Source organism: Populus trichocarpa, chromosome 11 (genome assembly GCF_000002775.5).
Source record: "Populus trichocarpa isolate Nisqually-1 chromosome 11, P.trichocarpa_v4.1, whole genome shotgun sequence".
NCBI lineage: Eukaryota > Viridiplantae > Streptophyta > Magnoliopsida > Malpighiales > Salicaceae > Populus > Populus trichocarpa.
In genome coordinates, this window is record NC_037295.2 from 16879712 (window position 1) to 16995949 (window position 116238).

General features: G+C 34.7%; 15 protein-coding genes, 1 long non-coding RNA gene, 3 other non-coding genes and 3 pseudogenes across 38 annotated transcripts; 8 read left to right on the forward strand and 14 right to left on the reverse strand.

Moving 5' to 3' along the window:
• The first annotated feature begins 8393 nt into the window (after positions 1 to 8393).
• LOC7454426 (microtubule-associated protein TORTIFOLIA1) lies at positions 8394 to 15214 on the forward strand. The gene is made up of 6 exons (XM_024581397.2): positions 8394 to 9450; positions 11483 to 11677; positions 12507 to 12609; positions 12703 to 13337; positions 13416 to 14291; positions 14826 to 15214. Exons 1-6 carry the CDS (start codon positions 8713 to 8715, stop codon positions 15021 to 15023), a joined length of 2745 nt encoding a protein of 914 aa, XP_024437165.2. The 5' UTR covers positions 8394 to 8712; the 3' UTR covers positions 15024 to 15214.
• A 103-nt stretch (positions 15215 to 15317) lies between these two features.
• LOC7470944 (DNA polymerase I A, chloroplastic/mitochondrial) lies at positions 15318 to 23493 on the reverse strand. 2 transcript variants are annotated; one of them, XM_024581395.2, is made up of 13 exons: positions 23100 to 23232; positions 22810 to 22968; positions 21953 to 22553; positions 20871 to 21062; positions 19729 to 20405; positions 18898 to 19366; positions 17894 to 17989; positions 17214 to 17306; positions 16945 to 17139; positions 16646 to 16738; positions 16334 to 16546; positions 16141 to 16230; positions 15318 to 15941 (listed from the first exon to the last, which is right to left on the reverse strand). In XM_024581395.2, exons 3-13 carry the CDS (start codon positions 22514 to 22516, stop codon positions 15780 to 15782), a joined length of 2844 nt encoding a protein of 947 aa, XP_024437163.2. In that variant the 5' UTR covers positions 22517 to 22553; positions 22810 to 22968; positions 23100 to 23232; the 3' UTR covers positions 15318 to 15779. The 2 variants fall into 2 exon arrangements, with proteins under 2 accessions (XP_024437163.2, XP_024437161.2); XM_024581393.2 differs by lacking the exon at positions 22810 to 22968 and having other exon boundaries at positions 23100 to 23493.
• Positions 23494 to 24795: 1302 nt separating this feature from the next.
• Positions 24796 to 28181, reverse strand: LOC7454427 (probable serine/threonine-protein kinase PBL23). The gene is made up of 5 exons (XM_002317551.3): positions 27897 to 28181; positions 26563 to 26744; positions 26278 to 26467; positions 25484 to 25875; positions 24796 to 25278 (listed from the first exon to the last, which is right to left on the reverse strand). Exons 1-5 carry the CDS (start codon positions 28018 to 28020, stop codon positions 25027 to 25029), a joined length of 1140 nt encoding a protein of 379 aa, XP_002317587.2. The 5' UTR covers positions 28021 to 28181; the 3' UTR covers positions 24796 to 25026.
• A 6430-nt stretch (positions 28182 to 34611) lies between these two features.
• On the forward strand, positions 34612 to 36723 carry LOC7454428 (uncharacterized). The gene is made up of 2 exons (XM_002316955.4): positions 34612 to 34915; positions 36214 to 36723. The coding sequence occupies exons 1-2, from the start codon at positions 34759 to 34761 to the stop codon at positions 36495 to 36497; spliced, it is 441 nt and encodes a 146-aa protein (XP_002316991.1). The 5' UTR covers positions 34612 to 34758; the 3' UTR covers positions 36498 to 36723.
• A 2371-nt stretch (positions 36724 to 39094) lies between these two features.
• LOC7470945 (F-box protein At3g07870) lies at positions 39095 to 42005 on the forward strand. Of its 6 annotated transcripts, XR_008060470.1 has the most exons (4): positions 39095 to 40418; positions 40627 to 40726; positions 40888 to 40939; positions 41648 to 42005. XR_008060470.1 is itself a non-coding variant. In XM_002316956.4 (3 exons), the coding sequence occupies exons 1-2, from the start codon at positions 39187 to 39189 to the stop codon at positions 40694 to 40696; spliced, it is 1302 nt and encodes a 433-aa protein (XP_002316992.2). In that variant the 5' UTR covers positions 39095 to 39186; the 3' UTR covers positions 40697 to 40726; positions 40888 to 41198. The 6 variants fall into 6 exon arrangements, 2 of the variants coding, with proteins under 2 accessions (XP_002316992.2, XP_052312897.1); XR_008060468.1 differs by having other exon boundaries at positions 40627 to 41050; XR_008060469.1 differs by having other exon boundaries at positions 40627 to 40939.
• A 1381-nt stretch (positions 42006 to 43386) lies between these two features.
• LOC18103432 (probable folate-biopterin transporter 4) lies at positions 43387 to 55903 on the forward strand. Of its 5 annotated transcripts, none has more exons than XM_052445222.1 (8): positions 43387 to 43580; positions 44257 to 44384; positions 44746 to 44967; positions 45329 to 45790; positions 46111 to 46308; positions 46388 to 46525; positions 46837 to 46978; positions 55543 to 55903. In XM_052445222.1, the coding sequence occupies exons 1-8, from the start codon at positions 43458 to 43460 to the stop codon at positions 55660 to 55662; spliced, it is 1533 nt and encodes a 510-aa protein (XP_052301182.1). In that variant the 5' UTR covers positions 43387 to 43457; the 3' UTR covers positions 55663 to 55903. The 5 variants fall into 5 exon arrangements, with proteins under 5 accessions (XP_052301182.1, XP_052301183.1, XP_024436880.2 ...); XM_052445223.1 differs by having other exon boundaries at positions 43388 to 43580; positions 46837 to 46928; positions 55493 to 55903; XM_024581111.2 differs by lacking the exons at positions 43387 to 43580; positions 44257 to 44384; positions 44746 to 44967; ... (2 more) ...; positions 46388 to 46525; positions 46837 to 46978 and adding exons at positions 50543 to 51807; positions 52052 to 52132; positions 52832 to 52959; ... (2 more) ...; positions 54675 to 54872; positions 54952 to 55089 and having other exon boundaries at positions 55401 to 55903.
• On the reverse strand, positions 45520 to 54385 carry LOC127903977 (uncharacterized). The gene is made up of 2 exons (XR_008056779.1): positions 54259 to 54385; positions 45520 to 45693 (listed from the first exon to the last, which is right to left on the reverse strand). It is a non-coding gene; the product is annotated as an uncharacterized LOC127903977 (long non-coding RNA).
• TRNAM-CAU (transfer RNA methionine (anticodon CAU)) lies at positions 49970 to 50041 on the reverse strand. Its single transcript has one exon. It is a non-coding gene; the product is annotated as a tRNA-Met (tRNA).
• Positions 55904 to 56864: 961 nt separating the features above from the next.
• LOC7470950 (vacuolar protein sorting-associated protein 22 homolog 1-like) lies at positions 56865 to 58345 on the forward strand (annotated as a pseudogene).
• On the reverse strand, positions 56893 to 56964 carry TRNAM-CAU (transfer RNA methionine (anticodon CAU)). Its single transcript has one exon. It is a non-coding gene; the product is annotated as a tRNA-Met (tRNA).
• Positions 58346 to 58794: 449 nt separating the features above from the next.
• LOC18103433 (fatty acid desaturase 4, chloroplastic-like) lies at positions 58795 to 59288 on the reverse strand (the record flags this gene model as incomplete). The annotated part of the gene is given in 2 exon segments (XM_006377785.3): positions 58795 to 59261; positions 59264 to 59288. Coding segments are annotated over 2 exon segments (492 nt in total), but the record flags the coding sequence as incomplete, so codon positions are not given.
• Positions 59289 to 61988: 2700 nt separating this feature from the next.
• On the reverse strand, positions 61989 to 62060 carry TRNAM-CAU (transfer RNA methionine (anticodon CAU)). The gene has a single exon. It is a non-coding gene; the product is annotated as a tRNA-Met (tRNA).
• Positions 62061 to 64172: 2112 nt separating this feature from the next.
• Positions 64173 to 68904, forward strand: LOC7454429 (uncharacterized). Its single transcript, XM_002316961.4, has 7 exons — positions 64173 to 64638; positions 65482 to 65622; positions 65730 to 66095; positions 66411 to 66656; positions 67346 to 67438; positions 68060 to 68260; positions 68479 to 68904. The coding sequence occupies exons 1-7, from the start codon at positions 64321 to 64323 to the stop codon at positions 68692 to 68694; spliced, it is 1581 nt and encodes a 526-aa protein (XP_002316997.2). The 5' UTR covers positions 64173 to 64320; the 3' UTR covers positions 68695 to 68904.
• A 2651-nt stretch (positions 68905 to 71555) lies between these two features.
• LOC18103434 (cytochrome P450 716B1-like) lies at positions 71556 to 74896 on the reverse strand (annotated as a pseudogene).
• LOC7454430 (cytochrome P450 716B1) lies at positions 73888 to 75560 on the reverse strand. Its single transcript, XM_002317552.2, has 4 exons — positions 75285 to 75560; positions 74551 to 74746; positions 74274 to 74461; positions 73888 to 74190 (listed from the first exon to the last, which is right to left on the reverse strand). Exons 1-4 carry the CDS (start codon positions 75558 to 75560, stop codon positions 73888 to 73890), a joined length of 963 nt encoding a protein of 320 aa, XP_002317588.2.
• Positions 75561 to 79560: 4000 nt separating this feature from the next.
• On the reverse strand, positions 79561 to 81087 carry LOC18103435 (taxane 10-beta-hydroxylase-like; annotated as a pseudogene).
• Positions 81088 to 82494: 1407 nt separating this feature from the next.
• Positions 82495 to 84808, reverse strand: LOC7454432 (protein FATTY ACID EXPORT 5). The gene is made up of 3 exons (XM_024580877.2): positions 84407 to 84808; positions 83432 to 83519; positions 82495 to 82744 (listed from the first exon to the last, which is right to left on the reverse strand). The coding sequence occupies exons 1-3, from the start codon at positions 84603 to 84605 to the stop codon at positions 82672 to 82674; spliced, it is 360 nt and encodes a 119-aa protein (XP_024436645.1). The 5' UTR covers positions 84606 to 84808; the 3' UTR covers positions 82495 to 82671.
• A 3085-nt stretch (positions 84809 to 87893) lies between these two features.
• Positions 87894 to 91295, reverse strand: LOC7454433 (purple acid phosphatase 18). The gene is made up of 5 exons (XM_002317555.4): positions 91055 to 91295; positions 89914 to 90582; positions 89071 to 89259; positions 88576 to 88664; positions 87894 to 88409 (listed from the first exon to the last, which is right to left on the reverse strand). The coding sequence occupies exons 1-5, from the start codon at positions 91184 to 91186 to the stop codon at positions 88190 to 88192; spliced, it is 1299 nt and encodes a 432-aa protein (XP_002317591.1). The 5' UTR covers positions 91187 to 91295; the 3' UTR covers positions 87894 to 88189.
• Positions 91296 to 97092: 5797 nt separating this feature from the next.
• LOC7454435 (polyadenylate-binding protein RBP45C) lies at positions 97093 to 102441 on the forward strand. Its single transcript, XM_002316962.4, has 7 exons — positions 97093 to 97484; positions 98180 to 98651; positions 101093 to 101148; positions 101225 to 101355; positions 101450 to 101546; positions 101639 to 101809; positions 102140 to 102441. The coding sequence occupies exons 1-7, from the start codon at positions 97200 to 97202 to the stop codon at positions 102140 to 102142; spliced, it is 1215 nt and encodes a 404-aa protein (XP_002316998.2). The 5' UTR covers positions 97093 to 97199; the 3' UTR covers positions 102143 to 102441.
• A 525-nt stretch (positions 102442 to 102966) lies between these two features.
• LOC7470953 (zinc finger AN1 domain-containing stress-associated protein 12) lies at positions 102967 to 103795 on the reverse strand. The gene is made up of 2 exons (XM_002317557.4): positions 103627 to 103795; positions 102967 to 103546 (listed from the first exon to the last, which is right to left on the reverse strand). Exons 1-2 carry the CDS (start codon positions 103729 to 103731, stop codon positions 103202 to 103204), a joined length of 450 nt encoding a protein of 149 aa, XP_002317593.2. The 5' UTR covers positions 103732 to 103795; the 3' UTR covers positions 102967 to 103201.
• Positions 103796 to 105358: 1563 nt separating this feature from the next.
• On the forward strand, positions 105359 to 111855 carry LOC7454436 (polyadenylate-binding protein-interacting protein 4). 5 transcript variants are annotated; one of them, XM_024611837.2, is made up of 13 exons: positions 105359 to 105742; positions 106157 to 106278; positions 106369 to 106523; positions 106913 to 107066; positions 107507 to 107541; positions 107857 to 107932; positions 108051 to 108081; positions 108560 to 108849; positions 109180 to 109431; positions 109624 to 109725; positions 109859 to 109909; positions 110596 to 110683; positions 111322 to 111855. In XM_024611837.2, the coding sequence occupies exons 1-13, from the start codon at positions 105580 to 105582 to the stop codon at positions 111489 to 111491; spliced, it is 1689 nt and encodes a 562-aa protein (XP_024467605.1). In that variant the 5' UTR covers positions 105359 to 105579; the 3' UTR covers positions 111492 to 111855. The 5 variants fall into 5 exon arrangements, with proteins under 5 accessions (XP_024467605.1, XP_024467607.1, XP_052301207.1 ...); XM_024611839.2 differs by having other exon boundaries at positions 108563 to 108849; XM_024611838.2 differs by having other exon boundaries at positions 105360 to 105742; positions 106916 to 107066.
• Positions 111856 to 112531: 676 nt separating this feature from the next.
• Positions 112532 to 115742, reverse strand: LOC7470954 (protein METABOLIC NETWORK MODULATOR 1). 6 transcript variants are annotated; one of them, XM_052445249.1, is made up of 4 exons: positions 115574 to 115722; positions 115293 to 115330; positions 113074 to 114245; positions 112532 to 112963 (listed from the first exon to the last, which is right to left on the reverse strand). In XM_052445249.1, exons 3-4 carry the CDS (start codon positions 114196 to 114198, stop codon positions 112892 to 112894), a joined length of 1197 nt encoding a protein of 398 aa, XP_052301209.1. In that variant the 5' UTR covers positions 114199 to 114245; positions 115293 to 115330; positions 115574 to 115722; the 3' UTR covers positions 112532 to 112891. The 6 variants fall into 6 exon arrangements, with proteins under 6 accessions (XP_052301209.1, XP_052301210.1, XP_052301211.1 ...); XM_052445250.1 differs by lacking the exon at positions 115574 to 115722 and adding an exon at positions 115421 to 115539 and having other exon boundaries at positions 115293 to 115332; XM_052445251.1 differs by lacking the exon at positions 115293 to 115330 and having other exon boundaries at positions 112532 to 112960; positions 115576 to 115742.
• Between the last annotated feature and the right edge of the window lie 496 nt (positions 115743 to 116238).

Sequence of the window (116238 nt, forward strand, 5' to 3'; positions counted from 1 at the left end):
TCAAGTAATTCTATGAGTCTTAAAATTAACAATCATGTAAATTTTTAATGATTTTAAAAAAATTTAAATTTATAACTATTAAAATATAAATTCAAAACCTGAATAATTCAGTTAAACTTTAAAATTAAAAAAATAAATGCCATTCATGTCTTTCCCATGCCCTTCCCATCCACTATCAGTAGAACAAGCAACTGCGCCCACACCTGAAAAGCACTCAAGGTTGATGCACCAAACTACAAACCATTTTTACCTTTTCTTGCCTTACCATTCAAGACAATAACCATCTACCAAGCTAAATTTTATTGCTGTATTTATTTTTTAAAGTAGTTTTTATTTAAAAAATATTAAAATAATATTTTATTATTTTTTTTTAAATTTATTTTTAACATTAATAAATAAAAAACATTATCTTTTATCAAACATTGTTTAGACCTTCCAAACTGCACCTTAAAAATGTACCGGAAAGAAGTCATCTCTCCTTTTGAGCCTCTCACGTCATCATTCTGACACCGACTGGGAAGCAAAGTTGTGCTGTATGGGGGCATGATGAACCTATCATGCCACTGTTATCAGATAATTGTGTCATTACCGATCATAATCTCAAGTCAGAACCAAAACATATGCAGCGAGCAACATGTGAAGGAGAGAGCAAGTAGTCAAAAAAAGAAAAGTACAGTGGTTAGTAAATTAAATGTTTTAAGTGCAGGCACATGAAAACAATGACAATGTCGCCATCTAATCTATAAAATCCAGTGCTGTTCGCTCTAGATAAAGAACATGAGGTGAAGAATTCAAGTGAAAACACTGGGTGAGTATAAAGCCAATCACCAGATGGCGCTATCTCAAAGCAGTTTGCCCACCAAGACAGAGACCATCAACCAGCTCTCTTCATCTGCAAGCCTCCTTCAACTGAACAGACACAACATGCGTAAGTCCAGCGCCATGGCTGCAAGCGCCTTTGAAGATATGGGTGCGCAAAACCCTGTACAAATAGCCACGAGAGGCACTGTTGGGTCCCTCGTAATGCAAGAACTCAAGTACTTCAGCCAGCTCGAATTAAGCCATGGAAGCTCACAGAAGCCTCAGCCCCGTATAACTGCCATGGCTTCTACTGGAAATCAATCCAAAACCACTCTTGGATCTGCACTGACAACCCCGAAAAAGAAACTGAAAGGAGGAAGCAGGCGCCTACCGAGGATTTGTTCGGTGGTGGAAGTGTCTGATAGCAGTCGGCCAGTAAGGATTTCAGGATTCAGTTATAGAAACCTGAAATCTGAGGTCAAGAAAGCTGCAAGCTTAGACAGTGCTCTCAGATAGCTTTGAAAAACCAAGCTTCTTAAGTTTACTTGTTATAGGGTTAGCCCAAGTTCTATCTGGGCTACCACATCTTATGTCCACGATTTCCACAATTTTAGTTGCTTTCTTGTCAGATTTCTCCCTACTTGGCGTTCTATCCAAAATAATACTATCAGAGCCAAAAATCGGCATATGATGGGTGCTTTTATTGAAGCTTTTCATTTTCTGACGAGTTTCAGGGCTTCTGCGATTCATGCCGCTGCTGCTTGCTTCATCTAATGATTTTCTTGCTTGTAGTTTTCTAGGAGTAGTTGCACTACAGGGAACCGAAACAAGAATAGTTCCAGGCTTAGCTTGAACAGATGCTGATGCTCGTGGGGAGGGTTTAATTGATTCCAGCTCCCTTGTTATCAGAGCACCAATTGTTCCGGTGGTACCCACCCTGGTAGATCCTCCACCTCCCTTGATAGCTTCTAGTTTCTGAACCATGTTTCTATATCTGTTCAACCAGAATTATGAGCTCTATCTACTAGTGTTTTGACATTAGCCTTTAGAGCTTGCTGGGATAATTGCAGGCTTGCAGCCAAAGAGTTTCACAAACCTGTTATGCAAAAGACACCCTGCATGTACGTGATACTTCTTAGTTGAAGAAATCTGCATATATTATTAGCACTAGAGTTCTGGTTTTGAGACCATGCCAACAAGTGAAGAGCTAAAACACACACACACACACACACAAACAACAAAATCTCTAGTAAACTGGATGGCAGATTTAAATGCAGAATGCTCTACAGCGTCATATCATCCCAACGATGAGAGTGATGTGTTTTTGATCGAGACAATTGCAAGACAGGAATTAACAACAAGAACTGACTAGCTACAAATCAGATTAGTGAATGTCTTCCCAGAAGAGTTAAAATGAAGAAACGGAAATGGTTTGTTTGGCTCCTAAGAAAACAGGAGGTATAATCTAGCAACTGATAACATTCATCAAACATGAGCTTGGAAAAAATGAGTAAAGATCCAGCAACCTGTAACACTAGTGATAAGTTCATCAAAGTTCCTTTTAACATGCTCAATTAGGATCCGGAAATTGTAGGGATCAAAACATGATCAACAATAGATATTGAACGCATATTTGTATGTAAAATGCAGAAAGCAAAACGAACCGCAAGATCAGATAGATAGATTTATCCAGATTTCGGAAACCATCAATATCATTAAGATGACCCAAAATAAATCCCCAAATGAAACAAAAGAACCCAAACAACCTACAAGTCAAACCGCAAACAATCAAGTGCATCATAGGAGAAGGAGATAAAAAAAAAAATCATGCCCAAGATCGAAAGCAAGGCAATCCTGTGAAACTAAGATTTTTTAGGCCACCCAAATTCAAAGACGACACCAACAATCAAGAATCTGACCTTGAAACGAACCCCAGAATTGTGGATAGAAACTGGGGATCCTTGCATTAAAAGTTCATGCTATTTTTAGGTTGATTTAAGAATCATTGACGTGGGATGATGTCGCCTTCCAAGGAGATATCTAATCCAAGGTCAAACTTTGTAATGAACTGTAAACTTTTTACGAGGAGTGCTTTTGTGTCTTTGTCTACGTTTATGTCAGTGACTGGTCAAAAGGAAGAGCAACCAATCATGTCTCAGTGAATTCTGACTCCTGCGGCAAAGACCAGACAGCAACAGCTTGTGACCTGTAGATTAGCAAATTAGCAAATAGCTAGCTACCGTGTCGTTGTCAATGGACTGAAGCTAAAAGAAAATTCATGTCCTAATGAACCCAATTTTCGATTGTTGATAATTTTAAAACTTGAGATGGCTTAGAACAAGAGCGGTGAAGTTTAATTCTTTAGATTTTGGGTTTGTTTTTTTTTAAATAATTTATTTGAGTTTTATAAATTTCACATCATAATTATTAATTTTAAAATTCATAAAATTAATCAAGATATATACAAATTAGTCAAATATCATCCATATTAATAAAAAAACAAAAAAGACTTGAGATGGCTTAATAATTGATTTGTTGCATAAACCAATATCTTTATATCAGAAGACCGGGGCTGTTTTTCTCATCCATTTACGTCTTTGATTCTTTACAAGTATCTGCAATCCCTGCAACTTGCTTGAAAAATATTGCAGTCTTGTGAGGTAACCCACTTGAGTTGACAAGTGCATCTCGAGTTATATTATCTAGAAGAACAGTAACACGCAAAGACACGCCGGTAGATAGGGCCCGCGCTATACTGCTCGATGGCATAAAATATACTCGGGTAATTTAAATAAAACAAATAAAAATAAAGTAACATGATATAAAAAATTAATAATAAAAAATTTGACTCAAGCTTATGTGAATTAACATGTGAAATTTAAGACTTGATTATTACCTCTGTCAAAAATAAATTAAATAAAATTATAAAATTTAATTATTAAATAACTTAATATTAAAAGATGAAATTGAAAAAATAAATAATTAAAAAAAACAATGAAAAAAAAATTAAGTCAACTTGAGTTATTCCACTAACCCTGCAACCATTGGTATATGATTAAGATAATCATGTAAGAAAGAAATTAAAAAAAAAAAACAAAATGAATTCTCAATAAATTAAATATTGAATGATAAAATTTTAAAAAAATTAATTTTAAAAATAACTTAATAAAGATAAAAGCCAATTTGTATTAATCTTTGAAGCTCGCAACCCTAGTCATGAGCTTAAGATTAACCATGTAGAAGGCAAATCCTGAAAAAATAAAGACACAAAATTTTAAATAAACAAAATTCAGATGGATGAAATTGAATAAAAAAATTTAAGAATGATCCAAAAGAAAATAAATAATAATTAAAAGAATAAATACTAAATTTGTTATAGAAATAATTTGAAATCAAACATGGATAAACAAAATTGAAAAAAAATTCAATTAGAAAAGTGAAAAAAAAAGTCAATAAAAAAATAAGAATAAATTTTGATATAAAAATTAAATGAAACAAAATAATAAAAGACAAAATTAAAGAGAAAAAATAATTCAAAAAAATAAAAAATAAAATAAAATAATAGCAATCAAAAATCCACCAGAACCCAACTATTATACCGTCATGTATACGCGTCACGCCATTGAAAAAAAAATATATATGGCACTTCTAATATTATTACAGAAGGTGAAGTTTAGAGGTGAGAAGACACCTCACATATTGCATGAATGGCATAAGTGTCATCTACTAGCACACGTGTTAGCCATTGTTTTAAAAAATAATATTTATATTTATCAAAACATAAAATTGTTCCTAAGTCAACTTAATAATTACCCTTGAATGATGGTTTGAAAAAAAATGCAATAAATAGTAATTTAGTCTTTATGCTATGCTTTAGAAATGTAGGAATATCAAATTATCCTCTATCAATGCTTTGAAAAAACTTCCATTTCAAGGATAATAAATTATTTAAATTGTTGATTTTAAAAGTTAAAAGATCAAATTATCCTTAAATATTTTTATAATAACTAATAAACTCTACAAGAAATACCGTTTTATTTCAATAACAAGTTAATTGATTTTTTTTTTAAAAGAACAAGATGATAATTATAGTACTAGGGTGAATAGAGAGAAACAAACATGCACCTGCAAATGCAATTTACAATTGATTCACCACATATACACTAAACTTTCAAACAATTAGCAACTGGAAGGAAGTCCATAAAATGTACTTATGCCATGAACGGTAGCACAATTGTTTACTCCGAGATGAATTTCTCAAACATTCAAGTGTTCTTCATTATAATAGCTGTTAAACTTCTTTTACTCAATAAATCGACTTGGAAAACTTAGGATTCATGGCTTAATTCGGGTAGAATTTCTAGCTAAGTAGATGAGATATTGATTGATTATTGTTAGAAAATAATATAAATCATATTTTATGACCTTACCTAAAAGTTTAAGTTTTTGAGTTGAGATAGTTCTTTAACATGGTATCAGAGTCTTGATGACCAAGCGGTCATGAGTTCAAATCTCATCATCCCTATTTATTTGATAAAAATTAAACACAAGGTAATGTGAGTCTGTGTAGGTTTCAAGCTCAAAGGACTTTCACTTGAGAGGGTGTGTTAGAGAATAATATAAATTATATCTTGAGACCTTACCTAAAAACTTAAATTTTTTGGTTGAGATGGTTCTTTGATAATTATGGATGATAATTTTAATTCAAACTCTATGAATATCAACTTAAAAGAATAAATTTTTTTGGATAGTTATTTTATCTTACGAATAATAAATAAGAAATGAATATTATTAAACCCAAATGATAATAATAATAACAATAACAATAATAATATGTGTGTGACATTTATATTTCTGTCACAGGCACACCCTCAAATATATATTATTATTTTATTTTATATTAAATAATAAATAATACTCAAATAGTTGATATCTATATAAATATTTGAAACTCAATTAATATGATATAAATATCTAATAAATATAGTAGAACATAAATATAGCAGAACTTAACTTGTGAAAATCATTATCATTTCTATGGTTAACAATGCTAGTTTTTAGTGAATTGATTAATTTGATCAAATTTTTTAATTGAATTGATTCGATGATCTGTTAAACCTAATATTTTTATAAAATCTATCTTCAAATCAAATCCTATGCTCTTCATACTTTGCAACACCTCCCAGCAAAATTCCGGTTGCCATAATTAAATGCATCTAATTGCCAGAAATAAACAAACAAATAAAAAATCTTATATATAAATAAAAAAAAAGGAAAAAACAATCTTCGGCCCAACAAAGTTCTAAAGGAGCGTAACTTTAGAAGTCTTTAATCACGAACAAGCGACGTGAAATGCTAGGCCCATTGCAACTTCTCCAGTAAAAAATAGAAGCCCAACTTGGATGTCTAAAAGTCAAAACTGGAAGCCATTGCTTTCGTTCACTAGCTGTGGCTAATTAGTTTAAGAGTGGTATGTTTTTGCATTTAAAAAAAAAATTGATTTTTATTTTATTTTTATAGTATTTTTAAATTATTTTAACATGCTGATATTAAAAATAAAAAAATATTTTAATACATTTCCAAGTAAATTGTTTTTTGAAAAGCAACCACCACCACACTTTCAAACACTCTCTAAAAGATACAAAGGAAACCAACCTTAGAAGATACCATCTCTGTTTTAGTGTTTTAGTATCTGTTTTGCTTTTTAAATTTGTTTTTAGAAAAATATTAAAATAATATTTTTTTAATTTGTTTTTTAACAATTTAAAAATATAAAACAATAATTTTACATAATTTTTTCTCTTTAAATTTTAGGTAAATACATTTTAACTACAATACTAAACACATCTTTATTATCTTAATACAACCAAAATCTAAAATATAAAACACAATTCTTAAACTTTCTTCATAACATGATTTGATATGATAGTAAGTTTAATTTATATTAGGTTTTAATTAAACCCGATGAGATATTAATTTAGTAAAATTTGCTTGATTTGATCAAATTTAATTGATGTATACTGTTATTTTAGTAAAAAATAATTGATATAGTAATTTGTAAGGTAACTAATAATTTTATTTTTTTCAAGGTTCAAAGTTATTCTCATTTATAAACTCCAACAACTTCATTCCCAGATTTCTTGTATTTTTTTATTAAGTTAAAAGCATGAGATTGTGATAGTGATTACGGTTTAAAGTGTTTTTTATTTAGAAATATTTTTAAATAATTTTTTTATTTTTTTAAAATTATTTTTGAGACCAGCACATTAAAACAATATGAAAATATATATAAAAAAAATTAACAATTTTTTTTTTGAATTTTAAGAGAATACAATTTTTCCCAAACCGCTTTCAATCATGAAGATTGTTGTGACAAGATGTAATTTTAGAAAACTTGCCATGATTAGAGGATAGTTGACGCAGCTGGGAACTAAAGATAATTTGATTTATTACAAATTAAACCTTTTAAAGACTAAAAATATTATAATTATAAGAAAAAACTTAAAAATATATATTTTTTTTATCAAAATCTCACTTGTCAAAAAATTATTACAATCTTTTAAATAAAAAAACTAAAAAAATCGTAAGACTAAAAAAGAAAAATAACCTGATAAAATTATTTTCTTCAAAACAAAAAACAAAAAATATATATATATTCCTAAAAAAAAAAAAATCACGCATCAATAGTTAATCTAAAAACGCAATAACCACCTTATAAAGCGTGTTTCCTATTACAAGAACATTGACAGCGTCGGTTATATCCTCTTTTCAATCCCACGGGAGCTTTACTTTTCATCAACTCAATGGGTAATTCATCTTTATTGAAGAATTCATGATAAGAAATTGTTCTCTCTCTCTCTCTCTCTATATATATATGAGAGTGTTGTAATTTTTGTTTATTTGCGTTTCTTTTCAAAATATTTTTTATTTAAAAATAAATTAAATACTTTTTAAATTTATTTATATCAATACATTAAAAATATTAATTTAATATATTTTTCAAACACAATTTTAAACACAATTTCAAAATACACCCGAATATAATTACAAACCAAAAAACTCAAGCTAGCTTTAAATATCATGAAATAATATTATTTTAAATTTTGCCTTAACATATTATTTTTCTTCAAAATATAACCCATATCAAGATTTATATAAGCTGGGATTGATAAACGTGGTTTAATTTATTTTTGTATAAAAAAATATTAAATTGATGATTTTTAAGTATTTTTTAATAATTTTTTATGTTAATATAAAAAAACAACAAAAAATTAAAAACAACCTTTTAATTTATTTTCAATAAAAAAACAATAAAAAAATCACAATTTAAATTGGGTACAAAGCGAATACCTACAAGTAAAGAACTCATTCAGAAGGGTCCAACTTATGTAACTGGACTCTCTCGACCATTAGATATTGACTTCTTAAGCAGTCATACAAATCAATGGTCCAGATCATCTGATCCAAACTTCAGACCATAGGATGACCCCCACCATGATGATCCCAAAAAGACAACTTGGGAAAAAACAAAGGCTGGAGGCTCCTCCTCCTTTCACATCGCAATAGTGATTACTGTGATCTAATCTGTAATTAGCCACTTTGATTTTCAAACAAGCAAAACTCCCTTTTTTGTCTTGCCTCACTCTCACACCTCACAAGATCTCACCTTGTCTACCCTCTTTCTCTTCAACAATTCACATGTCCTCCTCTCCCCAACAAATGAAATCATCTCCAGACCTCTCTTCCTTACCTTAGTTCTCACTCTTTCCCTTTATCTCTCTAAAAGGTCCCATCTTTCTCCTCTACACGACCGCATTAGCACTTCTCTCTATAAAGCTCCAATCTTTTTCTCTGAAAACATCCATTTCCTTCAAAACCCATTTTGCATTTCCCTGAAAGAGTCCATTGAGAATGAGTTCACAAGCACCCAAATCAAGTAAACCATCAAAACCCCAGAACCAAAACCAACCCACATCAAGATCCTCCTCTTTATCAACCCATTTGGCCATGGTTGAACTCAAGCAAAGAATCATAACTAGTCTCTCTAAACTTGCAGACCGTGACACTCACCAGATCGCCCTTGAAGACCTTCGCACAATAACAGAAACAATCTCTTCTGATGCATTACCACTGTTACTAAACTCTCTCTATGACTCACTTTCTGAATCCTCCAATTCAAAACCCTCTGTGAAGAAAGAATCTTTACATTTGCTTTCTCTTGCCTGTCAATCTCATAGAGATTTAACAGTACCCCATTTGACAAAAATCATTTCTTGCATTGTTAAGAGGCTTAAAGATTCAGATTCTAGTGTTAGAGATGCTTGTAGGGATGCTATTGGGGTTTTATCAGGGTTGTATTTGAAGGGTAATGGTAGCTGTGGGGATAGTAATGGTGCGGGGCCTATGGTGGGTTTGTTTGTGAGGCCTTTGTTTGAAGCAATGGGAGAGCAAAATAAAGTTGTGCAATCTGGTGCTGCTATATGTATGGAAAAAATGGTGGAGTGTGCTTCTGTAGACGGGGATAATGGTGGTGGTAATGTGCCAATTGGAGCATTTTATAAGCTGTGTCCAAGGATTTGTAAGTTGTTGAATGGACAGATTTTCCAGGCCAAAGCAGCTTTATTGGGGGTTGTAACGAGTTTGTCCCAGGTTTGTGAAACTTGGTTGTTTGATTTTATTATTCATTTTGGCAATATGTAAACTGTGTTCCTTTTTATGATAATTTGGTTGGTGTATATTGTTAATTATGCGAGTCTGTTTGTTTTATGAGAAATTGTGGCTGAAATGAATTTTTGTTTCGAGCTCTGTTTTGTTTTTTTTCTTTGTGTGGTTCGAATATATTTTGTTGGGAAGGAGAAGGAACAACTGGTTGTTCTGATGATGTGATTGAATCTAAGCTTTCTGTGGTGATTCTGTTGAATGATGAATTGTAGGATACGCTTTTGCCAGGTTTGATAAGTGGTTGTTTTTATGTGTGATTTATATGGGTTTTGGCATTGTGCATGGATCAATGTTTGGTTAAGGCTTAATAGCGATTGAAATGAAAGGAACGAGAATTTGGAATTTTGCATTCGTTTTGTTTAATCATGCACTGTGTTTATCATCTTGGCAATCAGCATTGAAGAAAGAAGACATAAATTGTGGCTGGATATTTTTTTTTCCTTCTTCTCTGATCTGTAAACTAAAAGGTGCCAGAGGGAGAGAGAGGGAGAGGGAGGCACTACATACTGTATCCTTCAGCCAGCCAAAAACTTGTCAATTTTCGGAATTAGCTAGTCTAAATTTGTGACTTGCTTGAATGGCCAAAAAATGGGAGGAAAGAGACCAAAAGGTTGAGTTTTCTAGCATTACTTAAGAAGATCTGCTCCAAGCATCTATTGATAATCTATAAAGCATGGATTGAAAATTTGGGACATTGGCATAGGTTTTCCGTAATCCCTCTCTACAATCACTTTTGCCTCTTCCTTAACAGCTGCCTTTCCCTGAAATCTCATTTTCTTCCCTGGGATAAACTCTCTTTCCTCTTTTGGTATACAACCCATTTCTCTGCAAACCATGCAAAATGAACACACAAGTATTCAAATCCCCTAAACCTGTGATACGCTTAAACCAATCTCCTACCAAATCCTCATCAGCAGTATTTTCTTTTTCCATGCAGTTAGCAAATATTGGACTCAAGCAACAAATCATGCTTTCTCTTAAACTTGCTTATCATGACACCCATCAGGCTGCCTTGGAAAAGCTCCGTTCCATTATGCAATCCCTGCCCCCAGGCAGTTCCTGTGCTTCACAACTCCCTCTATCAATCCTCCTCTGACTGCACCAATAAACCCATTATCAAAAGGGTTTACTGCCAATGTCATCATGATTTAAAACTACCCTGTTCAACCAAAATCATTTCCCACATCATCAAAAGGTTGAGAGATTCAGATTCAAGTATTAGGACTGCTTGTTGTGACGCGTATGGGGTTTTGTTGGGGTTACATTTGAAGGATAGAGTGCGTTGTTGGTTGAGCCATTATTTGAGGCCACGCAGGCGCCAAACAAAGGTGTGCAATTGGGTGCTGCTATGTATATGGTGAAGATGGTGGAATGTGCTGCAGCAGATAGCGTGTGGGGGAATTTCAGAAGCTACGCCCTAGGATTTCATGGTTGTTGAATAGTAAGAATTTCCTGGTCAAGGCCGTGCTTTTGGTGTTTTGAAAAGTTTGTTGCAGGTTTGGGCAATGTCAACCAGTTATATATGTTTTGGAAGTGTACATTATTTTCTTTTGGTGATAAGGTTGATGTTTGATTGAAAGAATTAAAAGGAGATGAGAATTTAGAGTGTGGCATAACATTTGTTACTTTTTTTTATTTGGTTTAGGTTCATAATTTGTCCTACTCCAAATTGTAGCGCTTGAGAGAGAAAAAGATTGAAAACCTCAATCTGTTGGTGTAAATTCCAAATAGTTGCCGTGATAATAAATTAGTTAGCTTTCTCTGATTCCTGCTTATTTCAATGCAGTACTTTTTAAGCAGTTTGAAGTGCCATTCAATGAACTAACTTACTGGTTTTTATTGAAGCTACTTTAATTGTCTTGAGATTATGAAGTAGCATAACTCAAATTAGATAGTTGTAAATTCTAGCAACAAAGAAGCAAAATCCAGGAATTTTATTGAAAGTTGTGTTTTGTTACAGCTGGGATCAATTGCACCACAAGGCTTGGAACCATTGTTACAAAGCATTCATGACTGCCTCAGGAGTACAGATTGGGCAACTCGTAAAGCTGCAGCTGATGCTTTAACTGCCTTAGCATTGCATTCGAGCAGCTTGATTGCAGATGGAGTTGCTATTTCTACCCTGACTGTGCTTGAGGCTTGTCGTTTTGACAAGGTACCTTATTTAAACTGTTTTCCCTCTACATACTGTTTCTTTGCATGTTCTTTTTACTGGATTAATGACTACTCTTGGTTATCTCACTTTAATAATTTTCAAGAACGATGGGCTTCCCTTGGTTTTTATGATTGTATTGTTGAATTCATGTTGGATGGCCTGATGAATACATTTTATTTAATGTTTCTTGTAACCTTGTTGAGGCATAAATTAAGTTGCGTTTAACGTGCATAGTTCCTAATGTTGTGAAGCGAACGCCGGAACTGTTAAAAGATGAAAAAACCAACAAAGCTGCTCCCAAGTTTTGTTTCTCTGGATTTAGAAAAAATTTCTCATTTTTTTATTTTGTTAAATTGAGATTGACTTGGAAAAAAAATTTTGTTTAATTTTTATGCTTTTCAAGTATCAAGTGCTCCTCCTCATTTGGTGAAGACAGGCCCTCGTTTTTCTCTTATTAATTTAATTTCTTTCCAATGAAAATTTTATTGAATTCATATGACAGAAGAAAATTCAAGAAATCCTATAAAATCTGCCTTGAATTTTCTGGGATGAAATGTCGAATCTAATGAAGGATAAGAAGGGCATTTCTAAACTGTTCTACAAGCTGTCACTTAACAAAAATACATAATTCTCGTGGTTCTTATATCATAGATTTATGTTGTTGTGTAGTCTTTAGAGCTATATGTTAAATTTTATAGTTTAAGGATGAAAAAGTATGCTTTTACTAAAATGTAATGCTTAAGAATAATGGAAAACAGGCTCAAGCTTCTTGTTGCTGCCTTTTGAACTATTAATGTGTCCATTTAGTTACCATTTATTGGCTTAACAGATAAAACCTGTCAGAGATAGCATGACAGAGGCCTTGCAATTGTGGAAGAAGATTGCTGGGAAAGGAGAAGGTGTCCCTGATGATCAGAAAAGTTCCTCTCAGGGTGAGTATTTCTGTAATATTCTTCTTTCTGTAAATGAAGCTTCAAATATCTAACCTTTACTTCATCACCATTTTCTTTATAATTAATGTTTAGATGGAGAGCGTCATGACTCAGCAGAGTTGTCAGATAAGAATTCAAATCCTAGTGACCGAAGAAAGGAGTCATTCTCTAGGGATGCATCCAATGGTACTTCTCCAACCAAAGATTCAGCATTAAAAAGCAAAGGTGGAAGCATTCCTGACAAAGCAGTTGTAATATTGAAAAAGAAAGCTCCTGCCTTAACAGATAAAGAATTAAACCCAGAATTCTTCCAGAAATTTGAAAAAAGGGGTTCTGGTGATTTTCCAGTTGAAGTAATAGTTCCTCGTAGATGTCTCAATTCTTCAAATTCAAACAATGAGGAAGAATCAGAACCAAATGATTCTGAATCAAGGGGAAGGTCAAACCGCATGGGAAACAGCCAATCAGATGATATTCATGGAGCTTTCAACAACAAATTCCGTACCATGGAGAGAGGAGTTACTGGAAAAGATTTAAGAACCAGAGCATTTGATGATGAGAGGCTTGACATAAACCAGAGGGAGTCTTCTGGCAGTCGTGCAGGTTTCTCCAAATCTGATGGTCAATCTGAAGGATCCTTTGTAAATAATAAAGGAAATTGGTTGGCCATCCAGAGACAGTTATTACAGCTGGAGAGACAACAGGCTCATGTCATGAACATGTTGCAGGTCTGCATATAATTTTACATTTAAGGAAATTGTTCTTATGCATGTTTTATTTTGCTAATGAGATACTTGATGTTTTAGGACTTCATGGGTGGGTCTCACAACAGCATGGTAACTTTGGAAAACAGAGTTAGGGGTCTTGAGAGAGTTGTTGAAGACCTGGCACATGATTTGACAATATCATCAGGTCGCAGAGGTAACAGCTTTGCTATGGGTTTTGAGGGATCTTCTAATAGACCTTCAGGGAAGTATAATAGCTTCTCTGACTACTCTAGTACCAAGTACAATGGGCGGGTCCCTTCTGGGGAAAGGTTTTCCCAATTGGATGTTACAGCTCCAGGCATGAGAGGAAGGGGCTCTCATTGGAGATCTGATGCATCTGATGCTTGGGATTTTCCCACATATGGTGCTTCCAGGAATGGACAGGCTGGTTCAAGGAGAGCTCCAGGTGGTGGTTCCTTGGATGTCAGATCACCTAGATCAGAACATGAAAGTGATCAGTTAGGCAGCAGGAGAGCTTGGGATAAAGGGGCTGGACCTGTTAGGCATGGTGAGGGGCCTTCTGCTAGAAGTGTCTGGCAAGCCTCAAAGGATGAAGCTACCTTAGAAGCCATTCGGGTGGCCGGGGAGGACAGTGGGTTAGCTCGGACAGCAAGAGTGGCTATCCCTGAGATGACTGCAGAAGCTTTGGGAGATGATGATTTTGGGCAAGAAAGGAACCCTATCTGGACATCTTGGAGTAATGCAATGGATGCCCTCAAAATGGGTGACATGGATACAGCTTTTGCTGAAGTAGTGTCCACGGGGGATGATCTCTTGCTTGTGAAGCTTATGGACAAATCAGGTCCTGTTGTTGATCAACTTTCCAATGAGACTGCATGTGAGGTCCTGAATGCTATTGGACAGTTTCTAATGGAGCAGAACTTGTTTGATATATGTCTGTCTTGGATTCAGCAGGTATGGGTTTCCCTCCACTGAATATAAATGCGAGTTGCTTCATTTGAGTAATTCTTTGCGCAAACTTGTAGTAATAGGCTAATAGCATAAATAACATGCGGAACACTCTAAGCCAGAGTATCTGGTTGAGAAATGTTTATAAATTCCCTCTAGAGCTGCTACAGAAAATTGCTTGGAGTGCATAATAATAACAGTAAAAAATTGATGCCACACGCACCCGCCTCTTCTAGGCGTCATAGAAGGTGCCAATAACCCATTATTTCAGTAAAAAATTGATGCCACACGCCAACTGTTTTGAATCATGCATCAATAAATAACACCTGTTGTGCCTGGGTGTGATGTAATGGATAAGAGAAAAATGTCTAGCTAATCACATATGGCATCAGGTATGGACTTGTCTTACTGTTTAATGTTTGGCATTACATCAAACCCTCTATGATACCTCGTGTCCCCCCCGCCCCAATACAAGCTGGGAAAAGGAGATCATATATTTGTCCGATTTCTCACTCTGGTTTGATGGTGCTTGTTTATCAGTTGGCAGAAATTGTGTTAGAAAATGGATCAGATGTCTTTGGCATTCCCATGGAACTGAAGAAAGATCTTTTGTTGAATTTGCATGAAGCTTCTACCTCGATGGAGCCCCCAGAAGACTGGGAAGGTGGGGCACCTGACCAGCTTTTGTTGCAGATGGCATCAGCCTGGGGAATTGAAATACAACAGTTTGAGAAGTAATCAATGGCTGAAGCACCTATTTTGCACTAGGATACTGTATTTTTATAAACAAATTGACTGGGGTGATGTGGTTATACGTCCTGAATTTTACGAATTAAATGTAAATTGGAAGGCAAGTTTTTCAAACAAACATACGGGTTATATGGATTTAATCCAAGTTAAATGGGGCATTAATGTGTGGATTTGTTCAAGCTGAAAATCAATTCATTCTTTTGTGCAGTTGGAAGGATGCTGGTTAAGGAGAAACTTCATAGTTCATACACTCACGTGTGGGTGGTTCTTGAACAGATAAACAGCTGCAAATTACCATGACTACTTTTCATAAAATTCGGGTCAATCTTTTACATGCTTGATGCAATTGCACTAGTACTAACTCCTAAACTCACCACTCACTAGAGATTTTACAGGTTGCTTAAAATAGCATCTATATATAAAGGACAACTTCATAGATGTCCGTCCTCACCATGCATATGAGATTTGAAGATGCCACCGAAGCAGGACAAAAAAACACCCTCGCCTATTCATGGCCAAAACAGTGCAGATACATCATGAAATGCAGCAATTTGACTTCATGGTAGCTGACTAGCTGTATTGAGAACTGCGCATGGAGCAAAATAGTTCCAAGTATGGAATCTGCCTTGACATAAAAAATGTGAACTCTGCTGGAATAGAACTCCATTCTCAAGGTAGGAGAAACCTCAAAATATGATTTCACAACCCCAATCGAGATCCAATTGTCGCAATGGCACCATATACCTACTTGGCGGAATACCAGTTTTGAGCACACTTTGCATCAACAGCTAGGTCCACTTTAAGAAAATTCTTGCCACCAAAGGGCTTGGACATGCAATCGACAACTATGGCCTTGGCAACCTCAGCTGACTCGGTTGGTCCTTCCAAAATCACTTCATCATGAACCTGTGTTTTTTTTATAATGGCATGCTGTTATGTAATGGCATGAAAAATCCTTGGAAGAAGGTAACTAAACACTACAATTGAGACAACTTGGTTCAAATCAAAGGTAGAAATTAAGATATAAGTGGATGCAACTTGCTGTCATATGCCAAAACATCAGAGGAAACGAACATCAAATGTTAACAACAAAAATAATATGTACCTGTAAAAGCAGCTTCCATCCAAGTTCCTTCAGACGATTGTTCTTTGATATTTCTAACATCGCACACATAGCAACATCAGCAGCACTACCCTGTAGCAGTCACCCAAATGAGATAGAGAGAGACAGGGAGAGAGAAAGAGAGAGAGAGAGTAGAATTGGGCAAACTTAAGCGCATAAGAAAGAATGAAAGAACCTGCACTGGGGTATTGATAGCAGCCCGCTCAACATGACCTCTTAGAGAAGAGCTAGCATCAGTCAATGAAGGAAAGACACGAGCCCGTCCCAGCAATGTGTGAACACGTCCATCTTCTCTGGCTTCTTTCTTACGAGCTTGTTGCCATTTAAGCACTTCTTTTCTTTCTTTATACCAGAGATTAACAGTTTCCTTTGCTTCTGCCACAGAAACCTGGAAAAATAGATGGTAAAGACCATGCTGTGGATCGACACGACTCAAAGCAAATCAGGACAGATCACTAATTAGATTAGGTTTATTCGGTAAAGTTACCTTCCAATCCCTGGAAAGCCCCACTGGAGTCTTTCCATATGCAATTGAAAAGTTAAGCATTTTAGCTTTTCTTCTTTCAGAAGCAAAGGCATCCTGAAATATAAGTTCCCATTCAGTAAAATTAGGGAAGCCAAATTCTATGATTCTACTTAAACATAACACAATGCACAAAAAAAATAGAAAAACATTGCCAAATCCTTTAAAGCAGAACACATGCAAAAAAAATCACAAAAAAGATCCCATTCGTTCACTTGAGAAACACATCCACAAGCAGGTTCAAAGAATAATTCACAATTCACCTTCAATAGTGGAACTGGGGGTTTATCTTCACCAGGTTGAGGATACCACTCAAGAAGCACACGCTTTTTCTCAATGGCTTCACGAATATGCGGATACATGTTCACAGCTGTCCTTGAATGGAAATCTCCACCAGCTTTGAAAGCATCCAACATGCTCTTACAGTTGGCAAGATGTGCAAGAACCCTAAGTTCCAGCTGTGATATGAAAACATATTTCAATCAACCTTCACATATAGTGATTTATTTATGTATATAACTCAAATGCTTACTTGCCCATAATCAGCAACAATAAGTGAATTTCCAGGTGCAGCTATAAATGCCTGACGGATCTTGTACCGATCTTTCTCTAAGGCAGGCTGATTCTGATTTATGGAAGAGAAGATGTCAGCACTCTTTAAGCTCTATTGCGTTCAGAAATAAAATAAAATCCAAGCTTCTTTTCTCGTCTTAAAATTTTGTAAAATCAACTTATACACTCTTTAATCTCCACTGCATATAAAAAGAAAGCAACATTCAAGTTTCTTTTCTTGTCTTAAAATTTTGTAAAATTAACTGATAAACGACCATGAAAACTCAACCATTGTGTATCCTAACAACACTCCCAACCATCCTACAAAATGCCTTGGTAATTGACACCCCTGAAAAATAAAAATCAGAGCTTTTGCTGTCGAGATAGGAATAGTGGATGATATATATATATAAAGTTAAAGGGCTCATGTCAACAATAGATTTCATAGTGGTTATGAATTATGACTAGCTGGAGCAGAAAAACAAAACACACATTCGATAGAAGCAGCAAACATATTATTGACTGACAATAAGTCATGTTCCATTCAGCACATAAGAATGAGAAGATTTTCATCTAAAGCACAAAGGCATCTTTGATGGAACATTGATGTCATTAATTCAGAAGTTCATTCTAAGATGTTAAAAAAGGAGGTGAAAAAACCTGCAAATTTGGTCTCCTAGCTGATAAGCGCCCGGTTTCTGTATTGATATTCAGAGAACAATGAACACGCCCACTCTTACCTGATAGGTTACTGCTCTGTGGTAGAAAGACAATGATATCAGGATGAACTACCATGAAGATTTGGAGGTATAAAAAAAAGCATGGACAGGAAACATGCTTAAACAAAACACTGAAATCAAAATGTTACAGTATCATTAGAAGAAAACAGCAACCATCATCATCGTTGTCATTATTGGGATTGGGGTTTCTGGGAAGACTGGCAATGGATCTTAAAGTTTCATTTTTTATCTTGTCAATTATTTTGCTTGAACCACAGAGTGGGCTAGGCAGACAACCTGATGCTCCTAAGGATTTAACTTTGACTTTAGGTGAACGTTTAAGAAATATTCATGTCTGAGCTTTAATTATGTGGGAAGCTAGATGTGTCCTTAAAGGAGCTGGATTGAGTTTTCTGCGGGAAGATTAAATGGTTGGATTGACCTAGATGTGTCCCTCTAGGAGAAACTTTAATTATGTGGGAAGCTGATTTCAGTATCTGCAGAGGTTGCCTTCTAGTTAGTAGAGTTAGGGGGCAATTATGTTTTACAGATTGTTGGAAAATTTCAATAGTAGGGGGGGACTTTGTGTAGGTTTATGACATAGGAATCCCTATTAGGAATCTTATTCCCTTTATAAGAAGGAATAACTCAAGTCTATAAATATGCTTGTAGACTGTCAATTTCAGTATGAAGTTTACCATGACTACAGTGCAGTCCACTGCATCACAAAATCATAGCCCCCCCCCCCCAACACCCTCTTTTTTTACAGCTTTACAAAAATCTCAAACCATGTTTCCATTGAAAAAATATCTCAAACCACAACACCTCATTGCCCCCAATACACTGAGGCAACCACAACACCACAGCACTATAAATGCATCTAATCACGCATGTTAAACAAAATGATCAAAGGGAATGGCATCTAAAAATAGCAGTAAAAATCACCTGCAGGGGGAGGATGAAGTTGGATATCAAAGAATCAATGGAGCAAAGTTCACATAAAGAAGAAATAGCATGGCAAGCCTCAATCCCTTCTTCTGGTGTTTGAAACCTGCGCAGATTTCCTACATGACCAGATTCATCTTCATTCTCAACAACAGATAACTCTTTTGATTCCAAATCTTCATCTGTCATTGTCTCAGAATCATCAAAGACAACATCATCTAACTGCGAACCAGCAGCATCATTGACAACATATTCTGAAGAAATCTTCCTGGCCAAGGTCTTCAAAGCATCTCCGCTGACTGAAGGCCAACCAGAAGCTGTATACGTCTCAACAGGCAGATCAACTCTAATGCTACATAACTTGATGTCGCAAAATTTTGTGGGAGTCTTCTTGCCTTCTTCAATCACTTTATCAACATTTGGAACTTTGAATGTTTTAACTTCGGGAAGAGTAACGAGGGGATCCTTGCTGCAACGGAAAGCAATTAAAACAAATAAGGTGTTTTTTCCCATCCACCCCAGTTTGGCTTAGATCAGATTCAGTACTAACTAGAGTGCAATGTCACTGCAATTCAACAGCATGCAGAAGCTTTTCAATGCAAGAGAACTTAATTTACAGAATTCAAGAATTCCATGGTACAAATACTGTTGTTCAAATTGCTAGGAAATTAACATTTAGGAGAATGTGTTCCCTTCCCAGGACAGGACTCAAATTTATACTTGGAAAGTATAGTCAATGAGAAGACTAATTGATGACATAAACATTTTGATATTTTTAGTTAAAGGACGAACAACTAAATGTAAGTACCTCCAGAAGAATTTAACTTTTACCTGTTACAAATACCACCAAAAAGTAGTTGGCGCAGTTGAGTATCACTTCCCACATTCATGTACTTGGCATCAGGGCAATACCTAGAGGCCCACTTGCGAAATCTACTAGCAGCAACCTCCTGTTCTGCTTTGGCCACCTTCTCCGTCACAGCAAGATATGCTCGATCAACCAGCATGCCCTCAGTTTCCATTCTAACTAGAATCTCCCCAAATGGTTGCCAATATTCCAGGTAGAAGTCAAACATAGATTTTTTAAGAACCGGCTTTCCATCCATATTCCATGGCATTTTTGATAGTTGGCTTTCCAAGCTTTTATAAAGCTGCAAAGTGCTTATTGCATCTAGAGCAGAATAACAGATCCATGGTTCTCGCGCTTCTCTTTGTAGCTCTTCAACAGGGGCAATGGTGGTCAATTTGCCTTCAGATCCATCTTTTTTCACCTTTTTCTTGCCAAAGATGTTTTTCATTGATACTTTACCAATCAACTCTTTATAGCATGGTTCTGCCCCGCGCATGACCTTTTGGTCACCTGTAAGAGCTTCAAGAGAATATCCACCATTTATTCTTCTTGATGAATCCCATAATCGTGCCATGTGCATTGTATCAGCATGAAAACCAGAAACGGAAATCCCATAGTTCTCGATGACATGGTTATCAAAGCTGTAGTTGTGCCACACCTGCAGAAAGGATAGGCAACTTTAACGTTGGTCCAAATTGTATTCATGGACTGTGCATGCAGCCTAGTCATTGAAGCAAATGTAAGACAAGGCATGAACAGTTGAATTCTGTACATAGACAAGGCTGGACTGTTTAATGTAGTCGACACCGATGGTTACTTTACAAGGAAAAGGAAAGAGTTGATGCCTCTCACTGCTAAATACCAGTATTAAAGCATATAAGATCTAACTTTAAGCTTAGCTAACAGCACAAGCCATTTCCAAAGGGGGGAAACAATGTCAGAGTCCAAGTCTTTGCCGACACCAAATATATACAAAGGTCTAAAGTAATTGCAACATCAAGCTTATACACATCAGTAACCTCTCAATGCTGATATTACATCAAACATCTAAATGATCATAGTGCTATTTTAAAGAAGCTGCAGATGAAGAGAGCATCAACAAATCAAAACTGACAAAATTTACCTTTTTTATGTCCGGGGATTCAAAAAACGGAGCAAATTCATGCAAAAGATCCCTGCCGCCACCATCAAGAACATCTACCCAGATACAAGATTTCCCATTTCCAAAATCTGCCTCCGGTCCAGAATAAATACTAAAGCATGTTATCTCTCCATGGTCAATGGGTGTTTCCTCTTTCACTTCAATCTTGGCAACCTATAAAGATACTATGATCAGAAATTTAAAGTATCTACATAGGTGGGATTTCCAAAAAATGGATAGACATGCATATCCTTTAAAAGTCATGGACATAGAAAATGTGATGAGGAATCTACAAGAATCACAAATGATAAATTTCAAATATCATAATATTGTAAGATTAAGTTTGACATTCATAGCAGGGCCATCTAGGACCATTCCATAAATGTAAAGCTGAAAGCTAAAAAACAGAGAAAATTTAGTTTAAAGTAAACCAAATAAATCTTAAAGACAAGCATGAGATGCCTATCTCTGCATAGCTAGGTGATATCCTGTTTTTATTAAACATGTTTCTGCAGTGTTTGTGTTTAGAATGAAGGTTAATTTTACAGAAGTCTTAAGAAACTTTTACCTCTCTTGGATTTTTGAGCTTTAATGCAACTCAAACATCTTGCTTCTGACTGGAACTTCAATATGAAGCCTGAGTAATATTCTGTTTGGGCTTAGAATTTGGTTTAATTTCTTAATGTCTGCAAGAAATTTGAGCATTTTTAAACTCATCCGATTTCCAGCCTTCCAAACCCTAGAAATTGTCCCTTTTAAACCATAATCACTGCATGATTAACTTGAAAAATTAACCTTTAACTAAAATTACTGCTCACAATACAAATCTTGCACTCTGAAACAGCTTCATATTCATGCATCTTGTGTTGATTTAATCATGCAATTTTGGGCTTAGTTTGTTGCCATTGAATCATCAAAGAGCTAATATATTTAAGTTTATATGTCCATGCCTACATCTGCTTAGGGCATCCCTACAGTCTACACTGGCATGCCTATCTACTGTATGAGCAATTGCATCAGAAAGGAAAATAATAAACAGAATTTATTACAATTTAAGTGCATACCTCAGTATCGCAAGCATGGATAAGATGCCTATACTGATTTGTAAGCTTACTAACAACCTCCCTTGCCATGGAAGCATTATCAACAACCAGAACCCTCTCATAAATATTAGTAAGCCTTTCATGAATGCCAGGCTTATGAGGTCTTCCATTGGTCTGGGCTTTATCAGTTGAACCAGACCCTGTGTGTCCAAGTTTGTTAGACTGGAACTGTTTCTCATTCTTCATTCTCTGCATGAATGATTCATTATTCAAAACATCCTCTTTTAAAATGTCCTTCGAAGATAAACCATTTGGCCTTTTGTTATCAATCAGCTGACCAACATCCCTGGAAATTAATTGTTTCTGACTCTTTGGTTTATCCTGTATTCTGATTGCATTAATATCCATCTTTTCGTATTTAAATGAATAGGGGCTACAATCATATTCACGTTTCTGCTTGAACAGTTCAATACTTTTTTGCTTCCACAAGGCTCTTGTACCATCACATGGGATCGTAGTGACCTCAAAACCTGGAGGGGTATAAATTCTTGAAACTACCATCCTCTTCTCGTCTCTCCTTTGCATGCCATCAATTACTCGCAATGGGATTTCCCCCCAAAACCTAACAAATACAGTGAACAGAAATTAAAGCATCAAAACCGAAATTCCATTAAGAAAGTAAAAAAACATGGACTGACTTTTTTAGTCAAGACCAATCAAATTGCTACCAAATGCAACACTAGGGAATTCATCTCACTAATCAATTTGATCAGTCTGGTCTACATAAACCAAATCAATACAACAATTTCTTTTTAAAAACAACAAACCCCTAATGATTGCTCAAAAATTGTTGGAACACCCCGAAAGAAAAAGTGAACCTTTATATCCTCATAGTCAAGCAAGCCATAAAGGAAGCAACATGAACCGACAAAAATGTGAGTATCGACTAAACTGAGAAGCCTACAAATATCACATTGTTCATTACAAAACAGAAAATTCCATCAAGATAACTCGTCACTGCCCTACACTTCACTGCACTGCACTCAAAACCCAAACAAATAAAAAATAAAACTGGGTATTAAATAATTTCCAAAACTAAAAAATAAGTTAGAAAAACTAATAAATCAACAGATTAAGGCCTTAACATTAATAGCAAAGGCGAAGAAACCTGTGAAGGGCAACGGAGAAAGGCCTTGAAGAAGCAGCTCTGGAGGCAAAGCAAGGACACGAGCGAGATAAGTTGAAATAAGAAGGGCACAATGGCCTAAAGGGACTAATAGGAGTGGTGGTGCAGGTGACCCCCATAGCTAAAACCTCAGCAAACCTCCCCAGCTTAGCAGCTCTACTTCTGCTGTATAAAAGAGCCGTCTAGCAAGGGTTTTAGTGGCATATGTGTAAATATATCGAGCCTTGGGTGGGGTTTGTGTTATCTGAGGTGGATTGCAAGTGGGACTGTGAAAGAAGCAGAGGCAGAGGCAGAGGCCATAAGCACAGAGAGACAAAGAGGAAGAGGGAAGGCCAAGAGGTCTAAAAACCCTTGTGTTGTTTGTTTGTTTTGTGTTTTTTTTTTTTTTTTTGGTGGAAAGCTCAGTTTTATTTTTTTATGGTTGCCAAATATTTGTCTTTGTGTATGATAATATTTTAATATTATTATTATTTTTTGTTTTGGAATTAAGGCTTGGGAAGTTTTTTATTTACAGATATGCCATTTAATGGGGGTGTATGGAGAATATGGTGGTCTAGCAATGCAGTGGATACTTATCTTATTTCTTATTCTTTTGGGAAAAATCACAGTTTGTTCCAAAGTTATTAGATTCAAATTATATTTGTTTTTGCATTAAAAAATTGATTTAATTTTTTTTAAATTTTTTTTGAGGTATTGATATAAACAAATATTTTTTGATGTATTTATAAAAAAACAAATATTTTGAAAAGCAACCAATTATACTATTCAAAACAATATTTTACTATGCTATACAACTTGGTTTAAGATTTAGGTCACGAGTTGAGTTAAACAGAAACATTAGTTGACTCAAGATAAATTAAAATAACTTTATTTTAAGATATTTTTTAAAAAAATTATAATAATATCATTTTTAAAAAATAAAATTAAACCATGTTTTGATTAAATTTTAAGTGTACTCATTCAATCATCTAAATTTAACCAGATTATTTTTCATTTATTTTTTTTAAATTTAATATAAAGTCCTGAGTTTACAAACTAAGTCAAAGTAGGCAAGTTTAATAAGATTGACTACAAAATGAGAGATATTAGTCTAATATTAGTATTTGAAGAGAGAATTATAATTAGTGGAGGTAGATTGTGTTTTGCATGAAATAATTTTGAAAGTTGACCTAATCGCAAGTGGATTATATCTTGAAGATCGATTAATTTTACAAAGTATATGTTATGAGAAATGTTTTTTTTTTCCTTGATGTAATTGAAAAGGAGAACCTGAGATAACTTTATTAATCTTCGAGTATTTTCAAGTGATAAATAAACTTCATGAAATATAGTTTTTTTTAAAAAATATTATAACCATAGTTTTGAAACTAGGCCCGGAGGGTCAACCCGGGACCCGAGGCTGGAACCGGGCAGGGTTGAAGAAAAAACAGGAGAAGAAAAAACCCGGTATGACCCAGCTACCCGGTTAAAAACTCGTTTGCAACCTGTTGACTTTTTTTTTACTAAAACGATGTCGTTTTGATTTTAAAAAAAATGACCTGGACAACCCGGTCAAAATCTAGAACCCGGATCTTGAACCGGGCGGGATCTAAAAATTATTATAGTAACCAAAACAACAATTGTTGTTTAGGTTTTTTTTTTGGTCTAAAGCTACATTGTTTTTATTTAGAAAAAAAACTTGAAACAATCAGCCCACAACTCGGGCTTTGTACTGAGTTAAACCTTGAACTGGGTTTGATAACCGGAGAAAACGAAAAACACCTGACAAAATTTAGAAAACTACAAAAGCAACAAAATTTGGCAGGAAACCAAAACTAAGGGGTGGAAGAAATAAAAGTAATTAAATGGAAAATGAAATTTGAGTAATGGTAAAAGGAGTGCTTGATAGACCCATGAAACCATTTTGATCTCAATCACTATCAGGAGAAGGTGTCTTGATATGGTCATCGTCCACTGCCGTCTCTTCAGGAGCATCATTTACTGCTAAAAATTTAAGTGCTGTTACAACATCAGCCATTAAGGGCCTTGTAAGAGCTTCCTCTTGGAGACACATGTTTGCAACCGCAAGTGCTTGATACAGACCTCTTAAGGGATAGTTTCCTTTGAGCAAAGGGTCTGCAATTAATGCAAGCTTTTTTTTATCTTTAAATAATGGTGTTGCCTGCAAAGAGAAATGTAGTCAAGCTAGGGCTTAAGTTGTTCGGTTCTAGCAGTCGAATGTTTGTCGTTAAGTGTTTCAGGATCAGGAAAACTATGATGGAAAGTTATGCCAGTAATCTATGCCATTTTCGATGAAATATCGTCAGAGGAAGTATTTATGCAAGATAAAGAAAAATGAATTGGAGAACAAAAGTTTCTGCACATACCCAGGAAACTAAATTCTTTTCTCCGGCTGGTCTTGAACTGTCGATGACTCGTCTTCCAGTGATCATCTCCAAAAACACGACTCCAAAGCTGTAAACATCGGATTTCGCTGTCAACTGTCCTGTCAATGCATATTCAGGTGCACAGTAGCCATAAGTTCCCATCACCCTGGTGGATACATGTGTCTTGTCCCCGGTCGGTCCAAGCTTTGCCAGCCCGAAATCTGAGAGCTTTGGGTTGAAATTCTCGTCTAATAACACGTTTGATGCTTTGAAGTCACGGTATATTACTGGAGGATCTGCTGATTCATGCAAGTATTCAAGGCCTCTTGCAGCCCCTTCTGCTATTTTAATCCTAGTATTCCAATCCAATGGATTTTTATCTGGGGTTAAATCTGAAAGAAAAATCCAGCTGAGTAGTGTAAACTAGCAAGAAACAGGAACCTAATCTCTGACAATGATGGAAATGCTGCACCACAGGAACCAAATCTGTTCCAACCTGTGATCATTTATGCAATGAAATCTATCCTGTATGGAAAAAGAGAAGCATGTCCGAATGAAGTTGCTATTTTAATTCTAGTATTCCAATCCAATGGATTTTTATCTGGGGTTAATCTGAAAGAAAAATCCAGCTGAGTAGTGTAAACTAGCAAGAAACAGGAACCTAATCTCCGACAACGATGGAAATGCTACACAACAGGAACCGAATCTGTTCCAACCTGTGATCATTTATGCAATGAAATCTATCCTGTATGAAAAAAGAGCAGCATGCCCGAGTGAAGTTGCTTCATACATACCAAGAAGGTGATCCTCAAGGGAGCCGTTAACCATGAACTCATATACTAAAATCCTCTGGTCACCATCAGCACAATATCCAACCATGTTGACAAGGTTAGGGTGGTGAAGAAGACTTAACATCAAAACCTCTACAAGAAATTCTCTGTTTCCTTGAAATCCATTCCTGTCTAGTTGCTTAACAGCGACAACCTAAATTGAAATAAAAACAACATCAGAGCTTCTTTTTTTGGCTTGGAAGTTAAAAACAATGGAAGACATTTAACATCATACAGCAAGAGTAGTACTTGGTTCGTTTTTGCAATCAGCCCTTTGTATACCCTCCCAAAACCGCCTTCGCCTATCAGGTTTTCATTGTTGAAGTTCGTGGTTGCAGTAGCTAACTCTCGGCATGTGAAAATATCAGCAGATATATTGCCCTTTCCAATCTTCTTGATTTCTTCAGTTATGAACCTTTTTCTGCTGCTATCTGTGGAGAAATTATGCTCAATTTAAATTAGACTCTTTGAAGTTCTGTTCAAAATATAAATGTCTTGTAACTAACTTATCATAAGTTGGACAGTTAAGCAAAATGTCCTGATTTGCTAATGCCAAAAGATTATATGAACCATAGTTGTTAAACATAGCTCGACTCGGTGACTCTGGGTTGTCTTGAAAAATTCATGACCTAGAGCATGACCTACACTGGTTTCAAGTTGAATTGAAAAAGAAAATGCAATGGTGAAACCTGTTTGACCTGACTGGATCGGCCCGTGATTTTGTTGACCAACCAAACTCGATCCAAACCCTTAAGTCAAGCAAAATGTTCTGACTTGCTAGTGCCAAAAGATTATCAGGACATAATTGGTAAACCCAGCCTGGCTTGGTAAATTGACTCGAAAAACCTGTGACGTGAAGCCTAATCCAGGACATGTTTAAAGTTGAACAAAAAAAGAAATTGACCCGGTAAAACATAATTGACTCGGCCAGATGACTTGTGACTCGGTTAACTTGATCAAATTCAATCCAAACTTGGTTGGATCAACTCTAAGAAAATATTTTCTTTTAAAAATAACAATTTAAAATATCAATTCTGGTTAATTCAATTATCTAGTTTTCTGAACTTTTTTTCTAGTTAGTCGCCATACTGATAGTTGATAGTGTGAATTTAAATTAGTGAAAAAAATATTAAAAAACAACTATGCCTAATTATAACATCTTTGCTAATGTCTTCAATAAATGAAAATTACTTTCCAAAGAAACTAAAGGGGACTATTTTATCAAGGAAACATTGCTGATGAATTTAAAATATGGGAACACAGCAATTTGGCAAAGAAAAACACAGTATGAATGCAGTGTCGCTATGCATGGAACTTGGCATGCCATTTTCAATTTGTCATTTTAGTCTCCTGTTAAAGAAAAATGTGATTTTTACTACTGGGACAGGCTATATGATCAGGAGCACAACACAAAGCACATAAGAACACCATCCAAAGGAGATGAACTGCGCCTGTATACATATGGATTGACAGCAATCAGATCTAGGCTGTGGGATAGACAAATTACCAGTCTTCTAAATTATGATGAAGCATTCATGGTTTCTTGAACTCTAAGAATCGATCATTAGACCAAAACAGCTTACCTGTCTTGAATGAAATGTTAGCATACGAGGCTAAAGTCTCGGCATCACGGTATTCCTTGATGCTTTTTTTCAATGCCTTTCTCCCTAATCTTTCCTCTGACATGCAGCATTTAAACCAACCCATCTGGCCTCCCAGCCAGCATAAAAACCTGAAAGGAATTCTTAGAAAGATAGTCGGCACAGGGAGCTGTTGATATCGATCTCAAAATCCAAGCCTAAATGCACAAGAAAATACACTTCTGGTCTTTTCAGGAGACAGGAGATCATGTGTGTTTTTTGGTCTATCATTTATATCAAAGCCCTTCGAGATAGGAAAAGGAAGAAACTTGGTCAAATTTTTACTAATTCTTACGAAAAGACTGGCCATATTTTTTGCATAATAACCTACCTTATTAGCAAAATGGGCGTTTGACATGCTTTTCTTTGACTATACCTCTGTTTGAATGTCAAATTTCCTCCAATGTTAGGAGTGCTAGAAGGGATTGTGAGCTATTTTTTCTCGGAGTTTTACTATGGCAAACCATCATGATTTTACCTGTTCACTAAAATCCTCTCGAATTTACTGCTTTTTTAAGGCATTGGTGGCCTAAATGGATACACTTATACTGTATACGGATTTTGTATGTTTAACATAATGCAATGCAATGCAATATAATGTGATCAAATGTTTAATACAATAAAAAAATGTAATTGAATGAAATGGGATCTTTGATTGTAACTTCTTCTTCTTTTTTTTTTGAAAAGTTGTTACATGCTATGTTGTGTGCCAGATCAATTTTGTTTTCTTAATATAAAAAAATATTCAGGTTCCGTTTATGTATTTTTAAGAGGTAAATATTTTTTACTACTTGGATCACAGACTTAATTAGATCCGATATGTTGATTTTATTTAATTATATGATAAAAAAACAATAATAGTAAATCGATATAATTTTTATAAAAAAGTAATTATGATGATCTATCCATAAAGAATGCTGGTCAAAAAGAAAAAAAAAACCATGAAGCTCAATTATTAGGCAAACTAATGTTGAATGATAAAATTAAATAAATAAATAAAAAGTGACCTAAGTTAGTGTGCCAAACCCATGAACCAGGTTGTGAGGCTAGGCAACCCCATAGAAAACAAATAAAAAAATAATGCCAAATTCCTAACAATCCAGATGTGAAAGGATGAAATCGAAAAAATATCAATTAATAAAAAGGACAAAAAAACTCAACAAACTTGGGCAAGTTCGTCAAACCTCGTGAGCTGGATCATGCAAATGAGATAGCCTAATAGAAGGTAAAACAAGAAAAATTTTGAAGCTCAATTCTCAGACCAACCAAATGTTGAAGGACAAAAAAAAAACTCAATCTTAAAATATAACCTAAAAAAAGACACGAGTGAACATCCACGACCTAAGTCATGAAACCGGGATGACCCCATAAAAAATAAAAGCGAAGAAAATGATGAGTCCTAATTTTTAAAAAACCAAAGTCAAAGGATAAAACTGAAAAATAAAATTAGTGTAAAAAAATATCTAAAAAAACCAATGTCAACTTGAGCTAACCTTTTAAGCCTGTGACCCAGGTCATAAGGTTGAAGTCACCCTGTAGAAAAAAAAAATCATGAAACTCAATTCCCAACCAATCTAATATTGAAGGATGAAATTGAAAAAATAAATCAAGTTTAAAAAAATATACTGAGCAAAAAATAGCAACAAAAAAATAAGGATCAAATTTGACATGAAAACAAAATAGCATGATGTTTTTTTAATTCTATTTGGACTCGTACAAGACTCGAGGAGAGAAGAGAGAGAAAAGTGTGGGGAAGGAAAAATTTCACTGACACCCAATCATCATTTCTCAACCGACACACTCCGTCCTATTTAACAAAACTTGATGCACCATTTCAAACGCAATTGTGGATGGTTGTGTTTGACAACCAGAGAAAGCCACATGTGCCATTTTAAGATAAAGCTTCCTCCACATGCTGGCACATGAGATCCACACGCTAGCCAAGTTAACCTGCTCATCCAGGCTCACTATATTTATTTTAGTTTTAATTTTGGTCCCTTAACACTTAATTATTTTACATTAATATAATTTTATTAGACTTGCCAAATTGAGCATCAATATAGTGCTAGATTTTTCCCTTTATATTACAAGAACCTCATATCTAGGTAGCCAAAAGAGACTAAATATTTGTTTGTGCTTCAAATATGATTCTAATTTTTTTTAAATCAATGAAATTGAATTTTATTTTGTCAAACCAAGCATCAACTGACTGACTGAGTGACAAAATATTCCTCTAACACCGCACAATCCCCATAAATAAGCATAAAAAATAAATTATCAAAACCAATCTCAAATCAACACAACGTTAAAGGAACAAATAGAAAGAAAAAAATTGAGTAACCAAAAAAAAATTCAAGAACAAAAAAAGAAAAAAGAGGAATCATTGTATGAATCCACAATGATTTCTATCACAAGCTATAGTGTTGTGTTGATATCCTTTAGGTTTTTGTTAATGCAGGTCTTTATAAAGTTTCAATTTAGACCTAATAATTCTTGAAAAATGAAATTTTGACATTGTATTTATATTTTATTTACAAATTAGTCCTTATTTGAAAATTACTTTGGTCCTTGTGTTTTCTAAACAAAACATTTTGGTCCCTGAGATTTTTTACTAATATAGACCTTTTAGCTTGAATCCTACTTTATCTACACCCTAGATATACAAGAATCTCTTATAACCTATCACATTTTCATTTCATTAATACAAATATAATAGATATTTGTCTCTCATTAATATTTTTATCAAATTTATTAGTCCCTTATTAATGTTTGTATAAGATATATTTATCTCTTATTAATATTATTGGGTGAAATGATTTTCTAGCCTCCCACTCAAGCAAAATAACAAGGTTCATGAGATATAAATATCTCTTGAATCATCGAGATAAATGACTCATAATTTTTTCCATTCTTAAAATATATACATAACATTATTTTCTTACAAAACATTTATTTCATACCAAAACAAAAAACAAGCAACTTTATTCTTAGGATTTAATTTTTTTTACGTATTTATTACTCTTTATACAAGAATATTGACTTAAACATTTAAGGGTCCTTAAAATCCATTAAAAAATTACTATTTTGTAGGTATTAAGATTTCTACATCAAACCATCATATTTTTTAGCTATGAAAAATAAATCAAATAGAAAAAACACTTGATTAAGCCCATAATCTATCAACCAAAAATCTCTATTCCTAGACAGATTTTGAAACATCATCACTCCCCCCACACACACAATCTTTCCATGGAGAAAAATAAAATTTTATATAAAACATGTAAACCACCAGTTTTCAATTAACATATAATAATTAATTGGATGAATTTACAAAATTTATCATAAATCTTCCATTCCATATACAGATATTATGATGATGATAGTGTACGTATTTGTCAAGAAAAACTTGCAATTCTATATTTGAAATATTCTTTTTGAGAAAAAAAATACAAATCGGGGAATTAATATGAGAATTTTTTCTATATACTTAAATAATTAAAGTCTTCATTTAGTGTGTTTTATAATGTATTTTTTCTCTCCCTACGGGAGATGAGAAGTGCTTTCATTGTTTTTTTTTTAAAAAACCTATATCTATTTTTAATTATATCCAGTTTTTATTGATAAAACCAACTTTTTTTTTGTTAATTTAAGGAATTACTAATTTAGGTTATTAAAAGAAATCATTTCTATCATTCTTGTATCTTTGGGACAATTAATTGAAAGTATCCAATTATTTAAATTAAAGTATTATCTCTCTACCTGCACCATTCATTAAAATTGAATTATAACATTTTCAACATACCAACTTTCATTTTTTTCACTTCTAATTATCAAAGAACCTCTAAAGAGATACCAACAATTGTTTTAATTATTTGAATTCTTCAAATAATAATAATTTTTCAATATATTATTATTATTTTAAGAGAGGGAGAGAGAGAGAGAGAGAGGAAGTTCACCTAAAAATTGTTCCATTAAGAAATTCAAGTATGTTCAAGACTTATAATTTTAAGATTATGAGATACATCATGTAATAAATACTGTCAATATATTTACTTGTTTATAAGATTAATTATAATAATTCAACTATATTTTATATCAACTTTCATTAAAAAATTCCTCACACGTGCGGGTAGGAAACTAGTTGGTTTAGTATAATTAAGCTACATCGTTGGCCCGCGTTTTGTTACGAGATAAATCAAAAAAAATTTAATGAAAAAAAATCCAGCTGTTGTTAGCATTTTTCTAGTAGAAAAAAAATTAAACTCTGTAGGAGTTGACTTGATATAACTCGATCGACTTGACAAGTTCAAAAATAACCTAGACGATTGGTAAAAACATAGTTTACTCAAAAATTTCAAAATGATATTTTTTTAAAATATTACAACGACAATATATTGGATTAACTCGGGTGAAAACGAGTTAATCTGCCAAATTCATGGCTCAGATTATGAGACCATGATAATACATTATAAAGCAAATCAAAACAAATTTTGATGTCCAATTCATAATCAATTCAATATTAAATGATGAAATTGAAAAAAACATTAAAAAAAAAAACAACTCGAGTTAACCTTCCAAACCTACGACCCAAGTCTTAAGAACAAGACAACCTCATAGAAAGTAAATCAAAATAAATTATAAAATTTAATTCTCAATCAATCCAATGTTGAAGGATTAAATTGAAAAAATCAATTATAAGAAAGACACAAATAAAATGACCAGAGTCAACCCTAGTTAACTTACCAAATCTACGACCCAGGTCTTAAAATCAAGATAATCTCATAAAAAATAAACTAGTAAAACAACCCGAGTCAATCCGAATTAACCTTTCAAACTCGCAATTCAGGGTATGAGATTGAGATAACTCCATAAAAAATAAATCGAAATAAATTATGAAATCCAATTTTCAATCAACCCATTATTGAAGAATGAAAATGGAAAAAACTCAATCTAAAAAAAATAAAATAACTTGAGTCTACCTGGGTTAACTTGAAAAACATGTGACCTAGGTCATGAGATCAAGATAACCTCATAAAAGGCAAATTGAAACAAATCATAAACTCCAATTCTTATCAACCCGATATTGAAGTATAAAATTAAAAATAATACCAATCAAAATAAAGAAAAAACTCGAGTCAATTAAGTTAACTTGTCAAACTCACGACATGGATTATGAGATTGAGATAATTATATAAAAAGCAAATCACAATAAATCATGAAGTTTAATATTCAATAAATCTTGAGATAGTTATATAGCGAATGATGCAAATAGAAGTTAAATAGAACAACAACACAAAAAGAAATACAAAAAATACATAAGGTTTAATTAGCGGAAAAGGTTGCAGATGTGAACTCTAAATTCACAGTTTTATGCTATGAAAATAAAATGTATGATGATCGCCTTCTCAATAGGTTTGCAAGACATTTAAATAGGCTAGAAAACCTAACTCTACTAAGAAACAACTAGAAATCTAAATGCTTAAAGGAATAAAACATAAATCTAAATTAAATCATAAAATCTAAAAAATGTAGAAAAAATAACAAAATTGGACCAAACAAAAACTTTTAGGCCTTTATTTTTTGGAGATTAATGTTATAATATGAGAAAAAATGGCTTCCTATAAAAAATTGCTTTTATGATTTTTTAAACTCGATGTGACGTAATCATCTTGACCAATCCAAAGACATCTCAGCTGATCGGAAAAAAATTTGATGATGAAATTGAAAAAATATGAAATTGATGTAAAGAAAACCTCATGATCTAACATCCTGTCTAGCTCAAATTTATAATTAAATCATGTGAGAGTTATCTTAATATGACACACTCGACTTGACAAATCTAAAGGCATCTTGGTTAACCAATAAAAAAAAATTAAAGGACAAGATTAAGTAAAAAGATGAAATTGATATGAAAAAACCTCTCAAACCGATTCCTTGTTTGACTCATATTTAAAATTAAATTATGTAAGAGTTGTTCTGACATGATCTGATTAATTTTGTTAGTCCAAAGACAATTCAAATGATAGTTAAAAAAAAAAATTCAAGGATGAAATTAAAAAAAAAAAAAACTAAATTGAAAAAAAAAAAAAAAAAGAAGAAAGCTTCAGAATGATTCCCAAGTTTTAAGTACAGAAGTAGAGGGAATCACTATAAAAATATTATTTAGTCAAGGTTATACAATATTGCGAAGAATGGGTCAATAACAACCCTACAACATCTCATTCATAAAATTGAGTTTTTCATATTATTTTAAATTCATTTTCCAAAGTTTTTTCACCTTTTTCATAATTATAATATATTGTTTATATGTTTTTACCCATTGAAAAGGTTATTGTTGTAATACTCAGCAAATCTATAAGAAGATGATGTACTTTTAAAATTTATTAAGAGTTGCTAATGCGTTCACAATGATAATATATAAAGGGGAAGATTCGCATTTTAGTCCCTGAAGTGTAAAACGTTACATTTTAACATACAATTCTAACATCCATGAAATATCTATCAAGTTGTGCAAAGCATGGAGATTTCACAGACCAACTCTTTGTGGTGTATAAATTAATCTCATAATTAATTCCAATTCTTATGTTTTACTGCTAATATTTTATTTAAATTACAAAACAATTGAAATAAAGAAAAGAATATATGATGAAAATATTTAAATCCAGTGACCGACAGACAAAAGTAGAGGGAGGAGCTTTGACTAAGCAAACCAAGAAAGCCATTCAATGCCCCACTTGTAGTAAAAATAACTATCTATGTAAAAATTGCTGGTCTTTGGACATTTGGGAATTTCAGAAAACAAGCCATGGATTCACAACTGAGAAAGCTGGTAGCGGGTCTTTTTCTACTGTCAGCAATCTTTGTCTCTGGTGTCAAAGCTTGGACAGGTGAAATACACGGAAGAGTTGTTTGTGATGTTTGTGGTGATTCTTCCATCGGACCTGAAGATCATGTTTTAGAAGGTCCCTCCCTCACTCTCTGACTTGGTTTTAGTTTAATTTTTGAAATGGGCTTTTGTTTTTTGTTTCTTGATGTGTGAAAGTTTAATTCTTTCATGGGTTTTTTAGGGGATGAGCGATGACTTAATGGATTGGTGATTATAGTGATGGTTTTGTGCTAAAAATTGTTCCTTTTTTTATCATTTGATGGTTATTTATTTATTTATTGCGAGTGCACGTCCACCAGTTAACTAAATCTCAATTTCAAAGCAGTTGGGGTTGGTGGAGATGTATCCATTTTGTTCTTTCTTTTCTGTTTCAGGTCCATATAGCTTGTTTATTAGTGTAATTGGATGCGATTGGTTCTGTTTGTGAGTGTTATTGGACAAAGTTGATTCAGATTGTTACTGGGGAATGATGAAAATATGTTTTCATTTTTTTTCATTTTGGTTAGAAATATATTGTTGTATTGCTGTGATCTCGAGTCACTTTGCTCTCTCTTTGTGCATTAGCTACATCATTAGCGTGGTTATGGTTTGGCCAGATGTTTTTGCAACGTAAGGTAGTGTTATCTACACTCTAAGACCGTGTTTTGGGAGGTTATGCTCTTTGTAGTTTCTATGTGATAATGATATCTGCAATTGATTAATCTGTTGTCAAATAGCTATTAGGGGTTTGTGGGTAACCTGTGCATTTCTTAATATTGACACCTAAATTATGGAGTTTTCTAAACATTGTTCCCTTTCACCCCTCTGCAGTTGCTGGTTTGTCTGTGTTTGTTGATGTAACGATACTAAGTTGCTTCATTTTATTCTTGGACTGTAAAATGCTAATCCATGAACTGTTTTCTCTTCGATTTTGAGGAAAATTTGCTTCTGCCATGTAGGGGCATTAAGAAACACCCCAATATCTTTTTGGTATGCACTGCAGGTGGATGGCATTCTTTCACTGTCAACTTTTATTATCATCACTGTTGTTGTGTAGGGATATTAATTTAAATTCTCTTGCCTGTTATGTGTACCTTGAAACATGCTTTTAAACCAGGGCATATTCATACCCTTTGAATTTCCTGGAAACTTCATTCTTAAGGTGGGCTGTACCTTGGGTACCTTCAAACACTCAAAAAGCAATTTAAGGTTCCTGGAATCCCAGGGTGACTTCACTTCATTTGATGTTGCCAAGGGCTACAGCAGATGACTTTTTTGACTGCCATCTTTGACAAAACTTAAAATTTATGAAGCAATGATGGTTAATATTGTTGATTGTATTTAATTAAATTGAATAAGATGTAAAATGGGGTGATTTGGCTTGCCTTGATGCAGGCGCTGAAGTAGCTGTCCTTTGCATAACGAAGTCCGGGGAAGTTCTAAACTACCAGGCCTTCACAAATGATAAGGGGATTTACACTGTGGCAGAGACCATGTCAGAGAGTGACCGTTGGGATGCATGCCTTGCGCGACCTATCAGCAGTTTCCATGAGCACTGCACCCAACTAGGAGAAACTAGCACAGGGGTGAAGTTCAGTTATAATCGTCCATCTGGATTTTCTCACAGAGTCAAACCTTTTGTCTATAGCCCTGCCAATGTGCCAACATACTGCATCTAGATGTTAGTTATCTTGTATATTCACAAGTTTCAGCTTGTTATATCTAGAAGAAAAATAGAAAAACAGATTAGTTTGTTCTAAATTCCATGGTGCATCTATGCAAGGACTTGTATTATAGGCCAGTGCTACTGCTGCATTCAGAAGGTTTATAAAGCCAAACTCTAATTATGTTTGTACTAGGTTTTGATCACTGTTGCACTGTAATATGCATCCCCTATTCTGGCTTGCTTGAGTTTCTTCATTATCATGAATAGCATCTAATGCTGGAATGGGTTTTGCTAAACGCTGCAAACGATTTCATGACTGTGTAGCTCTCAACTGTCGTCCAATCAACCTCCGACATCTCATAGAACATGACCACCCCGATGGTTAGATCAAGGTGTTCCAGCACTAGTCATGATCACACTTGTTAAATCACTCCTGTTAAATCCGATCTGACCTGACTGGTCAGGTTGCTAGAAAATCTGGTTTGATCCAGATTGAAGTTGAACTGGAGTTAAATCTAGTTGACCTAGTTTGACATGAACTAGTTGACTTGTAAAAGAAAAGGATTTGAACCCTAACAAAAAAACCCTTCATTCCCTCCATTTCCCCTTCCCCGTCCATCAATGAGAAGCCAAAGGAAAACAGTCTTCATGAGCAGAAACCCAGAAAGTAGTAACACAGCGGAATCAAAATGTTTAGTGGCTGAGCTGCCCCATGGTTTGATAATGGACATCTTATAAAGATTGCCGTCTAGTCAGCCCCTTGTCAACTGTAAGTTAGTATGCAAGACCCTTATTTTGCCAAAATCCGTATGGCAAGATCATCCACTACTTCCTTGATTCAAGATGATTTTTCAGTAGAAAACAACTATTGTTACTGACTCGGATAGTTGAAGAAGTCACCAGTAAGAGTTTGCACATCGATTAAACACTAACTTACCTGACACTAATTAATGTCCTAGCTGTAAATTCTTGCAGGGGGGGTTGCTTTGCTTGTATGGAAGGAAAGTCTGTAGGCGAATGTAAATCCAATCAAATGGTTCATGTTGGCAATCCAATATTAGGCGAGTACATGACCATTCCAATGGTTAAGGAACGGAGAAGATAGTGGAGAATATTCGGCTTTTGGATTCAGTACGAGGTTTCACATGGATTGTTACTGGTTTTATGTGTTTTTTGATGTAACTATACTAAGTTGCCTCATTTTATTCTTAGACTGTAAGAGGATCATCTGTGTTCGTTGATGTGACAAGATTAAATTGCTTCCTTTTGTTCTTGGACTGTTCAAGGTTCATCACATGAACTGTTTGCTCTGTGATTTTGAGGAAAATTTTCTCCTGTCAGTTAAAAAAGCACGAGGGGCATTAAGAACACCCCATAATTATTTTGATACGTACTGCTGTTGGACGACGTTTTTACAACTTTTCATTATCATAGCTGTTGATGTATAGAGATATTAATTCGAACTCACCTTCAAACATGCTCGTAAACCAGGGCATGTTCATACCCATGGGATTTCCTGTAACTCCTTTCTTAGACACGCCATATTCTGGCTAAAGCAATGCATCGCAGAACTTTGATGATCTGATCTAGAAAAGGGTTAAAAACAATTGTCTATTAAGATGCAGAATGTGAGAGAAGATCTAGGAGCATAAATGAGAGTAGAACTTCAACAAGAAACTAAGACGAGTTACATTTTCCTACCCCTCCTACACCTTCTAGTTTAAGACCTTTTTCTTCACTTCCTTATCCTTCTAATTCAAGATCTTAGAAGTTTTAATACAATGCGATATGATATGTAATTTTGTTGAGGTTTATTGTGAATTGCAGTTATCAAATCAGACCTAACATGTCAACTTTAAAACCTTTTAACCTAACTTCTTATCTAATTTAAATTTAAAATTAACTTATATAGAAGTTGCCTCTACATGATCTAATTGACTTGACATGTTCAAATCATGTTACTAGTAAAAGCATAATTTGATTTCAAAAAAAAAAAATTCAAAACAATTTTTTTTTTAATATTGAGACGGTAATGTATTGAATCGATCTGGACTTTGTGTCTTAACTCACAAAACTCGTGACCTAAATTGTGAACTCTAATGAGTTTAAAATATTTATTTTTCTAAACTATTTTTTATTTAATGATATGATAATAAAAATAGATATTTGTATAAATAAATATTGACTAAATATTAGGAAATATGTTTGAGCTACGATAATTTTATGAAACGAAATCCAAAATAAATTGTGACAACCATGTCAAAATCAATAAGATTTTGAAGATTAAAATTGAAAGAAAAATTTTAAAAAGTAAAATAAAAAGAAGACTTAAAAAAAAAGAGGTGCTTCATGTAACAGTGATGCACCATGATATTTCTAATTTCTTTTAGTAAAGAGAGTAATTCTTACATATCACTTAATTTTTGGTAACCAAATGGATTTGGGCTTGTTATTAGGCCTAAAAAATGGAAAATCACTATTGCAAAAGATATGGGACCAATTGTTGACAGCAAATCACTAATACGTGAAGCCCAGCCCACATAATAAAGAATATTGGATCTACAAAGCCCACAGCACTCCCCCCCTACCACTATGTGTGCGCGCGCGCTCGCTATATATCTCTGTGTGTGTGTTCTCTGTTCTTGCCAGCCAAACCCTAGCAGTAGCAGCAAAACAAACCCTCAATCACTCCACCTCCATCAATGAGAAAGCTAAAGAAAACAGCCTCCGTGGGTTCGAAAAGAAGGAGAACAGCAAAACCACCAGGAAGTAGTAGTAGTAGCAGCACAGAACAATCCAAATGTTTAGTGGCTGAGCTGCCCAATGCTTTGATAATAGACATCCTATCAAGATTGCCCATCAGGCCCCTACTCAACTGTAAGTCTGTCTGCAAAACTTGGCTTCATTTAATGTCAGACCCTTCTTTTGTCAGGCTCCATCTGGAAAGATCACCCACTACTCTCTTGATTCAGAAGACACCCTTTGAACGTAAAGAAAGTACAGAGATGTTACTTGTTGAGATAGTTGAAGAAGACATCAGTAAACCTTTTTATATTGAAATCATCAGGTTGTTTCCCACCAAAAACTTTCCTGATACTGATGTTAGAATTTTAAATTCTTGCAATGGGTTGCTTTGCTTGTATGAAGATTCTGGAGACAAATCTGATATGATGGTTCATGTTTGTAATCCAGTGTTAGGGGAGTACATAGATATCCCAGTAGTTAATACTGACAAAAAATTTGAACATCACCTTGCTTTTGGATTCAGTTCGGTGAGTAATCAATACAAAGTGCTACAGACATTTTATCCTGAGAAAGACTTAACTGCTGCTCCATGTCTGGCAGAAATATACACGGTGGGTACTGGACAATGGAGAAGCATTGGAAATGCTTCTTTCAGACTTCAATCTCTGGACGCCAATGCTTTTTTGCATGATTCAATTCATTGGATTGAATATAGATCTAACAGTATCGGGTTTGTTTCTGCCTTTGATTTTGTGTCGGAGCAGTTTAAGCTGGTGGCCTTACCTCCTGCTTCTCAAATACATGATGGCATGGGGAGGTGCTATCCTTCATCTGTCGGAGTTATAAAAGGTTGCCTATTCATGACTAATGGTGTGTGTATTGAAAATGAGAAATTTGAGATATGGGTCATGGAAGAGTATGGCATCAAGGAGTCTTGGACCAAAAAGTTTGTGCTTTCAAACTTAGAAGTACAACATTATGTCTCTTACCAACCCTTATATTTCTTGAGCTCTGGGGAAATCTTGATATGTGAAGATGATGAAAGTATCGGCGTTTATGTCCCAAAATTGGAGAGAATTCATGAGGCAAAATTCTATAAGGGAAAAGACTGCTTTCTTGTGACCGCCCACAACCCGAGTTTTGTGTCACTCCAAGATATTGCGAAAGGAGAAGAACTTACGGTGTTAAGGTAATAATAAGTGATCTAGACATGGTACTGGTCCCATCTTCTTGTCTCTTATAGCCTCCATTGTAAATGATATGATGAAGCACTGCAAACAAGTTTTGATGGTTCTTATATGACTTTCTGCATATCTTGCATTACTCATTGCCATAATCGAAATGAGATTTAAAGCTCATCAAACTATTCTGATTAACTATGACAATGTGCATTGCAGGAAATCTTTAAACAGCGCAGCAGCAGCCATTTCTGACAATCAAAATGTTCGTGTGGATAGTTGCCCTTAGTTGAGTAATGTAGTTTTTGGCATAACATAGGTGGGCTAGTATGTCTACATGTTGTAGCAGTCGTGCACCTTTCTCAAATCATCTCCTCAAAGTTCTATCCGAGTTTCTATCCTTGATGGAATGTCTTTATTTACTGCCATCATTTGCTTTCTTGAATTGCCAACTAAAGACCATGAAACATTTCTGAGCAGGACCTAGCCGGGCTGATTGATATTTTGCACGCACAGCTTCTCCGGAAAACAGGTAATGGGGGCGTGCTAATTTTGGTTTCTTGAAGCGGGATAAAGTATGAGTAGGAACTGTAAGATGCATTGCTAGTGATCAAGAACTATAAGATGTCTTAATTAAATTAAGGTTAGTTTTTGGTTTATAGCCAGCTAGAGATCAAGAACTATAAGATGCATTGCTTTTGATATGACTGTCGATTGAGCCATGCTCCTCGGGTCTATCCCGAATTCTGTATTTTATGCATCTGAATTAGTTTGTCCGACTTTGACAACGATATCATGTGTTTACCATGGCAGGAACTAGATATATTATCCAGCTAAATATCTGTTGGTTTCTCGTATCCTTTTCAAGGACAAAAGAGATGCCAATTGATTAACAACTTTTATGGTCTATTGAACTATAACTATAGAATTTAAAAGGTGTAATAGTCTTGAAAAATTCTTAGGTAGACATAGTTTGCCATGTCAATCAAAACTAGACAAGTAAACAAGACACAATGACATCCTTTGACAGAGCGTGTGTGTGTGTTGAGAATTATAAATCTTTTTAATGGCGTCTGATTTCCTTTTCTATTTCAAGCATAGCAATATGCCAGTTAAGTTGGATTGATTAATGTTGACAAAATTAGGAATTCCTAACGAATTGAAGATTTTTGTGCATACCAAATTCAAACAAACTGACATTCTTATTTAATATAACAAGTGGAGTTCTCTCTTTATTCAGCAAAGTCAAAGTAAATCAAGAAACCTACGGCCCACAAGAGCTAAACTATTAGCTGGTCCCCGGCGTGGCTGCGATCCTTGCTTAACTGGAGTAAGAATTTCACGGGAGGAATGATTTGTTCAAAAGATTTCCCTTCATAAACTTAATTGATGCACCTTGGTTATGAGACCACAAAATGAGTAGTTTTCCTGTCTATTTCTTACAACTGACAACACGAGAACTAGAGTCATTTTCTATATCCCAGCAAGAAAACTACTGCGACAGCTTTTGGGTCTATTGACTTAACACTTCATGTCTGTGAAAAAAACAAACTAAAACTCTAATTTTGGATGAATCTTGCAGGAATGATGTTTTCTGATTTTGAACCGCGGTTTGAAACACGACCCTTGTCAGGTGTGATTGGGAAGTTTTTAATTTTTGTATTGATATTAAAAATAATTTTTAAAAATTAAAAAAAATTATTTTAATGTATTTCTAAATTAAAATTACTTTGAATTTTCATTGCAATTACAATCCTAATCAAACCAGTGTATAGACAAACAGGTGCATGAGACTCGAATTTGAGTTGAAGTTTTTTAAAAGTGACTCAAATTCCTGTTGGAAGAATTAGAGATTTTGTTTTGCAAAATTATAATTTTTTTTTATCAATTTGTAACCTGTTAATTATAATAAATAACACCTCCATTTTTCATAATATTGTGGTGATCATGCCAAAATTAAAACATTAATAAAAGTGCAATATTAAATAACCTAATCAAACTTGAAGAAGGAAAACAGAGCAAGTTTCCACACTTATATATATATATATATATATATATATATATATATATAGAGAGAGAGAGAGAGAGGGGGGGGGGGGTCAAAATAAATTGGTGAGTTTATTTTTGAATTGGATAATTTTGATTTATTGATATTAAAAATAAAAAAATAAATTATTTTAATATATTTTTAAAAACAAGGCAATAATTATTTGAAATATATTTTTTTCTTTGTAATATAATTAAATAATATTTTTTATTTTTAACATTAATAATTCAAAACAAACTAAAAAAAAAATTAAAACTAATTTTTTTTTTAAAAAAAAAAAATACAGGACAACCGTAAAACAAACATTATTATTCGTTGCGTAGCATGCTTTCTTTGACTGTGACAATAACATATTTGACAGTCACAATCGTGGGTCCCGAAAGCTGACATGTCAAGATTTGGTAGGTGTATTGGACGTGTTCGTCGCCAGAAACGCAGTTCCCTTTACATCAACCGTATCTTCTAAAATGACGAAAAACCCTGTTTTATTAGAGTTGTATTATTAGAGTAAATTATAAATTAATCTTTTTAGTTTTTCAAAATGAATCAAATAGTCCCCATGATTCTAAACATAATAATAAATTCATCCCTTAACCGAGCCGATCATGTTTAAATTAATTTATTTTTTGTTCCAAAAATTCTTCTTTTCTTGTTCATCTTTCCATATCATTTATTGGTTTTTAATTTTTCTATTTTCAAAAACAAAAAACAAAAAACAAAATAAATTTTAAAAGACTATGAAATGGGTGAAAAATGATCAAATTACAAATAAATTTAAAATTAATTAATTATTCTTAAGACTAGGGAGACTATTAGTGATTAATTAATTATTCTTAAGACTAGGGAGACTATTTAATTTTTTTTATAAGACTATAGGGACTGATATATAATTTACTCAGCAAGAACTAAAGGGCATTAAAGTCAATAGGAAAAAAGTTAAAATATACCGTTGAAAGCCGAAACAGAGGGAGAGAAGGTATAAAATGAAGAAAGTGAAGACTTGATGAGAATTAAAGAGATTTGTTTTTTTTTTGGGGTTCGAAAGATGATAGAATGGGTAAAGCAGCTGAACAAGGCATTTGGGGCTTCATTTGTATGGCTTATTTGCTTGATTTACTTCACTCAGGTTTCTTTTTCTCTCTTTTTGCCCACTTTGATTTGATGATTGTTGGATCAAATTTGATGAGCTCTATAGGAAGTTGATCTGTTGGGTTTTTTTGTGAAATCGGTTGTTTTATTTTTTGGTAAAAAGAAAGAGGAGATGTCAGAGTTTGTAACTTTGTTGTTTTTGGTTTCTGGGTTTTTGTTGGTTTATTGATTTTTGAATATTTTAGGGGTTTTGGAAATCCAGATGGAACTGATGTTCTTAAGAAATTTCTTGTCCTATTTTATTTTTTGAGAATGTTGTAGCTTGCATGGAATCTTGAAGTTAGCCTTTTTTGCTTTTAAGAGCAACATTTCTCTTGGTTTTTGCTCTTAAAGAAAAGAAAACATAAATTAAGGTAAAGGGAATTTGGCTCTTTGGTTTGTGCCTCTTGCATGTGAAGGGTTTTTTTTTTTTTGGAAGAAAAATAAGTACTTCTAACATGTTACTTAAAATTTCTAAATTGTCCAAAGTCTTTCTATACCAATTGGATGATCTACTCTTGCATAATATGTGGTGTTCTATTAAAATGTTATGACCTAGTTCCTCTGGGGTCTTGTTAGGATTTTGCAAGTAATCTTCAAGTTGCTGATGTTTTTATTATTGAACAATTTGATGTCCAACTTAACAACGATGTTTCTATAACATGTGAGTGTAGGGTTTTAGATCCTTTGTATGGACAGCAGTTTCGTATCAGCTAAAAGACAATCTTAAGCTGTCACCATCAGCCTCACAATTCGTGTCTTCAATAGCATTTTTCCCGTGGAGCATAAAGCCATTATACGGGTATGTTTCTTTCTTCTGTTCAATTTCTTGATAGGCCTATGGAGCAACTTAAAGAATGAAGGCAGATAAGAAAATTTTTGGTGTTGAAATGCTCTAGTTTATAGTGAAAGAATCTGTTGTGCTGTAGGACATTGGTAATTTCCTAACGGAGTAGCAGTTTTGGCAACTTCTTTATATTGCCTTTTTGAAAATCCATAATAGTATGTGAAACCCAAAACAGGGATTGTATATGCATTACAAATTACAATGTAGTACTTATTTGGCATTTTCTTTACTGATGGAAATTGAAGAATAGTGTCCTTTTTGTTATACATAATTTTTGTGTATGTTTTTGGAAACTTAACTTGCATCCTGCTTGCAGAATTTTGTCTGATTGCATCCCGATAAAAGGAAGGAAAAGGATACCATACCTAGTAATTGCAACTCTTCTCTCTCTAGTTCCCTGGCCTATGCTAGGCATAGATTCCAACTTGAGGAGTTCCCAATGGCATCTCACAGTCCTCTTGACAGTGCAGAACCTGGGCTCTGCCATGGCAGATGTTGTGGTTGATGCAATGATTGCTGAGGCAGTAAGATCTGAGAGGTTTGTGCGTGCTGTCTTTTAAAGCAAATCTAAGCACATTTTCACTAATTTGGTATTTGAGTTTTTCATCATTTTTAGGTACACACAATTTAGCTACAAACGCTCTTCGTATTTTGTTGGTTGACAATGCAGGAAGCAATTGGCATGCAACCTAACTATCTATTTGTGTTAACTTGGGATTTTATTATAAAAAATGTGGATGAGTGGGAGGCTTTCCCTGTCAATTATTATATGGGCATACCTTTCCATATGCCCAAGAAATCTGGATGGTCTCCCATTATGATGTTGGATTGTTCTCTCAAATAGGCAATTTAGTTAAAAAAAATTTAGAATGTGAAAGCTTACCTGTACCATTGAACAGGGCATCATTTGCTGGAGATCTGCAGTCCATATCTTGGTTGTCAATGGCAGTGGGTGGAATTTGGGGCAGTTTGTTAGGAGGATATGCATTGACCAACTTACAAATAGACAAGATTTTCCTCCTTTTTTCTGTACTGCCAGCCATACAGTTATTATCATGTGGTTTGGTTGGGGAGAATTCTGCAGACAGTAAAGTTTCTCATGACTCTGCCAATTCAAGCAACTCCCATCCAGTGAATGGGAATGGTAATATTTTGGACGAAGATAATATCTTGCTGAAGAAGTCCAGTGCAAGTGCTACAAGAAGAAAGAGGAGCCAAAAGAATGGCAACAAGAGGGCAAGTATGAGAACTAAATCCCTGATACCTGAGAAGGGCAATTCCTTAATATCACATTGGTTCCACTCTCTGAAAACAGCTACTTACAGTTTGTTACGTGCTTTTAGGCAGCCAGTCATTTTGAGGTAACTACCAAAACCTTTTATAATAGTCAGTTGAATATTCTGTAGAATTTGAAGTTCATGTGTATGTATGCTCCTCCTCTAGATTTAGCATTGTTAGCCACCCAAAGAGATGATTGTTTTCACTTTGATATTAAATATATGATTGTCAATGATCCAGAATAGACCACAGAATGAATGCTTGATTTATTTGTATTTTGCCAGATTTTTTTTCCACCTATTTTAGATGTATATGCTGCTTAATATACCTACCCTGGTATCAATTTAGTTTATTCGTCTAATCTATTTGATTTTGGGTTTTACTTTGGTCTTTGGAAGACCAGACCAATGGCTTGGTTTTTCCTAGCACAGATTACTGTTCCAAACCTCTCAACAGTCATGTTCTATTACCAGACAGAGGTCTTGAACTTGGATGCATCCTTTTTGGGGACTGCACGTGTTGTTGGATGGTTAGGCCTCATGCTAGGAACCTTCACGTACAATCGCTACTTAAAAACCATGAAACTACGGAAGATTCTCTTGTGAGTGCTTAACAACACTGAATACATTTTTCAAGGAACATGTTTCTTCTACTTAATGTGCTTAATATTGCTTATACAGGTGGGCTCATGTTGGGTTGTCTTTGTTGACCCTCCTAGATGTAATTTTAGTGTCTCGAGTGAATCTTGCCTATGGAGTTTCAGATAAGATCATGGTTGTCTTCGGATCTGCCCTTTCCGATGCTGTTAATCAATTCAAGTATGTTCATTTTCTCCAAAGTTTCTAGCTTTTCTATTAATTTATTTCGAAGTTAATACCTGAATCCCCCTCAAAACAAAGAAAAAGGAGACTCGATTTTGGATTCCGGATCCAGAAATCACATGCAAGCTCTCATAAGGAAAAAAGAAAATCATATGCGTGATGTTCATGAATGTATGGATGAGCTCACACGCAGGCATCCACGCGGTGGTGCACCCATATATCACTCCTCACATAACGTATCTGTCCATAAATCTTTAAATGCACCCCCGACCAATCTGTTTTCTCACATTTCTGGTCTGTCTCTGCAGGTTAATGCCATTCCTTATATTATCTGGACAGTTATGTCCGCCAGGAATTGAAGGAACACTATTTGCCCTCTTTATGTCAATAAACAACTTAGGTTCCACACTGGGATCTTTTGTGGGTGCTGGGTTGGCCTCAATTTTGAACCTCTCCTCGGGATCTTTTGACAACCTTGGTTTGGGCATTGCTATCCAAGTCCTGTGCACTTTCATTCCAATTGCTTTTCTATTTTTGATACCAAAAGAAGCCACAGGGATATCAGCATAGGTAGGGATAATTCATTTTCCCAATACAAGAAGTCATTCACTTAGCAACGGCAAAATGAGCAGAAACATTGCTACCGAATTTATTTCGTCACTGTCAAGTAGTAGCTGGGATATACGAAATGCACTCTTGAGGATTGAAAGAAATAGGTGCCTTTGATTTATAGTTCTGAAATTAACCTTTGGTTTTGATGATGATACACTGATGTACAAGGTTTGTAGAACAATTTTGATCAGTTCAGTCAGAAATACAGAAATTATTACTGGTGCAATGTTTATGGTAAGCAAGGATCAGGTTGCTATTCCTGTGGTACCAGAAAAGTGCAATTAGTGCTTTTGGTAGCGTTGTTGTTATTGTTCTGAGATATAAAAGATAAACGATAGAACGAACATGTTTTTCTGTTGGTTTTGTAAAGTAAATTCACTTTAAAATTGTGTCTTTCATGTTTTTATTTCTTTCTTTTTCAACTAAACATGTTATGTCTTTTCTGTATTTATTTATTCCGTTGTTATTGTTCTGAGATATGAATTTTGAGGTATTATCAACACTCTGCAAGAAACATGGTGGGAAACAAATGGCTGACATGGTGTTAGTAAACATGGTGGGCTTGGATTTTTAGCGCCGGATCGCAAATTAATTGCATGTCAAAATGTTATATTATAACACCCATCCATCTTAAAAATGCAAAAATAAATGAGAGAAATTTGGATTTTGTTATTTATAAAGAAATAAAAAAAACATTATCTTGTCAGTGGCGTTGGCTATGTTCTTACTTTTTTTTTTCTTTTTTTTGCATTAAATGGTTAATTTAGTTGGAAGCTAATTTAAATTTTTAAGGGTATACGAGGGTCTATTCTAGAATTTGTTTGAGAAAATATTTAACCTCAGTTATTCATAAACTAATCCGAAGACATGTAGGAATCCCGTATATATGGAGGTTTATTTAATTAAATTAAAATTAAATAAACTAAAAAACTAGAATTGAAGGAGAAGTTCTTGTACCCAAGAGACATTTCTGTATTAATTGGATCAGTGAAATGATAAAACTTTTCTTAACTAAAAAAAAAAAAAACCTTTAATCTATATATTGAGGATAAGGTTGTTTTTTAAATGACGTAATTGTCTTTTATAAATTAATTGTGTAATAAAATTATTAATTTAACACTAAAATAAAATAATATAACACCTACTACTCATCAGGGGTGTTTTGGTTTTTTTTAAATTTTAGAATAGCCTATTTACTTTTATACCATAAAAAACATACTTAACATAACTCTACCAGAATGTATTTTTTATCATTTGACATTAATTTTTTTTTTTGTGAAATTAAAGGTTACTCAAGTGTATTATTGTAAATAATATATACAAAATATTATTTAAAAAAATTTATTGGCGCGTATGGACTGCCCCTGCACCATTTGGAAAGCGTATGTGAGGCCGTCTGGCCACCAAACACCACCTTTCACGGTGGCATTTTAAAGATCCCGGCTTCCCCAACGTGATGGGATGTCGTGTGTCCTAAATGCTCATCGGGTTTGGCGCTGATAAGCCCCCCCACTCTCTCTCTCTCTCCACCTTGAATTCTATACTGGCCCCTTCAAAATTCAGATTAACCCCTACAATTTATTATTTCCTTCATATTTTGTCCATGTCCTTTTCATTATTATTTTTTATTTTGGAATTATCTATAAAATCAAAAATATTTTTCAATTTCACTCCTACAATTTTTAACATTTAAATAATCAATTAAATTACAAATATTTTCAATTTCACTCTCATAATTTTTTAATCTTTCAAATTTGGTTCTCATTATTTTGATTGCTATTTTTTTTGTTTGTGATCATTTTCTAATTTTTTTTTTACAATGTCATCCTCATTTTTTTTTTCCAGAAAGTTTTGATTTATCCTCATTCTTTTCGTTGTTTATCTTATTTGCTTTTGCAAGTTTTTTTATTAATACTTTTTTTTATGATTTCATCCTTCAAAATTAGATTGTTAGTTTTAGAGAATCGACCATGTTTTAGAAAATTCACTCCGAGTCTGCTTGGTTTTTAGATATTCTTTTTGTTGCTATTTTTTTGTTGCTTTTATAATTTTTTTTATTAATATCTTTTCACGATTTCATTATTTAAAATTAAATTAGTTAGGATCTAAACTTCTTGATTAAACATGAATATAAGATTTTACGGGTTGCGAATTTTACAGATTAGATCAAGTTTAAAATGTTTGCTCCGAGTTTGCTTGGTTTAATTCTCCATTTTTTAAGATGATGTTTTCTTATTTCTTATCCCTTTTTTTAGTTGTGTTTTGTTATTTTTTATAGTTTGCTTTCAATAAGGTTAGCTCCCCATGTTTATGACCATGATCACTAGTTGCAAATGTTAATGCAGTTTCACTTTTGTTTTTTTTTTTTTTTTAAGTTGATAAGTTTCATCATTCAAACTTTTTTTTTTCTTTCTATCAGATTATCCTAACTTATACCCATGGTTGCGAGCGAGTTCACCTGATTTAATAAAGCTTTTTTTAAATTATTTTTCTTATAATTTCATCTTTCAACATTAAATTAATTAATAATTCAAGTGGGATTAAGTCTGATTTTTTTTCATTAATATTTTCTTATTAGTTTATTTATTATTGTTGTATTTTTTTTTACTCATATCATGTAAATTACTAATGCATTGAATTTTTTTACCCTAACAATTTTTTTTTTTAAAAAGAACTGTCTGCACGCGAGAATTACAAATTGAAATGGATTCACACAAATGGCAAGAGATTAAATGTAGAAAATAAAAGGAGGGACCTCGTTGCAAATAAAAAAAAATAGTAGGAGGGCGATTAAACAAAAAGTTTCACGAGCGGAGGAAGCTACTCAATTATCAGAGCCTGGTTTCGATCCAGGGACCTGTGGGTTATGGGCCCACCACGCTTCCGCTGCGCCACTCTGATTGTTGAATACATTTTGTATCGAAACATATATAATGTAATTTTCAGACAAAGTTCAGTTCCGATCTTTATTTCTCTTCTTCGGCTGTGTCTCTCTTTCCCTTCCCTGCACCAACACCATAAAAAAATTACTAGGAAAACAATTCAAAACTTTGATCAAAACCCACAAAAGATATCAATCAAAGAAGCAGTCTTGAATAAAAAAGGGAATGAGAAGGAGACCTGGTATTGGTGGGTTACAAACAGCAGCTGCTGCAAGGGTAACTACTGTTTCTTCTGTTGGATTATTGATTCATCGGTTTCCATTTGGTTATTTATTAATGCTCAATATAAACAGTTTCCGAGTTTTTGCTTTTCATTTCTTGAAATGGTATTGAAGGATCAATATCGGATACTTGGAGAAAATGTAGCAAGATTAAAAACTGATCTTATGAAAGAACAGCTTGCCACTTTTCGTTCTCAGCTTGAAGAATTTGCCCGCTAACACAAGGTCAGCTGATGAATTTCTGTGTTATATCAACGAACTTTACCGTTTGGAGATAAAAAGTTCGGATTTTTAATACTAAAGTTGTGAATTTTAGAGGTGTTTATTTCTGTTACGGTAAGAAAGATGAGTTCCCGTGTGCTTCTTTGATATTTTTTTACTGGCCCAGTTGCTAATTTTGTAAAACTTTATCGGGTTTTTTTACTGGCCCGGTTGCTTCTTTGATTTATAGTTCTCAAATTAACCTTTGGTTTTGATGATGATACACTGATGTACAAGGTTTGTAGAACAATTTTGATCAGTTCACTCAGAAATACAGAAATTATTAATGGTGCGGTGTTTATGGAAAGCAAGGGCCAGGTTGCTATCCCTGTGGTACCAGAAAAGTGCAGTTAGTGCCTTCGGGTAGCGTTGATGTTTAGTTATTCTCTTGAGATAGAAAAGATAAAGATTGAAGGGATAGAACAAACATGTTTTTCTATTGGTTTTGAAAAGGAAATTCACTTTAAAATTATGCCTTTCATGTTTTTATTTCATTCTTTTTCAACTAAAGATGCTGTGTCTTTTCTGTATATATTTATTCTGTCAAATGCAATCTTAGATATGAATTATCTTGTCAGTGGCCCTGGCTATGTTCTTACTTTTTTTTTCATTATTTTGTTTTTGTTGCATTAAATGGTTAATTTAGTTGGAAGCTAATTTTAATTTTTTCTGATGTACTAGATTCATACGAGGGTCTATTCTAGAATTTGTTTTAGAAAATATTTAACCTCAGTTATTCATAAACTAATCTGAAGACATGTAGGAATCCCGTATATATGGAGGTTTATTGAATTAAATTAAAATTAAAAAAACCTAAAAAACTAGAAGTGAAGGAGAAGTTCTTGTATCCAGGATTAGTGAAATGATAAAATTTTCCTTGATTAAAAAAAAAATTTACAAATTGTTTTTTATAAATTATAAACGGTTAGAATAGTGATTTTAATTTTTATTGTGCAATAAAATTATTAATTTAACACTAGAATAAATTAATATAATGTTTACTACCTGAGGAAAAGATAGCAATAATATTAAAAATGAAGAGCAAAGCATCTCTCAAAAGCCATGAAAACCAACTGTGCAAGTCGGCTGTGCAAGCTAAATTGCCTCTTGTCCTGTTTCCTGACTCTTTCCAAGCTGATGACACACTAAGCTTAAAGGAAAAGCAGAGCAGGTTCTAAGCATTAAAAGCATCAAAATGATTCTTTGGGTGCGGCCGACAGCATTAAGCCTAAAGGAAAAACAGGTGTGCAAGACTCAAATTTGAGTTGCGTGAGTTTTGTAAAAGTGAATCGAATTCCAGTTGGATGAATTGGAGATTTTGTTTTTCAAAATTAGAATAAAAAATTTACCACTTTGTAAGCTTTGTAACCTGTTAATTATAATAAATACCGTTGAAAGCCGAAACAGAGGGAGAGAACGTATAAAATCAAGAAAGTGAAGATTTGATGAGAATTAAAGACATTTGTTTGTTTTTTGGTGTTCGAAAGATGATAGAATGGGTAAAGCAGCTGAACAAGGCATTTGGGGCTTCATTTTTATGGCTTATTTGCTTGATTCATTTCACTCAGGTTTCTTTTTCTCTCTTTTTGCCCACTTTGATTTGATGATCTTTCTCTTTTTTCCTGCTTTGATGATTGTTGGATCAAATTTGATGAGCTCTATAGGAAGTTGATCTGTTGGGGTTTTTGTGAAATCGGTTGTTTTATTTTTTGATAAAAAGAAAGAGGAGATGTCAGAGTTTGTAACATTGTTGTTTTTGGTTTCTGGGTTTTTGTGGGTTTGTTGATTTTTGAATATTGTAGGGGCTTTGGAAATCCAGATGGAACTGATGTTCTTAAGAAATTTCTTGTCCTTTTTTATTTTTTGAGAATGTTGTAGCTTGCATGGAATTTTGAAGTTAGCCTTTTTTGCTTTTAAGAGCAACATTTCTCCTGATTTTTGCTCTTAAAGAAAATAAAACATAAATTAAGGTAATGGGAATTTGGCTCTTTGGTTTGTGCTTCTTGCATGTGAAGGGTTTCTTTTTTGGAAGAAAAATAAGTACTTCTAACATGTTGCTTAAAATTTCTAAATTGTCCAAAGCCTTTCTATACCAATTGGATGATCTACTCTTGCATAATATGTGGTGTTCTATTAAAATGTTACGACCTAGTTCCTCTGGGGTCTTGTTAGGATTTTGCAAGTAATCTTCAAGTTGCTGATGTTTTTATTATTGAACAATTTGATGTCCAACTTAACAACGGTGTTTCTATAACATGTGAGTGTAGGGTTTTAGATCCTTTGTATGGACAGCAGTTTCGTATCAGCTAAAAGACAATCTTAAGCTGTCACCATCAGCCTCACAATTCGTGTCTTCAATAGCATTTTTCCCGTGGAGCATAAAGCCATTATACGGGTATGTTTCTTTGTTCTGTTCAATTTCTTGATAGGCCTATGGTGCAACTTAAAGAATGAAGGCAGATAAGAAAAATTTTGGTGTTGAAATGCTCTAGTTTATAGTGAAAGAATCTGTTGTGTTGTAGGACATTGGTAATTTCCTAACGGAGTAGCTGTTTTGGCACCTTCTTTATATTGCCTTTGTTAATAGTATGTGAAAACCAAAACAGGGATTGTATATGCATTACAAATTACAATGTAGTACTTATTTGGCATTTTCTTTACTGATGGAAATTGAAGAATAGTGTCCTTTTTGTTATACATAATTTTTGTGTATGTTTTTGGAAACTTAACTTGCATCCTGCTTGCAGAATTTTGTCTGATTGCATCCCGATAAAAGGAAGGAAAAGGATACCATACCTAGTAATTGCAACTCTTCTCTCTCTAGTTCCCTGGCCTATGCTAGGCATAGATTCCAACTTGAGGAGTTCCCAATGGCATCTCACAGTCCTCTTGACAGTGCATAACCTGGGCTCTGCCATGGCAGATGTTGTGGTTGATGCAATGATTGCTGAGGCAGTAAGATCTGAGAGGTTTGTGCGTGCTGTCTTTTAAAGCAAATCTAAGCACATTTTCACTAATTTGGTAGTTGAGTCTTTCATCATTTTTAGGTACACACAATTTAGCTACAGATGCTCTTAGTATTTTGTTGGTTGACAATGCAGGAAGCAATTGGCATGCAACCTAACTATCTATTGGTGTTAACTTGGGATTTTATTATAAAAAATGTGGATGAGTGGGAGGCTTTCCCTGTCAATTATTATATGGGCATACCTTTCCATATGCCCAAGAAATCTGGATGGTCTGCCATTATGTTGTTGGATTGTTCTCTCAAATAGGCAATTTAGTTAAGTTTTTTTAGAATGTGAAAGCTTACCTGTACCATTGAACAGGGCATCATTTGCTGGAGATCTGCAGTCCATAACTTGGTTGTCAATGGCTGTGGGTGGAATTTGGGGCAGTTTGTTAGGAGGACATGCATTGACCAACTTACAAATAGACAAGATTTTCCTCCTTTTTTCTGTACTGCCAGCCATACAGTTATTATCATGTGGTTTGGTTGGGGAGAATTCTGCAGACAGTAAAGTTTCTCATGACTCTGCCAATTCAAGCAACTCCCATCCAGGGAATGGGAATGGTAATATTTTGGACCAAGATAATATCTTGCTGAAGAAGTCCAGCGCAAGTGCTACAAGAAGAAAGAGGAGCCAAAAGAATAGCAACAAGAGGGCAAGTATGAGAACTAAATCCCTGATACCTGAGAAGGGCAATTCCTTAATATCACGTTGGTTCCACTCTCTGAAAACAGCTACTTACAGTTTGTTACGTACTTTTAGGCAGCCAATCATTTTGAGGTAACGACCAAAACCTTTTATAATAGCCAGTTGAATATTCTGTAGAATTTGAAGTTCATGTGTATGTACGCTCCTCCTCTAGATTTAGCATTGTTAGCCACCCAAAGAGATGATTGTTTTCACTTTGATATTAAATATATGATTGTCAATGATCCATAATAGACCACAGAATGAATGCTTGATTTATTTGTATTTTGCCAGATTTGTTTCCACCTATTGTAGGTGTATATGCTGCTTAATATACCTACCCTGGTATCAATTTAGTTTATTCTTCTAATCTATTTGATTTTGGGTTTTACTTTGGTCTTTGGAAGACCAGACCAATGGCTTGGTTTTTCCTAGCACAGATTACTGTTCCAAACCTCTCAACAGTCATGTTCTATTACCAGACAGAGGTCTTGAACTTGGATGGATCCTTTTTGGGGACTGCACGTGTTGTTGGATGGTTAGGCCTCATGCTAGGAACCTTCACGTACAATCGCTACTTAAAAACCATGAAACTACGGAAGATTCTCTTGTGAGTGCTTAACAGCGTTGAGTACATTTTTCAACAAACATGTTTATTCTACTTAATGTGCTTAATATTGCTTATGCAGGTGGGCTCATGTTGGGCTGTCTTTGTTGACCCTCCTAGATGTAATTTTAGTGTCTCGATTGAATCTTGCCTATGGAGTTTCAGATAAGATCATGGTTGTCTCAGGATCTGCCCTTGCCGACGCTGTTAATCAATTCAAGCACGTTCATTTTCTCCAAAGTTTCTAGCTTTTCTATTAATTTATTTTGAAGTCAATACCTGTATCCCCCTCAAAACAAAGAAAAAGGAGACTCGATTTTGGATTCCGGATCCAGAAATCACATGCAAGCTCTCATAAGGAAAAAAGAAAATCATATGCGTGATGTTCATGAATGTATGGATGAGCTCACACAGACGCATACACGCTCTCATGCACCCATAAGTCACTCCTCACATAACCTATCTGTCCATAAATCTTTAAATGCACCCCCAACCAATCTGTGTGCTCACATTTCTGGTCTGTCTCTGCAGGTTAATGCCATTCCTTATATTATCTGGGCAGTTATGTCCGCCAGGAATTGAAGGAACACTATTTGCCCTCTTTATGTCTATAAACAACTTAGGTTCCACACTGGGATCTTTTGTGGGTGCAGGGTTGGCCTCAGTTTTGAACCTCTCCTCGGGATCTTTTGACAACCTTGGTTTGGGCATTGCTATGCAAGTCCTGTGCACTTTCATTCCAATTGCTTTTCTATTTTTGATACCAAAAGAAGCCACAGGGATATCAGCATAGGCAGGGATGATTCATTTGCCTGATACAAGAAGTTACTCACTTAGTAACGGCAAAATGAGCAGAAACATTGCTACTGAATTTATTTTGTCACTGTCAAGTAGTAGCTGGAATATACGAAATGCACTCTTGAGGATTGAAAGAAATGGGTGCCTTTGATTTATAGTTCGATACACTAATGTACAAGGTTTGTAGAACAATTTTTCTCAGTTCAATCAGAAATACAGAAATTATTACTGGTGCAGTGTTTATGGAAAGCAAGGGTCAGGTTGCTATCCCTGTGATCTATAGCGTTGTTGTTTAGATTTTGATCAGGTTTAGTTGTTGTTCGAACATGTTTTTCTGTTGGTTTTGAAAGTAAATTCACTTTAAAATTATGTCTTTCATGTTTTTATCTTAGATATGAATTTTGAGTTATTATTAACACTCTGCAAGAAACATGGTGCGAAACAAATGGCTGACATGGTAATCATTGTTCATTATTGAAGAAGGATTGGGCTTCGATTTTTAGTGGTGGATTGCAAAGTAATTTCGTGTCAAAATGTTAAATCTCGTTCGTTTTTGTATGTTTTTTTTGTTTTTTAAAAATATTTTTAAAAAAATATATTTTTTTTATTTTAAATTAATATTTTTTTGATATTTTCAAATCATTTCTAAACACGAATATTAAAAATAATTTTTAAAAAATAAAAAAAGATATTATTTTGATGTATTTTCAAGTGAAAATTAATTACAACCACACTTCAAACGTGATCTTAGTTTTGTTTTTATTATTATTATTTTTTACATTAAATGGTAGTTGAAAGCTAATTTAATTTTTTCTGATGTACTAGATTCACACGAGGGTCTATTCTAGAATTTGTTTTAGAAAATATTTAACCTCAGTTATTCATAAGCTAATCTAAAGACATGCAGGAATCCCGTATATGTGGAGGTTTATTGAATTAAATTAAAATTAAATTAAATAAACTAAAAAACTAGAAGTGAAGGTGAAGTTCTTGTACCGAAGAGACATTTCTGTATTAATTGGATCAGTGAAATGATAAAACTTTTTCTGTATTAATTGAATTAAAAAAAAACTGTCAGCACGCGAGAATTACAAATTGAAATGGTTCACACAAATGGCAAGAAATTAAATGCAGAAAATAAAAGGAGGGACCTCGTTGCAAATAAAAAAAATAGTAGGAGGGCGATTAAACAAAAAGGTTTCAAGAGCGGAGGAAGCTACTTAACTATCAGAGCCTGGTTTCGATCCAGGGACCTGTGGGTTATGGGCCCACCACGCTTCCGCTGCGCCACTCTGATTGTTGAATACAAGTTGTATCAGAATTTATATAATGTAATTCTAAGACAAAGTTCGGTTCTGATCTCTTTATTTATCTTCTTCGGCTCTGTCTCTCTTTCCCTTCCTGCACCAACACCATAAAAAAATTGCTAGGAAAACAATTCACAACTTTGATCAGAACCCACAAAAGATATCAATCAAAGAAGCAGTCTTTAATAAAAAAAAGGGAATGAGAAGGAGACCTGGTATTGGTGGGTTACAAACAGCAGCTGCTGCAAGGGTAACTACTGTTTCTTCTGTTGGATTATTGATTCATCGGTTTCCATTTGGTTATTTATTAATGCTCAATATAAACAGTTTCCGAGTTTTTGCTTTTCATTTCTTGAAATGGTATTGAAGGATCAATATCGGATACTTGGAGAAAATGTAGCAAGATTAAAAACTGATCTTATGAAAGAACAGCTTGCCACTTTTCGTTCTCAGCTTGAAGAATTTGCCCGCTAACACAAGGTCAGCTGATGAATTTCTGTGTTATATCAACGAACTTTACCGTTTGGAGATAAAAAGTTTGAATTTTTAATACTAAAGTTGTGAATTTTAGAGGTGTTTATTTCTGTTACGGTAAGAAAGATGAGTTCCCGTGTGCTTCTTTGATATTTTTTTACTAGCCCAGTTGCAAATTTTGTAAAATTTTGACGGGTTTTAAGAGATAAATGAAAGAGGACATGGTATGATTGTCAAGGTTGTGATTTTAATGGGAAATGGTATTGTAATGTTGATGTGGGTTGGTGCAGAATGATATTCGAAAGAACCCTACTTTCATGAGATGTGTGCTAAAGTTGGAGTGGATCCATTGGCATCGAATAAGGGTTTTTGGGCAGAGCTGTTCCAGATTGGCGATTGGTGACTTCTATTATGAACTTGGTTTGTACAATTTCTTTTTTCATTATGGAGCTATATCTTTGGCAATGTGTTTGAGTCTTTTTTCATTATGGCCGTGCTACTGATCCCCTTGATACTTTATTAGATGTGAGTTTTTGCCACCACTTCTTAATCATACGTCGTCCAGTTTCTCATCTACCCCCATTCTCACTTCTCAAACAATTGGGTACACGGGGTTCTTAAATCCTTATTGGTATATCAATGCAGGAAGGACTTGCTATGATTGACGATGGCCATAGAGATGGCAAACGCCGCTACTGGTTCCCGTGTATCTTCCATCTCCTCTTCAATGGGTTCTGATATTTAATGCGTGGTTCTTTTTCTCTCCGCATCATTGTACTTGTACACAAACATAAATGATAAAAGTGCCGCAGGCATTTTATTTATTTCTCCGTGTTTGTTGCCCTGAAAGTGCAAGGGGAAGTTTCAAATACAATTTTGACAGAAAATGTTCTATGCTGTGCCACTTGCCTTCCTCTCTCTCAGCCAAAAGCATTTAACAAGACCCTTTCTGCTAGAGATGGATGAGATTGACTGCTTCTGGTAAATCTTTCATAGCTCTACTTTCATAATGGCAATGTGCAGAGAAATGTTCGATGAGCCAGCTTTGCATTCTTTTCTCTATGTTTTGCATAAATTATGTGTGCTTCTGCTCATATTTAATTAAATAGCAAACAAAACTCTGATTCATAAAAAAAAAAAAAAAAAACAAGAGATGACTGAGATTGATAACCATGGGTCAGTCTCTGAGAAATTAACTAGAAATAGTATCCTGATATGATCAAAGCATGGAAGGAATCACAGAAAACACTCTTATGACTACTGGTGCCTTCAAATTTTGCTAACAATTTCATGCATTTACAACACATATTGAATCTGAAGAAAAACATATGTACTTGGCAAAAACATTATTGGACTGCATCCTGAGAAGTGGACTCGGTCTCTTCAATCCAGTCAGTGGAAGGCGCACTCCAAGACCTTGGTCTCACCACAAGCTGAATATACAAGGCCATCTCTAATGCCTCAAAAAACTTATTCTTATCCAAGAAGTCTTTCCAAACTCCACTCACTATGCAATAGTTATTGTTATATGGTTCCCGATGATGAGCAGCATGTTGTGACCTCGACACAAGCAATCCAACGTCCTGCAACGCCACTACTAGTGGTGGTAACTTGCTCTTTGTGCCGTGAGCCCGTGCATGGAATTTCTGGCTGAACATGATACAACTGGAGCACACACCAACAAAGGCATTTATAATAGAATCATTACAAGCCAAGTCTAGGGGGAGCACAACGAATGCTACTGCTCGTGCAAGAGCATGCAAGTTACTAGCAAATCGACCCCTTGTGATTATCCACGGCCACTTATGATGACTTGAAATGCTTCAATTTGATTGCCAAAAATTGGTTGTGATCAAATTGCTCTCTCCATCTTTTGCCTAGTACTGGTGACTGAAAAGATATATATTGCTATTGATCACAGTTGGCATATTTCATAGCAGCAGAACTACATGTTATATGGAAGCAGGATTCTACCGCCACAATCATAGCAGCAGCAGGATTCTACGTGGGCTAGCTCCTCAGTAATAAAGGACTGCTCCTGTGTACCAAAAAAGACTAGCTTATGATTCAAGTTGAAGTCTTCGTGCATGGCAAAATCCCTCACTAATAAACTGCATTTTAAGGAAATTCTAGAGGGAGTTCGAGACTAATAGTAGTCATAATATAAAAAGGGTGATATTCATATATAATTGCGAGAAGATGGAAAGCTTAATTACTTACAAGAATTGAGGTTAAAGTTTGCAAGAAGTCTAGATATATATGCTATGATTTCCATGCAAAACGTAAGCAACGATGCTGATATTCTTATGGTTCATAAAGATAAGTAAGTCTTGAGATATTCATGAATTTTAGATTCTGCATCTTCTTTTCATAATCTTACGAAGAAAGAATGGTATGATATCTATAAATAATGTGGAGTATATATCTCTAGCAGATGATAGTGAAATTGAAGTTCCTAAAACTGGTAGTGTTAAGATTAAGATGTGCGATGGTACAATAAATAATATGCTTGATAATATAGACATGTGACAAAACTTTAAAAGAATTTAATTTTGAATTAATGGCGAATTAATTCACAATGGATGAACAAGAAAATGTGAAAGACTGAATAATAGATGAACACCAAAAAGCTTAGCTACTTCAGTATAGACTGAATAAATGGCCAAAATGGCCAATGTTATGCGGTGGGTTTGGTTAAATTTTTTAAAAATATATAAAAAAATTATCAGGTGAAAAAAAATTAAATTTGATTTATTGATTTTCAATAAACTTGGTTAATTTAAAAATATAGTTATAAAAAAATCTAAAAAAAAAAAAAATAACAAAAATAACTAATAAAACAAATGAACGCTTACCAAACTAAGAAAAGATACCCTCTAAATATTTTTAAAATATCTCAATGATTTTATTTAGTAACAAAGCAAAAATTGAATGAGAACAAAATAATCTCATAAAGATAAAAATAAATAAATTTGAAGCTTAATTACTAACAAATAATCAAACATTGAATAACTAATTGAAAAAAAAATAAAAAAGAAAACAAATACTTGACTTTAGTCAATATGACAAACTCATGGTCCAGTTGTGAGGTTAGAATAACATCGTACAAAAAAGCTTGAATAAAACAATAGAGATCAACTCCCAACCAAACTAAGGTGGTGTTTGTTTGAGCGGCTAGACAGCATTTTTAAAAATCTTTGAATTTTTTTAGCTTTAAATTAATAATTTTAAGTGTTTTTTTTTATTATTTTGATATACTGGTGTCAAAAATAAAAAAAAAAATATTATTTTGATATATTTCTAAACAAAAAACACTTTGAAAAGTAACATCTATCACACTCCTAAACAGACTATAAATGCTGAAAGGAGAAACAAAAAAAATCAATTAAGAAAATTCAAAACAAAAAACCCAAGTTAACTTAACTCAACTAACCCTCAACTTGTGATATAAGATTAGGATGACCCCAAATAAAAAAAGACAGAGAAAATCATGAAACCGAAGGCCTAAAAACGTAATATGAAAGAATGAAGTTAAACAAAGATATATAATTTTTTAAATAACAGATCAAAATTAAATCGAGCTAATTTTTTATACTTATGACTTGGGTTATGAGACCGAATTACCGTACAGAAGGCAAACACAAAAATATCACCAAGAAAAATTCTTAATCATCCAAAATTAAAAAAACAAATAAATAGCAATCAAAATAATGATAATCAAATCTAGTATAAAAATTAAATCAACTAAAATTACGAGGGATGAGATTGAAAAATAAAATAAATCAAAAGAGTGATGAAAAAAAACAATCAAAACAATGCGGACAAAATATGATAGATGAAAAAATTGAAGTATGATGAAATTAAAAAAATAGTAATCAAAACAACAATGATCAAATTTGAAGGAAAAGCAAATTAAAAAGATGTTCTAAAAAGTTAAAGGATTAGACATGAGAATCGATGATGAGAGAGAGCAAAAATAAAAAACAGAATCGTTGGCACCAAATTAGAGGTTTGTTTGGCACACTTTGTACATGTATGGAGGGGACAGAGTAAATTCCAATGTTGTTCTAAAAGTCATCATTTGGTCGCCGTCTAGAAAAGACGAGCATCACCCATGCACTAACCTGGCAATACACGCATCCGCCACTCTTTTAATAATATTTAATTTTATTTGGTTATCAATTTACTTAACTTGATAATAACAACAAAAAAAAAAAAAGCTATGATGAAAAGATGAAAACCTATACATTTGTCAAGGAAATTTGGCTTTGAATGATATTTTAGTAACTGTACAGTGAATTGAAAACATAAAAATACAAAAACATCCCTGCATTTTAATTAATTAAATCTTGTTTTTTACCCGAACTTTTTTTAAACAAAAAAAACCGTCTGCACGCGAGAATTACAAAATGAAATGGATTCACACAAATGGCAAGAGATTAAACGTAGAAAATAAAAGGAGGGACCTCGTTGCAAATAAAAAAAATAGTAGGAGGGCGATTAAACAAAAAGGTTTAAAGAGCGGAGGAAGCTACTCAATTATCAGAGCCTGGTTTCGATCCAGGGACCTGTGGGTTATGGGCCCACCACGCTTCCGCTGCGCCACTCTGATTGTTGAATACATTTTGTATCAAAGTATATATAATGTAACTTTCAGACAAAGTTCGGTTCCGATCTTTATTTATCTTCTTCGGCTCTGTCTCTCTTTCCCTTCCCTGCACCAACACCATAAAAAAATTACTAGGAAAACAATTCAAAACTTTGATCAAAACCCACAAAAGATATCAATCAAAGAAGCATTCTTTAATAAAAAAAAAAAAAAAAGGGAATGAGAAGGAGACCTGGTATTATATAATAAATAAATAAATAAAAACTAGTTTGATCATCGCTCAAGGAACAAAATAAGACCCACAATGTGTTAGAAAGCCAAGAAAGAAAAGAAAAGAAGAAAGGTCATTAATGGCTGCTCCACACGTCTCTTTATCATGATTAACAGATAAAGCGTCATCTGCAAATACACTGCACAAAGAATATTCACCATACTTTGAAGCATATACTACTACTACATATCTCAGTTTGAATATTCATTAATTAAAATATTTTTTATCATGTGAGTTATAAAATATATTTTTGTCTTTTAGAATAGATAAATCATGTTAGAGTATTTACATAGATTCTTTTTATAAAAAATTATTTGGGCATATGAATTTATAATAAATTTAAAATATCAGTTTTGTTTATGAATGTAAATATTTGTTTTGAGTCATAGACGAACTATTGGATAGTAATTTATCAATCCCTTTAAACCACGTCCAAACCACACAATATAACATATATTGGGTAAGGTACGTAAGGGGTGCTAATATCTTTTCTTAACCATAACTAGTCTCTAACCTTGAAATTTATGATAAGACTAGTTCATCTGGGTTTTCTAGTAACCCTAAACTAAACAACTAAGTAGCGACTTATTGACTTCAACATCCCGTCATGTTGCGTATGCACGTGCGACAAAATGTAAAAGAAAATAATTGTCTTTTTCTTCTGTCATTGTTTTAAGTAGTACTTGACATTACAATAGCATATGATAATATTATTTTTTTATTTTTTAAATTTATTTTTAATATTATCATATTAAAATAATTTAAAAACATATAAAATATTAATTTTTTAAAAAATATTTTTTGAAAAAATACAACCATACCGTAGATTCTTAATCAAATTACACGGCTTTTTTTGAATATCATATTTGCTCCACACTACAAATTGGCTTTCTTGATGCTTAGTTTACATTGAGAAACTCTGCTATGAGGTATTTTATTGGTTTATAATTATTTGTTTGTATTTGATATTGTGGTATATGATATTTAAAAATAAAATTATTTAAAAAATTATTATATATATATATATACTTAACATTAGTATATTAAAATAATATAAAAATACTAAAAAATTATGTCATTTTGATACTTTTCTTGCAGAAAGCCTGAACTTTGAGTATATTAAAAGAAGAATTAGAATTTTAAATGCTCACTTGCTAAAATTGTCTTAAACACACTCAGCTATTATTTAAAAAAATCAAGAAATTAATTTATTAGAAAATATAAATAATTTTAAAAAATAATAAATAAATAAAAAAATAACTCAACTATTAAAATTCCAAAACATGTTTCACAAGCTCATGTTCATGGTTTTGAAAACTACAAGAATAAACAAAAATAAAATTATAATAATTATATTATATTATACTAATAAATAAATTGACATGATTGAAATCAATTATAGAAACTAATTACGAAAATGTTGAAGTAAAGTTCAATATTTTGAAATATTTAATTCTTCTAACCAACAAAACTAAAAAATAAATAATCGACTAATGAAGGTGTATATAATTATTAACTTTAGGTTTTATAAGATTAATTAAAATATGTGTAAATTAATTCGGATATTTATATTAAAAAAAATAATAAATAAATAATCTAATGAGCTGTATGTCCGAAATGTTTCCATATTATTATTATTATTATTATTATTATTATTATTATTTCAATCTGTCCTTCCTACCTAAACTTCAAACCTTTGAGGAAAGTAGGAAACAACTCAGTCAAGAAATTGACATGTGAAGAAATACACATTTTCCTATAAAAATAATTAAATTAAAAAGCATGAAAAGAAAAGAAAAATTCAAACCAATAATGTTAGGCCATGTCCTTGATTAGAGAAAACAAAAATGCTAATGACCATAGTACAAAAAATAATCAAAGACAAAGGACACCAAACCTTCTCTTCTCCTCTACAATCCTCACTCCATAGGAACTGCAAGCAAAAACAAAGAAAGATAGAAGAAAGACAAACTTTCAATTCTTGACTCTCTCATGGAGCCATCTTTCTCTTTGAAAACAATACTAACAATCTCCCTCTTTCTCTTCTTTCTCACCCCGCAATCATCTTTAGCTATAAAAGTACCCTTCCACCCTCAGGACTTGCTTCCTTTGTTACCAAGGCAAGTCTCATGGCCAATTCTCAACTACTTAAACGGTGCAGTGGACCTTTTGCCAACATTTGTTGGTGCTGCCTCTGCTTTAAACGACACCGGTGAGTGGAAAGGTGCTTGCTTTTACGAGAATCGGGCTTGGATGGAGTTTCATAATAAGACTGGTAGTGAATTTGGTGGCGGTACACTTCATCTTAAGGTATTAAAGATGTTAACTTTTTCGGTTTTCTTGTTTTGGGTTTTGTTGAAGTTGTTGCTTTTTATTGAGTTTTGGAGGATTTGTTATCTTGGTTTTTAATTTGGTGGTGGGACATTCTTGTTTTATGGTAATAAAGACTTGATAACTTTTGATGTTTTTGTTTTTGTTGAAATTTGAAGTTATCGAATTTATTAGATTTCAGTATTGAATTGAAGCGTACCAGGGTGTGGAAGGAAGTTAATTTGGGGTTTTAGTCTGGTTGTTTTGTTTGGTTTTAGTTGGAATTGGATGTTTTTTTTTTAGTGTTGAGTCGAAGCTCGTTTTGGCTGGTATCAGGGTGTTAAAGGAAGTAAATTTGGGGATATTGTGGTTTGCTTTTTGATGGATTTGTCGAAAATAGGAGTATTTGTTGCATGGTTTGCTTGATTTGAATGTCTGCTGAATTTGAGTTCTTGTAGCACGGATGTAGATTTAAAGTGATTGTTTTATAGTTTGTTTTAGGATTAAGGTGATTAGTTTGCTAGATTTTAGTTGTCTTGTTGAAATTGGAGGATTTATATAGGGATTTGAGTTTATGGAATTTTAGAACCGTGTTTGAGTTTCTTCAGGCTTTGAAATGCCTGGAGTATTGCTCCTGAGTTGTATTTTACCTTTTCTATTATGAAGTCTGTTTCACTTTGTTGGAATTTTTAGGATTTGGTATATGGATTCCTTATTTTTAAGGAATGAATTTGACTTTGGTTAGTCAATGTGTTGGTGGTTTATTTGTGCTAGTACCCGTGAGTGATTGCAATTTTTTTTTTGTGCTTGTAGTGATTTGAAATGTGTCTTTATGCTGTTCAGGTTAGTAAAGCTCACAGCTGGACATGTATGGATATTTATGTCTTTGCCACTCCCTATCGTGTAACATGGGATTATTACTTTTTATCTCGAGAACATACATTAGAGTTTAAAGAGTGGGATAGCAAAGCTGAATATGAATATGTAAGTTGTACTTCCTGTCATTTCTGGATTTAATACATTAGCTAGCCTGTCTACTTTTGGCTCCAAGATTTGAGTTGTCGTTGTGATTATTACGTTTGTGAAATCAGGTGAAACGCCAGGGAGTCTCAATTTTCCTCATGCAGGCAGGGATGCTTGGAACCCTTTCAGCACTATGGGATGTCTTTCCCTTATTTACAAATACTGGATGGGGAGAGAATTCTAATATTGGATTCCTGAAGAAACATATGGGGGCTACCTTTGAACAGCGTCCGCAGCCTTGGGTTAACAACATCAGTGTTGATGATATTCACTCTGGTGACTTCCTTGCTATATCAAAAATTCGTGGAAGGTGGGGTGGTTTTGAGACTTTAGAGAAGTGGGTTAGTGGAGCTTATGCTGGTCATAGTGCTGTTTGCTTAAAGGATTCTGAAGGAAAATTATGGGTTGGTGAATCGGGACATGAAAATGAACAGGTAAGTGGAACTTACTAAATTATATTACAATATAGTACTTCAATGATGTAACTTGTAACTGATAGTAAACCTTTTAACATCATCGCTAGGATTCTTTTCCACTGTTTTTTGAATCTTCTATTTTTTGTCCAATAATTTAAGTAAAGTGTGGTACTGCCCAGGCTAAATAATTTATGTAAAAGGTGTGGTACTGTCCATGTCATTTCTCAAAATGTTCATGTTTAATTCTTTCTGGACATTTGTTGGTCTCAGGGGAAACCAAGATAGTTATGTTAATAGTCCTCGCTAATCTAAACATTTCCGTTTATTTTGCAGGGAGAAGATATTATTGCTGTGTTACCTTGGGATGAATGGTGGGAATTCGAGCTGAATAAGGATGACTCAAATCCACATATTGCATTGCTTCCTCTGCACCCTGATGTGCGAGCTAAGTTCAATGAGACTGCTGCTTGGGAGTATGCTTTGAGCATGAATGGAAAGCCTTATGGATATCATAACATGATATTTAGCTGGATAGACACTCTGGATGGGAACTATCCACCTCCATTGGATTCTCATGTGGTATGAAACTATCCAACATTGGTGCCGCTGCTATAGTTTTTTTTTCTTTTTTCTTCTACCTTCTTATTATGTATCCCATACAACATGATTTTTCCATCTCTCGCTCTCCCCCCAAAGGTTAACTATGATCTGCATAATATTGTTACCCCTAGATAAGGAAGAAATTATGGTGATTAATTAATTTTCTTGTTTCTAAGTGGTTTGTCTAGGAAAGTTGCTTTGGCATTATATCCTGATGTTGTATGCTGATGTCTTCATAACTTAAGATGTAAACTTAAGGAAAAACATATACTATAATGGGAATTTGTAATCTTGATGAAATGAAGCTAGAAGTTCTTTCTGTTAGGAAGTCAGGCAAGGCGCTACCCTCTTGGCAGACTATGACCATTTCCACTAGGTTTATTTGTATGCTACATCTGCGATGGTTAACTACCCATCGACAAGTTTGAACCATATGTTGCATCTTCAAAAAACTTGGAGAATTTCATTGAGATGCTGTTATATCATCCTATAATATTTTAAGATGTGCATTTGATCTGCTAGGGATACTGGTGACTGGTGAGTTTTATATCAAAAAACCAAGTGAAAATATTGGTTTCAGAAGTTTAATTAGTGACACCAGTCAAAAGAAGTTCTTTCAGAGGTTTTTGGTCTTCATAGGCTTGATTGCCAGCTCTGTGGTCCTGCAGGTTGCTTCTGTTATGACAGTTTGGAATCACATGCAACCTGAATATGCTGCTAACATGTGGAATGAAGCCTTGAACAAACGACTTGGAACTCAGGTATCTTAATAATTCGGTCCAGCATTTCTATGCTATCTGATTAGCTTAAATAAATGGTTGGAAATTAGAAATTTGCATTTGTATCCAATATGATATGTACAAATCATAGTTTTTAAACCCGACTCGGGCAAATCCCTGGTCATGGTCACAGGTCAGGTGGGTTGACCTGGGCCAACTCAATTTTATTTTTTATTTTATAAAAATGTAAAAATAACATTATTTTGAAAGAAAAAAGAGAAAAAAAATCAATGGGTTTTGAATGGGTTTTCCCCTTGTCTAGGTCACGGTTCAACCTTGATTTTTGACCTAGTCACACCAGGTTAATTCTCCCCCTATATTTGTTGAAACTTGGCCCGGCCTAGATCCCGGGTCACCCAGGTCATGGGTCAAATCCAACAGGTCTGGTTGGGTTTTAAAACATTGCTACAAATTGTCAGTCTATTACTCCTATCTTGTATCTTTTTAGCCATATCCAAACGTTATGGTTATTTCTTAATACCAAGCCACATATCTTTATTTTGTTTTGAAGTCAGAAAATTATGCTTGGATTAGTTTCCAAACGGTCTGTGTTCTGATTCTATCAACATTTTTTTTATATATATACTTTTGTGCTTCATGTAGGGCCTTGATCTTCCTGATGTCTTGGTAGAAGTTGAAAAGCGTGGGTCATCCTTTGGGGAATTGCTGACAATTCCTGAACAGGATGATTGGTTGTATGCTGATGGGAAGTCAACCTCGTGTATTGCTTTTGTTCTGGAAATGTACAAGGAAGCAGGACTGTTTGATCCAATTTCTGGCTCTGTACAAGTGACTGAATTTACGGTTAGTCTTCCAAGAGCACTTATCAGATACCTGTTTAGTTTTTAATTAAAAAATTGATTTTTAACATCGGTATTCTCCTCGCTGGAAATCGAAAGAAAAGAAAAACAGAACCATAAGAAACTTTTTTTGTTTTAACGAAGAAATGTAATGATTGAATTTATTCTGCTCTTCTCTGTCACAGTACCCTGAATGTATTCATTTTCTTGCTGACAATGCAGATCAAAGATGCCTACACACTAAGGTTTTTTGAAAACAATTCAAGCCGCTTGCCAAAGTGGTGCAATGATGGAGATGATGTGAAGCTCCCATTTTGTCAGATCAAAGGGAAGTATCGAATGGAACTACCAGAATACAATACCATGGATCCTTACCCCCATATGAACGAAAGGTGCCCATCACTCCCCCCAAAATACTACAGAACACAGAATTGCTAAACGGCCTTCCCTTTTCTTGCTGTTGTTGTAACAATATTTGATGCCAGGGGGTGCATTGTTCTTTGAATTGATGTGTGGAAGCAGCCAGGCAAAAGGTCTGTTACTGAAAGTAAATATGGTAGTGTAGAAGATTTCAGCTGTTAATTCTTTCACTTGTACACAGTAGCCACAACGCAGGCTAGTAATGCGATTGTTCCACTCATTCCTGTCTGTGATTGCAGCGTTCGTCTTGGGCGGAATTAGTCTATACATAGTTGCCCCTTCAACTAGTTATTTTAACAGAATTGGTCAAAACTTCCAATTTTTCATACGCTTCCAAAATCTCATTTGTCCCATTGCATTTCATGCGAGAGAGGAGCAAGATACTTTGTCTGCAAGTGCCTGCCAGTACTATGCCCATACAAGTTTCACGTCGCAGATAGGTAGTTGTCACCGTATTCATTTGTTTAATATGGACATAATAGCCTTGGTTCCGATGGGTCTTCGACCAAAACTAGCATAGTTTGGTAAAAGATTTGAGAATATATCACATAATAAACATTAGGGAAATAACACACTCTCACTACTCTCACTTATCTGATAATGTGAATCGTGAACAACTAGTGGATGTTTTATACCCAAATGTTAATATGATTAGTGGTTATATCTTAACGAAAATCTAATTTTATATTTTACATAAAACAAAGTCTAAATCACTATACCGAAACTTAAACAAAACCATAAATTATTAAACCTTATTTTAATATCAATTTTATTTATTAATTATAATCTCAATTCAATGTGTTATTTTTAATTATTGTGTTTATTTATTAATTATAAAGATAATTGATAATGGTAATAACATAACATAAAAATGTGCATTTTTTAACTTGTAAATGGATGATTTGAAATTTTAAATAATATATTCACTTGTTAATTAATGATTTTAAATCATGCTTATCTAAAATAAATATGAAAATGTATAATATGCAAGACAACATGATAATTAGCTATAACAATACTACAAAAGTTGTACAAATAAAAATAACTCTTAACTATAAAAATAACACAATATAATAATACATCTAAGCCCATCTGTCTTCTACAATGAAGAGTGGATAGGCTGACTTCATCAATAGCATGACTTTCATCTATCTATGTGGTTTCATCCTCTAAGACGATATCATCTAGGCTCAATGTCTCTTATAACACGTCAAGTATAATACAACATGTCTTAAACCAAGAAGATGCATAATAACAAGCTAGTCTGTCATCATTAAGATCACGAAGATTAGCTGTAGCATGTCAACCTTTATATAACAACTATCTAACCTAGCAAGTTTTTTTATGCCCTATTTAACCGCATATGCCACATCTACAATGAGAATGCTCCTCTCTTGTGTACATATCATTTGCAATCAAGTTGATTTTTATCGACCTCGACTGGTTTTCCTTTTTGAAGGGTCTGGGTATACCCGAGGACCAATATATTTATTCCACTCTAATTCATCAGGTAAATGATGGAATGAAGTCTCATATGTGTTCTCATACATCTGAACACTATAATGTTGGTCAACATACTAGGCAATATCAAGATGTCTTTCTGTATAACATGCAAAAAACATGTGAACAAGGTCGATGGCAACTTTGTCATTTACCACATGTGTATGTTTCATCCAATTCTAGCTGAATAATAGGAGGCTATAATTTCCCACCTACAATTTTGTCATATGCATCCCCTTTTTATGTAACAAAATAAGCATCAATCCTAAAAAATATCAATTGGACTAAAGCAAAAACAGGCAAAGCAAGTGCACATTTCAAAACATGATTAAAAGATTCAGAAATGTTTTTTTTTGTCATATAGTCATATCGGTGACTCCTATCATAAGAAAGTGTTCATATTTCTTTCAGTTTCCACTCAAGATGTTCTTTCCATTCTGGATGACTACTTCTCATATCATCAAACCATATATCAAATTTACACTTTAAAACTCTATAACACATCCTAAGCAACTCTTTATTGGCTAACAATTCTTTGAATTTGTGATTAAAGTTGCTTCTAGGTGTCTAACACGATACCAATGATATCCAATCGGTTCAGGCTAAATTTACATCATTCCATGCTTAATATCAGCATGCCTATATGATATTATACATATATCATCACGGTCACCTGTAATGTGATGTTAAATAAGTAGTAAAAACCATCTCTAGTTAATATTGTTTTCTTCTTCAACTAGTACATAAGCCTAAGAAAAAATCTCATTGCCTGCATAAAAAACAACTACAATCAATAACTTTTCACTGGACCTTCCATATATATTTAAGTGTCATCCATACTGATAATTAACTTATAAGACTTAAAACTCTCAATTATAGGACCAAAAGCCTAGAAAACTCTACCAAAAACAATTGTTTCACTATCAACCCAGGCCTTGTAGCATAAAATTTTAAACTTGTATTGCAATTTGATTTCTTCTTGTATGCTTGAAACAATATAAGTAAGGTTATCTTGAATAAGAGTTGAAGCTGTTGATGTAATAAATTTTATATCAAGTTGGTGATGATCTTTTTTATGTATGTATTGATACATGTGTGTTTATCTTTCAACTTTGATATCTTAAAAGAATCTAACATTTTATGATATCCTCCACGCAAATATTGTTGATATTCAGGTGCATGAATACATTATAATTGAATGAATATTTGGTTTAAACATTTAACTCAATATTCAAGTGAACAGAAAATATGTGAGGAATTATATACTCATCATAACAACGATTCAAAATAGTGATTATGTTAAATTATCTATTTTTTTCAAAATGTGTCATTCCTCTGAAATTTATAACTGCGTCAATTTTTTTTATATAAAAAAAGGGTTTTAAGAGCAATCATCAAGCCTGATCAAGTCAGTCTACTCTTTATTCTAAAGCTTTAATGCATAACATCAAACTTTCTATAACAAGTGGGATCGATATATGGTACCAAGTAATTACTCAAGACTTTGGCTGGAATGCCAGAACGTTTTCTTTGATACAAACGAGTTTAGACCAGTTCCATTGTTTAGATTTAGAAAACTAGGATGTTATGTTTGTCTTTGGCATGATTTGGATTGGCAGTCCTTCAGTTGGAACTGGCATTGGATCCCTTTTGAAAAAATTATCCGCAAGCAACTTCCATGTAAATTGAGTTACAAGATGATGGATTGTAATTAGGGTTTCAATCCTTGCAAACTCGTATCCTGGACATATCCGAGGGCCGCCTCCAAATGGAATAAAGCAGTAAGGTGGGATTGAAGCTTGGTTATTGAATCTTGCTGGATCAAATTTTGACGATTCTGGAAATATGCTACTGTCCATGTGGGTCATATTTGTAACCCAGAATATCTAAATATCAGAAAAAAAAAAAAAAAAGAGAGTATCAATAATGTTCTGAACTAAAGCAATAAAGAGAGAATGGGAAGTGAGGAGCTTACTTGCCACCCTTTAGGAATAAGGTATCCATCGTATTCTATATCTTTCACGGCTTTCCTGAAGCCACCAAAGATAGGAGAGACCATTCTCAAGGTTTCCTGTGCTACTCTCCATGAGTACTTCATCTTAGCAAGGTCATCCCAGGTTAACAACTCCCCCTTCTGCTTGCTCTGCGCAATCTGTTCTTGTTCTGCAATAATAACCATAATCAACATACAATTCATTTCAGTGTTTTTGGTAAAACAATAAATAAATCGCATATTGGCGTTATTTATGCAGCTCAGGTTTCCAGTAGAGAAAATTCAGTTGGTTGCAGAGTAGAAGAATAGGTCATGTATACCTTTCAGAATAGCTGCATAAATTGAAGGATCATTAGCTAAAATTCGGACAAGTTATCAGAATAGATGAAGTGTCATGTCCTGCAGTCATTACAAGCATAACATTATCCATAATCTCATTCTCATTTATCACTTCTCTATTGTTTTCATCACGAGTGCTAAGCATGCAACTGATGAGGTCTTTGTGTGGATTAACACCCTTCTTTGCAAGTTCCATTCTCTTTTCGCCTATCAAATCCTTCGTCATGTTTCGAATGCTTGCGCTTGCCTGAAGGCTGCGGTTATAGCGTGTGAAGGGCAAGTTAATGGGGATTGACCACATCCCTTCCATCATTTCTTGAAACCAGTCCACAAGTTTCTCTCTTCTAGCTCCTCGTTCGATCCCAAACAGAAGGGCGCAAATGATGTTGAATGTTAGTGTCTTCATCAAAGGCAGGACCTAGTAAACACAAAGCACTTTCTTAATTAACCTGTGTTTCTTCATCAGATAGTAAAGATTTGCTAACAATACAACATCAGCATACCTTGACCTCTTGCTTGCCTTCCCAATGCATCGCAATATGCATCCTGACTTCCTCATCCATTTTTCCCACGTAACTCTTCAATGATTCAGGCTTCAAAAACAAGCCAAGTGCGTCCCTCACACGCTTGTGATCTTGGCCACTGAGTTCCAGCAAACATCGATCCCCCAAAAGTTTCTTGACAGATTGTGGTTGGCTATTGGAAAGCGTGCTGCTATCACTGGTGAATACAAACTTGTTTGCATCCTTTCCATGTATGAAAACTGTAGGTTTGCCAAAGAGGCTTAGCTTTGATATCGGACCATATATTTGTATTCTTTGTTGAAGCCATTTTTCTGCCGTATTGGCTCTCATGGCACGGAGAAGATGTAGGCTATGGCCTACAATAGGAATTCCTAGGGAACCTGGCGGAACCCTTTTTGGTGATCTTCTTCCCTTGGTAAGGAGAAGGAATATAGGGATAAGCAACGTCAAAACTATGAAGAGGGTGTTCATCTTTCCCTTCACTTGTCAGCTCTGTGTGTGTCCATAGGAGGAGTGAAAGAGAGCGGTAGATGAGTTGACCAAAAATGAAGAGGGTGAGGCCATGTTTTGACATCCTTCATCTTTCCCACTTTTATTAAACGAAAGAGATGCTGTAGAAGATCTGTGGTATCAAATGGTAAAGATGATGCTCTTTGATTGTTCTTGTTCCTTTTCATCGGGCCTTGTCTTGATGCTATTTTTTTTTTATCAGAACAATATTATTTCATAAATAAAAAAAAACCCCTTAAAATATAATTTTAATAAAAAACTAAATTGATTTTTCTACCCATTAATTAATCAGGTTAATACAAGTGGATGAAACTCGAGTCAAGTTTTATAATTATCATCATAATACTAATTATTCTCGAAGACAGATGTTTCGATGTTTTCATAGATACTATGTAGCAAGGAACCAAATGTCACATATGCAAGCACATGGATGCTGTTTGTGTCAATACCAGATAATGGATATTGGATTGTAACAAGGGCTTCAGTTTTTGCAAATTCATATCCTGGACACATCCGAGGCCCTGCTCCAAATCCAATAAAGCTGTAAGGAGGAATTGAAGCTTGGTTGTCGAATCTAGTCGGATCAAACTTCGATGGTTCGGTGAATATGCTGTCATCCATGTGGGTCATATTCATGGTCCAGAATATCTAATTATCAGAGATTGAGCTCAGTTTAATGTTAGAACTGCGCTAAAACAGCTTAAGAACTGAAAACTGGGGATTTAACTGACTTGCCACCCTTCAGGAATGATGTATCCGTCGTATTCGATATCCTTTACAGCTTTCCTGAAGCCACCAAAGATTGGAGGGAACATTCGCAAAGCTTCCAATGCTACTTTCCATGTGTATTTCATCTTTCCAAGGTCCTCCCAAGTTAACAACTCTCCCTTGGACTTGCTCTTAGCTATCTCTTCATGTTCTGCAGAGGGAACATCAACAAACAAGGTAAAATTACCAAGATGTATTTTTCAGCAATGTTTCGAAGAGTGAAAGGTCATGCATGTACACCTTGAAGAACTACTGCATAAATTGAAGGCTCCATAGATAAATCCCGGATCAGGAAAGTTATAAGAATAGCTGAAGTGTCATGTCCTGCAGTCAAAACAAGAATAACATTATCCACAATCTCCTTCTCGGTCATCTCTTCTCCATTGTTTTGATCACGGAGTGATGAGGTCCTGGTGAGGATCAGCGCCTTTGTTAGCTATTTGGAGACAAGCAATGTCCCACCTCCACTATGTGCTTAGTGGGAATACCTAATCTCCACTTAGCACAAGTGGAGGCAAACGGTGGGCATAAATCATGGCATGATTTATGCCCTTCACTCCTAGCTTAATATATATGTATGCTCAGTGAAGAGCTGTTGTGCCTGTGTGTGAAGAACGCAGTGAAGAGTGAAAACACAGAGAGAAAAACGTGAGAGAGAGAGCTTGAGTTGAGTAGAGAAGATTTTCTCCTCCTCCTTGTTTTGTTGTTTGTATTGTTTCTAAGCTTGATTAATACAAACCAGTAGCTCCGTGGAGTAGGCAAGTTGCCGAACCACGTAAATTTGTGTGTGTTTGAGTTCTGGACTTTCCCAACAACTGGTATCAGAGCTTGTTCTTGAAAAAGAGGGTGTTTGATCCAAACTCAAAAATAAAAGTTCTCAAAACGTGTTTTTGACATTACCATCGCGTATAGGAAGAAGAGACTCATTCACTGGTGAAAACCCGACGAAGAACCGACGTCCTGCATGACCGCACGCTCCAACACGCGCCGACGACAGCACTGCCCACGCGCGACCACTCGCGCCACGCTCTCCACGCGTCGTCTTCACCCGATTGTCTGCAACTGAACCGGGTTGACCCGCCACGCCAGCAGCCAGTCATCTGCCACGCCAGCAATTCTGCACAGTCATCCGCCACGTCATCAGACCAGTCAGCATACACGTCACCACCTGCCACGTCAGCAACAAGAGTGCGTGCATTTGCCACGTCATCTAAGGTGGGCCCGGATTGCTTACGTGGATGCCACGTCATCTAGCCACGTCATCACAGTGGGTTTTGATTCAGTGTTTCGCATACACTATTTCCGTCTGACACGTGGCTTCATCAGCACCGTCTGTTGACCTGAAACTTTGACTGTTAAGATCTGAGCCATCCGAAGTCCGATTGGGGTGATCTCAGTGTCGTTTCCAATAGTTTTGGCCGTTCCGGACACATCTGTAAGGTCAGATTTGACAGATTCAAATCCGAGACATATTAAAATGGCAGATGAAATAAAAGCTGCGGGAATTGAAAAATTTGATGGAACAGATTTTGGATATTGGAAAATGCAAATTGAAGACTATTTATATGGAAAGAAACTTCATCTTCCTCTGTTGGGGAGCAAATCAGAAAATATGCCAGAAGAAGATTGGCAACTTCTTGATAGACAGGTTTTGGGCATTATCCGGCTATCCTTGTCGAGAAGAGTTGCTCACAATGTTACAAAAGAAAGATCCACTGCAAGACTAATGGAAGCTTTGTCTGGGATGTATGAGAAGCCCTCAGCAAATAACAAAGTGCACCTGATGAAGAAGTTGTTCAACTTGAAGATGACAGAAAGCACCTCTGTGACACAACATCTCAACAACTTCAATACCATTACAAATCAATTGTCATCTGTTGAGATTGAGTTTGATGATGAGATCCGTGCACTCATTTTGCTAGCTTCACTTCCAAGCAGTTGGGAAGGTATGAGGACAGCCGTGAGCAATTCAGCTGGAAAATCCAAACTGAAATATGATGACATCCGAGACTTGATTTTAGCTGAAGAAGTGCGAAGGAAAGACTCAGGTGAAAGTTCAAGTTCAGGATCAGCTCTCAACATTAACACTCGAGGGAGGAGACAGGATAGAGGCTTATCCAGAGGCAGATCCAAATCAAGATACAGAAGTAAAAGCAAGTTCGGACCCAGAAAACAGGTTGAATGTTGGAATTGTGGCAAACCTGGTCATTTCATGAGGAGTTGCACAAAACCGAAAAGACCTGAAGCAGATTCTGCAAACGCCACTACAGACGAGGTACAAGATGCTTTGATTCTTGCTGTGCATAGTCCTGTTGATGATTGGGTTCTTGATTCTGGTGCTTCATTTCACTGTACACCACACCATGAAATGATGCAAAACTATATTGCTGGAGATCACGGTGTAGTCTATCTAGCCGATGGACAACCATTGGATATTGTGGGTATAGGAGATGTACAAATCAAGACAATGAATGGATCTATATGGAACTTGCAAAATGTAAGGCATGTTCCTGATCTAAAGAAGAAGCTGATCTCGGTCGGACAACTTGATGATAGTGGTCATTCAATCCTTTTTTCTGGAGGTATGTGGAAGGTTTCAAAGGGAGCAATGGTTTTGGCTCGTGGAAAGAAAACCGGCACCCTGTATATGACCACAAGATTTGCAGACATTATTGCCTCTACTGAAGCAGAAAATCAAGCACATCTATGGCACTGTAGACTCGGCCATATGAGTCAAAAAGGGATGAAGGTACTTCAATCGAAGGGAAAGCTGTCAGAGCTTAAAAATGTTGATCTAGACATTTGTGAAAGCTGTGTTCTTGGAAAACAGAAGAAACTCAGTTTCTTAAAGGTTGGCAGGACCTTAAGACCAAGAAAGCTAGAACTGGTACACACAGATTTATGGGGACCGTCTCCAGTAGCATCTCTTGGAGGTTCTCGGTATTACGTGACTTTCATTGATGATTTCAGCAAAAAGGTATGGGTCTACTTTCTGAAAAATAAATCTGATGTGTTTGAAACATTCAAGAAATGGAAGGCTATAGTTGAGACTGAATCAAGGTCTGAAGTTGAAATGCTTGAGATCCGATAATGGAGGAGAATACATTGATGGAGGTTTCAAGGAGTATTGTGCTGTCAATGGTATCAGAATGGAAAAGACCGTTCCAGGCACACCGCAACAGAATGGCGTTGCTGAACGGATGAACAGGATCATCAATGAACGAGCTAGAAGCATGAGGTTGCATTCAGGGTTACCTCAAACATTCTGGGCCGACGCAGTTCATACCGCAGTTTACTTGATCAACCGTGGACCATCAGTTCCTTTGGAGTTCAGACTGCCCGAGGAAGTATGGAGAGGAAAAGAGGTACAACTCTCTCATTTAAAGGTCTTTGGGTGTGTTTCCTATGTTCATATAGATTCTGATGCTCGCAACAAGTTGGATGCCAAATCCAAGAAATGTTTCTTCATCGGCTATGGAGATGAAGAATTTGGATATCGGTTCTGGGATGATCAGAATAGAAAGATTATCAGAAGCAGGAACGTGATCTTCAATGAGAAAGTTCTGTACAAAGACAGATCAAGTGCAGAAACAGATAAGGCTGATTCAGATACAAGTCCACAAGGATCTGAATTCATAAGATTAGAAGGCCTTCCCGATGTTACTGAGCAGAACAACAATCAAGAGCCTTTACAAGAAGACTCAAGCATATCTGTACCCGCTACTACACAAGAAGAAGCGGAGCAAATTGAACCAGCTGTTCGCAGGTCTTCGAGGACGATAAAGCCCCCGCAACGGTTCACACTTTTACTGAATTACATTTTGTTGACAGATGGTGGTGAACCGCTAACTTATGAAGAATCCTTACAAGATGGAAACTCAAGCAAGTGGGAGTTAGCCATGAAGGATGAGATGAGTTCGTTGCTGAAGAACAAGACTTGGGAGCTAACCACACTGCCTGAAGGAAAGAAGGCTTTACAAAACAAGTGGGTTTACAGAGTGAAGACTGAGCATGACGGAAGTAAACGGTTCAAGGCAAGACTTGTTGTAAAAGGGTTTCAACAAAAGAAAGGGATTGACTACTCTGAGATATTTTCTCCAGTTGTGAAGCTCACAACAATCAGAGTTGTTCTGGGGATAGTAGCTGCAGAAAATTTACATCTTGAACAGTTAGATGTAAAAACAGCATTCCTTCATGGTGACTTGGAGGAAGATATTTACATGCAACAGCCAGAGGGGTTTGCAATGCAAGGAAAGGAGAATCAAGTCTGCAAGCTACAGAAAAGCCTATACGGTTTGAAGCAAGCTCCAAGACAGTGGTACAAGAAGTTTGACAACTTCATGTGCAGTTCCGGGTATACAAGATGCCAAGCTGATCATTGTTGCTATGTCAAACATTTTGACAACTCCTACATCATTCTACTATTATATGTGGATGATATGTTGATTGCAGGATCCAGCATTGAGGAGATTGACAAGCTGAAACAACAATTGTCAAAACAGTTTGAAATGAAGGATTTGGGAGCTGCTAAACAAATACTTGGCATGAGAATCTTCAGAGATAAAGACAAAGGCGTACTAAAGCTTTCACAAACAGAGTATGTCAAGAAGGTTCTCAGCAGGTTTAGTATGGATAATACTAAACCAGTAAGTACACCACTGGGGAATCATTTCAAGCTCAGCAAAGATCAGTCACCAAAAACTGAGCTAGAAAGTGGATACATGGATAAGATTCCATACGCCTCAGCTATCGGCTCTTTGATGTATGCTATGGTCTGTACCAGACCAGACATTGCCCATGCAGTGGGAGTTGTAAGCCGATATATGAGCAATCCTGGAAAGCAGCATTGGGAGGCGGTCAAATGGATCATGAGGTACTTAAAAGGTTCATCGGAAACTTGTCTTAGTTTCACAGCTGGTGGTTTGAAACTTGAAGGTTTTGTAGATGCTGATCTAGCAGGAGATGTTGATAGCAGAAAGAGCACTACAGGATATGTTTATACTCTAGGAGGTACTGCTGTTTCCTGGAGTTCTACCTTGCAAAAGATCGTTGCTCTTTCAACAACAGAAGCTGAATATGTTGCAGTCTCAGAATCTGCAAAAGAAATAGTATGGTTGCAGAGTTTCCTGAAGGAATTGGGCAAGTTGAATGGAAAAGGTACTTTGTATAGCGACAGTCAGAGTGCAATCTTCCTTGCCAAGAATCCAGCATTTCACTCCAGGACGAAGCATATTCAGATCAAATATCACTTCATCCGACAATTGCTAGACGATGAACAACTGATGCTAGAAAAGGTCTGTGGAAGCAAGAATCCAGCTGACATGTTAACCAAAGGAGTTACACTTGATAAACTGAAGTTGTGTAAAACTTCAGTTGGTCTTCAAGGATAAATGATGATTTCATTGTTTGTCTCCAAGTGGGAGATTGTTAGCTATTTGGAGACAAGCAATGTCCCACCTCCACTATGTGCTTAGTGGGAATACCTAATCTCCACTTAGCACAAGTGGAGGCAAACGGTGGGCATAAATCATGGCATGATTTATGCCCTTCACTCCTAGCTTAATATATATGTATGCTCAGTGAAGAGCTGTTGTGCCTGTGTGTGAAGAACGCAGTGAAGAGTGAAAACACAGAGAGAAAAACGTGAGAGAGAGAGCTTGAGTTGAGTAGAGAAGATTTTCTCCTCCTCCTTGTTTTGTTGTTTGTATTGTTTCTAAGCTTGATTAATACAAACCAGTAGCTCCGTGGAGTAGGCAAGTTGCCGAACCACGTAAATTTGTGTGTGTTTGAGTTCTGGACTTACCCAACAGCCTTTTCTCAGTTCCATCCTCTTTTCAGCTATGAGATCCATCAAAAAGTTTCGAACCCTCACACTTGCACGAAGGCCACGATTGAAGCGTGTGAATGGCAGGTTAATGGGGACTGACCATATTCCTCCTATCATCTGTTGGAACCAAGTCACAAGTTTATCTCTTCGAGATCTTCCTCGCTCAATTCCGAATAGAAGGGAGCAAATGACATCGAAGGATAGCTTCTTCATCAAGGGTAAGACCTGATAGAAAGCACAAACAACTTCTTTTCGTCGTCTTTCTTTAACAAAGGGAAATTTATTCATAGTAAAACTTGATAGCATACCGTGATCTCTTGTTTTCCTTGCCAATGCATCTCCATGTGCATCCTGACTTCCTCATCCATTTTCCCCACGTAGTTTCTCAATGACTCAGGCTATAAAAATGATAGAAGTGCATCCCCGATGCGCTTGTGATCTTGTCCGCAGAGTTCTGCTATGCATCGATCTCCCAAAATCATCTTCAGAGACTTTGTTTGACTATAGGAGATCGTGCTGCTATCACTGGTGAATACAAACTTGTTTGCTTCCTTTCCATATATGAAAACAGTAGGTTTGCCAAAGAGGGTTAGCATTGATATTGAGCCATATTTTTGTATCCTTTCGAGAAGCCATTTTTCGGCAGTATTAGTTCTCATTGCTTTGAGAAGCTGCAGGCTATGGCCAATTATGGGAATCCCAAGTGAACCTGGAGGTAGTTTCTTGGATGATTTTCTTCCTTTGATAAGAAGAAAGATGGGGAAAAGGACCATAAAAATGGTGAAGAGCGGATTCATTTGGGCTGTGTGGGGGTATGTGTTTGGAAGGTCTGGGGGCTGCGCAGCTGCTGGTGGAGTATGTTTAGAGACTGAGAAGAAAGGATGTTTTTTAGAGTGAAGAGCAAGCACGCAGGCATGGTCGAACACAAATCACTTGCGTATTATGTTATATATTATTGTCATATGAGACGAAGTCTTTTAGATTACTATACTTTTATTATATATATATATATATATATATATATATATATATAAACACACACACACACATCAATACATTACACATGCACTTAAGAGAATTAAAAGGAAACGTTAAATTTAAACTTCAAAATTAATTCCAATATTTCCTCTTCATTTTGAAAATCTTGCCTTTCTTGAAATTTAAAAATATATTAGAGAATTATTTCAAAGTATATTTAGAGGATCATCCTAGAACCGATGAGCCTTTCTCTTATCTCGTTAATAATAAAAACTTCAGTCTCTTCTTTATTTTATTTTTTTGGATATATAGCTACCACTATTTTTTGAATCTTCTTAATAACTCTTTTCATTAGACAGGATATCCCATTTTCATGTCTTGAATCTCCTTTCCTTGGTTACTAATTATATTTGTTTGAACATGGCTGCTCTTAACTATTTTTCTCCTCTTGTGGTTGCGCCTCATTTTTCTTACCAGACATCTCTCAACGAAGATCTTACTCTTCAAGTTGTTTTATTTTTAATTTTAGCTCGCTCTTCACCAGACCGTTGTGTTTTTCTTCATAAAAGCTCCTTTGTTATTTTCCTCTACTTTAGAAAGTTCTCTCTCTTCTCATTTTCATACGTGATCTCCTTTATACAGAGCATGTTCTCTTGTAAAAGAACTTGTCAACTTGCACTAAGTCTCTCTCCCAGGCTTCTATCTCTCGAGATGTAAGGTCTTAATTTTATTGTTGACTTCGTAGCTTGCATCTCTATTTTTTTTATTTTTTGTCACTTCTCCATTCACTCACTCTTGAGTTTGCAATCTATTTTTTAATATTTCAACACCACGGTCTTGTTTAGTTACTCTCTTAAATAAAATTTATGAACTCAAAGAGAATATAACTCAAAATTTCATGGAAGCTAAGCTCTAGATTAAAAAGTAAAATAGAGTAATTACCAGAGGTTAAACATAATAAAGGTAATCTAGAAAACTAAAGTGAAAAATAAATATTCTTCCTTCATCCTCATCCTCATCCTCATTTTATAGAGATCTTTTAAACCAAAAATGATATAAAATTAATTCTAGTAATCATCTAAATTAATCTCTCTACCCAGGTTATAAAACTGTGCTAATGATACAAAAAGATTGCCATTTTAGAAATTAAGAGTTTAAAATAGCTCATTCAGTAGAATCCATCAAAAAGATGCACGCTTATAGATAATCTAAACAACTTCATTTGATCTTAATCAATTCCTCTCCTTTATTCACTCCGTGGTTTACATTTTATCCACATGATCATGATAATAAAGACAAAGGAAAATGTAAGCTACATGAAGTTCAACCGCCACATTAATACAGCTGCCTTAGGACGTCCTACTTCGACAAACTAAAGATAACAAACGGGGTTTATGATTTTGCTTTTGAACAAGATTTTGAGTCATACATTTAATGGCTACAGCACACTGGTACAAATCAGCTCAAAAATTTAGAATTTCTCCATACAAATATTTGAGTTTTTATAATCTCAGTGCATCTATTGAAATCAGTAATATAAAAACCCTCAAAAGTCATCACTCAGCCTTAGCTGGAATGTGGTTGCCACCAGTTGCAATTTTGTACAGATAAAATACAGTCATGAGAGCACTGCAAGAAAACACAACGGTAAGTGCAATGCTCCTGGAAGTCGAAATGAAATGATGTAATCAAAAAAGGAAATCCCCATTAATATGGTGTTATTTGATCGAAGGTTTCACAAAGTAAAAGTTAATGCATAGTGGCATGACACAATTATGCACACTACAAAAGCCAGGAAGAACTAAGACATTTTGGTGTGAACAAAAAGGAACCTTCAGCAGTATGGCTTCAAGAATTAGATCAAAACTTTCACAAAGCAAAAGGTAAGGCATTGTGGCATGGTGCAATTACACACAACACAACAACCGTTCAGGACTAACATATTTTAGGCAGTAGCACATACTAGAAAAGATACTGAACATGAGAATGTTGCTCTCGGAAGTTCTATGCCAATACTCACAGACCAAATATTAGACTGGCATGCTCTCATGTGATTTGAATTTCACAGTATGCACAAGAAAATATCCAGCCAAGAGTTTAATAGATACCATCAAACATGGGGGATGAAAAGTGATGAGGTAGTTAAAATGTAAAGCAAATGCAAAAGCTAATGAAATGCAAAAGCTAATGAAATGCAAAAATATTTATATCTACTAATCAATTATGATTATATTAGAGCAAATGTGCAGCACCGAGATAGAAGTATTGAACATATAATCGGAAAGGAAAGTAACAGGAAGACAGATTTATCTTTACCTGATACCAGCAACAATACCAGCAGGCATTATCTTAGAGGTTTGCATATAGCGTTGCCCCATCACAAATGTCAGTACGGCTGCACAAACTGTTCCAAAGACACATGGATGAATCAATATAATTACAATTTCCAGACAACTGGAAAAGGGCAAAGCATTATTAACACAACATGAGTAGCAAAGTGAAGGAAGTTATGTTTTCTTCAATTTAACGAGAGTCGTTTTCAACCAAAAAAAAGACCAGGATCTGAAGCCTAGAGGTCGGTGTTTTGACATTCAGAATAGGGAAGAGAAACCAGTTAACATTTCAGTCAAGATAAACTCCTAATATGGATATTTTTCCTTTCTTGGATTTGTACGACCACCAACGTGCATAGGCCGTACTATCCAGGCCATTTTATCTGTTTTTGACACACGAAAGGTTTAATGCAAAGTTTATACATAAGAGTAGCTTAGTCCCTCTAATTGAAAACAAGGGTCTTTTCATTCACCCTAATCAACCGATTTCTCTTCATAATAGAGAATGCTTCACTCACCCAATAATTGCTCAAATTGAAAACAGAACCTCTTCAATCAACTTAAGCAATCTAGTTCAACAACAATCCACAAACCCAAATGACTACTTCCACTACCCCTTCGTCCCGTTCACAAACTAATGCTAATCTGATGGAGACCCATTACAACAATAAATACCATCTCATATAAAAAAAAAAAAAAAACTTCATTTACTCAATAAATACTTCAAGTCTTCAACACCATGCCCCTTCCTTTAGTAAGGAAATTCTCAGACACCCTCGATAGCCATAAAATTTCCATCTTTCACTCATTCTTATGATAGATTATCAAGATCAACACCATTTCACACACACACACACACACAATCAAGAAAGTGAACAGTACCAATCCAAAAAAGCATCAGTCTTTGAACAAAAACAAGCAAGAAAACAAGCAAAGAAAAGAACCAAGAGGGTCTTACCAGTTTCAATAGCCAAGCCAAGAAATGAATTCTTCCCCTTCGAAAAAGCTTTAAGACTCAAGTATCCAGCAAAGATGAGAACCAAACCAGTGCCAACCCCCCCTCCTAATGATGCCACACTCCCTTTCCTCAAATATCCAATAACCCCTCCAATCCCAATAACCAGTCCATATGGGATTGTGAAGCAGAAGTCATGCATCTTTCCCGGTTTTCTTGGTTTTCAAGATCAAGACTTTGCAGGTTTGTCACAGATCAAGCAAAGAACGGAAGAAGAAAGAAAAGAATCTTCTGTAAATCAACTGTCTTTGGGAGACCAGAAATGAATGCTTTTGTTTCCGAATCTGCCCTGGGAACTTCCAAGAGAGATCTGCAGAACGTGGTCGTTTTGTTGGCTCTTACGGTATAGGGAGTGTGGCACCCATGGTGGGAAGTTATTCGTGATGAAGTTTGGTCAATTGTTGCATTATGGTCCTTATATTTCTATAGCAATGACATAACGAGTAGCCTACAAAAACATTTAACATGTAGAGTCTCTAGTTTATTTTGCCCCCCTTTTTTTTAGATTTGGCTAGTTGATTTGTGGAATACTATGGACAATTGTTCACTGGAGAGACTATTTAGTACTTCTTCTATAAAAAAATAGAACACGCCATGATACTTCTTCATGGACTATATTATAAAAACAGAACCTTTCATAATATGAACACCTAATAATTTATTTGTTAATGCAAGCATAAGCTTCCTTCTGGTGGGATTTCAACAAGAGTTCATCTTCATCAAGATCCATGTCATGATAAACAGACAGGAGGGGTTAGTGTATTGAATATGTTTTTCAATTTAGTGAAGCAATATTCAGACTTTGGATAATAAGCATGTTCCAGACATCCAGGAGAAACCGCAACTTCGATGAGACAGCTTGATGTTAATATTATCCTACAATAAACATTCAGTACCTTTTTTTTATTTATTAACATGAATGCCCGGACCAGCTTGTATATACCTTGATTAATCTTACGGGTCCTGAAGTTAACAACCATGTGAACCTCCAATAACCCTGAGGTTTATAAAACTCGAACCGGTAATATCTAGGAAACAAATCTAAAACTTCATTCATTCCTTGTGCTTGTCTTCCTGGTGCATTTTTAATTCAAGAAACACTGAATATCATGCCGTCATAACCTCCACTGGAAAGCTAGCTTGATGTGCTGATATTAAGCTTCAAGACTGATTTTTGGAGGTCGGATTTCCTTTCTCTGCCCTTTTACTCCCTTTGAAAAATTAGAGGGCAAATTAAGATTTTCAATTGAAAAGTTAAATTGAATTGAAAAATAAATTTTAAAAAAAAACTAAATCAAAACAACGAGGGTTAAACTAAAAACAATAAAACCAAAAAAACTTTAATTAAAGAATGAAATTGAAAGCAAAAAAAAACTTCTATAAAAAGGCTAAGAAAAAAACAAAAATAAAAAAGGACCGAAATAAAAAAACAAAACATGTAAGAAACCGTAATTGAATGACTAAATTGAAAAAACAAAACTTCTATAAAATGAATAACAATGAAATAAAAAATTAAAAAAATGAGGATTGAGATTAAAAACAAAACATATGAGAAATTGTAATTGAAGGACTAAATTAAAAAAAAAAACTTTTATAAAAGAAATAAGAATGAAATAAGAAATTAAAAGAACGAGAACCAAAACTATAAAAGGAATAAGAATGAAATAAGAAATTAAAAGAATGAGGACTGAAATAAAAAATAAAACATATGAGCAATTGTAATTGAAGGACTAAATTAAAAAATAAAAGGACTTTTATAAAAGGAATAAGAACGAAATAAAAAATTAAAAGAATAAGGACTAAAATTGAAAAACAATAAATAAAAAGGACAATGTTGTACTTTATCTGTTATGAGAGAGAAAAGAATGGGGGAAACAAATTACCATCGGCGACAATACGGTCACCATAAGTCACCATATGTCACTCCGTGTGAAGAAGAACACGGTTGAATATCTAGAGAGACGGCAGAAAGCTAGATTTTGCTACCTGGTATCGTGTCACGCGCCTTTTAAATGGCTCGAACGTCACTTATCATTGGCGTGCTAGCAACTTTTCTTATTTAAAAACTCAAAAGTAAACATAAAAATACCAAAACACCCCAAATGACCATGCTAATTATACAAAATACTGGTGTGAAAATACAAAAATACATCCAATGGCAAATGGCGCTGGGATACAAGGATTAAGAAAGCATGAAGCTCTTTTAAAGAATAATCTAAACCCAAGTTCCCTTCTTTCATGTATGTTTGTTTTAATCCATCGAACATTGTTTCTTTAACGAACAATTGATAAATCTAGCCAACAACTCACCATCCATCACCATGACTTATTTGATATTACAGATTAGAATGCCAACAGGACCGTCCAGTAACCTGTTCGCACAGAGAACACTACAGTGTTGCCCATTGGTTTTAAATTGACAACCCGCTCATATAAACGGAGACCTAATTTTTACAGTCTCCATCACATTACAAGAAACCATGTATTTTTCTTGTTCCGATTTGTATTCAAAACTCATTTCGTCTCAAGCTGCGATACCCTTTTGTTGTTTGTGTATCTGGAATTCTGATCATGTGTAATGTTTTTTCTTAGGTGGTAATAAAGTTTAGACGGGACTTTTAAGTATCAAGTTTGATTCTATGCATGCTGTTGATACTTGAGGATCTCCAATGGGACATAAAGTCAGCTGCATGTTAAGACGTACAAGGAATTGGCTTTAGTTCCTTAGTCGAGCAGCCAGCTCATTCAAATGGTGCGTTAGGAAAGGGTCTTGGATAATGGCACGAAAACCTTCTCCTCTGTTTCTTTCTGGTAGGATAGGTAGGCTTTTTACAAGCTAGATCTTGGATTACATCAGGAAGGGATCCTTTCTGTTCCATAAAGTTGCCCGTTTGGCTGATGGAATTTCATGACTTGTTATTCCTATTCCAAAGGAAATTGAACTAAGACTTCTAGGTTGGAGTTGCAAGCTCAAACCCTTGAAGCACTTCTCCAGGAACATTTTAGTGATCTAACCAGTAATCCATTTTAATGGAGAAACAAAATGTTTCAGTTAACCCTGCTTTTTAGACATTTTAGTGATCTAATCAGTAATCTATTTTAATGGAGAAACAAAATGTTTCAGTTAACCCTGCTTTTTAGACATTATCACCAACCAGGCAGATGGACCAATCGTTCTTCATTCAAATGTTTGACCATATTTCAGGGTTAAGAGTGCTGTTCCATGGCCCTTCCACCTAAATCCACCAATTTCAGGTACCAAACTCATGAAGCCATCTACAAGCCAACGGATGTTTTGAAGTGTATTATATGTTTTTCTTTAGAGATATATTAAAATATATTTTTTTATTTTTTTAAATTTATTTTTAACATTAGCATACATGATCTAATTTAAAAATATAAAAAAAAAATATTTAAAATTTCATAAAGATGAAGTTGAACAGCAGAACATCATCCTTTAGAGGACAACCTGCGTTGATATTTCATTAGGTGCAGCCATTATGTAAAGTATAAAAAATACAAATGTCTAAAATAAAACAACAGCTATCGACCGTTACTATATTCAACTCCAGTCGGTCGTCCACGGGCAACAGTGATCAACAGACTAGAGATGACGGCTTCATGTTATCAACTTGAGATATCATGGTAGATTGTATCACAAACTATTTACATTAACCTCCCTAGTGTGAAGTTTCTAGCATAACATGCAACAAAAATGAGGACATCTCAAGGTCCCATTAGAATCTTCCTCAGTCCATGTTTCTTTTCAGCAACGCATTCAGAATTCACCAATGAAGTTATCCAGACCTGATCTGATCTAACAGGCTCATCGTCATCATTCCTATGCCAGCTCCAGAAGGCATGAGTTGAATTTGCTAATTTGAGCTCACCATGGCCAAAACTTGCTTCACGGAAGACTGACCAGGCTGGCTGTGGGTTTTTGTATCTGTCAATAATATAAAGAAAATCAGATTGGGATTTAACTGAGAGAGGTTTTTTAGACAACTAAGAAAGCCAAAGAACTAGTCATTTCGAAAAAGTTATTTTCACATTATTTAGGTCCCATAAAAGTTTAGTTGCAACAGAAAGTTGTGATAGTGAGGAGGACATACTTGTGGGCTAAGCCCTCTCTGTTTCCCCCATCTCCAATTGTAATATGGACAGCACCACATGGATCCAGTTTTCCATTGTTTACACGTTCCTATGAAACAGATTGGCAGATGATATAATCCACGGTTCATGAAATTAAGGATGACAGGAAAATGAAAACCATAAATGCATATGCAGACATAAACCCCTAAACAATTTTCTTTTTGTTTGCAACCCTTGAACTAATTTTGGTAATCAACATTTCTGTCAATGTAAAACCATCAAGGACACATGCTATAGATTCTCTGTTGATGAGACACAATTACAGAGATATCTAAGCATGCTGAAGTTCAACAAAGAGAATGCCTTTAGGGGTAAGATTCTCTGTAAGAAAATTTGACTGCCAAAAACATTAAGTGATGCAAATTGGAAACTTTATATTCAAAGGTACTAGGTCATAACACAAATAATTTAGGGGGTATCCCTATATCTCCGCCTCAGAAAATTCTATACCATACCGTGCGTTCATAAGCATGAACATGGCCAGCCAGCACGATGTCCACACTAGCAGCATAAAGTAATGGCTCCATAGCTTCCATCATCCTGTCCCCTTCATTTTGATGAGCCTCGTTGCTATTGTACCATGGGACATGGAATAGTACGAGCAGCCAAGGTGTCTTATTCCGGTCCACCTTGGCAAGATCAGCCTGTAGATCAATGATGATAGAGAAATCCTATTATTAGAAGCAACTAAAATATGCTTTTTTTTCTTATGGAGCTTTGAATTAAAAAAAAAAAAAAAAGGAGGGCAAGATAGCAATAAGACAACTATCATGCTTTCTCATGAAAAGATGGAACTTGAAGCCTTTTGCATTAACTACTGAAGGGCATAGTTCACAGTGGGGTCACTAATTCGCTGCACCTTGATATCTCTAAATTGCAATAAGATGGGGTTAAGGATGATAAGATGAGATCGGCAGTATTTGATACAGTTTCACACATTTATAGATATTGCTTTTCAAGTGGTTTCGTATCAACTAGTCCCAGTAAAGGTTAAGGTAACACAGGGAAGGGACAAAAGTAAGTTCTGTATTATTTCAAAATGCCCTACATGCCTAACAAACAAGAGAACACATGCAGCTAGAAGCATGGAGTCGCCAAATATGCTGTGTGACAAATCTGAAAGAGCAACACAGAGATATCCATCATCGATTATTTCCCTGATTTCATGTCAAGGAGTTTTTCGACAAATTAACATTTTCTTACCAATTTACGGAACCTTTTGTTAACAAACTACCATTTACAACTTAATACAGTCGAGGAAAGAAGATAATATTGGAAAAGGATAAAAAATAACTAACCTCGAGCCAGTTATATTGATTGGAGTACTCATCATAACCAGTATATGAGCCAAGCATGATAATATGAGCCCCTGAAACTTCGAAAGAATAATAAAGATTTGAACTTGACCCACTCTCCTCAAATGGCATCTTCCATCTAGAATTGTAGGGTTCAAAACCATCCTTGAGGAATGGAATGCTTTCTCTTTCATGATTCCCCTGTGTTACCATCCAAGGTCTTGCGCTGGCAAGTGGCTCAACCAGCTCACCAAATGTGTCCCAGAGGTGCTGCATGTAATCAGCATATGAAAGGTCTCCGGGCAGCAGGTGCACATCATATTTGCATTGATCAATATGATCTAGTGTCGATTGAGTCCAGCCAGTTTGACCTAAATCTCCAGCCACAGCAAAAGTAACTGGGAACTGAGCTGGAGGAGTCTTGAGCTTGTACTCAGGACCACCTCCTCCACATCGATAGTAATAAACCGCGTTATCCTCCAGTGGTCCAATGACTGTGTGGTGTATCTTTCCAGAGCTATAAAATAGGTAGCTATACCACGTGCTCTCTCCTAGAGCTATATTGCTGTATCTTCCAGGAGAAGTTCCATATTCCACCATTGATGCAGCAGATTTATCATCAGTGACCCATGAGACTCGCATGTGCTTGTCTCCAGCCAAAGAGATGTGCACCTACAACAGGCATCCATGGAGTAAAAGCACTTCAGATACCAAATCAGCATTTTAAATCACCTTGAAAAGCCATAAAAACTATCATTCCAAAACACTTCACGCACAAACACGAAAGGTATCTCCGGAAACAACTCCAGGGAAAATTCAGCATATGATTAAACCAAACAGACACCAGCCAAATCAACTCCAATTAAACAAGAAATCATAGTTTCTATCAATAAAATATCAAGAATTTCAATGTAAATAAACAACAACTGAACACACTCAAAGCAATTGACTTTTATCCGATTCAAGAAACCATTTTTGGACCAAAGAAATACCACAGAACCCAGATGAATAAACAAGAAAAACCCAGATCAGATCATTAGAAAAAGAAACAAACTTTAACACTAAAACCAATAAAAAAAACTCTATATCAACACAATCTAATCAACGGAACAGAAACTAAGGTAAAGAGAAAGGATAAGATAACCTGTTGGGGATGAGAAGAAGACTTTGAAGGCCTTGAAAAATCAAGATTCTTTCGAGTTGAAGGCCTAATGTATTCACTTGCAGCAGTTGCAGAGATTAACAGGAACAAAGCTAAGACCAGTTTTGGCTCCATAGTTTGATAATTAGTAAGTTACTATTATTGTTCTTGGCAACAATAAAAGATAGACCAGACAATTTATGATGCTGCGTTGTTTTGCTTGAACTGGCAGTCACTAGCCAGGCTTGTCCTATTAAATGACAGATTTGGCCTTAATCTAGGAGGCTTAGTACATTAGAAAATGTCAAAAATTTGTCAATGACAATGATTTCTTGTGTGTTTTCTAGTGAGACTGGTAGATGATGATAAGATCATATAGTTCACATGGTAACTTATTTCTTAAAAAAGATTTTTTTTTCTTGAGAGAGAATTTTTCAAAGCTTTTTTTCTTGAGAGAGTTTTTTTAAAGTCATGAATTGTTTTCGTATTACCATGTGGAGTTTGCAGTGGCAAGAAGGAAAAAATAATTATGACCTGTAATTTTGGTTTAGATATACCAAGAAACTTTATTTAATATCTAAGAATTAATTAGAAAATATATTAATTATTAGGTAGTGTTTGATATCGTGGTAATAATTGATTTTTAAATATTTTTTAATATAGATCAAGATAATTTTAAAATATATAAAAAATAATTTTAATAAAAAAATTTAATATTTTAGAAAAAACAGCTAAAACCTAAAAAAACAAAAGATATAATAATTAAAAAGGTATATTTCTTCTAGATAAACATTGAGAATCTAGAAAAGTTGGTTAGAAACTCTTTTGCGTTCCTTTGCTCTTGACTTTGTTCTAATTTTCCACATTTGATTTTATTTGTAATAATATCAATCTTTAACTTTAAAAAACAAATGTTTGGAACGCAACTTAATGATTAAAAAAAACTAGATAAATACAAACTTAAAAGTAGATTATTGAAATTAACACAAATATGAGTAAAGAAGACAAATTGATACAAAATCAAGAATATAGAGACTAATATAAGCTTCTAACTTAGAAACATTTATTAAATTTCTTCAAATAAACGATTTCTACATAGAAAATGCATCTTTGAAATTGTTTAATAATACAACTTAATCTCTGTTTGTATACAAGTAGGCTTAAAAGTACTCTTATCCCTCTCTCTCTCTCACACACACATATATATGGATGGTATATAAAACATTATTTATTAAAATAGTATTTTATTTTTTTAATTTTATTTTTAATTTTATCATTTAACAACTCAGTTTTTTTACTTGATATTTTTTTAATTGTATTTTTTAATATTAAGTTGTTTTAAAAAGTATACATCATAATTTTTTATTTTTTGTGCTGGGTTATATATTGATATTAAGAATTTAATTTTTTTTCTCTCGATTTAACCTTCAACGTTAGATCTTCTGAAAATGAGGTTTTGTAAAAAAAAATTATTTACTTTCTATAAATTTATCTCAATCTCGTGACTCATTAACAAATTAACTCAGGTTAACTCGGGCTATGAGTTTGCCAAGTTGAAAGTGGTTTATTCGATTTACTTTTTTTATTATTTTTTTATTGATTTTTTTTTCAATTTGACCCTCCAACAACTAAATATTGTTTTTCTTTATTTAGTTTTTTTTTTTCAATTACATCTTTCAATATTAGTTTGTTTGAGAAATAGACTTCATAGTTATTTTTCAATTTATTTTCTATAAAGTTATCATAGTCTCATGGATTTAATTTTTTTTTTCTCGATTTCAACTTTTAACATTGGATTTGTTGAAAATAAAGCTTTGTAATTTTAAAAGTGTTTTTTATTCGAAAAAATATTAAATTAATATTTTTAAGTATTTTTTATTATTTTGATATATTGATGTTAAAAAAATAAAAATATATATTTTTTAATATATTTTCAAGTGAAAAAACTACTTTAAACTTTGATTATTTTTTTTTTAATTTCAATTCCTCTATCTTTAATCACCACTCACATCAATCCATAATTTCAGTGCAAACTAAAATTAGGAGATTTATTATTTATAACCTAACCTAAGATTTGAACGATAGCCAATTCCCTCTAAAATCAAAGTTAGATTTGTAAAGTATATATATCCACAATTACTATAACATATGTGATAATTGTTTTATTTTACTGGAATCGATTTATTATTATTTTTTTTTTTTTGTTTTTTTTTTTTTTGATTATCGTGGGTGTCCGGGCCAGCTTGCGCGCACCTCGACTAATCCCACGGGCCCTGAAGTTAACGACCATGTAAGCCTCCAGTGGCCATCATATGAGCGTCCACAGGGTTCGAACCTGAGACCTAAGAGGGAGCAAACCCCTTAGTCCCAAGCTCTTACCACTGGGCCACCACCTAGATGGTCACTTGGTTACTTTACTTAATTGAAATTAAATCTTTTATCAGAATGATTTTAAAAACATTTTTACACTCAGTTCAAGAAATATAAAAACATACAGATAAATCTTAATAGGAAATTCAAGCTTAAAAAAAAAGAAAAAAAAATGAATCTCAACATCACGTTTGTTTTTGCGTTTCAAAAGCGTTTTTTAAAAAAATTAAATTTATTTTATTTTTTTATTTCAAATTAACATTTTTTTTTATGTTTTTAGATCATTTTGATGCACTGATGTCAAAAATAATTTTTTAAAAATAAAAAAATATTATTTTGATACATTTTCAAATGAAAAGCAATTTGAAAAGCAATTGCAACTACACTCCAAACTCCCAACACCGTAACCATATTATTTTGATACTTTTTTGAGATTTTTTAAATGTTTGGTAATATTTTAAAAACTAATTTCATAATAGTTTTCATGTATTATTTAAAAAAATTTAATATTTTTTAAAAAAACCACAATCACAGCTAAAAGCCACGAACTTTTATAAACAGACTCTTGCTCTTAAGAGTTATTTGAATTGAATTACACAGTAATATCGTGCTAATAGGAGGAGTATTTGGTAATGAGCTTCCTCCTAATACCCTAAAAAACCCTTTTCATGATTAAATTATGGAGTTAGAGATTCGCACCATTCCCACGCTATAAACAATTAATTAATTAATTAATTTAAATGTGGATTAGATCCTTGTGTTATCTCAACTTGTTTAATGTCCGTACTTCATTTACAGAATTTATTAGCATGATTAATCGCATGACGTGTCCTCTTTGACTTTTTTTTACCACAATTTATATTCTTACTCCCTTTTCTTAATACCAAAAGGCATTTAATAAAATACAGCAAAAGTTTATACATGTTCGGTAAAAATATTTTTACCTCTAACGGGATTTAGCATGGTGCTCGAGCTCAATATTTTTTTGAAATTGTTTTTAAGAATTTTATATTTTTTAGTATTTTATGTCAATTCAAAATATATTATTTTAAATATAATATAATTTTAAATATCATAATGATAAAATTACACTCCAGTTATTCCTCTATATAAAGAACAAGACTCATGAACTATAAATACATCATGGATCCTTCAATTTCTACATTCACAATCTTTTTATTCTTAATACTTTTAGTATACATATTTTCATAATTTATCTCTCTAAAATATAATTGTGTTTTTTCTCTTAATAAAATTATTGACTTAAATATTAGAGAGTTCCCATACCTCATCAAAGAAGATTTTTTACAAGTGCTAGCTATTGACCACCTTGATTGACTAGACACCTCCTGTTGCTAGTCACCAATCACTGTATCTTTTTATATCAAGGCACCAGACACCACTTGTTATTAGTTATCAACCACTTGGTGTTTCTATATCAAGTCACCGTATATCTTAACTATAAAAAATAGATCAAATTATTTAAACAGAGATATTAACCGATTATCCAACAGATTAACTCATCACCTGTGTATCATCTACTTGATTTCTTTCGAAGAACATCTGAGATCATCACTGGAATAGCCTGGCAAGCATTCTGCTTGATTCACTCAATTCAGATGAAAGATCATTCTGACGGTTGGTATAATGACCTGCACAAGGAATGTGGCACAGCCATTTGGTTTAGATTGACAGCATAAAGAACATGCTCAAATTAATTCCCTTCACTTAAATTGATGCATCGTATACGTAAAATACAGAGTTAAAGTTTCTCAAACCCTCAACTTACACATAAACTGAGAGAACTCTTGACTCAAAATTCCTCAATAATCAATCTTTAAACTACTTTGAAAAAATAACATATAAATTCTTCATCTGCTTTTCTTTTCAGAGATTTCTCTCCTGTCTGTTTTAGCATGGCCACCTAAAGAAGAAAGCAATGCCAATAAAACTTGGGGATCCTGAGGAAAATTTCGAATTTCACTGCGGGTTTCTTGCTTAAGAGATGCCTTTCTGTGCAAATTTTGTTTCCTGGAACAGGAATGGTTTAGAGATCAAGAAGGAATCCTGCACTTTCTTGCAGACTTCTTCTTTCTCTTATCACCCCTTTGCCTCCTACCTAACAATCGACACCATCGACAAAAGCTCTGCCTCTCCACGCTTCCCTTCTCTGCCTTTCAGCTCCTTACACACACCATCCATTTTCTCATGGATAATCAACCTAGCAAACTCATCAAGAACCCTACTAGCAAACATCCTCTCTTTATCATGAGCCCTGTGCTTCCCCTCCGAATGACTAAAAACCACCGAAACCAACAACATTACACAGTTCACTCCATTTCTATTTACCCTAAGCTTCCAGGTACTTAAAATCCTGTAAAAGCCGACGATATTTCTTCTTCCCTGACCTCACTATCGTTTTCGTCTTCCATTATAACTGCAAAAATTGTACAAATACAGAATTCGCAGCTCGAAAATATGAACTTGACTATATATAGAAAGGTTTGGATTCAAATAATGAGGTGGAAGTTACTTCGTGGTAGAGATGATTATTTTCAATCCAGTTCGGTTTTTATAAAATAAAAATAACTAAACCGATTTTTTTTTTAAAAAAACCGAAACCGGTTCAAACCGACCGGTTTCGGTTTGGTTTTTTAGGACGCAAATCGGTTCAAACCGGTTTGGCTCGATTTTTTTGTTTTGGCTCGGTTTTTTTTTTCCGGTTTGGGTTCGGTTCGGTTTTTTCGGTTTCAGGTTTATAAAACCGAAACTGAACCGAACCGATCGGTTTTTTCAAAATTTTAATCGGTTTTTTTTCATGGTTCGGTTTTTTCGGTTATTTTTTTTTTATTTTCTATGTTTAATTGATTTTTCAGTTTTTTTACTCACCCCTGCTTTGTGCCATTGTCTTCGTCCAAATTTCTTTAATGAAATAATTTTTGTTTTTTAAACGAGGAAGTAACAATCCAACTAGACGTAGTAATTTTGTCAACAGAATCATTAGTTTTTTAATAAATAGTTTTTTTTTAATTAATGTAAAAACTATCCTTTTCAAAAACGTAATTCATTTAAATATTGCTTTATTTATTTTTTATCCAACCGACTAAACCTATTTTCTTACCATTAAAATTAAACCTTAAAAAATCCTCTTGACATCAACCCTTAACAAATTTAGGGTCCATGACTTGGACGTTGCAATTTTTTCAACACTGATTTACCAACTCCTATGATATTTTTTTTTGATAAAATAATTGTTCTTACATTAAATTAAAATAACATATAATGCATTAACTTGAAAAAAATTAAAATAAAATTTTATCACAAAATGCATTAACTTGAAAAAAATTCTTTAAAAATGTTTATAATTGTTAAAATAAAGTGATAATTTATTAAATGTTCGTTTATTATTATAATATCGGTTGTTTTTTAAAATGATTTTTAGTTAAAAATATATTAAAATAATATATTTTTTATTTTTTAAAATTTATTTTTATGCTTAAAAATGTTAAACTTATACTTTGAAGTCTTAAAAATGTTTATGAATTTTCAAAATTTTAATATAACAACCTTTAAAAAACACAACTTATTAATTGAGCTGGGCTAGTCCAAAGCCCACAAACCCATCCTAACCACACGCGACGAGCCTCCTCTCTATAAAACCCGATCTCCACTCCACAAAAGCCCCCCCTCTCTCTTTCTAGGGTTTCCTTCTCCACTAGATCTTAACCCATTCACCACCTTATCCTCCGCCAGGACAACTCAATCCCTAATTCCAAACATGATGCAACAGCCCGGAGTCGCCGGAGTGGGGGCCCCACAACCAGATCAACAACAACAATACCAACAACAACAGCAGCAATGGATGATGCAGCAACAGCAACAATCGCAACCGGTGCCTCCTCCTGCTGGCTGGAATCCGCCGCCTGTTCCTCCTCCGACCCAGTACGGTGCAGCCGCCGGAAGTGGAGGAGATGGAGACGAGATTAAGTCGTTGTGGATCGGGGATTTGCAGCAGTGGATGGATGAGAATTATCTTCTTAGCATCTTCTCTGCAACTGGAGAGGTAATCCAAAATTTAATTTTGGTTTTAATTTTTTTTTAAAAAGAAGCTTTAATTTTAATTTGTATAATTGTGTACGTGCCTGTGCTTGAGAAAGAAAGTAAATTTTATGGCTGGTTTTTTTACGAGTGTGGCATTTCTTTTTTATTTTGTTAACTTTCGTGTGGATATATAGATTTGTGTGTATTTGCTGTGAATTGAAAAAACTTTTAAGAAATCGAGAATTGTTTTGTTTTGTTTTTAATGGCGATCTCTTTTTGAGAATTGGGTTTTTTGATGGAAACAATAGGTTATTGATGCAGTATAAAAAATAGAGAGAGAAAGAAACATGGGGTATGCTTGTTTCTTTGAATTGGGTTTGTGTTGATAAGAAAATAAATGGTGTATATGCACTTGTAGGAAAACGAGAATTGTTTTGTATTGTTGATTAATGGCGTTCTCTTTTCAAGAATTGGGTTTTTTGATGGAAACAAGGGGTTATTGATAGTCAAAAAATAGAGAGAGAGAAAAAGAAACATGGGGTATGTTTATTTGTTTGAATTGTGTGCCGTGTTGATGAGAAAATAAATGGTGTATATTATAGAAAGAATTTTGACAAGTGCTATACTTGTTTTGTGATTTGGATGCAGCTTTACACACTGCTCAGCTACATTGTTGTGTTGTTTTCTGAGTTGTCTTCCTCTTGTCATGTATAACAGATTGTTCAAGCTAAGGTTATTCGTAATAAGCAAACGGGTTATCCAGAGGGTTATGGTTTTATTGAGTTTGTAAGTCGTGCTGCAGCAGAGAGAATTTTGCAGACATACAATGGCACACCAATGCCAAATAGTGAGCAGGCTTTCCGGCTGAACTGGGCAACCCTTGGTGCTGGTGAGAGGCGGCAAGATGATGGGCCTGATTTTACAGTTTTTGTTGGAGATTTGGCTGCTGATGTCAACGATTACCTTCTACAAGAAACATTTAGAAATGTGTACCCATCTGTGAAAGGTGCAAAAGTTGTTACTGATAGGGTCACTGGACGTTCCAAGGGATATGGATTTATTAGGTTTGCTGATGAAAATGAACAAAGGCGTGCCATGGTTGAGATGAATGGACAATACTGCTCTACCAGGCCCATGCGGATTGGACCAGCTGCCACGAAGAAACCCTTGACCCAGCAGTATCAGAAAGGTACGTGTTCTGCAACTTTGGTTGCTGTGGAGTGTAGATGTTGTTTTTGTTATTTTATTTTTTTCTGCTTACATTTGCATGCTTATCTCTTATGTTGAAAATGAACATCGAATTGGTAAGTTGAATGTTGTGTGCTATGTATGTATTTTTCTTTTTTGAGTTGATGTTTCCTAAACATATTCTTATTTTCCGTGCCTCCAGTTATGCACTTGAAGCTAGATGGATTTTAAAGAGTCATTTCCTTCCAGTACTTACCTATGTAAACTTGGGCACATTTAATTTAGTTAAAACATGCAAAAACTTATATAAAACTCATGTTGTCTTAAAGCAGGACACCGAGAGGCTCTCATTTTGGGGGGCCTGGAACTGACTTCAGCTGAAATGATTCCACTTAAATGCGTGGCCTCATTTTAGGTCAGTTATTTTGTTTACGTCGTAAGCTTAATTTCTTGTGGCGCTTTGCTACATTCACGAATTACTTTCCAGTTCGTTATTTTCAAAGAGTTATGTGTCAAGTTAAATATATTCTTTTTCCTAAAGATAGTTCAATTCCGTTCCACAGTTCCTTTATTTATGTAAATCAGACAAGAATTGTTGGTTTATCTCTTCATGGTCAGCCCTTTACTTTATTTACATGCTATTTTTTAAGAGTTACATGTCAAGTTTAATATGTTCTTTTTCCTAAAGATAGTTCAATTCCGTTCCACAGTTCCTTTATTTACATGTCAAGTTAAATATGTTCTTTTTTCCTAAAGATAGTTCAATTCCGTTCCGCATTTCCTTTATTTATGTAAATCAGACTAGAATCGTTGGTTTATCTCTTCATGGTCAGTCCTTTACTTTATTTACATGTTATTTTTGAAGAGTTACGTGTCAAGTTAAATATGTTCTTTTTCCTAAAGATAGTTCAATTCCGTTCCGCATTTTCTCTATTTATGTAAATCAGACGAGAATCGCTGGTTTATCTCTTTATGGTCAGTCCTTTACTTTATTTACATATGGTCAGCAACTATTTTTGAGTTTTTGTTTGGTATTTACTTCAAGTGAAAATATTTTCTCTGCTGTTGATTCCGAGCATTAGAAACCTTATGAAGCAACTTATGACGATGGATTCAGAGATGCTCTCTGTCGTGGGGAGCACCATTCTGACTTCCATTCTTAGAGTTGTTTTCGTCTCACCTCGAGCTGCTCTTTTTTTTAATCATGTGCTGTCTCTTATTATTATTTTTCGTTTGTGAGATGGAGTGCATCCTTGATCTGGAGGAAGGACTTGATTACACGCTTTTGACATTCTAATTTCTAAGCACCTACTTGAGGATCAAGTCCTTGCATCTTTTTTATAGAGATCTATGTGAATTTAGTTTTATATGTTATTGGTTTATTCGATTTGGAAAAAAGTCTCTTTCTTCCATGACCATCAACTTTTTGACTCCATCCTGTCTTGTAGGTGTCATTTTCTTATTCTTCTTTCTTTGTCCTGGGCTTGTCATTGCTTGAAATTTAGATAGGTTGTAGACTGAACTTTTGCTTTTGTTTTCTTGTTCTCTTTACATGAGGGAAATCAGGAAATATGTTAACATGGTACCTAGAATATCCATTTTGTTCTCCAAGCAACCGATGGGTTTTTATTGTTGATCATAATAGGAAAAGTGTACTGACCTAAATTCTGAATCCCGTTTCCCATCCTTGGCAAGTATGAATCTAGTTTGGAACTTTCCAATTGTTCATGCTTTTAAGTTTGGATATTGCTGAGTATTGGGGCATTCGATACTTTCCATCTTGATTTTATGCTTAAGATGTTCATCCTATTGAAAATGATTACTGAAAATTACTTCATTGATGCTCAGCTTTGTGACAACTGACAGCTGTCAACGATGGTAAAGCTGTTGCAAGGCAAGTAATTATTTAGTTACATGTTTCTCCATTCTTTAGGCAATGTTTATCAACTTCAGACTAAAAATAGTGGACACAAAGAGTGTTATCATGGCTATAAACTGAATTTCATTTCTCTCAAGTTGCCTGAAAATACTGGCATTAAGTTGGACTTTGGTCAGGAAGTTGACTTTGCTGGATCAACTCCACTAATAGTGTTAACTTATTAATCATTCTTTGTTTGTTGTGTTTGCTTTGGTTTTTTCTGTTATCTATGTGATCCTCTGTAAATATCTGTAACTTGTGCTTTTTTACCCTAAAGAACAATCATCTTTGCAATTTCTCAAGAACAGAAAAATCTGATCGTGTTTTTTCTCGCATGCTTCTCAGAAGAGGTGGTTTTGTCATCTTTAAACTCATTCCTGCATGATTATGTTGTTTAGTTTATTCTATTATCTCCTTGGATTTTAATACAACGATTATCCTTCAGGGAAGCTTTGCTTTCAGTGTCTATTTCTCTTCATTTATGTATATTCATATGTTATTTGACATGCGTTTGCCATGTGCAGCTACTTACCAGAATCCTCAAGGAAATCAGGGAGAGAATGATCCAAATAACACAACAGTGCGTAGTTTGTTTTATTGTTGGTATGAACTATTACTTGTCAAAGTGAATTGACTTGTTAACCTCTTGGCTGCAGATATTTGTCGGGGCCTTGGATCCAAGTGTGACTGATGACACTTTGAGAGCAGTGTTTAGTAAATATGGCGAGCTAGTGCACGTGAAAATACCTGCAGGCAAGCGTTGTGGATTCGTTCAGTTTGCTAATCGGTATTTGAAAAATACTTTAACCTGATTTCTGTTATTTTGCGTTGTAATGATTGCCTCTTTGCCTGATTTGGTTGCTTGCATTTGTTTCATTTAGAACTAGCGCGGAGCAAGCACTATCAATGTTGAACGGAACCCAGATAGCTGGTCAAAATATCCGTCTCTCATGGGGCCGTAGTCCTTCTAACAAACAGGTTTGGTTGATGCCCAATAAATGTTCTCTATTTTTATGTTTATGAATTTCCCAGTGTTTACTAAAAAGGATGCAATTATTGGTTTTGTTCAGGTTCAGCCAGATCAAAGCCAGTGGAATGGCGGTGGATATTATGGATATCCACAAGGATATGATGCATATGGATATGCTGCTGCTGCTCCCCAAGACCCTAACATGTATTATGGAGGCTATCCTGGATATGGAAACTACCAGCAACCGGGAGCTTACCAACAGCAACAGCAGGTAAACTAACCTTGGTTTAGAAGTTTTTAGTCCACCAGATATTGTTCAACATAAAATAAGAGCTCAACTCACCAAGGCTTGGCTAGCATAGAATAAGCTATTTAAGGCTTAAGCTCTTAGAACAACAGTACTTAAATCTCATTCTTTTTTTTTAGTTTAGTTTCTGATTGTTGGGTAATGTAATCTGATGTAAGAGATGCTTCAGGACGTGTCCAATTGCTGGGTGTATTCCTCGTCACTAGAATGATTTTGATCTCTAGTGAGATAGGGGTCTCATTTTCTCCTTTTGTTTTATAATTAACGACATCTGTGTGTTCCTGGTATGTGCAGTGATCTGTTTCCATGGCGGGATTCAAAAAATGCAAGGACTGATGTTAATCAGTAGCCAGAGCAATCTGAGGTTGCAGTTCACTAGTTGCTTGGTGTTTGGAGTTTGGCGTTTTGCTATTTGTTCTGGTGTTAGTTTATCAGTGACAAGTGTGCTGTGGGCACCATTTGAGGCATCAATGCACTCTGATATGATCAGTATGGTTTTGTAATACCATGGTGCCGCAATTCGCACTATCTGTCTACTGGATATTTCGTACCTAACCCTCCATAATCATTTAAATTATGGCTTGCTTTATTTTTAATGGGATGTTTTCTATGCTTTCCAAGTTTTTTGTGCTTTATATGATTGGATGCAATAAAGCCATTATGCTACAGGTCTGCGTTCCAGGGATTGTATTTTCCTGCGGTGAAGCAATGTCCATACTTGGCCGTAAATAATCATTTTACTTTTCTAAAATAATTTTCCAGAAAACGCTAGGATGCAAAATCTGTGGTTGCATCAAATCAAAATTCGTTATCGTAGTTGCTAGTTGAAATTTACTAGTAAATTGATGTTTCCGAAAGTACCCTGCTGGCTTGAAAGTGCTAATAAATGTCCACAGGAGTTCCCATGAATTGCAAAGATTAAAGGGTATCTCAGCTGCATACATGTAAACGCTGCTCTTGTTCTCAATGTGCTTTAACGGACTGTTGGAGACGTGGTCCGCCGACCATTATTTCCACGATCTTTTCCATTCCTTAACCCAAAAGCTATCAAAAACCTGTTGTAGGGCCTTCCTGCTAGTTTACACCTGATATATTATTTTATTCCTATAGAATATACTTAGTTTTATTAATAAAAATATTATTTATCTTTAATATTTATTTATATTTAATTAATATAAAATTATAATTTATATTTGAACTAACATAATGGGTCACATATATTTAAAATAATCTTTAAATAATTTTTATATAAATTCTAAATAACTCTAAATTGTTGAAAATATTCTTAAAACTCCCGAATAATTTTTAAATTTATCAGCCGAGATGAATTTCAGAACCCAACTCTTCCTTCAGACATCACATGTACTGCAGAGGATGATATTTCTTACACGCATGGTCGGCTGGAAACCGATGCTTTAAGCACACCTTTAACTGGCAAGTTTTGCAGGTGCATGTGTTAGAGAAGGTTAATATCTCCTTGCAGCGCTTAACAGCGCAAGTTGGCTTCTTCTTCTTCTTCTTCCTTGGGTCACAGTCTCCAGATTTCTCATGTTTCAGCAACACCACTTTCTCAGCATCCTCGTTGCATCCAGTAGTCTCAATAGACGCCGAACATGTTTCACAAACAACTACTTTTCGACTCTTGTGGTCTGATTTCGGACACTCATGAGACTTGTAGGATCTATGCTCTAAGCAAAACACCTGCAAGAACATATGATTAAGGCTATAATATTCCACGCCAAACAAAGCTGCATGCATAAATTTGAGTTACCCTTGATTACCTTCCGACAACCATTGCAGTTGAAAGGCAGAAAATCGAGCTGCTTGCATTCAGAATGTTGGCAGTGTCTTCCCAAATCTGGAAAAGCCTCTGTTCCTCCTCCCATCCTTTTTTTTTTCCCTTTAAATTTCCTCTAAGATTAGAATTTGCAGTATGGCATGTAGGAGGAGGTTTGTCGTCATTTATAGCTTCGCTGAAAGGCACTTGCTGGCTTGGTGCCTAAGCCATCCTGACTCCTCTTTCGTGTTGCTTTCGGTTTTGTTTTTGGCATTCTAGTTGTTTCTTGGCCACGCGGTTGAGGTTTCCTTTTTTGACTAGTCTTTACTCTACTAAATTAATTTAGTAGATATTATGATATTATCACATGTAGTGTTTTTTAAAATTGTTTTTAGTTTAAAAATATATTTTTTAATATTAATATATTAAAAGTATTAGAAATCATTTCATCTGGGAGGCTTGGATTTAGGAAAAATGATAATTTCTCCATCGATTTCTTCAGGCGGTCCCTTTTGATTTGTTTGGACTTTCATTTTCTCATTGTGGAAGCTGACAATGTAAGCTCGAGAAGAGAAGATTTATGTTTTAGGGTTTCGGAGGTTTTGCATTTTTTTTCCTTTTCCTATTTATTTTATATCTTTGAAGAAATCAAATGGAGATTATAAAGATAATATAAGAAATAAAATGAATAAAAATCAAGTTAGATAAGGAGTGATATCAAAAGATTTCAAGATTAATTCACTATATTATGTTTAATAATTTTTTCAAATAACTTTTTATAATCTAAATATTTTTTATTAGGTTTAATATTTTTTTTATTAATTCCCTAGATTATGTTTAATAATTTTTTCAAATAAATTTTTATAATCTAAATATTTTTTTATTAGGTTTAATTTTTTTTATTTATTAAAGTGGGTGTTCGGGCTAGTTTGCGCGCACCTCGACTAATCACACGGGCCTTGAAGTTAATGACTATGTAAGCCTCCAGTGACCATCATATTAGCAATCACATGACTCGAACTTGAGACTATAAAGAGAATAAACCTTTTAGTTCTAAATTCTTACCACTGGATGAAGATTAGGTTAATTCTTTTTAATTCAACTCATATGAACCTTGGCAAGGCTGAGAGTCCAAAATGAATTTGCTCCTCTTCACATAAAAATAAAATAAATGGAAAAGAACAGATTTTTCATAATTGAAAGATGGTTCGAATTAACTATAACTGGAATTGATCTTTTATTTACAAGTAAATTACAAGCATCAATGGCTTTTGGTGAATTTGGCAAATTCAAGCTAATGGCATTCGTTGGCATGTACAACAACAAAAAATAATAATAAAAGAAATCTGGTTTTGTATTATGATTTTCATTCCTTTTTCATAAGCATAAATATTTATAAAATGTAATAAATACTTGCAAAATCAAGTATAAATTATAAATAAAAAAAAACAGACAAAAAATAAATAAATGTTATTTAACTTTTTGAAAGCACCATATAATTCATTACATATATTGAAGTTCATTTTCCGATTAATTTATACACAAATTAAAACTAAATTTATTTTCATAAATATATAAAAAATACACTTGCTGTATTGAATTTGTTGTGATTCAGTAAATGAATTTACAAATTTAATAATAAATCTGGGAAATCTTGAAGAAAATACAGTGAAACGACCGAAGCATGCCGTGATGCCAAGGTTACGGGGCTTATTACATATATTTACAACATATAAAGCCAGCATAAACTCATCAAACCGAACAAGACACCAGCACATGCATTGAAACACAGGCAGAAAAAAGCATTTCTCTGTTCCAATTTCCTTGATTCTTTCTTTAGATCTCTCCTTCCTCTGTCAAGCACAAACCCTGGTCTTTCTTTATAAGAAAGGGAAAACCTTTTTTAAATAGGCATACAAAAAAGTTTCATTATTTTCTTTTTTGGATAAAAACAGAGATGGGTTACAAAAACAGAGCAGAAGCTGAAACAGAGGCTTGCTTAAACGAGGCTTTATTGTTTGCTACTATGTGTATAATTGGACTCCCTGTTGATGTGCATATTAGAGATGGTTCTGTCTACTCTGGAACCTTTCACACTGCTTCTTTTGACAAGGAAAACGGTGAGGTTTTCTTTGTTCTTTTTTGGTCTCCATTGGAAACGTAAAGATTGCTTCTTTTTGGCATTAGTTTTTGAATTACTTGAAAGTTACGATTTTCGTACAAAATGGTATCTGGGTTTTGATTTTTATGAGCAACCCTACCTGGGTTTTTGGTTTTATTGAGAAATAGACATGTACTCTTTAGAATGGACGAGATCAGATTGGATTCTGATCTGGGGTTTTGCCTATTTTGTTAGTATATAATTCTGTTTCTGTTTTTGTTTTGTACTCTATTTGTTTATGCAATGGAGGGTCCACTATTTTATTTGGTTAACACAGACTGGATTTGGTACTTTTTGAAATAAGACTTCATAAAGATTGGTAATTTTAAGTGAGATTTATCATTTATGAAGTTTAGTTACCTGCTTTGTGTAGGTGTTGTTTTGAAGGAAGCAAGATTGACTAGGAAGGGAAAATCTGATGCAAATGTAGCTAATGGGAGTGTGATAGAGACACTTGTAATTCTTTCGACTGATGTTGTCCAAGTTGTTGCTAAGGTATGCAACTCTTTCTATTTTAAATTCCTGTTAGTTATCCGGATACAACGTTGGAGAATCTGCCTAATATATGTGCTGCTTTGAATTCAGGGAGTTCTGTTTCCAGCTGATGGCGTCACTGGAAATATATCTGGTGGCAATGTAGAAGCTGCTCTAACCAATGCTCCGTCTTCTGAGATTGTAGCGAGCGAGGCAAAGAAATCTAACAAGTTCACTGTGGATAAAAAGAAATCTAATCACAACAGGTATTGTCTTGTCTTGGACTTGGGTTGTAAGGACTATCGTTGTTAACTGTTTAAATTTAATTGTAAGCTGCAATAATTTAAAGTCATATATCTTATTGGTTTACTTTTCTTTTCAATAATGCATTTGTTTTCAAGTTTACTGTTTGTTAAATTCTGATAGTTTCTCCAAGTGCACCATTTGTTATTTCCATGTTCTGTACATACCTGGAACCACCTTAGAGCCTTTGCATGCATGCAGACATACCTATACATATACATACTGTTTTCAAGTAATTAAGAAAACTACTACCTGTTTTAGTACAGAAATCTGGTCAAGGAAATATTTCTGCATCCAAGCAACCTTTTTTTTTATTTGGCTATATAACCATGGACTAATTGTACCTATGAAGTAGGAGTTCAGTCAAAAACAAGAACGGTACTTCCCATGGTCTTATGCCGACAAAAGCAGGAAAGGATCCTGAAGGGAGAAAAACGCCACCAAATCAAATAGGAAAAACAATGGAATTTGAACATGGGGAAAGAGATGGTGTGCATATCCCAAAGGTGAGGCTTCTATTTTCTTTTCTTCTGTTTTGTGGTCTACTAGGGAAACAGTTTCTGTGAGCTTGTCTAGATATTCATCAAAAGATCTCCATAAATGATGTTAACTTGTGTTTGCGTTATGACCATTTCTGTCGTGAGAGACCTATATCAGCAGCAGCATAGTTGGCTGCTTTTAATATTGAGAGCAGACTTTTTGTTGAAGAGTGTTGTTCTTATTTTAATGCTACCTAGGGTGCATCTTATTATGGTTTGGATGATCTGATGGATTGATAAATGGCTTGAAGGAAACCCAATCAATTACTGCTTCAATGAGTCAGTGGTAATTTAATATCTGTAGTAGGATACTTTTTTTACAATGCTAGTGAGAGAGAGAGATGTTTGTACACTTTTCACTTCCTTTCTTTCTAATTTTTTCTTTAATTTCTGTTTTGTGTATGCAGAGAGAAGCTTCTTTTGGTGACTCAGTTAATGGACGGTATAAATTACCAGTCTTTTCCAAGTTTCAAGTGGGGTTTGCACTGTTGGATGCCTTAAAATCTTATCCTCTGCATTCTGTGTTTTTTATACTTGCATTGGGTTGCAAACTGAACTGGCCCTTGTCTGTTCTAGCACAAATTTTCTCCACCAAAGCACTGCATGATTAATGATTCATATTTCTTTTGAATATAGACACAAAGGATTAGAGTCTATGTTTGCATTAAATTGTGTTGCTCATTAGCTTAAATGTAAATTATTTTCTTTATGGAATCCCTTCTAACTTTCAAATTTCTGTCAATTATTTTTCTGGCAGACAGACTAGAGATGACAGGTCACAGGAGGAGCAGGGTCATTATAAACAGAAGTTTGATTTTCAAACAGAAAAGAGTGTATGTCATGACAGGCATATTTATTTCCTTGCTTGATGCTCTGTGTTTGTAGAAGTGGAAACTATTTGCTCAATAACTCGTTGATGTAGATTTTTACCCATGCATTTGATTTGTGCAGGCTGATGAAGTTCATAGCCCAAATGCAATCAGTAAGTTCAACTTCCACACGGGGTTTAACTATTTGATCCATAACATACTATACAGATCTGCCTTGTGCTTATTAATATCTTTTATGAAAAGAAAGCAGAAGAGAAGGCATGCCTTCTTTTACCTGTAAAAAGTTCTGATACTACCAGTGAAAATGTTTGTTATAAAATACCCATGATGTAAGGCTTTGCTCTCTGAACTTCATTATAACAATAAATTGCTAATAGATTTTGGGTTTTGTATCAATTGTATTATGTGAGTTAACATTCATGCAGATTTAGTGGCCGCATGCCATTTTCTGAATTTTTTATTTATTATAACACAGGGCCTTCTATGATGAGATGCATCTAGGTGATAGTTTGCCTGTAGAAGCTAAATCTTGCCATGATTCCCTGAATTTGTCTTATATTTTTTAAAATGCATTTTCTTTTTTCCATCCTGATTCTGTTCTGTTTTAATTGCTTAATGTGCTACATGCAGCAGGGCCTCATGACAGTGAAGCAAAATCCATTGCAGAAGGGCGAGTAACAGTGAAGCTGTTGCCTAATGTTGTATCTTGTAATCCCGATGGTGATCTTATGAAGCCAGACAGTCAATACTGTGGAAGGCCTGCTTCTGCAGGAACCACCTCTCCTAGTTCTGTTTGTGCTAGTGTTTCTACTGCTTCCAATCCAATGGTTGATGTTCCTTCAGAATCACACTGTAGCTCATCAGCAAATTCAACTGATGTGGCCTCTCCACAAGTTTCAGAATCTAATAGAAGTTCCAAGGTAAAAACCTTGTTTGTTTCAACCATTTAGTACTGACATCTGTTTCATCTCACCTCTATTGACTCTCAATTTTTAGGGCAGTCATCAGGTCACTGTCTATCACATCAGTAAATCATATAATTTATCGAGCCAGCACTTTTTATGAGTAACTGTGAAATATTTTTTTGAATTGCTAGTGCAATTCATATAGGATATAATTTATAATCCATACCACAAGCATCTGTAGAAATCATTGGGTTTGGTTAGATTGCAGTTTCTTTGGAATTTTGGAATATTTATGACATCAATTTTATAACCATGCTGATGTTTTTTGGCGTTCTTTTCTTTCAGGCATTCAAGCTCAATCCAGGAGCAAAAATTTTTTCTCCTTCCTTTTCCAATCCTACATCAGCTAATGCTCCAGCAGTGCCAACAGTTCCAAGTATGGCTTACATACCAAGCAACTCTCCTGTGGTACCTGTTGCTGTTGTCCAGCCAGAAGTTGGGATCCCTTGTGCACCTCGATCATCTGTTCCTGCTAAGTTTCCCCCCTACAGTAACTTGACAGCTGTAAATGGTGGCAGTGGTTCTCAATTTTCACCTGTATGCATTAGTTAACTTCTTGCTTCTTATTGAGTAATCTCTCATATTAAATTCAATTCACTTGAGAAAATGCCAGATTTAGCACCAACAACTTTCTTGTCAACTCTTGGAATTTTTTTTTTTTACTGAACTAGCCCCTAATTGTTAAAAGAGGAATTCTTTTCTAGTTCTCACAGGCTTATTTGGCTATAGGTTGCTGGACACGTGGGAACCAGAGTACAGTCACTTAGATATGCTGGTCAGTATCATGCTGTTCAGGCAGCACCATCATATGCACAACCAAATTCTCAATCCGTAAGTGAAAGGAAGATTCATGTGATAGTCATCTGGTAGTTTATTTCTGGTGCTCATTTGTTGCTTTTTTGGTCAGGAGATTTGTGACTTTTATGGTTATTTTTGAGTTTCTAATCTGGCTCTGTTTCTCTAGGTTATGGTTGGACGGATGGGGCAGCTTGTGTATGTTCAGCCAGTTTATCATGTAAGATACAGAATCTGCAACATGAAATAACTAAGCACTCTGATGTTTGATAGTTACAGATACAATAAACATTTAGTTTCTGGTTGTTGTAGCTTGTATTTAACTGTTTAATGTATGTTAGGGAGCAATTTATGCTACATTTTGGAATGGAACAATTTATGTCATTATCAGATCTCGAGATAGTTCCTAGAACTGGCCTTGGCCAGTACTCTAGCCACATATTGATTCTAAATATCCTATTGTGGTTATATCTCTAATTATTTATATAGTTGGTTTGAACTAGTGTCATACCATGCTTCTCTTAACACAAATGCTTTTTTATCAACCACATTATAATAGAATAATGCTGGTTGTGTGCGTCATTGATCCAAAGCTAGATAGCTAATTAGCTAAGATTTCGATATGCAATATTGTGCGAAAGAAATCATAATTGTCTATATATCAGTTAACAAAGTCTGCAGCTATGCAATCTTGTGCTCATATCTTGAAGGTCTAATGGCAGGCTTATTTCCTTGTTTTTCATGTATAACTTTCTAATTTTCAACGCTTCTGTCTTTTTTTATTGAGGCTGATCCTCTTGCATGTCAAGTCATCTCGAGTGTTTAATTTTCTTCTTCCTTGAAGTTGTTATCCAAGCATGCATTTTATATTTCTCTAATTTTTTTGTTGTGTTTGTTTTATGAAAGGATTCGGTTCCAATTGCAGCACCCATATCAACTGTATCTGCACGTCCTCTGTTAACTCCACACCAGGTCCAGTATCCTAAACACCAAGGTATAAAAAAAGAGTTTTATACTATGTTGCAAGAGATTCTGGTTTCAATGGTTTGTCAATGCACTTTCTGCCATCAATTAGGTTGCACATTCAATGTAAGATTAGATGTTTAATGTTTTATGTTACTGACTACTTGAAGGGACAACCTAATTGCTAAGCTAGCAAGTCAGCGTAAGCTTTTCAAAAATTGGTCGAAAATTCCAACTTCTGTCAATGTCTGCTAGGGGTTGATAGTCAATATGTGCAGAACCATCTGAGAGATTGATTCCATTTTGAGTTTCAACTTGATGAGAGAACTTGAAATTTAATGCTGTAACTCAAATATAGGGAAGATGATTATATTATTTTCTGGTATTGTTTTAAGAGCTTCAATGAATTTGCTGCCCATCCCACCCACAACACACGAAGGAAAGAAAATTAAGAAAAGATTTCTACAGCATAACGTAATTATAGATGGCAGCACCATGTCAAACATGGCATCTTATAAGATCAACTGTAGGATATTTTTCTACATTGGAAGATTAAGTCTCAAAATACAAGACTGAAGATGTTGGTCTCAGCATCTCTATGTTTTTCTGTGCCTGTTTATTGTGTATTTGAGAAGATTGATTTTTTTTTCTTTTCCATATGGATCGCAGGAGGTGCAGCAGGCCAAACCTTGCAGCTTTGTGTGACTCCACCTTTTGTAGGTGGACAGCAACCATTTGTAGAGCCAAGCCAGATTCCTTTTCTTCAGCCACCCATCCCTGCTATCCGTCCCATTCCAGTTCCAGGATCTAATACTCTCTTTGGCACCAAGTTTCCATGAGCATACTCCACAGTGAATCAAGATTCTTTTTCATGAACAATAAAATTTTGGTCCATAGTTTTTACTGAAGCGCATCTAGCAATAGGTTATAGTTGTATCTCTCATCTTCAGGGTTTAACTCGTCTCAATGACTTTTTGTAAAATCTGATTTGAGGGTAATTTTTTATTTGGTGATTCATGCTGCAAAACATGTAGGGGTGGTTTTCTGTTTTGGTGGAAAATTCTGAGTTCCCCCCTGATGGAAAGAATTGCATCTTGGAAAGTGATAATACAGGCCAAAAGGTGTTTAGTGTACTATATTGAGAAAAAAAAGGTAACAACAAGAAGGTTGTGATATATCAAGTTAGTGGGATCGTTAATGTCATCTTTCGCTCAATTCTGCAGTAGTTTTTGGGTTCACAGATTATTGCCACAGGATGCCTTTTCTTCTCCCTTCCTGCATCAGGCAATAGAAGGTTTCTGTTTGCTATTTTTTGTTGCTGAATATGTTTGAACGTCATCTTTTACATTGGCCCCAAGGCTTCTGCATCCTTGATCACAATTCGTGGAACCAAATTTTACTAGCTCATGGATATTATTAAACAATCTTTATTGGGTTGGACTGCAATATTCTACTTCCTTTCATCTCTCTTCCTCTTTTCGCGGTGTAACTATCAGCAGTTCATCGTGTGAGAACCTCAACCTGAAATGTGATTCTTCTGTTATCCGAAGTAACCTGATGCGATCAGCTTACCATGAATTTTAGTCCACAGCTACACAAGGAGGATAATCTTTAGACCATTAAGTTCCTCAAACAGCAACATCACACCAACTAATTAAAATGAGTTTAGTTAAGCTTTATTTTCCCCATACCAGATCTTTGATCTATGCTATATTCCATCTTCCCTCTATCCTCCAAGATCGCTTAGAACAAAGTTGCTCCTAATAATCTAGTGCCTGATAACTTTGCCTAGAACAAAGTTATCAGGCACTAGCACATTTAAAAGCAGAACTCGTGCTTTGGAAGTTGGATCATAAACCCCGCACCAGGCATGGATACATGATAGAAGGTTGAGGCTGCATAAATGTCTACTAAGAAGGTATCCTTCAATTCAAACTATGAATAAATTACAGTACCAAATGCAAACATGCACCTAGGTTTCCTTTATAATTGAACTAAAATAAAAGTCTAAGAGAAGACATCTCAGCCTCACACTTTTGAGCAAAGATGGATCTTGTGTGGCCTCTACCTAGTTTAAGATCACTAATTTTCTAGACTTGTACAAGTCTAGTAATTCATTCTCCGGAAACTTTACATAGTACAGAAGCACCAGTACACCATTTTCCCTTGCCCCGTGTGCTCTGAAGGACTACTCCATTCATCTCCAAGCGTGGTTTCTGGGCTTTTCAAATTATCTATTTCAATCTAAACCTGCAGCCGGCCCCTCAGTACAGGCCCCTGGATTGTCTGCCATGCTTTCCTGCAAAACCTTCTTAAGGTTTGATGTATATAATAAGTCATTGATCTTGTACCTGGGAAATGACCTTTAGTATATAATGGATGATTGGACAGTGAATTTATTCAGTTGAAGACTTGTTTTACCTGCAAGAGCTGAGTCATTTTGCCAGTCTTGTATTCCTCGGAAGGTCTAGATGCAACCGCAGGATGACAGCCAACATTAGGCTGTAAAACTTGCAGTGGTTCAACAGACAGGGCCTGATCTGTGTCACTGACATCCTTTTCTGCCACAATACCAGAATCTTTCACAGGCAAGTTAACAGCTGAGCTGCTATTAGTATCTGTTGACTGTAATGGAGCAGGAACCCTCTTGATTACATCAGTTAACAGTTTCTCAAAAGGCACACCAGTTGTTTTCGTTGGGTTGGCTTCTGATTCATGTAGTCCCCCAGCTTGAGTTTGATTAAAAGGACTTGGATTTTGCAATCCTGAATGCATCACCTGGTGGTTATTTTGAGATTGAAATTGCATGACTTCATTTGTTGGTGTTGATCCATTTGATGAATGAGCAGCATCTCGAATCTGCTTGCCTTTAGAAGTCACCGGATGGGGAGTTTGGCTTGTGGCACTGGCACTAGGTGCACCATTTGATAGATTGACTGGCTGAAGTACAACAGGAACTAAATTGCCTCTTGATATTGCAGGGGTTTGGGGTACCACTGAAAGCACCTGCTTACCTTTTGATCCAGCTGGATTAGCAGCTCGGGCAGCATGAGCAGTTCCATTTATGTCTCTAGGCCCAGGATTACGGCTGTGGACCTTAGTATTGCTTTCTCTCGGAAGGGGAATCTCATTCCTTCTGATCATTGGGACACCTGGGGCGATATCATTTTCTGGCATAACAGGGACGTAATGTCCAGGCTTAAAAACAACACCCCTCAAAGTTGTTTCGGTATCACCAACCCTGACATTAAGCAAATATCCAGCATCAAATGTCGCCTCTATAATACCATGCACTGACTGGCCTATCATGGAATCAATTGCATCATTAACTGGATCTACTTGATGTGGCCGATTACCATTGACCCCTCCAAATCCAGGAGTAGTACGAGCATTCTCCCCATGGTTTGGATTTTGATCCCTTGGAACATAGGCATTCCCATTATGATCAACCTCCAGTTTAGGGTACTTGCGTGGACGACCACGCTTGCGTTTCAGAGGGATGATTGCTGAAGCATCAGGATTATTCCCTTGGTTTACTTCACTCATGTTCTGTATAATTTCCTTCCCTGAATGATCTTTTATTGTTTTCCTCCCTGCAGCAAAGAGCAAATATTTAGTTTGTGAAGCAAATTGGGCCAACCATGATGGAACAGATGCCAGTAAAGAGATCAACACGTGCATTTGCAAACAAACATAACCAACTTCTACAAAAAAGAGTACACTATCAGTCATGGAATTCTATAAAACCACTGGTACATGCATACTCGACCTTGCTGTGGACAAAATGAGCATGTCCACAACACATTATCTTGCTTGCCCTAAAGTCTACAGAAAAACTTCGGTCACTTTAAAGGTCTGAGGGTTTTCCTTAAATTTCACAGTAAGGAATCCAACACATCAAACTTTCCAACTTAGCATTCTTAAGCAATCTAAACAACTGCAGAAGGCTAGTACAAGTAGGGGAAGCAGGTGGAACAGCCACAAAAGTTGCCACATCTTTATATTATGCTATTCAGAGTATCTATCTCACCATCCAATCAACCCAAAAATATAAATGATCATGTGCAGGAATTTGATCTCAAAGGGTGCGTATTGAGATACATGAAAAAGAAAATGATCTCTTCTCGAAATGAGCTACCATGGTGACTATTTTATCAACTGCCATTTCAGGATACGAATTCTCCTAGTCAAACTCAAAAGAGCTCCTATTCCTAGCCACTATATCAACAAAGCACCTAAAACACTAATCCCAAACCGATCTAATAAAGGAAAATTTGGTCAGCTTTAAAATCCCCTACAGTGCAACAAGCCTTTTGAATTCGTATACTGGAAATTCAAGCAAAAAAGAAAAAAAAATATTCCCGTGATCATAAATTTCCCAAAAACTCTGAATGTTAACAATGATAAACAAACAGTGACACCATCATCCCATAAAAAATGCACTTCAATTGAAATAAGAAAAGCAAAAAAAGCAAAAAAAAGAAGAAGAAGAGAGAGAACAGCAAGAATAAGCCACTAGAGAATAATGTAAAGCAGCCCATAAACAAGAAACAGATAGGCATTCATTAAGAGCCAATACCGAAAAGTAATCAAAACCCAACAACTATAACACATAGAATAAAACCAGTAAATAACCAAACCTTTTAAGGCCTTCCAAGAATGGTAGGCAAATATACCAACGTGCAAAAACAAGAACAAAAACATAAAAGAACCAATTAGTTAAGAGAACAACAACAACAACAAAAGAAAGACTAAAAAATTCACATATCTGGACCAAAAAGAAAAACCCTAAACCCTCTGCGAAAATGCCATGAAAAGCTTCTAAAAGACCAAGAAAATAAAAACTTTTACAAGGGTGTTTTTACAAAGCAAGCAAGAAGCTAGGGATTGTGAAAGAGAAGGGAGGCGAGCGAGTTTATTTACCTTCTGGGGCTCTGTTTGTTATTTGTTTTTTTCTCCCTTTTCTGAGGGGAAAAATAAAAAAAAAATGCCCCCAACAAAACTAGCGAGTGTATAATAGAAAATCGTTTTACTTCTTTCTTAGCTTTTGTCTCAGAGAGACGAAGATGTCGGGGTAAAGTTGTGGGGGCCAGCCTTTGGGTATGATTGTTAATAATATAATGACATGCATGTGAGATAAAGGCCATGACAGCACAATGAGAGAGTGAGTCTGGCCCAGACTGTCTGGGTGATCAAAACTGGGCCACGTGGTGATTGATCAATTTGACTGTTATGAAGGAAAGTTACCTGAGGTAAAATGAGTGATATCAAATTTTTAGAAGGTGAGTACATAATCTTTGTATGGAGAGGCAGTTCGCAATTTGTCATGGGCCGAGATAATTTGTTTGTAGAGTGAAAAAACAATGTTTAAATATTATAAGTGTAATTAAAAAAATAAAAAAATTAATGACTCGATATCATAAAAATATAACTCAAAAAAATTATGATAATTAATTTTCAAGAATCAAAATCATAAAAGATGAAATAAAAAAATAAAAAAAATACTAGTATAACATGAAATTGAAAAACAATCAAAATTATGGAACCAATGATAAAAACACAAACAAATTAAAATTTAATAAAAAA

What these genes read in the sequence shown, in the direction of transcription:
- LOC7454426 (XM_024581397.2), top strand. Translation starts at nt 8,713, where the DNA reads ATGAGTTCACAAGCACCCAAATCAAGTAAACCATCAAAACCCCAGAAC. An exon ending in AGGCTTGTCGTTTTGACAAG is followed by an intron (nt 11,678 to 12,506) that starts GTACCTTATTTA and finishes TTGGCTTAACAG; the next exon opens with ATAAAACCTGTCAGAGATAG. An exon ending in GTCTGTCTTGGATTCAGCAG is followed by an intron (nt 14,292 to 14,825) that starts GTATGGGTTTCC and finishes CTTGTTTATCAG; the next exon opens with TTGGCAGAAATTGTGTTAGA.
- LOC7470944 (XM_024581393.2), bottom strand. Translation starts at nt 23,236, where the DNA reads ATGGGGGTCACCTGCACCACCACTCCTATTAGTCCCTTTAGGCCATTG. An exon ending in ACTTCATCCTCCCCCTGCAG is followed by an intron (nt 17,990 to 18,897) that starts GTGATTTTTACT and finishes TTTCTACCACAG; the next exon opens with AGCAGTAACCTATCAGGTAA. An exon ending in CTAGGAGACCAAATTTGCAG is followed by an intron (nt 17,307 to 17,893) that starts GTTTTTTCACCT and finishes TCCATAAATCAG; the next exon opens with AATCAGCCTGCCTTAGAGAA.
- LOC7454427 (XM_002317551.3), bottom strand. Translation starts at nt 28,020, where the DNA reads ATGGGTTGGTTTAAATGCTGCATGTCAGAGGAAAGATTAGGGAGAAAG. An exon ending in CCTTGAGGATCACCTTCTTG is followed by an intron (nt 25,876 to 26,277) that starts GTATGTATGAAG and finishes TTTTTCTTTCAG; the next exon opens with ATTTAACCCCAGATAAAAAT. An exon ending in AAAAGAATTTAGTTTCCTGG is followed by an intron (nt 25,279 to 25,483) that starts GTATGTGCAGAA and finishes TTCTCTTTGCAG; the next exon opens with GCAACACCATTATTTAAAGA.
- LOC7454428 (XM_002316955.4), top strand. Translation starts at nt 34,759, where the DNA reads ATGGATTCACAACTGAGAAAGCTGGTAGCGGGTCTTTTTCTACTGTCA. An exon ending in TGAAGATCATGTTTTAGAAG is followed by an intron (nt 34,916 to 36,213) that starts GTCCCTCCCTCA and finishes GCCTTGATGCAG; the next exon opens with GCGCTGAAGTAGCTGTCCTT.
- LOC7470945 (XM_052456937.1), top strand. Translation starts at nt 39,187, where the DNA reads ATGAGAAAGCTAAAGAAAACAGCCTCCGTGGGTTCGAAAAGAAGGAGA. An exon ending in GAAGAACTTACGGTGTTAAG is followed by an intron (nt 40,419 to 40,626) that starts GTAATAATAAGT and finishes TGTGCATTGCAG; the next exon opens with GAAATCTTTAAACAGCGCAG.
- LOC18103432 (XM_024581111.2), top strand. Translation starts at nt 51,760, where the DNA reads ATGATTCTTTGGGTGCGGCCGACAGCATTAAGCCTAAAGGAAAAACAG. An exon ending in AGCATAAAGCCATTATACGG is followed by an intron (nt 52,960 to 53,311) that starts GTATGTTTCTTT and finishes TCCTGCTTGCAG; the next exon opens with AATTTTGTCTGATTGCATCC. An exon ending in AGGCAGCCAATCATTTTGAG is followed by an intron (nt 54,356 to 54,674) that starts GTAACGACCAAA and finishes TTGGAAGACCAG; the next exon opens with ACCAATGGCTTGGTTTTTCC.
- LOC7454429 (XM_002316961.4), top strand. Translation starts at nt 64,321, where the DNA reads ATGGAGCCATCTTTCTCTTTGAAAACAATACTAACAATCTCCCTCTTT. An exon ending in GCAAAGCTGAATATGAATAT is followed by an intron (nt 65,623 to 65,729) that starts GTAAGTTGTACT and finishes TTGTGAAATCAG; the next exon opens with GTGAAACGCCAGGGAGTCTC. An exon ending in ACAAACGACTTGGAACTCAG is followed by an intron (nt 67,439 to 68,059) that starts GTATCTTAATAA and finishes TGCTTCATGTAG; the next exon opens with GGCCTTGATCTTCCTGATGT.
- LOC7454430 (XM_002317552.2), bottom strand. Translation starts at nt 75,560, where the DNA reads ATGACGTGGCATCCACGTAAGCAATCCGGGCCCACCTTAGATGACGTG. An exon ending in TCGTCGGCGCGTGTTGGAGC is followed by an intron (nt 74,747 to 75,284) that starts GTGCGGTCATGC and finishes GTCTCCAAATAG; the next exon opens with CTAACAAAGGCGCTGATCCT. An exon ending in TTATGCAGTAGTTCTTCAAG is followed by an intron (nt 74,462 to 74,550) that starts GTGTACATGCAT and finishes TTCCCTCTGCAG; the next exon opens with AACATGAAGAGATAGCTAAG.
- LOC7454432 (XM_024580877.2), bottom strand. Translation starts at nt 84,605, where the DNA reads ATGCATGACTTCTGCTTCACAATCCCATATGGACTGGTTATTGGGATT. An exon ending in TGGCTTGGCTATTGAAACTG is followed by an intron (nt 83,520 to 84,406) that starts GTAAGACCCTCT and finishes TCTTTGGAACAG; the next exon opens with TTTGTGCAGCCGTACTGACA. An exon ending in GGTATTGTTGCTGGTATCAG is followed by an intron (nt 82,745 to 83,431) that starts GTAAAGATAAAT and finishes GTTTTCTTGCAG; the next exon opens with TGCTCTCATGACTGTATTTT.
- LOC7454433 (XM_002317555.4), bottom strand. Translation starts at nt 91,186, where the DNA reads ATGGAGCCAAAACTGGTCTTAGCTTTGTTCCTGTTAATCTCTGCAACT. An exon ending in CTTCTTCTCATCCCCAACAG is followed by an intron (nt 90,583 to 91,054) that starts GTTATCTTATCC and finishes TGCCTGTTGTAG; the next exon opens with GTGCACATCTCTTTGGCTGG. An exon ending in AGAGAGGGCTTAGCCCACAA is followed by an intron (nt 88,410 to 88,575) that starts GTATGTCCTCCT and finishes TATTATTGACAG; the next exon opens with ATACAAAAACCCACAGCCAG.
- LOC7454435 (XM_002316962.4), top strand. Translation starts at nt 97,200, where the DNA reads ATGATGCAACAGCCCGGAGTCGCCGGAGTGGGGGCCCCACAACCAGAT. An exon ending in TCTTCTCTGCAACTGGAGAG is followed by an intron (nt 97,485 to 98,179) that starts GTAATCCAAAAT and finishes CATGTATAACAG; the next exon opens with ATTGTTCAAGCTAAGGTTAT. An exon ending in TTCGTTCAGTTTGCTAATCG is followed by an intron (nt 101,356 to 101,449) that starts GTATTTGAAAAA and finishes TGTTTCATTTAG; the next exon opens with AACTAGCGCGGAGCAAGCAC.
- LOC7470953 (XM_002317557.4), bottom strand. Translation starts at nt 103,731, where the DNA reads ATGGGAGGAGGAACAGAGGCTTTTCCAGATTTGGGAAGACACTGCCAA. An exon ending in ACTGCAATGGTTGTCGGAAG is followed by an intron (nt 103,547 to 103,626) that starts GTAATCAAGGGT and finishes ATGTTCTTGCAG; the next exon opens with GTGTTTTGCTTAGAGCATAG.
- LOC7454436 (XM_024611837.2), top strand. Translation starts at nt 105,580, where the DNA reads ATGGGTTACAAAAACAGAGCAGAAGCTGAAACAGAGGCTTGCTTAAAC. An exon ending in TTGTCCAAGTTGTTGCTAAG is followed by an intron (nt 106,279 to 106,368) that starts GTATGCAACTCT and finishes CTTTGAATTCAG; the next exon opens with GGAGTTCTGTTTCCAGCTGA. An exon ending in TCATAGCCCAAATGCAATCA is followed by an intron (nt 108,082 to 108,559) that starts GTAAGTTCAACT and finishes TGCTACATGCAG; the next exon opens with CAGGGCCTCATGACAGTGAA.
- LOC7470954 (XM_024611840.2), bottom strand. Translation starts at nt 115,356, where the DNA reads ATGTTTTTGTTCTTGTTTTTGCACGTTGGTATATTTGCCTACCATTCT. An exon ending in TTCTTGGAAGGCCTTAAAAG is followed by an intron (nt 114,246 to 115,292) that starts GTTTGGTTATTT and finishes TCTTTGCTGCAG; the next exon opens with GGAGGAAAACAATAAAAGAT. An exon ending in AAATGACTCAGCTCTTGCAG is followed by an intron (nt 112,964 to 113,073) that starts GTAAAACAAGTC and finishes TCAAACCTTAAG; the next exon opens with AAGGTTTTGCAGGAAAGCAT.